This window comes from Crocodylus siamensis, chromosome 2 (genome assembly GCF_052110815.1).
Source record: "Crocodylus siamensis isolate JL-2025a chromosome 2, ASM5211081v1, whole genome shotgun sequence".
NCBI lineage: Eukaryota > Metazoa > Chordata > Crocodylia > Crocodylidae > Crocodylus > Crocodylus siamensis.
In genome coordinates this window covers 76,235,105-76,379,283 of record NC_143396.1, presented here as the reverse complement: position 1 = coordinate 76,379,283, position 144,179 = coordinate 76,235,105, and positions in this window count along the sequence as shown.

Genomic DNA, 144,179 nt, shown 5'->3' with positions numbered 1-144,179 from the left:
GTGGGAAGAGTGCTTGGCCAAATCCAAAAGGTCGCAAAGTTCCTCTTGTGCATGGATGAGCTCTATCTGACACAAGAAGTCTACGGGCCAACAAGAGGTAAAGCACTGCTCAACCTGGTACTGGCAACTGAGGACGACCTAATCAGAGACCTAAAAATTGAAGGGAAGCTGGGTGACAGTGACCACGAGTGATCACCTTCACCATCTGCCGAAAAGCTGACAAGTCAGTCAGCAATACAGAAATCCTTGATTTCAGGAAAGCTGACTTTGACAAGCTCATGAGGTTTGTCAGTGAGGCCCTAAGGGACCATGACCCCAAGAAGTGGGGAGTTCAGAAAGAGTGGTTGCTCCTCAGGGGAGCGATCCTAGATGCACAAGCTAATGCAATTCTGTCTCAGAGGAAAGGCAGCAAAAAGGCACAGCAGCCCCCTTGGCTCAGCAAGGAACTAGCGGACCAACTGCATCTTAAAAGAAAGACCTACAAAGGATGTAGGATGGGATCCAGCTCCAAGGAATAATATTCTGCACTGGTCTGGACCTGCAGGGAGTGAACCAGGAAATCTAAGGCTGCGACAAAACTCCAACTTGCCACTAGTATCAAGGATAATAAAAAGTCCTTTTTTACATATGTCAGGAGCTGGAGGAAAAGCAAGGGCAACATTGGACCCCTGCTAATCTAGATGGGACGACTGACGCCCAGGAAAAAGCCAACCTACTAAATGGGTACTTCGTGTCAGTCTTTCACCAGTCCCACAGGACACCCCTGCTCCTTACAGGACAGGGAGACCCAGGTGAGGGAGATTCTTTGCCCTCCATCAATGCTGACCTCATGAAGGAACACCTTGAGAGGTTGGATACCTTCAACTCAGCCAGCCCTGGCAGTTTACATCCCAGGGTACTAAAGGAGCTGGCTAGCGTCATAGCTCAGCCAATGGCATGGATCTTTGAGAACTCCTGGGGCTCTGGTGAAGTGCCCAAAGATTGGAAGAAGGCCACTGTGGTGCCTATCTTCAAGAAAGGGAGGAAAGTGGATCTGACAAACTACAGGCCCATCAGCCTGACTTCTATCCTGGGGAAGGTCTTAGAAAAGATTATCAAAGAGGCCATTCATAACAGACTGGCTGATGGTAACATCCTGAGGGATAGCCAGCATGGGTTTGCTCCAGGTAGGTCTTGCTTGACCAATATTATTTCCTTCTATGACCAGGTGACGTACCACCTGGACAAGGGGGAAGAGATTGATGTTGTATATCTTGACTTTAAAAAAGCCTTCAATTTGGTAGCCCATGATCACCTCTTGGCAAAACTGGCTAACTGCAGCCTCGGGTCCACCACGATCCACTGGCTGGGGAATTGGCTTTGTGGTTGGACCCAGAGGGTGGTGGTTGCTAGAAGTCAATTGTTGTGGTGCCCTGTGACCAGTGGGGTCCCTCAAGGCTCTGTCCTTGGACCTACTTTGTTCAACATCTTCATTAACAATGTAGACATTGGTATCAGAAGCAGATTGGCCAGGTTCACTGATGATACCAAACTCTGGGGTAAAGCATCTGCACCTGAGGACAGGAGGGCAATCCAGACTGACCTTGACAGGCTCGGCAAATGGGCAGATGAGAATCTGATGGTGTTTAACACTGAAAAATGCAAGGTTTTCCACCTTGGGAGGAAAAACTTGCAGCATGCTTATAAGCTCAGCACTACTATGCTGGCTAGCACTATGGAAGAAAGAGACTTGGAGGTCATGATTGACCACAAGATGAACATGAGCCTTCAATGAGATGCTGTGGCTAGTACAGTGAGCAAAATGCTGGCTTGCATCCATAGATGCTTCTCAAGCAAATCCCAGGACATCATTCTCTCGCTGTACTCGGCCTTGGTGAGGCTGCAGCTGGAATACTGCATCCAGTTTTGGGCTCCACAATTCAAAAAGGATGTGGAGAAGCTTGAGAGAGTCCAGAGAAGAGCCATGTGCATGATCAGAGGTCAGGAAAACAGACCTTACAATGACAGACTGAGAGCTATGGGGCTGTTTAGCCTGGAAAAGAGCAGGCTCAGGGGCAATCTGATGGCTACCTATAAATTTATAAGGGGAGACCACCAGGATCCGGGGGAATGATTGTTCACCAGAGCTCCCCAAGGGTTGACAAAGTCAAATGGTCATAAACCCCTCCAAAACCGTTTCAGGCTGGACATAAGGAAGAAGTTCTTTAGTGTCCGAGCTCCCAAGGAATAGCCTGCCATCGGAGGTGATTCAAGCACCTACTTTGAACGCTTTCAAGAGAAATTTGGATGTTTATCTTGCTGGGATCCTTTGACCACAGCTGACTTCCTGCCCCTGGGGCAGGGGGCTGGACTCGATGATCTTCCGAGGTCCCTTTGAGCCCTAATGTCTATGAAATCTACAATCCGTGCAGTTTGCTGCAACCCTATACCAAAGCAATATGTTTGCTCTTCAAAAGAATTTTCATGCACTTTTTTCATAGGGTCACCTCTAGCCAAAACGAACTTGAGAGACAGAGAAGTTATCCCAAATTTCCACTCAGTTTTAGAGAAAAGTGTTACTTAGCAACTCATGAGAGACACCAAGAAGCCCTTCAGAACATCAGTCAACTGGGAGGGCACTTTGCCCCTAGCAGGCACTGTCCTCAGGATGAAATCTGGAGTGGATTATTTGAAGTTTATCTTTGGTTTTTACAAAATCCTGATCAGAATCTGGTGGAAATTTTCTTAGGACATTATAAGTCCTCACACTAGGAGTTTGGTTTAGTGTATTTTTATTCATGCTCACATTTTCTCATCACAATTTGAGTTTTTAACTGAGTAAGAACAGGCACCGAAGAAACATTTCTTCAACTGAATTTAGCTGTTCAGATGACCTCTGTGCGCATGCATGTAAACACATACATCCATGTACCAAAAACAACCTTGAATTACAAAGTATTTTGTCCCTGCAATTTTACAGCTCTTTAAAGTTTTAACCCTTCGCTATCAATTATAATGCTTGTAGTAGAGCTCTATTGGTCCCAGTTGGAGAATATATCCGGCTTTCCCTAGTTCAGGTTGCTTTTTATTTTCCCCTTTATAAGACTTTTTTCTTCAGAGAACAAGTGAAAAAGATATTTCTTCACTGTATAAGAGATACAAGAATTATACTACACAAGTAGGAGTCAGATTGTCCGTTCAAGATGTGTTGTATTTTACTTATTTGTTACTTTACTATAGACTGCACTAATGATTTCTGTTGATATTTTACTTCACGTAAGAATAACAAGAGTATTGGAATTTATCTCATCATCAGTACTATGAATTATGATGGCTAGTCAACATGTCTGTTAATGCACATTGAGCTTTTATTCAAAAAGGATGAGCACAAACAATTTTTCTTATTACATTTTACTTCACCACTTATGATTAGCCGGTCACTGATGAACCAAAAATCTGAGCCATATAGGTTCTGTTTGAAACCATGCAGCTGTAAGCCAGCTAGATTGTTCCAGTTTTGACAGTGACATGTAAATACAGGTATTTGGATTCAGAACTTGCAGTTACAGGTTTTGAAATTTTGTCATTTAATTTTACAAGCGTTTCTTCCTCACTCTTGAGCAAAAAAGAGTTTGAATATGGGGAATATGAAAATATCTTTTATTTTGCTGGATGCAGAGCTTGTCTGGACCTATGTGTACAATTTAATTGACTAACTTATAATAACGGTGCCTCTTGCACAGGAATGCAAGCTTGTGACTTGGATCACTCAAAATATAATACAGTTAATCTGATCTCCAGCTTTTGGTATTGGGTACACCCTATGTCTAACTACTCTAAAATCAATTATGAATGTTTTTCCCTTTTAATGTGATTGGACTTCCCTTGTTACCACATCCCTTCCTAATCTATGCACCTATGCCAGTTGAAAAATATTTTGGGATCTTTCCTGTTGCAACAATGACCCATACAGTGCCTCACAATCCATGATCTCAGGTGTTTGATGGAAGTAATCAAGCCCTACTGCAGTTAATTAAATGGTAAACCTCCAAAGCGATCAAGGGTTCAGTGCATGTCAGTTTCACCAACAACCAGGTTGGATCCAAATGGTTAAGAATTGTGGCACAACCAAAAGACAATGACCCTCCACCCTGTCAATTTTGTCTGGGCTCTGATCATCAGTCCATCAAGATGCTTTGAAGAAAGAGTATAAGAGAGAATTGAAGTTGACAGTGAAGGGCATTAGTTCCAGGAGAGAAGAACCATGTTGACCCATTGTGACCTACAGCCAGCTGACCACCCTCAGCAATGAATCCATGCCCGGTGAAAAGCTGTAAAAGATCAAGACCAGTTCCTTGCCTTGTTGGTGAGAAAACACTATTATGGCTAAAAATATACTGGACTTGATTATAGCTTGTTTATTTGTACATTGCAATAGCCTATCTCTCATTTTGTATAAGCTTATTATCTAATTAATAAAGCCTTTTGGCTAATTATCGATGGAAGTGTCATGTCAATCCTAATAAGCTCTAAGTTAAATTTCCCATTTTAATTGCAACAATTTAGGGGAAAAATTACATAATACTTTGGTATTCACAAATAAAGAAAAAGTAGCTAAATGCCAACAGCATATGAGGAGTGTGGCTGATTCTATATTTCCTGTCATTAACAGCTTGGCTCATTGAAACCCAGGGCTCCTATTCATGAGGCAGTTTCCCACATTGAAGAATTTAACTTAAAGATCAAAACTGACTCAGTTGTGGTCAAGTGCTTATCAAAGAATAGTTCCCCTTCACCTGTCTGCTCCAAAAAGGCCATATTCCTCAGTTCATTTCTGATATGCAGATACCATGTTTGGTTTTTCAAATTTGACCCTGTCAACACAAGTGTTTTCTGGTCTAACTTTAGCAGAGTCAGCTTTCTGATTGGCACTCTGCCACCAGTCTAGGTCAGTAAGGTAAATTCTATTACATTTCAGTGTTTAAGGGTGGGATACTCAGGGCAAACGTATTACCACAAGTCCTTGTCTGACAGAGTCTACATACATGCCCCCTTGCTGAATTTGGATTCTGTTAAGTCTTTACCATTTAAAAGATAATATTAGTATAAAGAAACTCCTTGAGGGATCCACTTTTAGTAGATACAGTATATATAACAGGCAAAACCTAGTAACATATCTTTTAGGGCTGTGCAAAATTTCAGCAGCTGTTTCATTTCAGAGGTGTTTTGGGCCATTTCGGTGCCTGAAACATTGCATCCGAATTGAAACTGAAGGCTCAGAAACATCTCCGAAACAAAACAAGGCATCCAAAATGTTTTGGAAATGTTTTGGAAAATTTCAGAGTTTTAAATCTGGGCATGCAGGGAAACAGCTATATGGTACTGTCCATGCGACTCGTCTTCTCAGGGAGCAGAGATCTGCACCAGGGGTCTCCTTGCCACCTTTTTGCTGCCCCGTGACCTGGTGTGACAGGGGTCAGAGATCCATTTGGGTGTCTCCTTGCCTGCATGGTGGGCAGTGGCCCTCCCCCTCCCCTAGACAAACCATCCACAGCCCTGTCCTTCTCCCCACTGGGCCCCAAGCCCTGCCCAGCTGGGTAGGGCTGTGCAAAGCCTCCCTTGCAGCCCATTCAAAAAGATTTGGAGAAGATTCGGCAGAAACAAAACAGAACTAAAGCAGTGAAACGAGTTACTGTCCTCCGAAACGGCTGCATCTGAAACCAAATTGAAACACAGCCATTTCACACAGGCCTAATATCTTTGCCTGCCTCATAAAGCACAGAACATTATAGGGCTTTAAAAAACTACTCGTTTTCTGTATGCTATCCCAATTCAATCAGAATCCATTCCCTGTAAGCAAAGCACAGCCAGCTTTCAGCTGGACATAGTTTGCATAATTCATATATCTTCATAAATATTACTGTATTAACAAACTGCTATGTTTGTAATATTAGAATATAACCTAATTCCAAAAATGCTGCTGTTTTGGAATCATGGGTAAGAAACAATTCTGCTGTTTCTGAGTGGTAGAATTTTGTCCACCGAAGCTTTGTGGCTCTGAGGCTTAGACCAAACTGAATACCTCAACAAAGGCAACACTGTTTTATTTTTGCAAAAACATGTCCACCTTTGCTACTATCAGTGATAGGGAAGTACCACTCTCTCATTGCCAAATTTCCAGACCCATGGGGATCCCTTTTGTTTGCATATAATGAACACTCCAATTTTTCCCAGATGTTTTTTTGGGGAAAGGTACAGGTTATATGCAAGAAGAGGTGGTCTTATACCGGCCTTCGTCTTAACAATATCATTGAGACTCTGCACAGGGAAACTTCATAGGAGTTCGGAGTTGTCTTAAAATTGCTCCTAGTGGCAAACTCCTTGTGCCTAATGGAAGGTATTCTGAGAAGGAAAGGATGTTAGTGCAGCATTCATGTGCCTGGACTGGGTCTGGTACTGGACCTAGCCCAGATATTTTTAATGACACTGTGTTGTACTGTATTAACAAACCTTTAGGGATCAAACCCTATTCCTTTTTTGTCTGGGCTGTGTACACCATCACCTGGCAGATGAACCTGCCCTTACAGTAGCACTGATCCTGCACCATTAAAATTAATGGGATTCTTTGCCATTTACTTTAATGAGTGTAGGATGAAGCTAAATGTGGCATTAGTTTTACTGCCAAACACAATTCAGCCCCTTCCTCCCCAGTGATATGACTGTTGTAAAGAAGCATAACAATATTAAAATAATCTTTGGGGAATCTTTCAGTTCTTTTTTAGGCTTTACAGTCCCTATTTTCAAGTTTTCCTCTGCAACAACAAGGGCCAAAATCTCACTTGAAAAAATGAAAGCAGAATCCCGTGATATAACATTGCTTTAAAAGAAAAACACCAAATATCAGGGGACTCATGATAAAACAGAAGAGTTGGCAACATTACCTTGGTGAGACTGTGAAGACTATGAGGCTACAAGATGAAGTTCATTTCTGAGCACAATAAATGAAAGAAGCTGATATACCTAAGGGAATTTTAAAAAATTAAGATAAGGGAAGAATTTGTTTAGAAAAAATAACAACCTATTACTGTTATGTAGCAGTATAGGAGATTGCATCAGTCAAAGTAAAAAATACCTTTGGTACTGAGCTGGTTAGCGGTTAGTTCCACAATTACTCAGTAAAAGCAAGAGCTACAGACTTCAGCTAAGATCAGATGCTGATTGATTTATTAAAGAGAAACATCTAATATAAGCTTTACAGATACACTGCCTCAGTGAAAGTGCTCCATTGATTAACATGGTATAAACAACGTAGATAGAATAATCTAGTAAGGATGGAGGGATGGAAAAAGAGATGCCCATTGTGCATGCATATCTGAAGACCATACACAGAAAAGAGAGGAGCATACAACGTGCTTCTCTATTGTCCTGCCTCTTAGTTATCAGATCAGTTAGTCTTACCACATTTTGCATTTCAAGGTGCCATATTTAATTCATCCAATAACCATCAGCTGAAGAATAGTTAATATTATTAACATCACTTTGCAGGTGGGAAAACTGAGGTTGTAGTGATATAGATAAGAGTAAAGTTGGGATTAGAATTTAGGGCCCTTTAAACTTCCAACCCAATGGTAATAGCTCCAGATAATGCTGTTTCTAATTAAGGCTAAGCTTTGACATGCTGCTATTGAAAATTTAGGGCTCCGTCTCTCCTGTTTTTCCACAGCTCTTTCTCTAAAATATAACTCATGCAAATGAACACCTCGCTCTTTGTTTTCAAATAGCCCAAATTCCTGCTTCCTGCCTCCCTCAAGAACCACAACCACCAATCAAAGCTGAAAACATCTGTGCATGCTAGTTGGCTGTGTCCAGTTTTTGTTAAGCAAGTCCCAGTGCAAATGAAACAAATTAAATGTTGCTTTTAAATGAAACAGTACCTCTTGTTTCAGAATGAGAAAGAATGGCTTAAAAAAAAGCATCACATGAACCAGTATAACTGCATATTATCATTTGCATATATTAAAGTTTAGTAAACAAACCTAGACTTCCTTAATGGTAATAAAGCTTTAAAAAGTGGCTCTATTTCCAAGATACTAGCATTCAATGTGACATTAACTTAAACAAATTAATCAAGGACACGGATAAAGGGAATATCTAATCACATTCTATATTAACAGAGCCTGTGATATATCTGATCTCTTGGATCTTTAAATATTAAACATCACACACAGAATAAATTGACCTCTTTCTTTTCTTTTAAACATAACTTAGAAGTGACTGGATAAAATCCATGTAATATTTTAGCAACATTTAAGTAGGAAAATCTAGTCAGAAAAAAGAAAAAAAAATGCCAATGGACAACTTTAAGAATGGGTGTGGTATTAAGAGCCAAGTTCAGCAAATTACAGAGGCACATAAAAGGGAGGTGTTTTAGGCTCCTGGGCCATGTCCAAATGAGCACGGCTGTGTGGTATGTGCACATACTGCATGTCCCATTGTTCTCTGTGCTGCAAGGGGAGAGCAAGGATATCCAGGGGTCAAAAAACCCATGGGAAAAAAAGCAGAGCAGTACACACAGTGGCAGCAGGCGCCATCCAAAGCTGGGGCCTGGCTGGAACTGTGCTCCACTGCTGCAACCCTGGGAGGCCCCCAGGATCCCAGACAAGGCTGCTGGGGCCAGCCCAGTGCTGGTCCCAGTCTCTCCAACCCCACCTGGGGTAACTTGCTGCGGACCAGAGTGTACGTGGCACAGATGTTTCCCAGGGACAACTCGCGGCGGTGCAAGGTGTGCTGCCACCAGCTGTCCCATGGTTAACCAAATGCCCACACATGTTTGGACGCAGCTCTGATATCCAGAATATAATCCAGAAGGCCAAGTAAGGAACCTAACTTTCCCTGGGTACCATATAAGGAGGTGCTTTGAAAGGGGCCCCAAAAGAGCCAACCAGCTGAGTTAGGAGCCTAGGTCCATTCTTTCAAGGAACTGAGCAGGGGTCACTTTTTTTCTTTTTAAAATGCAACAGTGGCATTCCTGCCTTATACATCTGTCAAGAACTTAAGAACACTTGCCTATGAAGTAGGAGACTGAGTGGCAATTCCATCCTTCGCTCACATTTCTCACCTAACCATCAGGCCATAAACTATTCTGAGCAGGGGGCACCCTCCACTCTTTCTATTCAAACTGTGCCTCTGTGTGGCAATAACTTCAAGATTCATGGAGTTAGAAAAAGGGTACAAAAGAGAACATGGTGCTGTTACCTAGTGGTTAAGGCTGGAAAAGGAAGGTGGGAGACCTACACTGAAGTGCCAGCTTCCAGGACTGTTTCTGGATTTTACCAATGACTAGTTCATGTAAAGTACAAAAATAGTGACACACCAACAGGAGAGGTGGAGAGACACCCTAACATATCTCTTAGGATGCAAGAAATGTGGATGTCTTCAGGTTGAGCAGGTCTATGGCCCAGCCCTATAATCACTAGGCTATGATGAAAAAGATAGGCACGACTATGACTTCTGGAGAATTCATTGGGAGACAAAAGTCAACCAGGGCTTTAGCCTTATGTTCTTGACTTCCCCAAATATAAAGTGGGGATAATAGCCCTTGTCTACTCTCAAAGAGATGCCATAAGGATAAATAAGTGGAAGTTTTATTATTGAAGTGTTGGGATCAGTCAAGACTCTAAAATACAGCAATTTGCAGAAATTGCCACAGGATTGGCAGAATATACAAAAATAATGTCAGATTTGGAAGATGCAGAAATTCTATGGGAATGTCTCTTGTATCTTTTTTCTTTATGCAAATGTATATACAGGGTGTGCCAACACTTCTCAGTGTTAACTCACCACTACCCTGCCTCCCTCTGGAAAATGTGGCTTTGTAGGTACTTGTATCATTGACCTTATTTTTTTTTATGTATAATGCCTCATATCTGTCATCACAACTTTATTTGTTAACTGTATTTTGCCCTTGGTTATCAGCATATTGCTCTTGGGTTTGGGGGTTTTGCTTTTTTAAAACTCTTTTTTGCTTTGTAGGACTAGCAAAATTTTGGAACTTTTTTTGTTTTGTTTTTAATCACTGCTAAAAATAGTGAACAATTTTGTGTACAGAGGAAACTGTCCATCTCCAGTAGTATTTATGTAAAGTCAACTACGTTGCCATGCTGTATATGACTACTGTTACTGCAGAAATAGGATAAAAATATATATCTCAGCTGCATGGTAAACATAGGGAACACTGTCTTCAGATGTACATGTGTAGATCCTAATGAAGTCAATTCTAGTGCTGTGCTTGCATAAGTGTCCCCTAAATACTTTGTAGCGTGCCATTGTTTGGATATCAGCATATACACTGACAGAATTTGAATGGATTCATTATATCAACATGAGCAGCTAAATAATGATCAATATCCCCAAGTTAACCCTGACAGAAATGAATTTAATGGCACAATCAAGAAAAGCAATTGGTAGTGAGAGTTGTAATAACTCCATGTAGTTTGTCAGTGATGAATTATTCAACTTCAAGGACTCAAATCATATGTTTTTATGGGCTGTAAGCCAACAATCAGGTAGCTGAAGCCAAAAGTTCCTATAAAAAGCTCTAAATAGCCTTAGCCTTTCAGATGAACATGAATTATTTGTTTCTCTGCTTTCATATATCTTCTTGGTTAGACTTGGCTTTTTCAGTTTTGGAATTAATGATACAACTCTTAGTGTCAACACATAGCTAGTTAAAACTATCTAACACACACCTTATCTATAAGAGTGCGCCATGTTATAATTAGCTGGAAAACTTTTATGAGATGACTTCTGTAAATGCTCATAGATCATTGGAGGAAAATGTCAGATAAAGGCATACTACTAAAATAAACAGACAATGTTCTGGACTAAATGTAATGCACCCAAAAGAAAAATCAAAACAAAAGGATCCAGTGAAATGCCACAACTGACCAATATAAATATAAGTAACACTGAGGTCAGCTTAGTACTCGGTATGGTATGTGCTGTCTTCAATTGGTAATTAAAGATCTAGATATTTTGGGAAATTCATATACATTCATATTTTATCTTTCAAAGGAAAATCAGTAAACACAGACCACACAATTGTTTTTAGAACAGAAAAGGAAGATTTCAGAGCAAAGAAAAATTCTCTGAAGCATCCAGGAAGGAAAACAAACACCTGCATTATATAGTTATCATTTAATTATCCAAGGGAATCTACAGCAACAGTTTGCGTGTTGTATTCAATAGGAATTATCTTAACACTGGAGTGTTTTGACACACAGCAGGATTCCTGATCCTCCCAGTGTATGAAGTGCATAATTTTCCAGTCTTTAAAGAATTTCTTAAGAGGCAGGCAAAAGGGACCTGCCTCAAATTCTTTTCTCTTATGATATCTCTACAACATACCAGACACGTTTGCTTCTCCTTGGACCACTATCTTCTTTTTTTGACTTATTCAGAAATGTGACCAACCTAGTTCCAGGTTGGGATCACACTTAAGGACATCATGTGAAATCAGAATTCTCTGGCTATTGAGCAATGGTTCTGGCATTAAAATATATAAAGGAAATTTATTATCCCTATTATATCTTTACCCAGATTGCTCAAACCTGCTCTCACAAGATGCCATTATTTACGTCAGTATTTTATTTTGCTTTTGCTTTAAGGTTCAGATTTATCAGATTTCCTATTTCATACTTTTCCCATGAATCAAAACAGTCTCTGAACCCAAAGGTCTTAGCTTCACTTCTTTCATTATCACCATCACAATTCCAGGACATGCCGAGTGGTCAAGAAGGCCCAGTTGCATGCCTGTTCTTCTGGATCTGCTTTCTTCCTGTGCATCACAGCTACTGTAGTTCTGTGGTGCTGTGGGGCTGAAAGCATGCTGCACCCCCTCTGCCCACCGATGAGTATCCACAGTGGCTTGCTTTGAATGGGGATTGGTTATTCAGTGTTTAGTACACTGTCTGGTAATGAAGAGCCTGCAAATGTGTTTATAAACTCCCTGGATCTTTGGAGCACTAGTAGCAGTTTGGTCATGGGAGGCAAATTAAAGCAGGCTCTTGCTGTCCTGGCAGTCTTGCCAGAGGATAGGAGAATTCAGACCATGTCCCTTAAGCCTAGAGTTGCCAAAGTGGAGTGTATTCAGGCAACTTTGTGCCATTCCCTTCTGTGCCCCCCTATTTGGCACTGGTGAGGCCAAATCTGGAGTTGTGTGTCCAGTTTTGGGCCCCCCAATACAAAAAAGACGTGGACAAATTGTAGAGAGACCAACAAAGGACAACAAAAATGGTTACAGATTAGGGCTTGTGACTTATGAGGAGAGGCTAAGGGAACTGAGCTTATTTAGTCTGGAGAAGAGAAGACTGAGGGGATTTGATAGCAGCCTTCAGCTACCTGAAGGGGGGTTCAAAAAAGAACTAGATTGGTGGCAGAAAATGGAACGGGGAGTAATGGTCTCAAGTTGTAGCAAGGGAAGTTTAGGTTAGATATTAGGAAAAACTTTTTCATGAGAAGGGTGGTAAGCGCTGGAACAGGCTATCCAGAGAAGTTGTAGAATGTCTATTCTTGAAGGTTTTTAAGACTTAGGTAAACAAAGGCTTGGTTGGGATGATCTCGTTGGAGATGGTTCTGCCTTGAATTAGATAGATTAGATGACTTCTTGAGGTCCCTTCCAACCCCAATTTTCTATGATTCTATGATTTTAAGAGAGGAGTTCCTTTTAGAGCCATTTAAAAAAAAATACTCAAGAACATTGCTTTAAACTATTTATTAGGTTAGGCTATGATCCTGAAAACTTTAATGAGCCAGGCCACTGAATTTGATGGAATTATTCTGATGGGTAAAGTCAACTAGCACCATAAAACCAGTAGAAAAAAATACTGTTTCTAATCAAGTTCTAAGAAGACTTTCCCTGTTAGGGATTTTCATCTTGCAAGTAGGTTCCATTTTCTTATAGTACTGGTATTTATGGGAGAAGGACTTCCCTTAAATAGAGGCCTAACCTGAAAAACAAAACTGGAAGGTCCACTTCCACATTTCCCAATAAAACAAAATTCCCCGTGAAACTGGTCAGCAGACCAGTTTCTCAACTGTTTTAAATTTGCATGCTCCTGTGATTTCACTGGAATTAATTCATTCACACCAGCAGAACGTATGCATTTATAAAATATAACTAGCAGAAGCCTTAATTTAAAACTGATTAGATTCTTGATAGATTGTGTCATCTTTATGATATGAAGAGGAGTAAAACTTATAAATATCTGAATATTGATCAGTAAGAATGGCTACTTAATCTTTCTAGAGAGGAACTGTTGGGGTGGCTTAGCTCATTTACAGAACACAAAAGAATTAGGAAATTCAGTTAAGGTTCAAGTTGACTTTTTAAAGCATTATACAAGTCTAATGACTTCTTAGTTTAAATTGCTTTGAGATGCTGACCTGGATGAAAAACAATGGGATATTACAATCTTATATTTTAATCACTAACTGCAACAGGTAAGCTTACCTGGGGATGAAAGGGAGGGATACCTGGGATACCTTACATGGGGATGAAAGGAGGAAACAAATTAAGGGCCAAATCTTGCTGATTTGACTTTCCTAGGTAATCTTTTTTAAGTCAACGAAGCTATTTGCATCATGTGAGCAAGATTTGGGACAGTTTACATGGGGATTCATAACCAAATGTAAAACCAGTAATAGTAATTTAGTACACAGGTGCCTTCATACTGCATGTTCAATTTACAGGAACAAATAGTGCAGTGATTCAGCTGTGGATGTTACAGTTTTATTCTGCCTTACTTTTCAGTTAATTTTGTTGGATAAATATTGGCATCACTATGGTTTCAAAGCAGAAATCTGACTACATTCATGAAGCAGCTATTTTAACAGAGTTCTATTAATGCTGAAAATATTTATGTAGCAGTGGTCACTTGTTAGCCACTAACTGGCTCTTCTTGGCTCTCTCTCCTCCACTGCTCATTATTTTATCACCCACCACACTAAGATGATACTAATGTGAACAGGCAGAGCAGATGTCCAGTTAGTGGATCAGGAAGGTGCGAGTTCCCAAAGTAGGTCTTGCAGGAGTCCTTCTCCCCTACACCCTGGATTATCACTCACCCAATCAATGTTCTTATGGCTATGGGTTAATTCCCAAAGTGTTACTCATGTGTCTTCCCTTTTTGTCTGACTTACTAAACCTTCTGTAATCTGATCCTGGCCAGACATGAACTGGAACAGGTCCCCAGTTCAATTTAACTTAAACTAATCACCACCCCAATTCATTCTTGGCCTATAGCTCTGATCCCGGGCACTGGGCTTGTTCAGGCCCTTCTCCACTCAAGTAGATATTCCTTAACAGATCATATCCTTCTGGTCAGTCCATGACCAGCATCCACTTCACAGTTAATGCAGTTCCTATTCAGATAATTCCACCTTTTCCATAAGCGGGTTTTCATTAACTTAAATCACAACTAATGCAGTCCAAACTCCAACTAACAACTCTTTCTTCTTGGCCCAATTTTAACTGACTTCCAGTCCTCACCAAATAAAAACCACACTCTGCTTAAAGAATGCTGTCCATTTGGCCGCCTTCAATTAGTTTTCAGAGCCTTACATAACACTGTATGTGCCCTGATCAATAATTTTCACTCTTGAATAGGGCTTAATTAATTTCATAGCCCCATATAATATAGTCCAGGCTCTGATCAATCAGTTTAATCCCTTGTCTAGCTCTCAATTAATCCCCTTTTGCTCCCTAACTGTGGAGGCAATTTCTCTACCAGTCTAGGAGGATCTGGTGTAGTGGTGATCCCACTTCCCACCTTCTCAAATGGCTGGAGTCCTTCATTCTCTTTCTCAGTGGTTTATCAATGCTTCTGAACAGACCCAAGGTAATTTCACATTCCCATCCCCTATCCAGGGCTAGGTACAGACAGTTAAAAAGCCCGAGGCTGAATCAATTCAGTCTTTGCAGATTAGTTTAAAATGCACAAATTAAATGGAAACAGACATTTGGAACAGACATTTACCGTTGATTCAGAAAGTGCAGCCACATGCCTGCAGTGGCTCAGGCTAGAAGCCGGGGGGGGGGGGGGGGGGCGGAGGTGCTACAACACAACTCTCTGGCTGTGTGTTCACTTCCTCTTCCTGCTTCCCCCGAGGTCTCTGGGATTTGCAGTCCAGAATTACAGTAGCAGGACTCTGCAGAGTTGCTCATCACTTCCTCTTCCTGCTTCCAGGTGACTCTGGGATTTGCAGTCCACAGTTGCAGCCAGCAGTAAGTTTGAGCAGGAGAAGGGGTGTTTAACACCACTCCCTGGTCCCAGATCTGAACTGGGGTTCGCCTTGTGGGGCCAGCTTCCATAGACTGGGCTGCAACCCCTGCTGGGCTCACCCCCTCCCAACCCCGTTGTGAGCCAGCCCTCAGTGCTCCAGCTAGGGAGCAGAGAGCCAGGGTCAGCCCTGCTCTGGAGCAGACAGCACAGCCCAGCCCAGGGCTGGAAAGCATGTTGGGATGCTGGGGGACTGTGATTTAACTTGAACCAGAAGCTTCATAAACCAGCTTGACCCAAATCAGTTAAGTCTGATACTACATTTAACCAGGTTTATCTTAAACCAGTTTCAGCTATTCAGTGCAGTTTATGTGCACTGAATTTCTGTTCTGTTACAGGTTTAAACCAGTGTCTGATCATTTAAACCAGTTTATGTATAACTTCTGTCTCTAGCCCAGGGAACATAAGCTGCCCAGTGCCCTTGTGCTGCCTGCCTTTTCAAGAGGGCCAGAACTCCCTTGGCTTCATGGGAGCTGGCTGCAGCTCTGCCAGCCTGTGCTGCAAGGGATTTAACTCATTCATCGCCAGGCTGTCGCATTTGTCTACTGGCCTGGTATCCTCATGGCTGAGTCCTCAGCTCAGGCTTCTTTGTAGGAGAGAGCATAGCAGGGTTGGGGCTCACAATTTGCTACAATTTGCATATAAAATTAAAAAAGAAGAAGAGATGGAATTATTTTTTTAGAGTAATCTGTTACCACCTGACCTGGCAACTAATATTGGGCATGCAATTTCTACCCTACACACTGAATAGTATCTTATTTTGGAGATTGTGCCTGCAGTGACCACTCTCTAGGGGACCAACAGTACTAAGAAGAAAAAAGCTTGTTACTTGCAAGGGGGGTTATTTCTCATTTTTCACCTCTGTTTGTAATCGCTGTCATCTTTGTTTCTTATGTTTTGGCTAAAAAAGGTGACTCATATTTATTAGAACTGGGTTTCAATAAACATTATGCAATATAGTAGACCCAGGAATGATTTACTGAGAATTTGTCACTTATATTTATGGAAGTGTAGACCTTGGAGCCCTAGAGTTGGTAAATCATATTATGCAGCTACAAATGTTTTTTTTCCCCTGCTGTCCATGTAAGAGTACCATATAAACTGATTGCCTCACTGAACCCCCAGGGTTTGATAACGATGCACTTGCTGATACAAAAAGAGAAGGCTGGAGAGAAGACAACTAATTATAAGTTTATTTTTGTTCCAATATGTTTGCCATTTAATCTAAAGTTGCATAAACAATAGATTGACAAAATATAATTAGAAGGGAGATTACAGTTTAATGAGGGAAAAGATTGGGAAAGAATGTAAATGGAGCTGCAGGCTGTGCAAAGTTTTTAGCTGTTTATTATTGTACAGCTGTAAGGCACTTTCACACAGTTCCCAGATGGAAGCAGCTGTTAGCCTTTTGCTATTAGGAAAAAAGAGGTTCGTAGTTCATTTTTATCCACTTGTTCTAGACTAGTTAGGTTCAATATGACACTTCACTAAGTCACAACCATCAACTGCATCTGAGATTGTCAGGTTGGGCACCCTATGTTCATTTGCCACTTTGCCACTTACTTATCTCATCTGGCAACCTCTCAAACAACAAGCTGTTCCACTCCTTGTAATATGTTTATCTCCAATAGTGATGTCAGCAGAAGTCAGCAAATCTAATATTCATGCTTAAACAGATTTGTTGGTGCTCTTTGTTTATAAGAAAGGGCTCTATATCACCCCTGCAGCTGCTTCCTCTTGATCAAGCTTTGTTTTTGTATAGTGCTCTTCAGATAGTACTTGGGAGATGTACAAAGCATGTGCCAATCTGACTTCGCTGTATTGTTGTTTTTCATAGAAAACAACCCAGATCTATTTTTCCACAGGCATGTTATGTAACCCAATTTTCCCTCATCCTGTCAAGAAACTCATAAGCAAGGCAGAATGTAAAAGTCCCAGATATTATGTTATTTCAAATAGTAGAAGGACAAAACAAGTATGCCAAATTTCCAGAAGGAATGATACAGATAAAGAACTATAATAGGCATTTACAAAAATGCTAAAGAGATGTACACTTTTAGTGTTTGACTTTGGCAGCATTTTACATTGGGATACATGACTCCAAGACATACAAGGTACAAGATTTAAAGTCCGGGGTTTAAAATAACTATACATCTCCAGTTTCTCTTTTAGGATGATAGGAATTGACGTAGCATCGTGGATTATTGAATGCAATCCTCTGCATTAGCAAGCAACTGTTTAGCCAAACAGTCCAAAAAAATCATCTGCTTCATCCTCTCATGCACCACAGCCATGAAACATATTGAGAACAAAACCAAAACACCTTACAACTTGCCAGAACTAAATAGCAAGGGAGGTCAGGGCACAATGGCAGATAGGGCAATTGTGAGATGTTTATAGGGTACCCTTTGAGCAGGTTTGTATCTGATTGTATTTCCAAGGTGCATTATTTGTAATCACGAGATTAGCTAAGAAGATGGCAATGCCATCAAAGAGCTCAATGTATTTATAACAGATGTTTCTAAAATTCCTAAATAATCCTTCAATATAGGTCTTTTATTTATATATAAATATATTTTGATTATGTTTTTGCTATTCCTAAGGTTTTTTACTGTATTTTTCCACTCTCAAATATAAGGGGACTTTATGATCTCAGTTTAACTATTTATTCTCTTGATCTTAGACAAGGTACAGATTAAGGTTTAACTCAGTGGCAAATAAGGCATGCATTACCTTATCTTGCCTTTATACAAATATATAAAATGGACTGGATTCAAAGCTGTGTGAGAAGAGAGAGGGAGAGAGAGAGAGAGAGAGTGCATGTGTGTGTGTGTATGTATGCGCGCACACACACACACACACACACACATAGTAAAATCAAAAATCCTGTGCCCATTGAAATCAAAGGAAAATTTTCCAAATTAAAATCAGTTTTGAAAATTAGACTTTTGTAGAACCATTTTTTCAGTTTCCAAAATACCCCTCAAAATCTATATATTAAAAAAAAATTTAGCGCTTATGAAAAGCATGGGTTTGTTGCGGGTCCACAGGTTTGTTGCAGGTAGGTCTTGCTTGACCAATCTCATTTCCTTCTACGACCAGATGACCTATCACCTGGACAAGGGAGAAGTGATTGATGTTTCATAGATTTCTTAGATTCATAGACATTAGGGCTGGAAGGGACCTTGGGAGATCATCGAGTCCAGCCCCCTGCCCAAAGGGCAGGAAGTCAGCTGGTGTCATAGGATCCCAGCAAGATAAGCATCAAATTTACTCTTGAAGGTGTTCAATGTTATATATCTTGACTTCAAAAAAGCCTTCAATCTGGTATCCCATGATCACCTCTTGACAAAACTTGCCAATTGTGGCCTTGGGTCCACCATGTTCTGCTGGCTGAGAAAGTGGCTCTGTGGTCAGACCCAGAGGGTAGTAATTGACGGAAGTCAATCATCATGGTGTCCTGTGGCCAATGGGGTCCCCTAAGGCTCTGTCCTTGGACCCATATTGTTCAACATCTTCATTATTGATGTGGACTTTGGAGTCAGGAGTGGATTGGCCAAGTTCGCCGATGACACCAAACTTAGGGGCAAAGCATCCACGCCAGAAGATAGGCTGGTGATCCAGGCTGACCTGGACAGGCTCAGCAGATGGGCGGACAAGAACCTGATGGTGTTTAACACCAAAAAAATGCAAGGTTCTCCACCTTGGGGAAAAAACCTGCAGCATCCTTATAGGCCTGGCAGTGCTACGCTGGCTACCACTATGGAAGAAAGAGACTTGAGGGTCATGATTGACCACAAGATGAACATGAGCCTGCAATGTGATGCTGCGGCTAGTAAAGCGACCAAAATGCTGGCTTGCATCCATAGATGCTTTTCAAGCAAATCCCAGGATGTCCTTCTCCCTCTGTACTTGGCCTTGGTGAGGCTGCAGCTGGAGTATTGAGTCCAGTTTTGGGCTCCGCAATTCAAAAAGGACGTGGAGAAGCTTGAGAGAGTCCAGAGAAGAGCCACATGCATGATCAGAGGTCAGGAAAACAGACCTTACGGCGACAGGCTGAGAGCCATGGGGCTCTTTAGCCTGGAAAAGAGCAGGTGATCTGATGGCCACCTATAAGTTTATCAGGGGTGACCACCAGAATCTGGGGGAATGCTTGTTCACCAGAGCGCCCCAAGGTATGACGAGGTCGAACGGTCATAAACTACTACAAGACTGTTTCAGGCTGGACATAAGGAAGAATTTCTTTACTTTCCGAGCCCCCAAGGTCTGGAACAGCCTGCCATCAGAGGTGGTTCAAGCACCTACGTTGAACACCTTCAAGAGCAAATTGGATGCTTATCTTGCTGGGATCCTATGACCCCAGCTGACTTCCAGCCCTTTGGGTGGGGGGCTGGACTCGATGATCTTCTGAGGTTCCTTCCAGCCCTAATGTCTATGAAATCTATGAAAAGCCTGGGAATAGATTTTAGAATTATTTTTAGAAAAGGTGTAGCAAAAGAAACCCATCGAGCAATATAAAAATCAGTATAAAAATCCTCACACTACCAACCAATGGGCCACACACAATCCTAATTTGGAGGAACTCCCTCTAGGCTATGAACCAGGTTTGTTCAGTCTCCCTGCATCTGACTTCTCTGCTGACAAGAATGCTAGCTAGGGTCAATTACTGGGTGGGGAATTTTATGATATGGACACCTGTCTAGTTGCAATTGGACTGAGATCACCAAGTCAGTTCACCCCCATTGTAAATAGGCATCTCATTGGTCAAATAAAACAGAAAGTGGTCGAAAAAATATTTTCAAGAATAAAAGCAAAGGGTTTGATTTACTGCTGTCTGTGGGGTCTTATTTATTGCTTTCAAGTATTTTGTTGGCTGCTCGGCATTTGTGAAAATATTTGCGAGAGTTTTACACATTTCATCTACAATTGTGTAGCAGAAATGCAACAAAGCTGTAGCTAGGTAGAGCAAAACAGAGAGGTTTTTGGTGCTAGGGGAGGTAAAAAAAATGCCCAGCCATAGTTAGAGACTAAACCAATAAAATAAAATAAAAACTACAAATCCTATCTATTCCATATTCAGCATATGCTGGGTTGGGTTTTTTTTTTAAGCCTACCTTTGTTATATTGCCCTAGACAATCATAGGGACCTCAGATAGATGCCTATCCAACCTCCTTTTGGAAACCACTAGTTAAGATTATTCTACAGCTTCCTTAGACAAATTGTTCCACTACCTTTACCATAATTGAAAGAGCCGGTTCTGTAGTATATGCTTTTTTTCTAGTTTGATTATTTTGTGTACCTAAGCATTTTGCTTAAAGAATTTTTGCTGTTTCTCTTGTTAAGCTGGTCAATAATTTTCATCCTTTATTTTTTTAAATGGGTCTTTCACTCAGTAACAAGAGAGAGAAAATATGTAGGGTCTAGATACATGACATGGAGACACTGGTGTAATTCATAGTGACTTTGCAGATTGATAGGCAAAAAAATGCCCAGGCCTGGCTTTCAGTCAGGTCTCTTAAGCTTTCATTCTCAGACAAAATGTACCAAAGACAAACTTTTGATTTGACTTAATATCTTAGTACTAGTAATTTCCTCAAACAATTAAACACAAATATAAGAATACTCTTATTGTCCTCTTTTTTTTCTTGAAAAAACATTTTGGCTCAGCCCAGGACTGCCCTGCCTGCCAGTATCTTTCACGCTGTAGTTATTTTTCCTATAGATAACTTTCTTTTTCTCCACTGCCCTTCTACATCATTTCTATTATTCTATTTCCTCCATTTCCATCTGACTCATTACTGTCATTATCTCCCCCGTGTCCTAATACCCATCTCTTTGTTCACTCTTACTATTTACCTCCCAGTTCCCATTTTTTGATCTGTATCCTTCCTTAACCTCCCTGTGTTGCAGATTTATGTTTATTGCATTCCAATGGTCAATGTTCATGCAATTCTTTTCTTTTCTAACAAAGATTTCTTGCAAAATTTCATGTCTGTTGCCATCTCCCTCCATTTCATTCTCATTTCCTCTCAGCCAAATATATCTACCATTCTCTGCATTTGTTTCAACAATTTATCATATGCCCCTACCCAAAACTCCCCAGTCTATTATCATTATCAGACCATCCTCAGTAGGTGAAGACATGTCAACTCTGAGATCGTGGACAAGTCTCTTACTTTCTCCATCTAGATTTCCTCCGTGACTGTATTTATTTCCCCTAGCTTGCTTTATGTGCTGGGCTGGGAAAATGTAGTACTTACTCTTAGTAATAGATGATAGGCACCCAAATATTTTGATGAAGCATACTCTTACCACTGACATTGACACCACAGCTCAAATCATTTAGCATTCTAGTTAAAGATATCATATGGATCTAATTTTTGCAAGATTAATTTTTCTTCTCATTTGCACAGAAAAGTTGTGAGCTAAAACACAGAACATATTAAGTCTTTAGTTCTGCTATCAGCTCTCCCCTTGGAAGCTGGTGGTTGGTTTGACCCCCCCCAAGACAACACTTAACTTGAAGAGTTTGTTATGATAATTTAGTCATCCTTTCTGCCTAACTGAGTAAGGAAACTGAGTAACTTCCACAACAAGTGTATAAAATTCTGTTTGAGCTGTTGTATATCTTTTAGAAAGATATCCACTCCTAATGACTGAAAGTGATGGAGAATCCCATAGCCCTAGTTAGACAATGAAGTTATTTTGAATGTGACCATATGGTGAGTCTAGGAAAGTTTAACCATATGAGGAAAGCATGTATAAAATATGCAGGTTTACAACCAAGCCAGAGGAAGTTCCTGAGAACACTTGATGTTGCCTCACTAAAAATTTAATTCAAATTTTACGTTTTGTGGGCTCAAGCCTAGATTGACATATGGTAATCATCAGCTGGAAGGCATAGGTCAATTTGATATGCCTTTGATAAGAGAAGAATAAAGGAGACAACTGAGAAAGGTTCCAGGAAAATCCCATAGAAAACAATTTCCTCCTAAACCAGAAGCCAAATAGGTCTTTTAACAAATATATATATACTGAAATAAACCTTACTTAGAAGTGCTGTATCTGAGAATTTCAGCCTTTTGCTACAGCAGGTAGAGTATTTCACCTGTTATTTGTTTTTAAATGAGTCCTCACTAAGTGATACAAGCAAACTTCTTCCACACTGCTGAATTTAGAAAATGTTTCAAAGTTCATCCAAAGTGGATATTTTCCCCATATTTTCTTTGAAAAGGCCAGAATATTTCCTATGCAACCTCCAGGCCATTTCAAGCCCCAAAGTAAGCTGATATTTACCACCTCATAAAAATGCTTGTGTACACCCGAGTAGAGGAAAAAAGTGACATTTTCTGGTGGTTTATTGGAAGGATCAGATTACTTTTCGTAAAAGTAAAATGAAGATCTTTCTCTCTGCGTCTTGGCGGCGGGGAGGAGGAGTGTCTCTGTAAACCTTTTTTGGTAGGGAAGAAGAGATGTCAAAAAGCAGCATTATAACAATCTTTACAATACAGGACTCATATTGACTTATAGAATGTACTCTTGAACAAAATGTGTGCCTTGACTTTTATTCTTGAATTCAAGTCTCTCCAAAAACTTTCTTAGGAAGAAAGACCATAGTTGGATTGTAGTTACCTTCATGCCAGTTTGGCCTTTTTCAACTACCATGATCTGACAAGCATGTCAAAGACAACTTAAATATTAGGATGCATGTAGCCTGTATGCATAAAGCCAGATTTGGCGCTTCATGCTGCATACTCTGCTCTATTCTATTTTCCTTAAATGAATCATGATTTGAAGCCTAAAAACAAAATTAGTACCAAATATTTAAAGTATTTCATAGTTGTTGAATTTTTCCAGTGTCAGTTTGTTTTCCATTCCCTCCATGACATCTCACAACTCTAAGTGCTCAATGACAGCCTGTAGAGGTTTCACCATAATCCACCTTTATCCATTAACAGACACTCAATCACTAAAGTGCTTACTAGACTAAACATATTTATCCAACCAAATCACACTTTACAATGCAAAACTGCCAATCAGACCCCAGCTATTAACAAGGAACTGCTTTAAAGGGATTTTGGTGTTTGTGCTGTGAAGAGCATGCTTACCTCCAACAAACCACTAAACCAAATTAACATAGCTGTATCCTCATAAAAGAAACCAGATATCCTGTTGTGAAAATAGAAAGCTTGGTAGGACAGGGCTCCTTTGATGGCTAACAGTGTGGCAGACAAAGGCTTCAGACTACAAATCTGGTTACCACAGGCTCATTACAAAACTCTAGCATTAAGCTTTTGCTAACTTTAAAAGCAGAATAAAAATGTATCATTTGGGTAACTCAGTAAGTCATCAACTTACTAAGTTACTATTATAATTGCAATAAGTGCTGTAATTGTTGGATAAGGCTCCTTAATTCTAATTGCTTCTTTGTCCAAGATCATGTTGTAAAAATGCTTGCATTAGACAAAATAAAATCCAAAAGACACAAATGTGGTAGTAATATTTCTTTTTATTAGCCTGGCAAAGAGGAAGAGAACAAAGCTTTAAAAAGACTTCAAAGTTCTGTCCAGGGGAAAAAAATCTAGAATTGAAGAAACATGCATACACTCTACCCTTTTATTAGTCTCATACAAACTAAGTGCCATCACCACAACTTAAAGCTTGACAGCATTTCTTTCCCAGGCAGCAGGAAAAGTTACACCATCCATGTTGCAAGGCTAATTTAAGTTCTCTGTCAAAAACTACATAAAACAGTCCTGTATATTCTCACCAAGAAGTCTTAATAGTTTTAGACTTATTGGTATTATGCCTCCTTTAAATCCCAATATTTTAAAGCCGGATTTGACATTTTCTGGGACTTGGCATATTTTCCTCCCATTTAACCATAGAGAAAAAGGTGAAGTTTAACTGTGAGCAAAGCGGCTGGTGGAGTAAATTAAAACTCATGGTCTAAAACATACTTTACCAGTTTATACTTCATCCTCCCCCTCTCTACTCTATTCCACCCCAAAATATTTCTGGCTCTGTGATTAAAATATGTATTTCCAATCTTGTATTGCTTATCAAAAATAATGAGCACTTTCTTTTTTATTAGCTTTTATAAACACTTCTGGGGAAAATTTTATGAGCAGCTAGAACAAGCTTTACTTTTTGGAGAGCAAACTTCATGCTGGAATCATATCCAAAATGAGTAAACCACAACATGAACAGATTTTCCAAGAAATCGGTGCAGCAGACATATTCTAAGTTAGAGCTGGAAACATGCAAGTACAAATTAAGTTGTCATGTAGCAGAGTAGCATAGGTTAGGGAACTAAAATAGGACATTATATTTTGTGATAATAAGTATCCATGCTTATAGTGTACTTGGACATCTTTACATGTGCTCCAGGGGTGGGGTGGGAGGCACACTTTAATTAGAGTGGCTCCAAATCCTCTCTAATGAATGTGCCCTCAGCATCTCGTGTATTCAGTGTCCCGTGCTTCAAAATGGCAGCAGGGGAGCTTTAACTAAAGCTCGTTTGATAAGCTTTAGTTAAAGCACTGCTGCTGCTCTTTTGAAGCATAGGAACACTGAAATATATGAGGTGTGGAGGCTGCTGAAGCATGCTAATTAGCACACTCCAGCAGACTCGGTTTATTGAGTCTGCTTCACCACATTGTAATCACAGCACGTTGGAGTAGCATCATTGCATGTGAACAGGCACCCCTTGTATTTAACTAGTTCAGTTCAGAGCAGAGGTGCTCCACCTTTTGGCCTGGTGGACCAGATGAGGTGTGTGGGGCCCATCTGCAGGCCAGATCAGACCCCATGTGCCAGGATCAGGCCCTGGGGTCCCGCATATGCAGATCAGGTTCTGGGGGCTCCACACTACCTCTGCCCAGTTCCACATGTCAGAATTGGGAACTGGGGGGCGGGGGGGGCATGCCATGCATGCACAGCAGGATCAGCCCCCACTCTTACCTTCATTCATGCCTGACCCAGCATGCAGGGCCATAGGTTGGATGACATGGTATGAGGGGTTGGGGTTGGCCCACAGGGCAGGGTTTGAGCATCCCTGATTCACAGTATTATGGAAAACTTGAAATTAAAAACTCAATTTGTTGTAGATATGCACTTGTCCAAATATTGACATCTGAGGAAAACCAATGTAGTATTAAAATACACTAATATACCTTTCACCAGAGAGAGAATATGGCAATTAGTCATATAGTCATAAAAAATGATAGCAAATTTTTGAGGGAAAAATAAAAAAGCATTAAAAGGATAATATGTCTATATTGTTTATAAAACATTTGTTGTGTCTGCTATAAACCACATCCCTTCATGTATGTACTAATTTATACACTAATATGTTTTGCTATGCTTCAGACCCAGTGTAGCAAATATTTGAGCTTAAAAATTGTAAATCACAGTGCTAAGAAATGTCTACTGCCTAAAACACTTCTTTTCCTCATTCAGTTAAGGACACATTCATAGTTATAACATTACTAACATGGTAATGTACTACTGCTTTGGAACTCTGTTACTGAACATATTGGAACTGTTATTTTTAAAATAACAAAACAATAGAAATATTCAGACATTTCATTTTAATACTCTAATTAGTGTGCTGTGATTAGATACCAGGGAACTTGAACTAATATGGATAAATTACATAAACACATACATACAGGGTCAAATTCTCTGCTGATGCAACACTATCAAGTGAATGACTTTGTGTAAGAGCGACAGGAGAATTTGGATCACAGTTCCCATTAAGTACCGTCCCCTCAGTTTTACTATACCCATTTGCAGCTAAAGCTTGAAAAATGTCAAACTTCCCTTTTATTTTCCACTTGTTTCCTTAAATAGACACATTCTATCCCTTAACATAACGTATCTCTCCAACTTGCCTATATTTTCCACCATATGGACAGCACCAGTTGATTTGTCTTTTGGAAACTACATGACTCACTTTTTATGTATTTTCTGCTAAAAAGGCAGACAACAGGTCACTCAGTTTGTGTAATCTTTATGGAGCCACATTTGTGAGGCAGCAGTAAATTAACAAGTATTTCTAAAATTATCTCTTCATAATTGACTTTATAACTAGTAGATGCCTTTTGTAAAACATATCAAAGTTAAATCTGTTACAAAGTAAAAAGAAAGAAAAAGAAAGGAAGTTCCTCTAGATGTAGGGTTAGTTTTCCACTAATTATGTCACTAGATGATAAATGAACATGAACACTGCATAGCCCCGGAGGATGGGGGCAGGGGGGCACAGTGAGCTCCCGCAGGCAGAGGTGGCACTGTTGGCAGTGGGAGCATGTTGGCGGCAAGCGAGGAGCTCCTGCAGATGCCACCAGCGACACAGGCGGGGGTGGTGAGTGGCAACCACCTGCAGGGGCCGCCAGCAGTGTCAGCGGCACCTTTTCACAGGGGGTGCACCGCCACACTCAGTCTAAGCGTGATGTGTGATGAAGTTATTTATCCATTAAACAAGCCACAACTTTACTGGTACTTTACTGGTACTCCCATTCTTTTTCAATCTAACACTTGAACCAGTAAAAATGTACCTAGTTCCCCAAACAGTTCAATGAAAAACAGCATTTAAGATAAATAGTATCTCTCACAACACGGATTTTTCAGACCAGAGGTTTCAACTGGGAGTACACTTACCCTTGGGGATACTTGGAAAGGGCCTATGGTGTACTCTTGGGTGGGGACAGAGCACTGCCACCCACCAGCCCGCGCTGCCACCTCCCAGGAGCAGGGCCGGGGGAGGGTGAGAGTAGTGGCTCCCTTCTATAGGCCACACAGGCACCACCCAGCCAGCCAGACACGGGTGGGGGGGGGGAGTTTGCACACCACCATCCACCACCCCACACCACTGCTGCCGCATCCAAGCTCCCCTGCTCCATGTCCAGGCATCACTACCTCCCCACCGTTCTCCCCCTGTGTTCGGTGGCCACCATCAACCCCCTGCCCCTTAAGGGCACACTCCTTAAAAAAGGTTGAAAACCCCAGCTCTAGGCATGTATGGGTAATTAATAATCCCTCTATTCCTTCCAGCAACACTTTTCTGGTTAAAGTTTTGGACAGGAAATTCAGCTGCAAAAAGTCTGTGTTGATTTTAGTGAGAACGGGAGACATTTTTGCTGAGATTTGATTAGCTATCTCAGCAAATTGTGAAGGCATGTAAAACATATTAGGTTGAATTAGCTTAATATAATTCAATGTGATGCAAAAAGGAATAAAATTTGAAAGCCACAACTATTCCACCTTAAATGTGATGATTTTAGATCAATAAATATAACCATATTTGGTTTAGTAATGTGATATGATTATATTTTTCTCACATATACAACCAAAACCTTTGAATTCAAATTTAAGATGTGTTCTGAATGAGCTATGTTAGAGTTTGGCCAACATTTTAACCCAAAACAGATTATTTAAATTTTATTTCAGTCCATTAATTTTTCATCAAAGGTGGAAAATGATTTTCAATCAAAAATCTGTAGAAAACATGGAGGTTGCTGTTCACCAGTACATTTCAAGGCTGAACTGTTTGATTGGAAAAGTTCAAAACAGGATATACCCTATCCTATGGAGTATCTCCTGTATTATTGAATTGCTAGGCCTAATCAAGGGGAATCAGAAACATCAACAGAAGCCATTTAAATCAATTTCTTGGACAAAGGAGCTGAGCTTTATCTTAAAAGATATTTGGATGGAAAAATCCTCTTCCCAATAAAAAATTTAAAAGAAAGGTTACCCTAGTTGTTGTGTCTGGCTCCAGCAACAATAGTCTAGATAAGAATAAAAACCTATTTGTTAACCTTATATAAAATATATAACTGAAAAAATGTCTGATTTTGTCTTTTGTAGGCAAAAGCTACAAAACCATTTGGGTTCAATCTCTTTTTTGGCCCCACCAACTCTTTTCATGTCTGCTATACAAACAAGCAAACAAAAATACAGGCCCATGTTTTTACAGCATGCCTGCAGGTGGGCTGACACACACACACACATATCTTGGACACCTCTTAACCCCCTCCAAAAAACACCACTATTGTTATGATAATGTTGAACTTAAGCATCCTTATTTTGGGGGTATAAAGTAGGGGAAGGGTCATGTCATATAGCTTTGGTCTTTACATGTTTTCATGGGCTGTTTTAGTCCACACTTTTGTGGAAGTTATTGTCTTTAATTCACACATGCAGGAAAATGGTCTTGAAATCTGACTTGACCACACTATGTTTTAGATTCAGCGCAAAAGTGACTACTGCCCGCATGTTACTACTACCTGCACCTCTCCCCACCTCCAAATCCTTTCCTTGTTCCCCTCTGCAGAATTATTCACTTCCTTGACACTGTTCTCTTTCATGTTTATTCTATAAAGCAACAGGATTTTCTTCTTTAATTCTCTATTACCTTCAAAGATGTAAGCCTTGTTTTTAGCAGCATGAACCTGTAATAACCTGAAATTTGTACATGAACTCACAAGATTCAAGTGTGAACCTCTCTTGATTCTGGAGAAGCAGGACCTGGCTGTTACTTGCACAGTTAATTTGGTGATGCAACATGTTATTTAAATGAATGATTCAGACTTCTTAAAAAATATATCCTGACAAACTGAATGCAATAGGCAGCTGCACCAAATGGTCTTAGTTTTCTTCCACTGTATACAGTATTTGTGTGACACAGATTACACTTAATGCCAATGGACAGATATCTGTGTATTGTACATTTCTTACCCAAATGTCATGGCTAATGAGTGAATCACCATGACTAAAAGAACTAGGATTACCTTTAAAAAAGAATTCACAGTAATCTCACTGCTTAAATGTCATAGTTAATAACTCATTTGTGCCATGCAGAACACTAGAGCAACGAATGTGAGAATGCAGTGAGTCATTATTACCATGAGTAAGAGAGTAGAGGATTACTTTCTTACATTTATAGATATCTTCATTTTTTGTGTTTCTGGCTGAAGCCTAATTCCACATGCTATGTGGAATCTAGGTAGAATCGGATACCAGTGGAAATACACTGCAATGTGTTTTAGATATCCTAATTATACACACATTTCACAGACAAATGAAATCAGATTACTGAAGAGTCCAGTTTTAAAGACATGAATATTTTAGTAGCTGAGACAGAAGCACTGTCAGATAGATGGCACAGTGTGAAACAAAAGAACAGTCTTTCAGAATCCCAAATATGAACTCTTATATTATTATAGTTATTAGATTATAACAGTATTATTATTATTATTATTATTATTATTATTATTATTATTATTATAGAAGTGACTAGGCAGGCCACATATAATACCAGAGATGTGAGCTGAATGATTTTTCTAAGAAATCCAGAAAGTCTATTTTAAATCAGAGACATAGGGTATTTCACTTACATTCATTTACTTGATTGGAGTTACACTGGTGTCAATTGGAAGAAAAAGAAAAACTCCTATGCAATGGAAAAAGATACATCAGTGTCAGTGGGATGAAAATAAGGCTCAGAGATGCACAGAAATTCATGGAGGGGGAGGAAGGTTGGATGTGATATGATCCCATTTCCTGTAGTCGTCTGGACACAGTAATAAAACTGAAGATAATAATTACTCTTGAAGATTTTCCAGTGTTTAAGATAGGCTACATTTACATTAGTTGACTCATGTAGTTATTTTCCATTTCACCTAGTGACTCTCAACCAGGGTGCCATGGCATCCACGGGTGTGTAACAGGGGGCCTTCCCAGAGTTGGTTAGATATTGGCCTGCCCACCTGTTTCTGGGCCAACCACCTGCCTCTCTCTCCTGCCATGCCTTGATGGACAAATGATTATGATGTTACTCAGGCGGGAGGCTGCCCATTTAAGACCCCAATCACTAGGGGTAATATCCCCAGCTCTAAACCTTCCCCTGCACTGGGGCCTACACCTCGCAGATGGCATTCCAGGCAGTTAAGCTCCCCTGTACCCTCTCAAGCTGTAGTTCCCTCTCTGGGACCTTTGTCTCCCCCTTAGGCCCTGGCTCTATTCTCAGGCCAGTCAGAATCCCAAGCCTCTTGCTCTAGGCATCCCTCGTGGTGGGCTCCTGGCCCTTTTGACCCCTCTTGGGTCCTGGCCTTAGCATGGATCATTTTGAGGATCCATCCAGCCAGGTGTGAGCAGCTTGTCTTCTCTCCCTCACAACTCCACTGGATCAAGTGAACCTCAGACCTCTGAAAGATCTCCCAGGTCTGGGCTTTCCCCATTCAGGACTGTGCAGGGCCTGGAAGTTATCAGGCGCCTCCTACTCGCTTTTCATCAGGGAGGTTTGTGGTCCTGGCATTTCCTAGGGCTGCTGGACCACTGGCAGTCCCACCAGGCCTCCATACCCTGGCAGAGTTCAGTTTTAGGTCATGCCCAGGACCTGGGGCCTTCTCCATCCCCATAGCCTCATTCCATACCTCCAAGTTGTTCCTGGTCCAAGGAGCTCAGCAGGAAGATATTCTTCCCCTGCTGGCTGGTCTCAAACTGCCCCCCTCTCAGCACAGAGAGCTGGGCATTAAATGGCCACCCTCATCAGGCACCTGCCATCTCCCTGGCCTAGCACATAAAGTGGCAGGCACTGACAGAATCCTGCCACACAGTGCCTTGAGAAACTTTCAGGGGTGCCACAGGGTGCCATACAATGTTAGGTGTGCAAATCTAACTGACAAGGTAAACCAAGAGGCTGCATCCACTCGAGTGTGGACATTTGGTTCTGTGGGGACAACTAGGAGTGGGACACCTTGTGCTACCACTAGTTGTTCCCACCTGTGCCATGTGGCTTCTGGCATGCAGCAGGTTACTGTGGGTGAGGTATGGGAGATTGAGGCCAGCACTGTTATTGTATAATCTATGTCAGAAACTCTACTGAGGTACTAACACAAACAGGCAAATCTTACACTGGTCTTCATATAAACCTTAAAGTTTATGTAGATTAAGTAGTTTAAGTTGTTTAAGTAGTTTAAGTTTAAGAAGTTCATCTAAACCTTCAAGTTTAAAGTTTACGTTCAAGAAATGCCTGGATGCTCACCTTGCTGGGGTCATCTGACCCCAGTTGACTTTCCTGCCTTTTGGCCAGGGGGCTCGACCTGACGATCTTGCGAGCTCCCTTCCAGCCCTAATGTCTATGAAATCTATAAGAATGGTTAGAAACATTTTAACATTCACACATAAAAAGTCCTTTTTATTCCAGAAATGAGGAAAGGCTAATGGTCTCACAGTTTTGTAAGAAAAAGATTGGATTGAGGGGCAATAGTTCTTTCATTTTAATTCTACCAGTAGGCAGGTTTTACCATCATTGCATTTGGATAGCACTTGAAAAAAGGGCTACTCTAGCTCTTAAATGAGATAGGGGTCAGACACGTGTGTAAGGAAGTGCAGTGAGGCAGCAGATCATAGTCTGCATGGCCAGAGGGCTGGGGACAAGCTGTACCTAATGAATATTAAACAAGGGTAGAGCCACAAAGAGGGTTAAAAACCCTGAGATAGGGTGGTCATTGTATAGGACATTCTGGTTTTCTGCTACTCTGTCCTCTGTCCTCTATTGATACAAAACCTGATGCTTTGATGTCCTCTATTTTTCTCTTGAAGAGAAAAATGTATTTTCTCTTCAAGAGAAAAATAAAGGACATCACGGCTGTGGATTTCATATCAATAGAGGACAGAGGACAACCAGACTGTCTTGTATGAAGGCCACCGTACCCTGAGAGCAGAGTACAAGGGAAGGCAGTGGTGCTGAGGGAGAAACAAAGAGCTTGGGTTGCCCTTCTCAGGGTCTGGAGAAATACTAGGTTCTGGTTTATTTGTTGTTTTACTGTTTGTTTTGTTTTGCTGGAGACATTTTCCCCATATAAATAAACTGGCTGGAAATCCACAACACAAAGCTACCTGGCCTTTAGAAGGAAGCTGGGTGAGTGACCCACTTACAATGCTCATATGAAATATCCCATAACGTACTATGAAGCAGTGCCAGATGAAGAGGAGAATTTCAACTACAAAGTCCATGCCTCATCCCCTGAATTAACTTCAGGGTTTTCACAAGAAGATTTTTTTTTTAAACTGGGGACTGAACTCAGGCTCCAGAACCCATATATTGATGGCCTAGTTCACAGCATGCTGAGAGTTCACCATGTCTCCCAGATGAAAGATGGTCCTATATGGATAGGGCACTAACTAGGAAATGGGGTAACTAGGAAGCTAGGTAAACTCTATCCCCCTCACCTGTCTGATTTTGATAAGAGTCCTTTAGCCTCTGTATGTCTCAGTTCCTCATCTGTGTTATTCCATCTATCTAGAATTCTCTCTTCCAAGGTTAATAAAATGTTTTTCTTGCACCCTTTTTTCCTGTACTAGCCAGATTTATCCCCCCTCTTCCTGGAGATCTGTGCATATTAAAATGATATTAAACATGTCATATGGTACTGTTAGAAAAATATATTTTATAGATTGTGAGGTGCTCAGATACTATGATGATAGGGGCTAAGTAAGTAAGTACCTAAGGTAGATAGATATAAAAAAACTCATCACTTTTGAAAATCAGGCTGGTGGTTGTTAAAGTGCCTAAATACAAGTAGTGTACTTGGTAGCTGTGTTGGTCTGAGACAAAAAGACATACAAAAAAACTAGGACTCTTCGTTCCAAAATGATACCTTTTATTAGACCAACTGGAAAATGGCAAGAAAATTGTCCTTTTCTGCAAGCTTTTGGGATCAAAGTCCCTTCATCAGGCTCTGGGAGAAGTGTAGATGGTACAAGATGATAAAAAGTCCCCACAGGTAGGAAATAAACTTCATATATTATCAATTGTTCAACTATTTCACTGTAAAAATGTTTAGTCTCCTAAATTTTGTGAAAGGATGTAAATGCTCAAAATGCAAAATCCTGTCAAACAAACGAGTGAAAAAATTCTGCATTTTTTTTTCTGACACCCTTTGTCCAGGCTATCTGTGTGTACCCGATAGGTTTCTCCTCCCCTTTAATTTGGGTTTTGATGATGCTTATCTACAAAGCTGACTTTTTAATAAACCATGTCCTCAGATCGTGTCATGAATAATCTCTTTTTTGGACTGAATTCTAATTTTGTCTCCATTTCATGGAAGCCATTGCATAATTTCTTTTTTCTCTCAGATTTCCTTTAAAGAAACATAAATTCCATTGTATAAGTTAATGTGTACATAACAGGATAGTTGACCATACAGACAGTGACTGTGTAAGCTGCAATGGTCAAACACCAACATGAAGCAAATAATGTCCATTCATGAGCAGAAAACTTGGAACATTTTCTAAAAAGCTCAAGTGAAATCTGCCTCTTTACAGCTTTCAATTATACTGAACAAACCACATTTATTTGGCATATAATCTATAAATTGCTAACCTTGGCAGCCTTATGAGGAAAGCTCTATTTAAGGACATGGTTTTCCTGGTCAAATTCCCCAGTGTATTAGACATAGATTTCAAACATTCTTTCTTTGAATACAGGCATTTTGATATCTGCTCATTCCATTACTCCTCCCCCCCCACCATTTCTTGTAATTAATATAAGGCAATTGTTCATTTTCAATGGACTTTGAATTCCTTTCTGCCTCTGACAAGTCTCTCTTTAACAGAATTCTTCTTCAAAGACAGGGAAACTAACAGTGCTTAGGAACTTATTGTGAACACTTAGTTTCTGCTCTTCAGCACTATGGCTGCTTAATTGCTTATACACATGACGTTTAGTTCCCCTAAATTGGAATGGTGGGTTTTAAATCATCACTATTAAAAACCCATCAGTTAAAAACCCACCATTTCAATTTAGGAGATGTCATCACTGTCCCACTGAGGGGCCCAACCCTTTTTTTTTCTGGTGGAGCCTGCCTGCGGCCGGGGGGAAAGCTGCCAGTGGGACCAGAGGGGTCCTGGTCCTTCTTTCCATGGTGGCAACACCCCCAGAACTGCCTGGGTGGGCTGCTAGTGGGCTGGGTGCTACCCCAGGTCCGGCTCAGGGATCTGGCCAGGTGCTACCTCTGAGCTGGGGCAGCACCTGAACTACTAGGAGCCCACCCAGGTGGCTCCAGGGTGTGCCACCAATGTGGAGGGAAGGACCGGGGCCCCCCACAGCTCAGGGGCCTCTTGGCTCCCCTGCAGCTTGCCCTCCCCAGCCACAGGCAGACTCCGTGGGAAAATAAAAAGTAGTGAGAGGCTTGGCAGGCTTCCAGAGCCCTGTGCGCCATCTCTGCCACCTTCCTGCCACCTAAGACTCCCCAGGAATGGGCTGGCTTGCCCCTGGGGCAGTGCAGGAAGGCAGTAGGAGGGCAGCAGGGTGTGCTGGCAGCTGGAGAAGGTGGTGGAGATGGTGGACGGGGTGCTGGAAGCCCTCTAAGCCTGAGTTTCCCCAAGCCTGCCTGGGCTTCCAGCAGCCTGTGCACTGTCCCTGCTACCTTCTCCAGCCATCAGCATATCCAGCTGCTCTCCTGCCACCTTCCTGCACTGCCCCAGGGGCAAGACAGCTCTTTCCTGGGTGGTCCGAGGTGGTGGGAAAGTGGTGGGCACAGTGCCCAGGGTGCTGGAAACCCACCAAGCCTCTCACTGCTTTTTGCTTTTTCCCTGTGGAGCCTGCCCTTGGCCGGGTAGTGAGCTGCCAGTGGGCCAAATGGCTTCTGAGGTGCAGGGGGGCCTGGGGATGGACATATCACTGCAATTTATGTAGCAAACTAAAGTACATCAGGATGTGGAAGGAAGGAGGAGGGCAGGAGGTAATTATAGCCAGTTCTGTTTTTAAAGTATCGTATTATAGAAAGATGTACAGTAGAAAATATCAAACAACATTAAATTAATTACCACGACTCTCCTGTATTTTAAATATAAAAGTATAATCTAAAATTTCTGTTTCCTTCAAATTTAATTTAATAGATTTCATAGACATTAGGGCTGGAAGGGACCCCAGAAGATCATTGGGTCCAGCCCCCCCTGTGCCAAGGGCAGGAAGTCAGCTGGGGTCAAAGGATCCCAGCAAGATAAGTGTTCAAACACTTCTTAAAGGAGTCCAGAGTAGGTGCTTGCACCACCTCTGGAGGGAGTCTATTCCAGGCCTTGGGGACTTGGACAGTAAAGAAGTTTTTCCTTATGTCCAGCCTAAAATGGTCATGGAGGAGTTTGTGACCAATGGACCTTGTCATCCCTTGGGGTGCTCTGGTGAACAAGCATTCTCCCAGATCCTGATGCACACCCCTGATGTACTTATAGGCTGACAGATTTAACATTTTGAGTAAATTATCATCCCCTGTCTTCAGATCCCAGGATTTTTCATTCCTTTTGGCATTATTCAGAAAACAGAACTATTTTCTCTGAACATTTACTAGTTTTTGAAAAGCACATTGGACCCCTTCTTAGGTCCTTATCCAAAGGCCAGTGAGGCCAATAAAAGTCTTTCTGCTGATTTCAAGTGACTTTCAATCAGGAACATAGTGTACTGCTTGAGAGACCAGCTATGGCTTTTTAATGGGTATGAGGCAGGTACCCAGACCCTTCCATGTTATCCTCAATTTCACTGCTGTAGAGAACAGCTTGGTGCACAGAGCACAGATCCTTTAATAGAGCATACCCAACCCTGCATCCTTTATTCAGAACAGCCGCAATAATTCTAATAAGTAAGCTCCCTGATAGCCAGGGACAAAATGTGGCCTTTATTTAGTATAGAAACAATTACATTATTAATTTTTTGAGAGTTTAAAGAAGGTTGAGTAACTCAGCCATACAATTAAAATTTCTTTAAAAGTTCTTTAAGGCAGTAAAACAACTCAACTGGTTGTTGTGCCGGCACAATTAAGACCAGTTCCAATTATTGCAAGCCTTAAATAAATCCAAAACATATTTAGAGTCAAGAAACATGTACTATCAATGAGTCCTGAAAAAATTATAGCTAAATGGTTTTGATTATATTAGCTTAGAATTTTTAGTGAAGTCACTCACTGGGCAAGTCTACATACGGTATTTCCTTTAACAGATTCTGTTTTCAATTCAAATCGGAAGGCTTTCAGCCTATGCTTTCAGCTCAGCAGGAGTCGTGTGCACCATATAACATGCCACATTTGGCTCTGGTCCCCTGCACCTACACAAAGAATCAGAGGATGAAACTGTCCCACCTGAGCCAAGTTCACACTTAGAGGCACTATCGGGGACTTTACAATTCAGTTAACTTCTCTCTATGGAATGGGAAACTTGATCTATCTGGGTAAGCAGCAGGTCATTAGCCTGTTCTCCATTTCCTTTTATCAGGTTGGAACTAGCTGTATATCTTTAATCTACACCCTAGCCTCTCATAGCACTAAGAGATCAGTCTGTGCTCTAATTTCTAGAAGACCAGTTAATAGAGTCCCCGCTCTGTTTTGCCTGGCTTACTTTCAGGAGACACCAGTACAGTTCTTACAATGACCCACGAGTAGGTTATTTTCCATTCTAGTATTTAAGTGCAGCCATGTTCCTGTTTCCTGTTTCAGTCTGAAGTACCTATGCTTTACCTTTCCTTGTGCATCTATAATCCACTTTAAGCTAATTTACATTAACTAACCCATGCTGAAATTTAGTGAAGACAAAATTACAGTTTTAACCTATGTTTTTAGTCAAGATAATCCCTAAGTGGAGCCAACAGCTAACATATGAAGTTCTCCCACACCACATTTATGTAACATTTTCACTTTACTAATTAGTAAGGCCTGTCAAACATGTGAAAAAACTAGATAAAAAAATTGATTTTAAAAAAATGTCATTCAGCTCTACCATCTAGGCCGGGGCTGTGCACCTTTGGTGTGGCTGGGGCCACATGAAGCACTGATGTGGGACACGCAGGCCACACACACCACAGGCGGCATGCTGAAATATTTTGCAGAAATGGTTTGGTTTCAGTGGTGTTCTGATAGATGCATGCTACTTTTCAGAAACGTCCTGTTTCCTGTCAGCTCATTCAACTCTTTGCCAGCCTGCTTTTCAGACTGAAGGGAGTTGGGAGTTTGAAATCCCTGGAAGTCCTGACTCCCAACCTCATGGACCTTCATCAGTCTACAGGTCTTCCATCAGAGGTAGTTTCAGTGGACTGCCCCACAATCCCAAGGCTTTCTAGGCCCCATCTGACACCCATCTAGGTGGGGTCAATTCCCTTGTGTAGAAAATTTCTAATTTTTTAATTTACATTCTAAATTAAAAAGAACCATGAATTAAAAAACATCAGAAACCTACTTGAAATGTAATGATTTTTCTCCTAGCTTTACCCTTAAGTTGTGTGTATGAAATACTCATGACGAAAAGATAACCTCTGTGGCCTAAATTATTTATGTCCTTGTTATACCCAGTTCATGTAATGCCTAGAAGTAGATCCACGTAAATAGCTGATACAAGTAGTGTTTGGAACAACTCTGAGGGAACACTAGAGAATAGGGTCTTTCTTTTATGTTATTTATTATCTATCTTGGCTTTTCTTCAATATTTTCATCATCTTCACAGGGATTATGTTTCCCTTCAGTGTTTTTCATTATCCTTAGGGACTCTTAAACATTTATGCCTGCACTCAACAGGAGAAATTAAAAGATATTGTACGTGACCCTAAAGCTGATTCCTAAAGTCATATACCACTCAGGAAGTCAGGAAGTTTTGGCAGATCTGTGTATTTTACTTCTAAGGCAATCTACAACATTACAAAAAACCTGCATGCATGCTCATACACAACAATCAAATGATGAAATCAGATATATTATTGCACATGCGTACATACAATATATGGCTAGTTTAAATATATTGTATAAGTATTTGTATGGTCCCACTATCAGGTATCTCACTGATGTAATAGCAGATAGAATCTGCACTGAAGTGCTGGCCTAGGATCACAGGGTCTCAAGATCACCTTTATTTACTCTTGAAGGAGACTGTCTAAAGTGTCCGGTGAGATACTGGGGACAGAGACATCTTAGAGAGGTCTGATTTCCATAGGAAAGGAGCTTGGCACTTTCAAGAATCTCAGACTGGACACCCCACACCCAGTGCACACACACCACTATCACTTTTGAAAATCTTCATATCTGAGTACCATCTTATTGTATGAATAATTTATGAATAATGCTTTAACATTAGATCACTAATTGGCACCGGAGCATTAAGTAACACAGCATAGAACTTGCCTGGAACCATCACCAGTGAAATGTGCCCATTAGCCAAATATGAGTCTTCTTACTCATTTATTAATGATCTTATCACAGTTTATGATAAGCTTCAAGCTGTAATTTCATTCTCTTCAGAATGGCATCTAATTACCCTGCTATGTAAACTACTTTGAGATAAATATAATATTTTCTTTTCACTAAATTGTGCATGAAAAAATAGTAGTTCAGCTGCCTGCTCTACATAATGCAAGTAATGAAGCTGCATATGCAAATTAAGATATTGAAAGTCCAGTTGTCTCTCTAATACATGCAATATAATGTTTGCATAATTACACCTACACATACTGCAAGTGTTTCTAGGTATCTAGAACTGAAAATATGGCACTTTCTGTTTAATTCTGTCCCTTTTTATTTGGTAACAAACAGCACATAGACTTCATCCTTCAGTAGATATCAAACTAATCCTAAATATCTATCCATGATAAGCTTTGCAGTTGATTTATGTCAGATAAACAGACAAAATCATGTTGATTGTTCAGCACTGGAAAATTGAATATCTATTATGCTGTAGCTAGGCTAATCTCATTCTATCTGTTCTGTTTTTTAGAGACATTCTGAATATAATGGAAAACCTTGTTGGCTGTCATGAATTTGCATGGAGGTAAGGGCAACCTCACCCACAGAAAGCAGCTCCATGGGACACTGGCAAAAAATATGAAACATACTGGTACTCATGAAGTAGCAACATTAAGAGGTTCCATAAGACATGTTTGACAGAGTTATCTATTGATTATTTAAGATGCTAAACAACCAGATGTTGACCCTGGAGACATTTTTTTATTCTTAACTACAAGACAGCTCACATTAAAGATACTGGTTTTCCATAAATAAATAATGCTTACTTGTAAAGATCTATACAGATACACATTATGTTTTTCATTAAAGAGGAATAGACTCCTGTTCATTAAACCTGTCAGCAAGCCTTTCATTTGACTTCCAGGTATATCCACCATCTCTGTGGGTGTAAAGTGTTGTCTCTTAGCAGTATGCTTTCATCAAAAAGGTTCTGGGCCAGCTTCTCAGTGTGTTGGTCAGAGGTGCAAAAGGGATATAATAATACCATTAGTGTGACAAAGGAGAACTTCCACTGTCATAGTGGTGGGAGAGGCATTTTCTATCCTCTTGCCCCCCCGCCCTCCAGTCATGACATATTGGGCCTGATAGAAGACAAGTGATGGATAGGACAAGGGTGTCAGGAAGTATGAACTGGCCATGAATAAGTTTAGGCTGGAAATTTGAAGAAGTTTGTGACTATCAGAAGAGTAAAGGTTTGGAGCAGGCTTCCAAAAAGAGTATGAGAAACATAACACCTATCTAGATTTAAGATGGGGCTTTATCAGTTCATAGATAATGTGATTCCTTGCATTAGTAGGGGACTGGACTGAGTGACCCAAGAAGTCTTTTCCAGTTAGTTGTTGTCATGTTTTTATTAGCATCTGATTTCAACAGGCTTTGGATCAGGACCTTAAAGAAAGAAAACAAGTCACTGAATGCTGTATAAAAGTTATATGACCACATGTCCTTAGGTAAATTATAGCTCGGCAAAAAAGGGTCTTGAGCTTTTTCTTTTCCTTTAAAAAAACACATTTGCTGATTTGGCTGCTGTAAAAATATATTCTTTGTCTTGTATATCTTTAAGAGGCAATAGTTCTCACATCATCAGTCCCAGTATTTATAATTTGGCCACATGATTGACTAGTAATAAAATAAATCTTCACTGATTGGATCTTCATATGAGTCCAAGATAAGACCCTATGGAGTCATTTTCTTTAATAAGTTTGTAATATCTTTTTCTTTTGCCCCTTTAGTCATTTCAGCATTTATACTAATGTTTTTCATTAGCCTTGGTTTATAGAGTTTATTTTATTGAACACTGCTTTAGACTTTTTCATCTCTGACATTATTATCTTTTCCCTTCTTTTTATCCTCAGGTTTTGCTACAACTGCCACTACTGAAGTATCTTTAAAATTGGATACTTTCCTCAAGGTTTGGTCTTTAGACGTCTCTTTCTTTGTCTCTGGAAATGATATTATTTATATTTCATTCAATGCCGTCAATTTTTGTAAAGTGCCTGAAAAAGGCATGGCTGGATCTACTATCTGATTAGCATCCTTACCCGCATTTATTTGTAGTTATCAAAGAAAATGGCAGTTCTACAGCCTTTTAATTTATAGTTTAGGATTAAAAAGTCATTATATAAGGCCTTGTTTTTGTTGCCTGAAAGGTGAAACCTGCTTTTACAAGCATGAAGCTAATATTTTTCAATAGGCAAGTATTTTTGCCTTGTAACATTAGTTTCTGGTAATATATCTGACTGCAATTTTAATCCTCAAGTTCAACCAGCTTTGGTCTGCCTGCATATTAGTTTTTTTTTAAGTCATGAAAAGCCATGAAAACTTTGTTGAATACTTGGTGAAAAATACAATAAGGCAAAAACAATATTTGCATTTATCATGCTGTATGAGACAAGTATTAAATATATTTTTAAATTCCTGTCTATTGAATCCTGACCATGCAAACAAAAGTGTTTTCCACAGATTCATCTCATTAAAGAAACAACACAATACAGTACAATAAACTGTTTGTATAATGTGATAAGATAAAGACCTTTTCCTGAAGGCTTGTTTTGGGAGAAAATTATCTTGCGATAATGATAACTTAGTGAGAGCCACTCTGTTGTTTCCTTGATCTGCACCCGACTGCAGGGAACTATTTAGATTTATTGTGGAACCTAATTAACTTTCAACTTCTTTGAAATCAGAAACTAGTGCTCACACTCATATCAGTTTCACCAGCAAAACATAGGAAACTAGAACTTTTCCTGCTTTTAGCCCATGAATCGCCTTTTACAAGCCAATCAACATTTGGCATGCAGAAAAAAGATAGAGTTACTAAGATTATTTTCTAACCTGATAATCTCATGTACGGGTTTGTGATCTATTGTGGCATTGGTCTTACCGCACAAGATATAAGGAACAAAATTCTAATGTACCTCTTGCCTCTTATACAAAACACATTTTTTTATTCTAACATCCCATCGCAGAACCTTTTAAGCAAAAATCCACTAAGCATTACCCTTCACTGTGGCATCTCTTCTTTTAGCAGGCTGACTTAGCATGAAGTGACTAGTTCTCTAAACTATTTACACACAGAACAGAATCTAACATGACAATCATCTCAGAAGTAATTTCCATAAGGAAAAAATATTGTGAAAAGTCAGCTTGTAACAAATCTCTTAGAAGGAAACATCTGAGGCTTCTCATATAATCAAACCATAACAATTAAATGTAGATAATAGATGCCCTTAGTTGCTATTTTCCAGTTATAGCGTCTGCACAAGATAGATTTTCCTAACCTGATAAATTAGGAAAAAAGTACAAGTTTGTTATTTTTAAGCAGACTGAAAAGCTGCCCAGGCAGGCTCAGTTTTGACCTCTCAATTAAACTGCGAAAGAAATCATGGGAAAGACCTTAAATATTTTAAACAATAGTAAAAAAAAAATCCTATTAAAATTAAATAGGATATAACTTTAGTTTCTAAAGCTTCAGTTTTTCATTTCCCCCCTTATATACAATTAGTAAAGAAGAGTGATTTCTTTACAGAGACAAATGAAAGACTAACAGGAAATAGGAAGACTTTTCTGAACTTCTTTACCTGTTTCCATCTCCTTTCACTCCCTCCCATCACCTGCAGTTGCAGTGCTATACCACCTTCTTCCAAAACACTGAATTTAACCATTTTTATTATAAAAGTAACACTAGGTAACATTTTCTCACCTACGTGGCCATAGGACTTTATCATTGTTGCCCTGGTCCAGTTTTCTTTGCAACACTTCCCTTTTTTTGTTCTGTGTTGGTACAATACCTAGTGCCATGGGGACCTTGGTCCATGTTCACATCCTCTAGGTATCATGGCATGACAATTAAATAATCTGTTACCTCCCGCTATTTTTGCATTAGCTTAGGCCTTGAACCTGCAATTTAAACAACATGGGCAGAAATGTACATTTGTACTGAACCTACATTGGACATAATAAAATTGAGCTTAGTGAAGCATTTGTCTCACACACTTAGGCCGCATCCAGATGTGCAGGGGTGTGTGCTTGCAGTGGCAAAAATAGTAAATTATGTGCCGCTACTTTTTGCCGTGGTGCATGTTCCTGCATGTACGCATTGGTGAGGGACAAACTATCCTGCTCTGGGCAAACTGCCCTTGCTGGCTTCTCCCAGGTACCAGTGCACTGGAGGAGCCAGGGCACAACTGCAGGAGTAGAGACGCTTTGGCTCACAGCCAAATTGTCTCCCTGGAGGACTGAGCTTCTGTGTCTTCTGGCAAACACTCCTGCCACATACAGTGAGATGCTTTTTTTTCTCAGCAGCAAATTTTGGCCTCATGCTGTGCAGGGCATGTTTTAACATTCTCTGCATGTGGTTTGTGGCACCACATATTTTGAACAAAGAGGTTAGCAGTGCCACAGAAAGTATGTGCCTGCATTCCTGGATGTGGCCTTAGGTGCATCTACATGTGAAATTAAAAATTAATGCAACATAATAAACTCTGGAGCAGTTCATGCCAGAGTAAACTGCTCCCAGGCTCATTGTGTACACGTGTGCCCAGAACAGTAGCAATTTGAGCGAGGGTGGAGCAGACCCCTGGCTGGCTGGGCTGAGTGGGTGTAATTTACTCCCCTAATCACCATCTACATGTGCATCTACAGCAGAGTTAGTTTACTGTGTCCTAAAACAGGCCTAAGTGTAGGACGTGACACTTTACTGCGTATCTACTTAGTTTACTCTGCAGTAAAGTGCACATGTAGATACATCCTGTGTCTCATAGGTAAGGTGGAGATACATAGGTTTGATAAAATTATCATTAGGAAGATAAAACACTGATCAACTGTAAACAAAGAGTGACTATAAGGGCCCTTCTACACATTACATGTACCATTCAATTACCAAGTTAACTGCAAAATTAATTTAGACCGGTTATGCTTGCAAATTAACTATTGCACCATAAAATGTCCAACCAGCTATAAAGTCATTGCTGGAAAATAATAATGTTAGAGCTGGTTGCTATCCAGTTTTAATGTGCACATGTCTGCTCCTGTGGCTGGGAGCCCTGTTAGCTGACTGGGCTTCCACTCACAGGGATGCACCATACATAGCAAGGGCTTGGTGTCCTAGAGCTGAGGGGACTCTTGACCCTGGCAGGGCCCAGCAGCTGTAGACTCTGGGTCCCAGCAGTGCCCTGTGGCTGTTGGGACCCAGAGACCCACAGCTGTGGATTATGGATCATGGCAGCTGTGGGGTGTTACTGTGATCTTCAGGGATCCTGGTTTTCTCTGTTTAAAGATGGCAAATTCTCTGCTAAAAATAGATATTGTGAATTCTCTGATTAAACCTCCCCAAAGCTGCATTTTTCTGTGATTAAAATGAAACACCACTATGTTGCAATTAAAATGAGATACTTAGTGCTCTAAGAGGATTGGCACGCTTCCATTCATATTAAGCAGAAAAGCTTTAATAATTGGGTAATGAGCTTAATAGGAAAATGACAGGTAGGCTGCTGCAGTAAACAAATAAAGCAAGCTATAATCAAGTCCAGTGTTTCTCTAGTAGTAATAATGATTTCTCACCAATCATGGGCAAGGAAGTGATTCTGATCACTGCAGCTTGCACCGCCCCTGAATCTGTCACTGAGGGTGGTCAGCTGAGCATAGGTTATGGGGTTCTTCTCTCCTGGGAGGAGCATACTGTGCTGGCAGCTGTACTCTTCTCTCATACTTATTCTTCAAAGCATATTTTCTTGAGGGACCCAGGATTAGAGTCCCGACAAAGCTACCAGGGTGGAGGGTCATTGTTCTTTGATTACATTGTAGATGCTACCCTTTCCATTCTATCCCTGGTTGTTGTTGGTGAAACTGTTGTGCATAAAACCCTTGATTGCTCCAGAGGTTAATTATTTTCGTAACTATAACAGGGCTTGATTTATGTGAGTTTAACACCTTAAACCAGAAGTTTATGATCTAATTAACAGCAATAGGACTTGATTAATTTAATCAAGCACCTCAGAATAGGAGTTGTGGGGCACTGTATAGGTCACTGTTACAGCAGGGCAAATCGCAATACATTTGTTTACCAGCCTAGGTGCCTAGATTGGTGAGGAATGTGGTAACCACGGAGAGGCAATAACTTTGAAAGGGAAACCTATTTATAATTGATCCTGGGTTGTTAGACATGGGCTGTATTCAATACTAGAAGCCAGAGATGGGATTAACTATATTCTTGTATTTTGGGTGGTCCCAATCGCGAACTGGCATTCCTGTGCAAAAGGCATTGGTATTATGATGTAGTCATTTATATTTTGAACAAAGGTCCAGGCAAGCTTTGTGTCCATGGAAAACCAGATCTCCTCCTGCCCCCTTTGCTCACCAGGATGTGAGTACAGCTGTGGCTATCCTTCCTCTCTGCTTTGTGGCACTGAGCAGCCCTGATATGCCGGTGCCCTGCCCATGCCATTACCCCTCATTCCCAACCCAAAGCCCCCCACCCCTGCTGGCACCCCTCACTCCCAACCCACAGCCACCCTCCAGCCCTACCGGTGCCCCTTACTCCCTATCCATAGCCCTCCACCCCCCAGCCCTGCCAGAGAGGGTGCCCAGCTGTCAGGATTACATGGCCAGGGACCTGGGTATGCAGCCCCCAATGGCACTGCAGCAGACCCTGAGCCTCAGTTGCTGCATGGCCACTGCAATTGGGTGGAGCATGGAGCCTGGCTCCCTCTCCTCCACAGGCAGCACAGCCCAAGCAGAGCCCATGGAGGAGTGGATGAGGAGTGGATGTGGGCTGCTCGCTGCAGGCTCAGGCTCCCTGCCCTGCTGCCCTCCCCCAGGGGCCTCTGCAGCCCAGTGTGTGGGACCCGGTGCAACAGGGCAGAGCAGGATTAGGCAGGGAAGCTCAGTGCCACTTTCAAGCCCTGTACTACCATGACAAGGTGCTCCTTTTATCCTTTAAAGGAAAAAAACCCAGGTTTTTCTCCTCAAAATTAGAAAATCTGGGTTTTTCTTCTTAAAATGAGAAAATCAGGGTTTTATCGCATTTTGCTGTTACAAACGGAAAACCTGGATCTCTGGTGATCTCCCAGCTGCAGGGATGTATCAAAGGGATTTTGATAAATTGGAAACAGCATAAAATTCAGCAAAGACAAATGCTAGGTGCTACATATAGAGAACAAAATCTAGATGCACAAATAGATAACACAGGAGAATGGGCTAAGCACTAGCACAGCTGATAAGGATCTGGGGGCTTATGATGAACCACAAATTCAACAGAAGTTGGCAATATAATGCTAGCAAACAAATAATAAGCTCTCCCCCACATAAATGTATGTTTAATTTGCATTAACAGAAAACACTGTAAGCAATAGTACCACTCTACCTGACACCAGTTAGGCCTTAGCTAGAGTACTTTATTTAGGTATGGGCACTACATTTTAAGGAGTATGCATTAGAAAGAATTCAGAGACAAAAGGTAAAGATGTTAGAGTCTGCTTCTCCCCAATCCTGGTAATCTGATAACCTGAGGAATTTGTGGATTCCCAAACCAAAACCAGTTTTTCCCATTACCAACATACAGGTCAAGTAAGAAAAAAAAGTAAAGGACTATCAATGAAAATGTGTGTCCATGTTAAAAGGGCAGTTAACACAAATTAATTGTAATCTGGAAATATTGTAATTCAATGCAGATTAGAAAATAACAATATTCCTGGTTTTTTTAATCAAAAGTTACAGAGAGCATTGAGGAATTATGAATTCATTAGGAAAGAAGCATGAGTTTCTGTTACATAAAGATCATCATTCAAATGGCAAGCCATGTTATTTTCAGTTGTATGCACATGCTTGGTTTTTGATGACTACCGACATTTGATGATTATTACTAAAGCTACTTGTTAACTATCATGTACCAAAGTCTCTAACTACATGCACATGTATAACTTGTATTGGTGCCAAGAGGAGCTAGACACATGCAACTTAGGACAAAATTTGACCCCTCATTTATAAATACGCTGTAGCTGTCAGTCTTGGCCACAGATAGCATGTATACACTGCCAAATGGAAGTAGGAGATAAAAAACACAGACAAAAATGCTTGAGGTATGATTTCCATTATGTTTGCAGATTCATTTTCTGTTCCATTAACAGTTGGCCCTGGTTTCACAGTGACAGGACTCTGCCTTTTTGATATTCTGCTTGAGTTTTCCTTATTCTGAGCCAAGTTCCTCTTCATTCTTATTTGCATCTGAGATACTGGAAGTTTTTATTATTGTTGTTTTGTTGCTTGGCTCATAATACCAGTACATTGCAATGCTTCACATATAGTGTTCCAGGATAATGCTGATAAAAGGCAGGAAGTACAAATCATCCAAGCTTAAATAGATCCAACCTACTTTTAATCCTAAATAGGCCTCTAAAGCATCAACAGTAGCAGAAGGTATTTACTGCAAAAAATTGTGATTATTACATCAGGAGGATATGATTCAGACACATACAATCTCAGGCTGAATCTTTTTTTTTTCATTTACAGGTTTTCAAAATGTGATTCACAACATTAGTATTTAAGAAATTGTACGTAATGATTTCTCAATATTTCAGGTCAGGGCATCCATTAATAGTATTTTTGGGAGGTAATAAGGCTCAAGCAAACTAATTAGACTGCTTTTAAAAGAATGAGGTTTCTTATGATGTAAAACTGGAGAGGTTTGAAATTAGTTGCCGTTGCATGTTGGCAATGATTGTGCTGCTATATTTTTCAAACATACCTGGTCACATAAAAAATATATGACTGGACAAATGTTCCAGAGATTCAAACTGTAAAATAGTTTATTTTTAATCAGGACACACAGTAATTGTGAAACACCACAATTCCATAGCATAAACATAATGCAAACAGTATGACATTTAAATATTTTAAAAAAATAATTATTTACATTTCTGAATTGATATCTTGATATGCCATGTCTAGTACCTTATTTTGCCCTAATTAAATCTGCATTAATATATTTGTATTTAATACTACTTTGAAATCAAAGTGTGGGTTCTCTTTTCAGTGTGACTGCCATAATAGGACCTCCAGATGGATGCATAAATCAGAATTATGATGCATACCTAAACGCTGCCATGTAGCTAAACATTAGATTTGGATATCTTTTTTATGTGCTCACATTTGGAAAGTGTGCTGAATAATAAAAAAACTTTTCAACTTGTTCCCTCATAAAAGGACATCTCTAAGAAACAAAAGTAAAAATAACATGATGTAGAAGAGCAGAAGATTGTGGGCTCAGCTGCTCATCAGTTCAGTGTGTGGGAAACTGGCTATAGGGTAGGACCCAGAAAGTTCTCATGAATAGATCTGTGTCATCCTGGTGTGAACTGGCCAGTGGTGTCCCTCAGGGATCCACGCTTGAACCGGTGCTTTTCAACATCTTTGTCAAAGATTTGGATAGGGAGTGAAAAGCTCTCGGGCCAGGCTTGTGGGTGACACCAAGTTATGGAGCAGTGTGGTCACATCAGAAGATAGGATGCAGATACAGGCAGACCTGGACAGGCTACAGAGTTGGGCAGATCAAAACCAGATGACGTTTAACATTTCCAAGTGTAAGGTGCTCTATTTGGGGGCAAATAACCCTCAACATACATACAGGCTTGGATGTGACAGGCTAACCTGCATCACGCCGGAAAGAAATCTAGGGGTAATGATTGACCATTGCACGAACATGAGCCATCAGTGAGATGTGGTGGCCAACAGGGTAAACAACCCACTGGCATACATCAACCAATGCATCTTGTGTAAAACTAAGGAAGTGATACTCCCGCTGTACTCAGCACTGGTGAGACCACAGTTGGAGTACTGCATCCAGTTCTGGGCACCACACTTCAATAAAGATGTGGAAAAACTTGAGAGGGTCCAGAAAAGAGCCACCCATATGATCAGGGATTTGCAAGGCAAGCCATATGAGGAAAGGCCGAGGGACCTGAACCTCTTTAGCTTAAAGAAGAGAAGGTTGAGAGGGGACTTCATATCTGCTTACCACTATATCAGAGGAGTGCATCAGGAGCTCAGTGAACAGTTGTTCACTAGGGCAGCCCTGGGGAAGACCAGGACCAGTTGATATAAACTCCTGGAAGGCCTCTTCAAGCTTAATACCAGGAAAAACTCCTTCACAGGCAGGGTGTCCAGACTGTGGAATAAACTCCCTCCAGAGGTGGTGCAGTCACCTACCCTGGAGGTTTTCAAAAGGAGACTGGATAGTCACGACGCTGGGGTTACTTGACCCCAGTTGGCTTTCTGCCTAGAGAGGGGGACTGGACCCAGTTATCTGCAAGGTCCCTTCCAGTCCCTAACAATCTATGAAGACTTTGGGCTAAATCCTTCTCTGTGACAAGGCTGTATTAGATCTGAAGTGTCATTCTATTTCACTGTGGTTGTCTAAGGGTCAGTTTTTAATGGCCTAAGTGGCATTTATGCAAGTGGCAATTCTATTCTTGGATAACCCTGCACTCATAGAGTGAATGCAGTACCTGGAAACCTATCTGGACCATATGTAAGACATCATCACAGCTCTTCTCTATCACTCCTTTGGAAGCTGAGTCACATGCATTTACTACTTTTTTGGTTAAAATGAATGGAGGGCAGTGCAGTGGGGAAGGTTCTGTCCCATCAGAACAAGCCTTTAGGCCTGCTCCCTTCTAGGGCAGCAACCATCTCACTGAATCACACAACTTCTGACTTATACTCTTCCTCCTGGCCTTTTGGCTGTCCAGGGCACCAAATTCAAAGGGTGTGCCAGATGACTGACCTGTGGCATAGTCGTAGGTTTTGGGCTGCCTACATTTTTGGGCCTTATAGGCTGCTAAACGTCCATAAGGGGCATGTAGCTGGGTTTTTACATTGCCTACTTATGCTCATTTCATGTGTATAATGGGTGTGGCCACATACTTAGCCATGCTTCTTGGAAATAGCTACTTAGCTACCTGCACTCATGTTTAAAAAATATCACTTAGCATTTAGGGGTGCCTGTAGACATGCAGGATGCCTGCTCTGACATGCTGTAATTACAGAACATTGGAGCAGACTCAATTAATCAAGTGTGCTGGAATACTAATTAGCATGCTCCAGCAGCCTCGGCATCTCATGTATTTAGCAACCCTGCACTTCGAAATAGTTGTGGGGATGTTTAACTAAAGCTTATTGAACGAATGCCCCCACCCCCATTTTGATGCACAGGATGCTGAATACACAAGACACCAGGGGCACTTTAATTAGAGTGGCTCTGGAGAGCCACTGTAATGAAAGTACCCCATTCCCCCCAGCCCATATGTAAAAGTTCCCTAAGTGACTAATGCTACCCTAGTGTCCGAAGTCACTGCCACAGTTTCACCTTCTCAGGGTTCTTAACATTTTTGTCAGCCTTTGACAAGTCAAATAATACCACTTTCAGTAGACTGCTTTATTAGAACGGAATTGTCCCAACGTTAACTTAAGTCAGAACAAGTCTTTCCTTGATATTACAGTTCCTTTAGATCCTTGCTGTACTCAACAGCTCTCGTTTCCTTATAAATTTCTTTCTCTTAATGAGATTGCCTGCCTCTAACTGGTTTGTTGGCTTTCTTGTCAAGCACTGAGGTCCATTGATTTCAACAGAAATTAGATCCTCAAATACCTTTAAAGTTCTGGTCCAAGTGATCTACAGCCTTTCACCTGTTCCCTGGCATCAAATGCATTGTTTAGAAGATAGCTTATTACTTGGAAATAAGGCAGGCTTGAATCCGTCAGTGGGTCCAATAGTCCCACTGTGTGCCATCCTATTGTTTGCTACTGTGGCAGGGCACTATGTGTGCCTGCCACTTTAAGGCCCTGGAGCTGGCAGTTGGCAGCCGACAGGTGCTTAATGAGGGCAGCCATTTTAAGCTCAGGGCTGCCTATATAAACAAGGCAGTTTAGCTGTGAGGGACCAGGTGACAACACTGACTGGCTAGAGGGCTGCTGAGTTTCATCTGGAGGCTAGGGAGGAACTGTAGGGGATGGTAAGGAGGCTCCTGGTCCCGGGTATGACCTTAAACTGCACCTTGCCAAGAGTGGGTGGCCTGGTGGGGCTCTCAGTGGTGCAGGAGCACCAGGAAATGTCAGGCCAGTTACCACCCCGGTGAAAGGCAGGTCCGGGTGCCCTAGCCCCCACCACTGGGTGTAGGGCCCAGAGGGGGACCTCTAGAGAGAGTGAGGGGCTAGAGACTCAGTACTGAACAAGAGAGTACCCTTAACTGGCCCATGCTGCGGCCAGGACCAGGAGGGTCAAAAGGGCCAGGGGCCCACCATGAAGGGCGCCTGAGAGCTGAGGGCCAGGGCTGGTAGCTGAAGGTCCCGGGGGAGACCACACCCGAGAGGGGAAAATTGTTTCAGGGAGCTACGTAGCCTATATGAAGGCGGATGAGGCTGCCTGATGAGAGGACTTTAGGTTGGGGTTCAGTCAGAAGAGCTCTGGGGCCCAGAGTGGGGGTGATTGTGTGAACATCGAGATGCCATCTGTGAGGCTTGGGCTGTGGTGTAGGGGAGGAATGGAGCTGCAGATAGCACCCCCTGGCATCAGGGCAGAAAATGGGCAGCCTCCCGCTTAATTTCATTAATTAATTATTAAGATCAAGGTATAGCGGGTGAGAAAGTGGGCGGTTGGCCCAAGAACAGGTGGGTGGGCCACGCAGAGATCGGTCCTGAGCAGGCCCCCTGTTACAGCTACCATGACGCAAGGGTAACATTGACAGAAAATGGGACAACTCTCTGCTATCTGCCATATCAGAATGTTTTGATTTTGATCTTTGTGCTTAAATTAGCCTGGACTGAGAATCTTCACTCTCTTGCTGAATTATGGGGTACCCCATTTATATTAGCTGTGCCTTTTTCATAGTTGCATAAGCACCAATAAAAGGAATCAAGCCTATTACCTGGGGAGCAGCTAATTAATCACAGGCAGGGTAAGTCCAGTAAAAGGGCCATCACACCCTATAACACCCTCTCACTGTTTTTCATGTTCTGTGTATGTAGAGTTGAAACTCCCTGCAGCATGGCTGTGCTCTTATTTTTAATGCATTTTAAAGGCATGGTTTGGGCCTGGTACAAATGACTAGTAAGTAATATCACACTGCATGTGCTTCCTTCTCCAGTTAGTCTATAATTTCTCTCAGCTACATGCATCAGTTTTCTTAGCTGAAAATTGTTTATTCACTGATGAAACTTTGTAGGACTGGGGCCTTAAGGCAGGAGCTCTCTATTTTCTCTTGTACAGAGCCAAGTATGTTGTCAGATATAATGAATAAAGAACATCAATCTGGAAATAGCATTAGCTAAGCACAATTCCATTTCTGCTGTAATGCCATTCTCCCCAGTGGATGAAACAATGCTAGTCTATGGTGGATGATCTTTAAGCACATATAACAAGATATTACATATCACAAAATCAAATATTATGCATCTCATACAGAGTGTTCTTCATATTAACAATCAACAATGGACTAATACTTAAAAGAACACAGGAAGGGTCTATGTATTTTGTGACACAGTAGGGATAGAGATCATACTACAGTAGTGTAGTGCTACATGATTCCACAGTATATTCCTTTTATTTTTACAGAGGTCTATTATATACCTGCAGTCCTCATTTTGTGTAACCAATATCCATGCTAATGCGTTATTTCACACATGGTACCCTAAAGGAGTTTAAAGTACTTAGCATGCATAACACACTAGGGATCTCAAAAGTGCCCATCACCATAGTAGCTGAGTCCTTCCTAAGTAAATTAGATTCACAAAGAAAACTCTGTAATAGATCTCAGTTTCTTTTATCCATTACCCTTCCTTGGTGATGAAACATTACAGCAGACATACAGTTTTCTTTTCGTCCTCTCTTGCTTGATCTTTTTTTATATTGGTTATGATGAAAATACTTTATTAAAGAAGAGACCCTGGCAGCAAACCATGAAGTGAGCAGATTTTGGAATTGTAACCTCAAGCATACTCTGATCTTCTCTGCCATGCATTCACATTTTTACAGACCTGAATTTTGCATATTGGCTTAAGCTTCTATTCCACCCAAAGGGAGTACACAAATACCAGACTCTCCCTATGCTTGAAGAAGGGTGGTTGGGCCCAAAAGCTTGCAAAGAACAATTTTCCTAACTATTTAATTGGTCTGATCAAAGAGATTTACCCAAAGAACCTTGTTGACCTGCAACATGAGCTTTTCCACAGCTCAAGCCCCTGGACTGAGGGCATTTTCTCTGTTCCTCTTGTGCTTCTGTGGAGCAGAGCTGAGGACTGAGGCACTGTGGCTGGAAATCCTACTCATGTCTACCACACCAGTAGCTCCTTATTTCCCTCTGTTGGGCTTTATTCCCAGTACTTTCCCCTAAGAATCTCATTCTTGCACAAATTAAACTTGTTTAAATATTAGGAGTCACATTTTCTTCTCCACTCTCCCCAGGCTATGCTGTGGAGTTGACATTCAATTACAAGCATCTTTCCCAAGTCTCTGATTATTAAGGAGTCTGCTCCCTAGGTACTCAACCATGCTTTCCTCATGACACCATGCTAAGCTTCACTTAGTAGGGGAGGAGCCAACAGGGAAAGAAGGATAGACAGCTGTTTGCTATAATTCTGCATTTCCTTTGTAGTATAAGGGGAAAAAACTTAAATAAATAATAATAATAAACCCTTCCTAACTCATTCCTCTCCCTGACAGGAAGCATTATCCTAAGAAGCCTAAGAAGCAGCTGGGTTTCCTCTCCTGTCCCAGTCTCTTGGCAGGAGTCTGGAAAGTCCTGTAGTGAGTAGTTCACTTGCCTCACTCTGCTTCTTTTCTCCTGAATAGGAAAAACTCTGTTACCAGCTTCTCATATGCTTATCCCAAGATCTTACCCAGGCAAGGAGTAAACAGAGTTCAGCACACTTACTGAAGTTAAAGAGAAAAAAGGCAAAACAATTTCCCAGAATGTACAGCGGTTCACTCGCACTGGCTCGCTCTCTCCTCTTGCTTGAAAACTGAGACCGTACAAAATTCTTGGTCACAAGAACTTTTAAATCCCTGTATATTTGCATCTATACTCTGATATTTTTCCTTCTCTTCTTCTCACTCCTTTTGTTCTGCTTAGCTTTTCCTTTGAGCCATGCTCAGGATAAAGTGACACGTTACACTTGGACCATACTAAATCTGTGGAAAGTTAAGCAGTGTTAATGTGCTTTGAATATTAAATGTTAACATCATTTCTTGCCTGCACAGCTCTGACTTGGCTGGCCAGCCGGGGCATGGCTAAGAGCCAAGACGCCTAGGCTCTATCTAGGATGGCCATCATTGAGGACATTCCAGTGTTCTGCTACTCTGTCCTCTATTGATATGAAACCTGATGCCTTTATGTCCTCTATATCTCTCTTCAAGAAAAAAGAAGCAGCTGGGTCCTCTATTTTTCAAGGGAGAAATAGAGGACATAAAGGCGTCCAGTTTCATATCAACAGAGGACAATTGGACTGTCCTCTATGATGGCCACCCTAGCTGTATCCCTGCTCTTGGTAGCGATGAGGGGCTGGGAACAGTCCATTCTGGGATGCTGGAAGACTGCAAATTGTTTCTTGTATCTCTGTGGAGCAGACTTAAGTTACCCTAGCACCATCTAGGTAGCATGGCACAGAGTTAACCCTTGCCTGAAGTGATATAACTTTGACCTGCAAGAAGGCACTTAGCATGAGTTAATGAGCTTTAACATGAGGATGCCTGTGTTTTAGGTGTCCTTAGTATGGTCTCCATGTAATGTGTAACTTTACCCTTGCTGCTGTTACACACCTTGTGTGGGCATGGTGCAAAGTGAGGGAACATGTTGTCAATATCTGAATGGCAGCATTCTGCACCTCCTATACATGATTTGGTGGAGGTGGATGCTGTAAGAGGTGGATGGTGACAGTTAATTGGGTCAACTGTATGTTTCTACCTCCTATGTATATGCTGCCACTTCAGTGTAGAAGAATATTTCACTCTGTAGAGCATCAGTGAACTCTCCTGTCATTACTGAAATCCCTTCTTTGGAACACACTTTTTTCATGAAGCCATTATTCTTTGTGTTAAGTGATGACAGGTGGTTGATGCTGTACAACACATTAAAATTAAAGCCTGGCTGAATTTACAATCTAAGAGATAAAGGGGAGGGTAGACAAAACAGGCTGGAAGTCTTAAAGAAAAGTGACCTGTTCTGTTGAAGGGCTTGGGACTCTCTCAGCTAAGACAACATACTTATTTGAATGCTTGTTGTTCAAAATAATTTGAGGGGGAAAAATGCTAGAATTCCCATTTCATATGAGAATCTTGCTGCAAATAAACAATCAAGGAAAATCTAGTTTAAGAATCTAGTGAGATGTAGCAACTGCCGTGTCTTAGCAACAAAACCCCATAACTAATGTGAAGCAGCTGTGGTCATTTTAGAAAATGGATCAAACTGTTGAAAAGCCATTAGGAGGCTGATATATAGAAAATAAAAAGGTCCATTCAACTTTGAAAGGGTTTCCTAATATGTATTATTGTTTTATAACCAAATCTTAGTCTCACAAAGTTTACATGCCACAGAATGCTATTTATTACCATGTGGCTGGACTTTCTGTGGAGTAGCTGGAATTCCACAACATAGCTGAAATTCCCTATGAAAAAGCCTACCATAATCCATGGCAAAGTATGCATGTCTCTACAGTGAACTGTGCAATTGCAAAATATCACTGAAGCTGATGCCATTTATAATATAATTTACTACTTGCACTTGGTACAGGACCCTAAATAAATTGGAATCAATTTCTTTAATCCGAAAACTCTTGGATCCTGTTAGGAATAATGAAAGCCATTTGCTTTTCCAGGCTTTTCATATGGTTAATCATCAAAGTATTTTGCTACTGAATTGCTAATTGCTGATTTGATGAACCCTGAAAATGGAGACTCTTAAGAAGGCCCTCCTTTAAAAATAGTGACCGGGATAGGTAATAAGCTGTATAAAGTAAAAACCTTTACCATTTTTTTCTGATATATTATGGCTTGTCTACGTAACAGACCCTCTGTCAGAGTTCCCTAGTATAGATGTACCATATGCCTACAGCAAGGAGTACTGCTAACGAATTTATGGTATCTCCTGAAATAACAAGCTGAACCGATGAAAGCAAAGCACTGTTTTGTTTACATAGCTGTACCTATACCACAGATTTTGCTAATATAACGCTATCAGCTGAGGATGTGAGTTTTACACCCCGTCCAACATCAGATGTACTAGTACAACTTTGCAGTGACACATGATCTTACTAAAGGTGACTGAGAACAATCACTTCCAAACTATATGAAATGTCCAAAATAGCCTAAGAATCATGGCATACAGGCATTGGCTTCAATTCAGCAAAGTGCTTAAATATACTTAAATATGTACTTAAGTCATGTTGGTTTCAGTGGGACTTAACCATGTGCTTCAGTGATTTTTCTGAGCCAAAACCATAATATAAATTTATCCCATGAACTAGCTGTCTTGTTTAGACAGGAAAACTGCTCTATTATGAAAATGGTATTCTCTTTCAGGACAGGGATAGATGTTCATTTCACAGTACTTCAGGGAGAGATGGTGAGGATCTGTTTTTACTAAAAAGACTACCATTAGCTTCAGTGGACTTTGGACCATCCCTAAATAGAGCAAATATGTTCATTAGCATCGTCTGTGTAGCTGCAATGATTCTTTTCTCAGTTTCTGTGCACAGTATTAAGATGCATTACATTTAGGATGGACTTGATAAAGACTCAAAGCTACTTAAATGACTTCTGGCCACTATTTATCAACCATTATCTGTTTTTCAGACATCTGAGAAAAGCAGCAGAAGAGCAATCTTTGGAAGCACTGGCTCACAGGAAACTAAGGCAAGACATCTGCTGTGGCAATAAATGATGACGGCTTTTATGAACATAAGGTTTTGAGCCTGGCAAATGATCTTACTAACCAATAGCATAATATAAGGATGATTACAGTAGGAGTATTGCATACACAGGATTCTCAGCTCTGACAGAGAAAAATCATGTGACATTGTACAAAAAACTCAAGTGAGTCAAAGTGACGGAAAGTTCTTAGAAAGCAGGTCCTTGATAATGCAATACATTGTTTCCAGAAGTTCAAAGGAAAAAAAAATTAAAGAAAAGCCCTGCTTTGTAACACAAATACTTATTTATCTATTACTAGATTTTATTTTTTTACGAACTCTAATTATTTAACTCTAATAAAGATAGGATATTGGATGCTAAATAAGGGATAAAATAGGAAACATTTGAAAAGTGGTATTTTGAGCTGCTTCTGCTTGGAGTGACTCACACTGGGCACATCTATACGAGATGTTTACTGCACAGTTGACTGCACAGTAAATATCTCAGCATCTACATGTGCACCCCTATTAGGCTGGAATAGATTAATTTGTAATATATAGGCTGGATAGTAGTGTACTATTTTGCTGTGGAGTAAAAAGCTCCACAGCAACACATGTGTAGGTGGTGCTTCAGTGCAGGGGCTACCACCCAGCTAGTCCTGTGCTGAAGCTCTCTTATGCCCCAGCCAAATCCTCTGCAGCATTATGAGCTTGAGGAACCTGTCCTGGACTGGCAAGCTGACCAATGGGGCCCTCTGCCAGCCAGAGCTGCTCTGATCCAGCTCTACATGTTGCACTTGAATAAACTCTGGGGCTTCTTGCTCTAGAGTTAATTGCTTGATCTTTCACAATTCATTTGCTCTGTGTGTTATGTAGGGTATGCATAGAAGTCTTTTAAAGCATCACCTTGTGATATCATTGAGTCCAACCCCCTGCCATAGGCAAGAAGTCTCCTGGGTTCAAATGATCTTAGCAAGATAAATAACCAGACACCTTTTGAATGAGTCCAGAGTAGGTACTTGCACCACCTCTGGGGGGAGTCTATTGCAGACTCTGGGCACACGGACTGTAAAGAAGTTTTTTCTTATGTCCAGTCTAAATTGGCCTTCCAGGAGTTTGTAGCCCATTAGACCTTGTTATACTTGGGGGAGCCCTGGTGAACAGCTGTTCTCCCAGGTCCTGATGCACCCCACTTGTAGGCTACCACCAATTCCCCCCTGAGCCTTCTCTTCTTCAGGCTGAAGAGTCCCAAGTCCCTTAGTCTCTCTTTGTAAGCCTTGCCTTCTTAGCTTTTGGTCATACGAGTGGCTCTTCTTTGGATTCTCTGAAGCTTATTGTGAAGAAGAATGCTCTCACCTTCCCTGGAAATCTTCAAGAGGAGACTGGATAGGCACCTGGCTGGGGTCTTACGACTCCTGCCACCCCCAGTGCTCCTTCCTGCCCATGGCAGGGGGTCGGACTAGATGATCTGTCTAGGTCCCTTCCAACTCATTGATTCTATGATTCTAAGAAGAGAATGTGATATGGATGTTGCCCAGGAGTGGACAGGAGCCAGCAAAGCATGGGAGATCTCACCGGGACCCGCACTTCTGGAGTGTTTTCTCCATGAAATTAAAATGGCCCCAGAGAAGGGCAGGGTCAAAGAGAGACCTGGATGAGGAGGAAAGGAGTGACGTGGCACAGAGGAGAAGGACAGCTGTATTAATGAGGAGTTGATAGACAGTTGGAGAGTCAACTATGAAAACTTGCAATGGGCTGAGGCTGCGAATGAATGAATGAAGATTCGTCTATGGAAGATGGATAAAAATACCGGATCAACGCTAGAAGATACAGGAGCCTTGCAAGAAACAGTAAAACTTTTCTTTTAAGTTTTTCATAGATTCATAGATTGTAGAGTTGGAAGGGACTCCGAAGGATCATCATGTCTGACCCCCTGCCCCAGGCAGGAAAAGGACTGAGGTCAGATGAGTTTTATGTTAAGAAGAACATTAAGATAACATTAAGAACTCTTAAGAGTCATTGTTACAAGTTAAATAATCAGGCATAACGGTGGAAGAACTCTTTTTACCTGATAATTCTAATTCCTAAAAGAGGATTGTAAAGAATTATACCATCTTTTTGGGTTTCTTGCTCGTGTTTTGTTGTGGATCCTAATTTTTTTATATATATGGAACTGTTTAGTTATCAGAACCTAAAGAAATGACCTGAAAGAAAATAAAAAAAGAAAATTCTGAACCCCTAAACATAATGATTGGTGTTATGTAATGAGAATAACAAAAGACAATTAACAGAGAAAAAAATGATAATTGTGAGTGTATAATAAGGATGGTAGTATTTTCAGAGATTCAGAAGAGGATTACAAGAGTTTGGTATTAGAAAAAAATCAACATATTTAAGTTAAATATAGTGGTGTTTGAATCCCTCCCTCCCCCCACCAAAAAAATTATCATAATTTTCCATCAAGTGGCAGACAAGAGTCAGGCTTACCACTAAAATTAAATTGGTAATAAAAATTCTTCTTGTCAACTATAATCCCATCTTGAAACAAGAGGGTATAACTTTATAGCTATAAGGTATAAATAGGTTAGGCATACTACCTCACACTTATCCATGTCCCGGGGCCCAAAACTGGATGCAGTACTCTAGCTGCCTCACCAAGGCTGAGTAAAGCAGGAAGATGATGTCCCTGGTTGGCTCACTGAGCCAGTTCTGCCCAGAGGTGGCAGGGCTGGAAGTCCAGGAGGGCAAGGGTGGCTCCAGACGTGGCATCCAGCAGCATGCCATCAGCATCCCTGCTGGGATCCAGCCAGCTGGATGGGGTTCAGGTGGCACCTGGGCAGTGGCAGTGGCCCTGGAATGGCACAGTGGGGCCAAGCAGGAGGTCACTGCATGTGGGGGAGACAGGAGGGCTCAGACAGTCATGGGCCAGCCAGTGGTTGGCATGGTGGGCCAACGGGGTTAGTGTGGTGGCCAGCAGGAGCCACCTAACTCAAACAGCAGGACTGTTTATCACTGCCAGGGGCAGGGGCTGGAGCAAGTATGGTGTAGGGAGGCAGCATTGGCAAGGAGAGAGCTGCTACATGCTGCTCTTATGTTGCACGTATTGCTTGTGGCTAGGGAAGTGGCTGGCCAGAAAGCAGGGCTTCCTTTTTAAGAAGAAAGCTAGCTGCTGGCAGCTGCAGCTGGAGCCTGGAGCTCCCCCCAGTGGCAGCAGGGGCCCATTACAGGGCTGCAGGAAGTGGCGCCAGTTTGGTGCTAAGGGCAGCAAATCTGCTGCCAAGTCCCTGCATGCGTAGGTGCCTGCCCAGAAGCGTTTACCCACAAATAGTTTACTTGCAAGTAAACTGATCTCGGATGCATAGATGTATGTGCAGATGCACCCAGTGATACTAAAGACCTATTGTGGGCCTTTGGCCTGCAACGGCATCCCTGCACCTTGCCAGAGAACCACTGACTTCTGCAGGGCATCATGAGAGTTTGGGAGTTTGCTTGTGTAGAGCCAGTTGCAATTTGGGAGCTGAGATCAATTCACTCATACCAGTAACCCAAGGCCTTCATGATTTATTCTGATGGTGCTCACATTAAAATTAGCATGTAAAAATGTTCAAAATAAAATGAGTATAAGTGCGGAACAGCTGAAATCCTACCAGTGTTACATACATGTGACCCTTGATTTCAATGATCCCCACTATAGAATCTGTGGCCCTACCAATCCTTGACTGTTCTGGGAAACTACAGCCTCCTCCCTCTTCTGCATAAATACCGAGGAACTAAATAATATGTCCAGTTTTCTTCAGGTTTTTTCCTTTCTGGCAAGTTTATTTGATGAACAAGGCACTTTCATTTCTAACAAAATTGCCCTCCCTCCCCACCATGCTACCATGTTAAATATTTGAAGTAAAACCAGCTAATATTTGGATTCATTTAAGAGGTATACTTTTATCAGGGTGTTAGTACATTTACTTAGGTTTAACAAAAATAAAACAAATGTTTTTCTTCCAGAAACCAACTTCACTGCATTTAGAGATATATAAAGGGAAAGCCTTGGGCAGTTATGATGTAGAGGTAAAAATTAATAGCTAAGTGGTATGCTATACTTTGTCTAAAAAGGCTCATTTAATTTTATAGCATGGGTTTGCATCTGTTTTCTTTTTCCCAATGATATTTTACAAAGGGTTAGGCTACAGATTTCAAAGTCACTTCTATAATGCAGAAAGACTTTAAAGATATGTAAAGAGCCTTTGTGGAAAAAGAATTGTGAATTTCTTGGTGTTCTCTGGTAAGCATCCCATATATTATTGGGAGATCCTTTATCATAGAGGGTGGTCCAGCAGTAATATACAAAAAAGGATAGTGTACAAAATTAAATTATTATTTGACCTCACATCATTATATGCCACATAACTAATTAAAGTACACTTTAACAATGTAGCCTTAATGTGCCGTCTGTTACTTGCATGACTCACTCATCTTTCACAAAGAATAAGTGATTTGTATTAGATGAGAGTTGCAAAGGATGTTTTGGGGACTAGCAATTGCTGTCATTGCTATGTTAAATCACAGGCCCAAGCCTGGGATAGAAAGAGACAGGCTTATCATGAGCCAGGAAAACAGCATCACAGGACTGATAGCTCTGACTTAGGGCCTTGTTTAAAAAGTTATGACTCAGTGCAGGCAGCCAAGGATCCTTAGCCTTGCTCAGTTCTCTCCAAACCAGCCATTAAGGGACCTAATGTTCAGGTTGCGTGCCTCACTCTGATTATTTTTGGGAAGTTGATCACAGCAAGCCTTTTTTCCCCCCTAATAAGCATTCATCTTCATTTAGTTGATGAAGGGAGTTCTCAGTGAAAGCTCCATACATGGCACAAGATAATGGTCATTTCAGCCAAGCATTGCAACTGTTTGGTTCTTGGACTGTGAGATTTTTTTTCCCCTTTAAGTTATATTATTTAATAGAAGTTATAACTTAAAATGTAACACATGCACAAACATGTGCATGAAAGAGAGTACGGGGTGGTATATAGAAAGAATTGCACTCTGAATCTGACAAAGAATTGCACTCTGAATCTGAAATGAACACTAGTAAAACCATCTGTCACACTATTATGTATGTTGTATTTCTGTATAGTGTGAGACATATAATTGTAGAAACAATGTAAGGCTATTTAAAGTTATTGGCACTGTTTTCCGTATCTTTTCACTCCTACTTCCAAGCTCTTGTAGCACTTTGAATTAAATCTGATAAGGCTCACAGAGATTATTACATTTAAAATATCTCTGGTTCTGACACCAAACAATTTTTTTTTGAATATGAAAGTTAGTATTTAAAATCCAATATCTTAGAGCATTCAAGGGCTACTAACACGTGCAAGTAAGCCTTCATAATTTAGAAACTTCCTTTTTTCCCTACAGTGTAAAGTTTTGCCATCTCACCTAGCAGTACCTTTAAAGATCCTAGCACACCTGACTCTAAAGGTCCCCAGCACAGAACTGAATACTGCTTGTTCTGGACCTCTAGCCAGTGTAACATTTTATGAATACTTAGGGGGCAGGGAGGTAAAATTAATTTTCGGTGAGGGAAAGAAGTAAACTCTGTGAAGCTGCTATCAGAAAAAACAGAATAATAGAAAGATTTCAGGTAAACTGGTTAGAAGTGTATGATCAGTATGGTTAAATCTGCAATTTAACATGTCACTATCATCTCACATGGTATGAGTTTTTGGGCATGCAGTCAGGAAGGCCAACCGTACCTTGTCATGCATCCACAGATGCATCTCGAGCAGGTCCAAGGAGGTGATCCTCCCCCTCTTTGCAACACTGGTCAGGCCGCAGCTGGAGTACTGTGTCCAGTTCTGGGTGCTGCACTTCAAGAGGGATGTGGACAACATGGAGAGGGTCCAGAGGAGGGCCACTCACATGATCAGGGGGCAGCAGGGCAGGCCCTATGAGGAGAGGCTACGGGACCTGAACCTGTTCAGCCTCCATAAGAGAAGGCTGAGGGGGGATCTAGTGGCCTCTTACAAACCAGTCAGGGGGGACCAGCAGGCACTGGGGAAGTCCCTGCTCCACCGAGCACTGCCAGGAGTGTCCAGGAATAACGGTCACAAGCTGGCAGGGGGTAGATTTAGGCTAGATATCAGGAGGCGCTACTTCATGGTCAGGGTGGCTAGGATCTGGAACCAACTTCCAAGAGAAGTGGTGCAGGCTCCTATCCTGGGGGTCTTTAAGAGGAGGCTAGATGTACACCTTGCTGGGGTCATTTGACCCCAGTACTCTTTCCTGCCATGGCAGGGGGTCGGACTAGATGATCTACTCAGGTCCCTTCCGACCCTAGAAACTATGAAACTATGTGCAGATTTAATAGACTTCATAAACATTAGGGCTGGAAGGGACCTTGTAAGATTATCAGGTCCAGCCCCCTGCCCAAAGGTCAGGCAGTCAGCAGGGGTCAAATGATCCCAGCAAGATAGGCATCCAAGTGTTTCTTAAAGGAATCCAGAGTAGGTGCTTGCACTACCTCTGGGGGGAGTCTATTCTAGGCCCTGGGGACATGGACAGTAAAGTTTTTCCTTCTGTCCAGCCTAAAACGGTTTTCCAAGGGTTTGTGATCATTGGACCTAGTAAATAATGACCTTTTGTGCATATGTAAATGTATGCATACAGATACACATTGTACTCTAAAGCAAAATTTATTGTAACAGACTATCTAAAGGCAATACATGAGACATCATAGGCATTTTGAAGTCTTCCAGTCTAGAAGTTAAGCAGCGATTGGTAGCAGAACAATTTGAAGGCACTATACTCCAGAGTAATGGATTTTAGTGCTATTCCAAACTTGCACTGAAGGCTGACCCAGGTATAAATACCAGTAGATACTTTACAGGCCAGGGATGTTAAAAATGGCCAAATGTGATGTTAGCCACAGCATTCCCTTCTCGCCCACTAACTGTAGAAGCTGTCATGCCTTAAACATGTTAGCTAAATAGCTGAACTTTTTTTCACTAGAAGGAGATAGATGGAATTTTGACATCTCCAGCTTCCTCTGCTCCTAGATCACATATCTCCACTATTCCATTTGCATTTATAATATGAACCATCATAGCTATTCCCATCTAGGATTTAAAATACTTACATATCAGAGAGTCAACCTGCTTCCTGCTATAAACTACATTTTTTAACTTCTTGTTTGTAGTTTACATTTTACAGAGAAAATACCAACTATTCCATTGCCAATTGAAATAAAACCCAGTCTAGCTTGTCCACACATTACCTGGAGCTGGAAAACCTACTGTAGCCAATCCTGTTCACCTTCTCACAATAAGCTTCTAAACATAGTCCACCAAATCAATCTTTATTCCATTTATGTACACACTGGAGTTAAAATCTTTACTTCTGCCCTTCTCTAGAAAAGAGAAAAAGCAAGGATCTACTTTATAGTTTCTTCACTGTAGTTTCTTCAATGATTTCCTCCTGCTAATTCTCTGGGATGAGACAGAAAGTTACATAGTGCAGCCATGAAGATCTCATCCATTCCTGTCATATACAACCTGTGTGATCGGCACAATGGAGTAATTGGTAGTCACCTGACTTCACATTAGCTGACTTCAGCAGAATCCATAAGAGTCTATCTGCACAGTACAAGGTTTCCAAATAGTACAGGAAGAAATGCATGCACCACACAAACTGAGAGTGGATGCTGGCATATATTGGCTTTAAATATTTCATATTTATGTATTTATTTGTTTCTAAGTTTTTTATGTGGGGCGGAAAGAAAATAAAAATGGGGGTGAGGGGGGAAAAAAAGGAGGATGGGAGGGAAGGAAGCATTGGGAGGAACAGAGATGGCCAGGAGACTGCAGCCCTCAGGAGACCGGGAGGTTACAACAAGAAGGCAATCTAGTGGAGCATGTTAATGTCACAGTCTCCTTTAGGTACAAAGGTTGAGCCTATTCCAGCTGCTTTGACTGAGGCTACTTCTTCAGCTACTAGGTTGCTTCTGCCCTGCTGCTGCTTCTCTTGGTTTCCCACAGCTCAGTTAGTGGTGATGGAGAGGTACTGCTTGCTTAGGGGATTCCAAGGGCAACTTACAATTAACTATGCCTTGAGTTCTGCATGCTGTCCCTGGCTATCAGCACTCAGCTGAGCACAGCCTGGAAAGGATATTTTTAGCACAGAGCTTAATGCCCAGGATAATATCAAAGTGGTATGCAGTAGCAACCCCTTCCCTAAGAGTATCCTTTTGCTGACTAGTCACTATTAACCTTCCAAAGGGTGAACTTATGCTCTTACAAGAACTTCTTCCCAAGACCCTTGTGAAGACTGGCCCTTTAAATTTGACAGGGAAGTGGAACTGCTGCCTGTAGGGAACTATCTGAAAGAGAAAAGGCCAGATCCTAGGCTACCTGTTACCTATCTGTTACCTATTCCTGGTCCTGAAAAAACAGGTAATATGAACAATTAGTGGGTTCACCTCTTGTTCACTGCTTTCTGTCTTAGCCTTGAAACTAAGATGATGATACATTGAAATAAAGCTTTCATAGAGTTGAGCAAGGTAGAGTAGGATCCAGCTCTATATCTTTATGGCTCAAGGTAGTGCCAAGCTGAAACATGCCACACCTCTCTTCACATGCACTAGCTCCTGATCTAGAAATAATAGTGTGGTGGGGACACCACCATGAATCAAAACTTACCTACGCCAACAGAGTGAAAAGAGAAGTGCAGCCGCAGAATACCACAGAAGATCAAAGATGCAATGATGGTGGAGATGTCACTGGTGCTGGAGAGACAAGGAAAGAGACAACAGCAGAACACCATTGGAGAACAGGCACACTCCCCAGAGCCAGCGTGGGCATGATTTGTAGCTGCATGTCGATGCTAGTTTGTCAGCTGGCCCTCAGAAAGTGGGATAAAAGCCCCACCAACCCACATACGAGGAGGACCAGAAGTGAGGCCTCCTGAGAGCCTGGAGTGGCATGAAACAAGTGGATGCCCTGGCAGGGACAAGTGGTGGCAACCACAAGAAGTGGGATGCCCTGCTAAGTCTATCTTGGAGGAGCCAGGGTACTTGCCTCTCTCAAAGCCGTGGATCCTGGATGATGCTGGCAGAGACTGGGACAGCAGTGAGCCTGTAGAGGGGAAAAAGAAAACTGATACTGAAGGTGTGAGTAGCCCCTGTGGGGGTAGAGACAGTACCCCGAGGGAAGACCCCAGGGTGAGCACAATAATGAGTCAGGCCAACGTGAGGCCTGAAGAAGGATGGTACACCATCCAAACTGGGACTAAGATTAGATAAGGGCCCAAAGCCCACCCATGGCTGACTGACTTTGCTTTAGCTTTGGCCAAGGACTAATATCATTAGAGAACCTCCTCCCAGCCATAATCACTAGCAACAAAGACATGGCAGGAGAGAACCCCTGGGGGCCCTTCTAGGATTCTCACTGGAGGGCAAGCTGTCAGCTTGAAAGGAGGCAGCTATGCTGATTGGCTTGAAAAGGCAAAGCATTCAAGTGAAATTCACGGGAAATTACAAATAGTCATTGTGACACTAACTCTCTACTCTGCTTCTGGTTCACAAGTCAGTGTATGCAGAGCAGATGCAGCATTTCTCAGCAGGCACTGCCGAATGCTACATTGACACAGCCATAGTTTTGGAGGGATTGTGAGAAGTATCCCACAGCACTTTGCTGCTGTGCCACCAATAGCTCTGGCCATAGTGGCTGCCTTGTTCACCACTCCCTAGTTATGCTACTGCATGAATATATATTAGAGAGGGTTAGTGCTTACATACACATTCTCCAGAACATCTGGTCAAAGTTCAGTGGAGCAGAGCTCAGAGCTAGATTCCTACACGTCAGTCTAGTTGAAATGAAAGCTGCGGTTGTAAGATGCACTACTGAAGATAGGAGCTTGCTGAAAGTAATTAAGGTATTAACCCACAATGGCTGAGGCAGCACGCTCATATCTAGAATGTACCAGGATTACACAATATTTTGTTTTAAAGGTACTGGGTTAGTGATTCCAAAGATGCTACTGCAAATATGATAAAAGGATACATGAAAATAATTTAGGGATTGAAAAATCTAGTAGAAAAGCCACGCATGTTTATATTGGCCTCAAAAGAACAGTAACACTGAGGAAGCTTTAACATGTCACATAGGTCTAAGTATAGGCTGAGTCAAGCTAAAGAGCTCATAACGGTGACACAAGAAAATGTGGGTCCTTGGAACAAGAGCCAAAAGTTTTTCTAACCAGGGTAAGCAAATATGTCCACATCCTGGATTAAATTTTCTCACGCTCCTGACATGTCTGTACCAGAATATGCTATAGCAAACAGGTGATCATGCATGTTAAAATTGACTTCTGATAGACAGAACATACCTGACATTGTAATGTTCAGGGACCCACAATTTTGCAGGCATGAGTTTAGGCAGGCTGCAGTGAAGTGCAGATTTAGATATGTAGCTACTGGTCAACCCTGCCCTTAATGCCAAAGGTTGGTAGACATTAGTGTAAATATAAAACAAAATAATCTATTAAGAAGTCTGATCATGATCTTTATTTTTCACTGTCAAATGACAGGACAGCACCAATAAAGTAAGGACAGTCACTTGCTGTCAATTTGCCCAAGAGAAGAACTAAAAACAAGAATGCCTGCACTGTTGGAAACGGGTGACTTCTCACTGAAACCTTATAAAGGAGAAGATGAAGTAGAAAAATGCAATATAAATTGCAGTTGCTACCACTTCGAGAGTGCAGTGTTGTACGTTTCTATGATAAGAAGCAGTTGTCAAACAGCAGTAGTGTCATAAGAAGTAGCCGCTGGTTTTATGAGATTATCATTCCATTTTGGACATGTTACAGACACCTTGTCCAGATTTCAGAAGAGAAGAAAGGGGGCAATTGAGCTCCTTGCCTGTTTGAGGCCCTTTCAAGCAATGACTACAGCAGGCTGAGACAGCTGATCTCCAAAACATAGCAAAAGTAGTAACAGACCTACATCACCTGACAATATTAGCATTCAGATTTCAAGGTCCATGCAACACCAGCAGGCACTTGAGAAATAACTTAAACACTAATACACTAATGTAGTTGGTTTAGTTAAATCAGTTTTGCTTGCTATGGTATTTCTACAACCGTGAGTTTCAAATGTAATAACTTGTTAGACCAATCTGCTTCATTTAGCTTGCATTATATAAGAGCTTGGTGGACTACCAGAAATCAGTATCGTGAGTTCTGCCCTAATCCTCTGTTGTCTTACAGAGCCAAAACAGGATTGGATGGCTTAGATTTTAAATCATGGTTTTCCTTTTAGACTTGCCTGAAGAGGCTACATGGATGTTGTCTGTACTGCTTTGAAATCAGAACCTTCCTTCTAGCCAGATTTTCATAAAAACAGTAAAGTTTACTTGGGAAACATTCAAGGAGACAATATAAAAGACAGAAGTTTTAACCTATACACAAGGAAAACAAGTTGTAGGATCCACAGTTGGGCCAAGGTTACAAACTGTTAAAAAGGCTTCCAGCCTACTTGTGAAATGACAGCTGAAAGTACTTTGATCAGATCTTCATACTTCAACTGCTGATGGAAAAAAGTGAGACTAGGAATTAAAGATGACTGCTTTTTTATCAAGTTTACAGAGACATTTGAGGGAATCACTATGGAAAACAGCATGGTCATATGGTTTTCCAGCTAAGAGCATAATGTAACATCCACACATTTTTGGGGGGGACTGGAAGAGGACCTTGCCCTCTCATTGCCTCCAGATCATTGTCTTAAGACTTCTTAAAAGAACCTGTAAAATCAGTTTAGTGTCTCTGGCTAGATCCAGGAACACTGATCACTTTTGAATTGATTGGTCTGCATTAGCAGTGTTCAAATGATGCTGTTTCTTGATTGGGACCTTGTGATGATATCAGAAAGGTTATTTAAGGTTCAGGCCATCTCTTTTTCTCCTAGGGCTGCTGAGACCTGGAAAGCTGAATTGGGAGCCAGACAAGAAAACCTGCTCTGCATGGGGGTGTTCCCCCACCCCACTTTCACTAGAGAAGCAAACTGAAGCTATGTGAAGGGAAAGCCTCAGGTACAGGGAGATAAAGTCTGTCTCAGGGCCTGAGACCCCTGTTCTCTCCCTCTTCTTTCCCCTTTTGTTTTTTTCTGGCTTTGAAGTAGGATGATGCTATGGGAGGGGGTATCAATTCCTGCAGCAGACTAGCCAAGGTTGGACCCTGGCAGTTTTGCTTGTGCACTCTGGGTCAGGGCTGAGAGCCTCGTATGTTTTAGTTGCTGTTTCAATTTCTTTTTCATTCAGCATAGCTTTGTTGCTGAACTCCAGCTGCATGCCTTGCTGGGGTGCAGGCCTTGAGTGGGGTGATACCACAAGTGTATTAAACTAGGGGTTTTCAACCTTTTTGGGTCAGTGTATTCCCTGGTGATTGGTCAAGAAGGAAGGAGTCCCCGGGGGGCTGATTGATGAATGGGGAGGACCCAGCAGCTGATTGGTGAGCAGCTGATTGGTGGTGGTGAGGGAATGTCCCCCAGCGGCTGGTCAGTGTGTGGGGGGAGGGCCTCCCAGTGGCAAATGAGCGAAAGTAACTGGCAGCAAAAGTGTTGGTGGCAGAAGTGCTGGCGCCGCGGAGGTGGCAGTGGTACGTGCTGCCAAGTACCCCCTGAGGCCTTCCCAAGTACCCCAAGGGGTACCTGTACCCCAGTTGAAAACCTCTATATTAAATCCTAGTGCAAACTGACCAGGAGCAGGGTCCTGGCAGTTACTGGTCACGCAGGCCTTGAGTAGGGTGGTACCATGAGTGTATTAATCCCTATTGCAGACTGACCAAGAACAGGGTTCTGATAGTAACTACCTCCCTGTATTGGGAATTGTAGTGTCTCAGCAATTGGGTAGTATACCTGAGACTAAATATCCTGGCTGCGTAGGCCTGGACCCTTTTTACTGTTTCACAACTGTTGCATTTCAGCCTAGCTGTGCAACTGAACTTCAGCCATATGGTTGGCTGGCAGATTTGGGCTAGGGTGAAGACTGGTGTGGTTTGAGCCAGGGTGAGACCTGGCAGTTTTTTATCCTGGCCTCAGTGTAATATAGGTCTGGCGGGTTGTTTTGCTGCCCAGTCCAGGCCAAGTGAAATAGGCCTGGGCCTCCTTTTGTCCCTTTTACAGTTTATGCTTCAACCAAGCAGTGTGGTTGGGTGCTAATTGTGCCAAAATAGGCCTGGCACTCTTTTGTTGTATGTTCAGGCCCTGGTGCAGGACAGGCTGGAGTCCCCTTTTTCTTGTTTTTACAGCTGTTGTGTCTCAGCCTAACTGTGTTGCTGAGCCCAGCTGTACATTTGCTGCACGTTTGGGCCTGGGTTTGGGCTTGGCATGGTTTTGGCCTGGCCCTTGTTGTTGCTTTTGTAGCTCTTGGTCCTGACCAAGCAGGATGGTTGGTGCTGGTTACACATCAGTCTCTTTTGCTGTTTGTCTGGCTTTTCTTTGAGTTCTCTGGCAGTTTCCTCACCCCAGCAGAGCTGGAATTAGTACTAGAAATTTTGGGGTAAATGCTGATGAAAGTTGTAATTAACCCCTCAAAACCACCATGTGGAAGTGGAGATCACTGCCACAACTTCGCAGGGAGCAATAAGGGGCCCCTTGCAATGCAGAAGGACCTACATTCTCAAACAGCTCCCTGCTGTTCTGTAAACCCATGGAGCAGCTCATAGGACTCTCTGGTGTGGTCCCCCCCCCCGCCCCCGCATCTCCCTCTAGCCCATTGCTGAAGGGCAGGTATAGGGGCATGGGACCCTGGTACTACCCATTGGGGATCCCCAAGTCCCCGACTGCCTGGGAATGCATAAAGCCTCCCCAAGAGGGTGCCACCTATAGACCTTGTTTTGTAGTTTAGGGTTTTAAAATTATAGTTAGTGTTTCCTTTTTTTTTTTTCTTTATTCTTTGTAATAAATTTGGATTTTGTGTTTACATTGCTTGTGAGGGAAGGGTTGTTGGTTTTATTGGTGATTCATTTAGTGTTTCCCAGGTAGTCTGGGGGGAGGGGGGGCCAAGCCAAAGTGAAACATATTTAGTACCCCAAAATTGAACCTGGCCCTTGTTGCTGCTGATAGGTGCGCAGTAGAAGGGTTGCAATTGGAATGATAAAAGTTATGTATAAAAATACCTGTAGTGTCCTGAGACTTGCTGGAGAAATAAGTGACTGCTTCAAGTCAAAGTCTGCTTTACAAGGCAGCCCTAAATCACCATTGCTTTTCCATCATATTCTCCTCCAACATTCTTAATGACCAGTTTAAGTTTAAGGGTTGGTGGCCTGACGTTCAGCTGCTTAGCTTATGCTAATAAAATTGTATAATTATCAGAAACATTTGAATTAATAAGGATACTCTTTACTATCTTAGAAAATTGCTGTGGCCAATTTAGATTTACAGTGAATGCTAAGGAGATGAAGGGCTTGCATCCTGGAAAAGCAACAAGATAAAGTATTGAAGAACAGCAGTGGTAAAGCTGCAGAACAAAGGGTTCCTTATGTGTCCTCACAAATCTGGACCAGTGCAGATGATTCCATAATGGATGAGGTTAAAAGGAAACGTGCCTTAGCCAAAAGTGTCATACAGAAACTGACAATGTTTTTATCACCCCATCATTTTTTTGTTTGGTGTCAAAGTGCAAATATATCAAACCAGTGTACTAATAGTATTACTCTATGGACTTGAAGCTGCTGCATTAAATGAGAAAGGCATTAAATGAAAAAGGCATCAGAAAGCTGGAGAGAACAGAAAAGGTATTTATTTGAAAGATGGCAGATGTAAAGAGGAATGATTTTAGGAGAATAGTTAGGAGAATATCATGTAAAGTCAAGGTACAGTGTTACCTACAACTGAAAAGATTATAATATTAGGATAGGCAGACAACAGAACACCAAAAATGCATGAACACAACCCAGGTCAGTCCATTCACAGTGGACTGTCTAGTCAGGGATATGACCAAGCTGGGTTTAATGAAAAGTCAAATCCGGGACAGGAATGAATGGCTGTACCATCCCTAGATCTTCCTAGATGTTCCAGGATGAAAAGAATGAGTAGTTAGTTTAGTTAACAGATTGAAACTGAATTTCAAATAGTTATAACCCTATGTTGACTGCTAATATTTTTATGGGTTTTTTGGGAGATGTGGGAACTGTACTTTTAAAGGTCCTGGCATGAGCCCACTGTAGCTAATTGTGTTATGCACAGGCTAACATTATACAGTGCCAGACTGTTAGGACTCAGACAATAAATTAAGCATATCCAAATAACTATTCTTGGCTCTGAGCAATTTTTGAACAACACATTGCCTTAATTTTGTGTTGGCCTTTGCTTGATAGACTTCTCTCAAAGTTAAATATCATGTAACACCAGAGGAATGTCTTTGACCCCCATACATGAAAGGCATGTGGATTGCTGGAGGATACCTAGAATTCACTGGGGTTTTAGATTTTAACATATTCTGATAGTGAGAGGGGGGAAATGCCCAATAGTGTATAACAGATGTTTAATTGCATCTGGGGAAACATTCATTACAGATATCATTCACACCATATTTCACCTGTTCCTGTGGTGTACACCTGCATAGTAGAGCACATGGTGGTAATGTGAGAAACTCTCAGTACTAGCTTTTTAAATTTTACTATACCCTTTTTCATATTTGCTAAATTAGATGCAGAGACAAAGAAACACACCTAAACAAAGGGACATAGGGAAAACTAGTAACACTAGAAACCTGCCAGAAAAAGCAGGTGGAAATGGGAGTTTAAAGGGGCTATTCAACACTGTGAAGTTTTTCAGTGTGTCACAAATAAAGGAACACCTGGGCCAAATAAATGTGGTCTTATCCATCAAATGAATTGCTCAACTATGCCTGCAATTCAGCTACAAGCGAGAGCTCACCAATTCTATACACGTTCCTCTTAATTTATGAACTCATGTTCAAACTTTTAAATCTAAGTGCAATAGCATCACAATTTATAAAGTTCTATAAATTTATATACACATCCCTATCTCTAATAATTTACAATTTAATTTGTGAATTAGATTTAGATGAAAATATTTAAATTTTACTAAAAAGGAGGATGAAGCAAGTAATCTTAGATCAACTGGTCACAACTTCATCCTTTTCCCAAAACAGACCACTTTCTAAATACCATGTGGAGCTGCATGGAAGGAGTCTCTGCATGAAAATCCAAGCACTCAGAGGACATGAACTCTGCAGCTGGCTGTAAAAAATGTAAAACACAAACCAGAAAAACAAAGAAAAACACAAAAAAAATTAAAAAAAAAAATTAAAATCCCTCTCTTTTTAAAATTAATGGAAATCAGATTTTCAGTTTGTTCCAGCTCTGTCAAAACTTGTGCCACACACCTCCAAGATGGCCTTTCCCATAGTCATCTTGCCCACACCAAAGACATGGCTGACATAGTGCAGGCTGGCAGACGTGGCCAGCTTGAGCTGAGCAATGGCCAGCCAGGTGTCTGCAGGGAGAGGTCACCATATGGCGGTGGCCTGCTGCTCCAGATGTGGGTGGAACTGTTCCAGGAGCTCCTGGAAGGTGGCCTGGGTCATGCAAAAGGACTTGAGCCACTGCTCATCATCCCAGGTGGTCTGGATGACATGCAGCCACCAGTCCTGGTTGGCCAGGCAGGCCCAGAGGTGGCAGGACCGGAGGCACAGGAGGGTGTGGATGCCCCTGTTGGTGGCATCCAGGAGTGCATCATCAGTGTCTCTGCCAGGGCTGGGGTGGCAGCACAGGGTCTGGGTGGCAGTGGTGCAATGGCAAGATGCCTGAGACACCATGGGGAGCTAGGCCAGGCAGCCAGGTGGCTGTGTGGTACAGTAAGACCACCAGTGGGGCAACATGGTGGCCAGCAGGGGTGGTGGATGTCACTGCTGAGGCCTGGGGCTGCTATGGTTCAGTGGGAAGAGGATGCAGTGACTGAGCCACCACATGCTGCCACCATGCTCTGTATGCTGCTCTAGGCCAGGAAGTCAGGTGACCTGGGAGCAGCATGTGGGGCTGCCTTTTAAATGTGGCTTCCAGCTGCAGGCAGCTGTAGCCAGGGCTTCCAGCTCACTTTGGGGTCAGCAGGGGGCTGGTGCAGGGCCCCAGAGGCCAGGAGCAGATTACCGATGGAAGCAGGAAATCTGCTCTCACACCCTCACACATGTAGATGCCTGCCTGGTGTGGGTTTACTCTACCGTATTTGCATGTGGAGATGCATCCAGCAAGTAGAATGCCTATATGATCACTGGGCCAAGGAAGAGGAAGGGTTAAAGATAAGACACATGATCTCTAGCATGGATATTGAATCATAGAATAGGGCTAGAATGGATTTTGATATGTTAGGGAGTCCAGTCCTCTGTTCATGGCAGGACCATCTCACTTTCAACTTTCCTAGACAAATATCTGTCTAGCCTGCACTTAAAAACTCAACCATGTGGATTCTACAACTCCTGTAGCTAATCTATTCCAATGTATAACCACACTCACAGTTAAAGAATTCTTCATATTTATTTAACCTAAATCACCCTTGTTACACCTTAAATCCATCACATTTTCTGTCCTCAGTGGAGCCATTCTAACAACCCTTTCCATATTTAAAGACTTCTATTATATCTCCACCCCCTCTCAGTTTCTTTTTCTCTAGATTAAATAATCCCAATTCTCATAACCTTGTAGTATGTTAGGTTCTCTAGACTTCTAATTATTGTTGCTTTTAAAATCTCTCCAATTTGCCCACATCTTTCTTGAATGATGGCATCCAGAACTGGACACAATACTTCAGAAGTGTTTTCAGAACCACTTAATAGCGTGGAAGAGTCACTTCCTTTGATTTACATAATGCTCCTGTTAATACATCACAATGTACTACTAGCTTTTTTACAGCAATGTTACACTGCTGACTCATGTCTGATAGATATCTATTATAATCTTATAACAATTTCTTGAATTAATGTTCGTTAGTCATTTTGCTTTTGTGCATTTGATTGTTTGTTCCCAACTGTACTTTTTTGCACTAGTGCTGATTCAGTGCCATCCTATAAAATGTTGGGTCATATTTCCAAATTATCAAGATCATGACCATGTTAAATCCAAATCTTGCCCTACAAAATGCTTTCAATCCCACCCAGCTTAATATCCTCCACAAAATTAATACACACACTCTTAATTTCCTCATCTAAATCCTTTAGGAAAGATATTAAACAATATTACACATAGGGCAGACCTATGAGGAACTGCTCTCGGTGCTTCTTTCCACTTTGATTAAGGTTATCCAATCAAATATACACTCGCCTTATAGTGAATTAATCAAGGTGGCATTTCCTTAACTTATTTTTGAATGTATCATGGAATACAAAGCCCATCACTTGGCTATAGAGGGAAATAAGCAAAGCATTACCAATTGCTCTTGACAAATAATGAGGTTATTTATCACCTCATTATCCTGTAGGTCTTAGAAATGGAGTCTTTGATGATGTGTTTCTGTATCTTTTCCAGCTCTTGAAGTTACACTGACAGGTTTGTCATTTCCTGGGTACTTCCATTTTTTCCCTATGTTTTTTAAGATGGACACCGTATTTACCCATATCAATTCTTTGGGACTTTGTCTGACCTCCGTAAATTCTGCAAGACAGTAGCCAATGGTTTTGCAATTACTTCAGCTACTTCTGTGAGTTCTCTGATATGAAAACCATCATGTCTTGTTACTTTGAAAATATCTAGCTAATCTAAGAATAATTTGCTCTTTTATGCTGAGTAGTAAAACTCCTGCCCTTGATGCTAGTCATCATCTGTTAACCTTTTTTGTGATTACCAGAGTAAAAGAAGGCATCAAACACTTCAGCATTCTTCTCCTTGCCCATTATTACCTTCCTGTCCCAATTGATCATGGGACCTATGTATTCTTTGGTTGTTGTCTTACTTCCAGTGTATTCATGGGAACAATTTTCTGTTACAGTTAGCAAGGGATATAAACAATATCTTAATGTATATGCCTTTCTGACTTTTCCCTACATACTGATGATCTAATTTTGTACTCATTCTTAGTAATGTGGCCAAGTTTAAGATTCCTTTCAAATTTTAAGTAATTGAAGAGCTCATGGTTTAGCTAAACAGGTTTCTTGTTATGCTTCATACTCTTCTATTCTATCCCCTTACTATTATCTATTTAAGAAACATCCAACTCTTCTGCGTTCCTTTTATCCTTGCCTATGAGCGGCAACTCTGTTTTTCTGAAATCCAAAGTTTATTTCACTGTTCTCCATCATTTCTTTTTCTAGGATCATAAATGCTAACATTCCCGGTGTCATGCACCCTTGCTTTTCAACCCTTTTCTCTTTAATAGGTAAAAAGTAAATAAAAAAGAGCCTCCTCCTCAGTTGCTTTAAAAAGAAAAAAATCATCCGTTCCCAAAAGTCTTCTTTAAGAGATTACTGTGATAACTGCTGGGTTAATAACACCACAGACGACAAAGTCACCCATAACTTCTAGGTTCTGTGGTTTGGATGCTTCAGTTGTTTGAAAAAAAGCCTGATCTATGTCCTTCTCCTGTCTGGTGGTCTGTCATTGATTTATCCCTTTTATCTCAACCTGGAGCCTTTTAAAAGGTCTACCTTTCACTTTATTCCAAAGATTCTGAGGTTCACCTCAAAGCCTGTTTTATATATAAAGAAATATACCCTCCCTCCCCCCCACCCCTTCACTGTCCTTCCTGAACAAGCTATACCCATCCATATCAATATTTTAGTCATGTAAACAACCTTACCACTAATCCATAATGATGGCTTTGGTCATGCAAATATCTTTGAGGTTCTGTGGTTTGGATGCTTCAGTTGTTTGAAAAAAAGCCTCATCTATGTCCTTCTCCTGTCTAGTGGTCTGTCATAATTTGGAAATATGGCCCAACGTTTTATAGGATGGCACTGAATCAGCACTAGTGCAAAAAAGTACAGTTGGGAACAAACAATCAAATGCACAAAAGCAAAATGACTAACGAACATTAATTCAAGAAATTGTTATAAGATTATAATAGATATCTATCAGCCATTATGGTGTTGCTTTTTGGGGGTCTATTAAATGAAAAAAGTTCTCCTTGCCTGCCCCACCAATAACTTGGTTAATACTAAGGGGATAAAAAAGCCCCCTTGGCTGAACAGGGGAACTCCAGGAAACACTGGGAGCAAAGAAAGAGATTTATAGGCAGTGGAAGCAGGGGGCAGCCATCAAGGAGACATAGACCTCCCTGGCATGCTATTGCAGGGAATCAGTTAGGCAGGCCATGGCAGGACTGGAGCTTAGGCTGGCTTCAAAAATTAAGGATAATAAAAAAGTCCTTCTACAGATACATAGCGAGCAAAAAGAGAGCGCAGAGTAACATAGGGCCCCTACAAGACAAATAAGGACAGTTGGTGGTTGACACAGGCAAAAAGGCCCAGCTCTTCGATGTGTTCTTTGCTTCAGTATTCCTAAGTACTGACCAAGACAAATCCCCTACCTTGAGCATAGACAGATATCCAAAAAGCACCAGACTGCCAAAGGTTAGTGCTGACTTAGTTAAGGAGCACTTGGAAGGGCTGGATCAGTGCAAGTCAGCCGGCCCGAATGACCTCCATCCATGGGTGCTGAAGGAATTGGCCAGTGTCATAGCTGAGCTGCTGGCACGGCTGTTTCAGCACTCATGGTGCTCTGGTCAGATCCCTGAGGACTGGAAAAGGGCTAACGTGGTGCCCATTTTTAACAAGGGGAGAAGGGATGACCCGGGTAGCTTTAGGCCAGTCAATCTTACCTCTATTCCTGGGAAAATACTGGAAACAAATCAACAAGCACATTTGTGAAGGCCCAGATGGGGAAACGATGCTGAAAGGAAACCAGCATGGGTTCGTCACAGGTAGATCCTGCCTGATAAACCTTATAGCCTTTTATGACCAGGTCACACACTGCCTTGATACAGGAGCTGAGGCTGATGCCATCTACCTGGATTTTAGGAAGGCCTTTGACACAGTTTTTCATCCTATTCTCATAGGGAAGCTAGCAGGCTGTGGAGTGGATGCCTATACAGTTAGGTGGGTGGCCAATTGGCTTAGGGACTGCACCCAGAGAGTAGTGGTGGACGGGTTGTTCTCGGCCTGGAAGGAGGTAGGCAGTGGGGTCCCGCAGGGTTTGGTCCTTGAACCGGTGTTATTTAATATCTTCATCAGCGATTTGGATGAGGGTGTGGAGAACACCCTCTCCAAGTTTGCAGATGATACCAAGTTATGGGGCAAAGTTAACACACCAGAGGGCAGGGAGCAGATACAGGCCAACCTGGACAGGTTGGATCAATGGGCAGAGCGGAATAGGATGCAGTTCAAAGATAAATGTAAGGTACTCCATCTAGGAAGGAGGAATCCCCAGCACACCTATAGGTTGGGGGATGATCTCCTCAACAGCTCAGAAGCTGAGAGAGGTCTTGGAGTTATAGTTGACTCCAAGATGAACATGAGCTGGCAGTGTAATGAGGCCATCAATAAAGCCAATTGCACCTTGTCGTGTATTAGCAGATATATGCCCAACAGATCAAAGAAGGTGATGTTCCTCCTCTATGCGGCATTGGTCATGCCTCAGTTGGAGTACTGTGTCCAGTTTTGCGTGCTGCACTTCAAGAGGGACATGGAGAATCTGGAGAGAGTTCAGAGGAGGGCCACTTGCATGATTAGTGGCCTCCGTGAAAGACCCTACAAGGGGAGGTTGAGAGATCTGGATCTCTTCAGCCTTCACAAGAGATGGCTGACAGGAGACCTTGTAGCCACCTACAAGTTTATCAAGGGAGGACAACAGGGAATTGATGATGCGCTATTTACCAGAGCACCCCAGGGAGTAACTAGGAACAATGGGTGCAAACTAGTGAAGAGTACATTTAGGTTAGACATTAGAATGAAATTTTTTTACAGTGAATGAGCTTCCAAGAGAGGTGGTACTATCATTAATTTGGAGGTCTTTAAGGGGAGGCTTGACAATCACCTGGCTGGGGTTGTCTTACCTCAGTCCTCTTTCCTGCCAGGAGTAGGGAGTCGGACACGATGATCCTTTGTGGTCCCTTCCGACTCTACAATCTGTGAATCTATGAACAGTAAAACACAAACCAGTGAAACCTAAATTCCCAAACTTCCCTGCTTGCTGGATTATTGTGTTGCTGGCTGGCTGGCTTTAGTTTGCTGCAGAGGGTTGACTCACATCCCTAAATCTGGATCAAGCTCAGCTGTTATGAACACTTCATTGCTCAAACAACTCTGACTAATTACAGGACCCTGACCACAAAGCCCAAACCAAGGAGAGAAACACAGTCATAGAAACTCTTATGTCATGGAATAACAGGTTTGGTAACCAGAGCACAAACATAACATCTGGTGTCCTACCACAGAATACATGGAAGGACACAAATATCCAACAAAGATCAAGAGTTTGTCAGAATCTTACACCATTGTTCATACACCCCCACGTTCAGCACACAGTAGGCATATATTATCGATGGGTAATTAGGACATGTTAATTTCTTTATGGAATGGCATGTAACAGTTTTGCCAAGAATCTACATAAAACTGCCATTGGGGCAGAAACATGCTGAATCTCATATGTATTATGCAAGTTCTGATATGTCTTAGGAAATTCAACAAAGATGTTAAATTCAGTTTTTTAAATAAGCCTGTCCCCAAAAAAAGGATAACCAAATAATTCCAAAAAAAGACTACTCAGAACAAAACAAAACAGAAAACTCAACTTCCTCGTTTTACCAAGTTTCTCCTCCATTTTCCATCTTGGCAGCAATATCTCCATTTCTGAAAACGAATCATCAGAAATTTATTAATGTAATCTGTATGGAGAGATTCTTAATAGCACAAAGAATTTGAAATGTAGTACTGTTGGGACACTGATGAACATAGATGAAATGAAAGAAAAAATTACTGTGTGAAATAGTATTTATATTTTTACTACTGTTTTCCAAAAATAAAATAAAATAAAATCCAGCAATAGCCAGTACTATATGGTAAGACCTTCAAATTTTAATAAAACAGTAGAACTGTAAGATATAAGAAGGTAACGGGATGGTTCTTCTCCTTTAAGGTTAGCAAGCTCAGGGCCAACCAATTCCAAGACATGATCCTTCAAGATAGATATACCACAGAAACTCTGCAGCCAAGATGGGAAGGGGGGTGGGGAGGGGGAAGGAGGAGGATGATGGCAAGACTAAAAAAACAAATGGATGTGAGCACTGAACTGCTACTCTGAGAAGCAATTTCCAACATCCAGGTGCCACTGTCCAGGTGCCTCAAAGTCTACTCAGCTTCTGCTTTAAGTCCTCTAGTGGGATTCTCAAACAAGGTGTTGCCTATTTCACCAACAGACCAATCAGTAAGGTTGCTTACACTACCCAAATCAGAACTTGAGCAAACAACAGCCAGGGACAAGACTCCTTGAGGCTGGCTAGTGACTGCCCCAGTGAGGAAGGCATGCAAGTGGCAGGTCCATTCTCAAAACTGTACTCTGTCTAGTTTGGAACAGGGAACTGAACCTAGATCTTCCACATACTAGGAAAGTGCCAGGACATTGTTCTAAGGTGGACTACCCCTGAGAGTCCTGTTGGAGCTATTTCATAGCCAATTCAGTATTTATAGGAGCAGTGCCTTGAATCCAATTTTCCCACATCCCAGGCAAGTGCTCTAACCAAGGTCATTGAGGCAGTCACTTTCTCCCTCACTCCCCCTAGTTCAATTAATATTTACTTTTTTAATTCAACATGGAAAAGCTACAACAGGAGAGAAGGACAGCACTCCAGTCATGATATTTAAGACTCTTATGGGGAGGGCACCTGATGTAGACATCCTATTTTAAAATTCTTGCTCTAAATTAGAGTAGAGAGTACTCTAAGTACATAATTTGATGGGAAGCCAGCAGCAGTGTTATTAGTCATTTGTTTGTTTGTTTTGTTTTGAGAAAAGGGCTTACCTGACCCATGCATTTAACTTTAGGAAGGTAACTACCTTTGAGCAGTAAGATCTTTTTAGTATTTCCTTCTGTTTAGTTTCTTTAGCATGTCAGCGTTCTGTGAATACCATTCTTAGGCATCTAATTATCAGTATGGGGAGTCTAACTAAGGACTATAAATTCTTTTGGAAAGAGGTGTACCTAGCAGTTCCACATTGCAACATACAAGTAACAATAATACGCAAGAGGTTAAAGAGTATCTGGAGTTCAGTGAGATGAAGCCAACAGTTTAGAAAAATATTCCCTGAGGATGGTGAGCCTGAAAAATTAGTATTTTAGCCAAATTGGAGTCCAATTCCCTTGGGGAAGAATTTAGAGCCTCTGACAGGGGCAAGCTTTCATGCCCGGTGCAAGCACTGAACTGCCCTGTCTACAGGTCAGCCACCCACCTCTCTCTCCTGCCACACCTTGATGTAATAATATTGATGTAATAATTAAGTGGGAGGCTGCCCATTATACACCCTGATATTGGGGCGGGGGCTATCTGCGGCTTTGTTCCTCCCCTACACCATAGCCCAAGCCTCACAGATGACATCTCAGGCAGCCAACTCAACTGTCCCCTTCGCCCATTAGCTGTGGCCCCTTCCCTGGGATCTTTGGCTTCCCTTTAAGCCCCAACCCCATCTCAGGCCAGTTGGGACCCTGATCTTCTCTATTCTTAAGGGTGTTCCTTGTGGTGGGTCCCTGGCCCTTTTGACCTCTGTCTGGGTCCTGGACCCAGCATGGACCAGCTGGGTCCCTCAGTTAGGTATAAGCCATCTGCCTGAACTCAGGGATCGGGGTCCCCCATTCCTGGCTCAGGTGCTTCACAAAGTGTGCCTGGCCCTGTGGGGTCACTCACCCCAGCAGGCTCAGGTGCTTCAAGAAGCTTCCCTGGCCTTCCTGGATTAGATGGTTCAAATAAGTCACCAAAAGGTGAGGGCTGGAGTTAAGGTGCCCTTACTCACCCTTCACTGGGTTGGGAACTGGCGAGGCATTTTTCTGGGGTTCCCACACCACTGCGAGCCCCACCAGACCACCCACTCCTGGCAGGGTGAAGTTTTAGGTTATACCGAGGGCCAGAGCCTCCTGCTTCTACCTGCAAGATGTTCCCATGTAGCAGCTCAGCCAGATAATTAATGTTTCTTGCCTGGCTCCCAGCAGTAAGCTGCTCTTGTTTATATAGGTAGCTAGAGTTCTAAAATGGCCACTGTAATCAAACACCTGCTGAGTGTTTGATCTAGGCCTTAAAGTGGCAGGCACCACTAGTACCCTGCCACAGGGCCCAAGATAAAAGGTAGGGGGAATGGTTTAAGGGAAAGGACTTTCCAAAGAATCTAGGCACCAGACAAAAGGGGTCCTGAAAAGAAAAGAGAATAGGGATGAAGTGTTGTGCAGATAATGCTATTGTTACCTATAACAATAATTCAAAACTACTTCCAGGCATGGAAACTTTGCTATAGGTTGCAGGTGCATTTTCTGCATGCTATCACACTGGCAGAAGGTGCAGTGAGAACCAGTATTAAAAGACGTAATTAGCCATTTAAGTCTCAAGTCAGGCAGATATGCACATTAGGCCCCCTCTCTGTGTTACAGGTATCAAGTAATTAACATGTTAATTGTGCAGTTCCCTTGACATCAGCTATCTGTGCAAAATACCTAGCCTGCCATAAAAAAGCTCCAGTTCCAACCTATTACAAAGGGAGACCTCAAAAAGTGTACTAACTGTATAGCTGGTTGCTGTCCAGCTTTAATTTGCACATGTAGCAGGGTCTCCCCTAATGAGGCAGCACAAGGACCCAGAATCCCACAGCTGCAGATGCTGGGTGCTGGGACCCAGCTGGGTCCTGGCACCTGAGTGGCATGGTTTCCCTGGGGGTCTGTGAAACCCCCAGAGCCAGGGGATTATGGAGGCTATGATTTCCCAGCCTCAGGAGTTCATGAAGCCTCTGAGGCTGGGGGAGTGCAGCAGCTACAAGCCTGCAGCCTCAGGGGTTTCACACACCCCTGAGGCTGGAAGATTTCAACAGCTATGATCCCCTAGCCCTGGGGGTACATAGTGATTGCATATGGAAGCCCCTCAACTGAGGGGAATCCCAGTTTTGGAAGCTTGATTTTTGCCAATGTAGGGGGAACCTGGGATCAGGATCCCTATGCATGGACAATGAAGGTATGATGGTATTCAATATGCAATCGTACAGTCATACCTCCTGCCATGCACAAGTGCCATGGGTAGAGGGGCCCTTATAGGCTAACTAAATAAGAGATATATAGAACATAAGCTTTGTGAACTAGAGTATCACTTCATTAACTAGTATTAAAACCGGGGAAGAACAAATTAAATGGAGCCCAGGAAAGCTGGGCCCAGAAAGAAGAAGGGCTACAGATGGGGATGGAAGACTGTGCATTTCTTTTGGACTTTGATTACCATGGGTGTGTTTTTAAACCCACCACTTCAATTTAGGGCCCTTTAAACCCCCATGTCATGCACACATCCCACACTTACCTGCCTTGCCAGTGGAAGGGAGGGGAAGATGAGCTGCTGGTTGGTGGAGCTGTCCCTGGGCTGTAGGGGAGGGGTGGTGGTGCTTCCCCCTGCAGCAGCGGTGCCCCCCCCCACCAGGTGACACCCGCCTGCAGGCACCCGGCTCAGGTGGTCCTGGGGGGCACCGCAGCCATAAAGGGAAGCACTGGGCCCCCACACAGTTCATGCAGGCAGGCAGGCCTTGGGGTGGCAAGGAGGGGAGGGAAAAATTGGGCTTGCCACTTTTCTTGGGTGGGGCCTGCCTGCCTGGGCTTGCTGCAGAGTCCCTGAGCTTCACGCCGCAGCTGTAGGGGCAGCAAACTAAAACTCCTCAGAGTTTTAGTTTGCTGCATCCCAAATCATTTAAGGTGCTTTACACTGCCGAATTTCCTACAGTGGCTGGAATTAATGCGCAATACATTGCTGAGGTGTGCAAACACTGACACCATTAAAGTGGTGCAAAAGCATTTATCCCACTTTAAAGTGTCGTGTACACACACCCCTTGTTTCATCTACACATGGCCCATGGGTGTCAGTGACCTAATTGGAGAGCTGTCAACGTGGCACACAAACTGTGTCAGGACCCGAGTCACTGAAAAACCCATGACAGAAAACAAAACAGAGTGACTGTAATATTATATCATCAAAGGGTGACTCTACCCTGTTAAAATTCATATATAATGCTGCTACAGGAAATGCATGTCAGGAGAGAGCTGTTTGCTTATTCAGAAATTTAAAAACCTGTATAATATTAATCTATTTAGTGGCACCTGTTTTTGAACAACAGCGCTAAACTATTTTCCCATTGAGACAAATTTTGCTTGAATTATACCCCATGTCATACAATTAACTAGTAGAGCAAAGTCAGCTGTAAACTTAACTAATTCATAATTTCTCATTTCATTCAAACTAATAATAAACACATCCCAGTGGACTAACTGACATTAATTGATATTGTACTTGGCAGCCAATGTGAATTACACTAATTGACTAATTGACAATTCACAATATGAGCTGGAGTAAAGTAATCTGGATATCACCGTTTACACATGCATTTAAGTGCAGTAATTTACTCTGCCACCAGAGCTTCACGGTCAGGGCAGCTAGGATCTGGAACCAACTTCCAAGAGAAGTGGTGCAGGCTCCTACCCTGGGGGTTTTTAAGAGGAGGTTAGATGAACATCTTGCTGGGGTCATTTGACCCCAGTATTCTTTCCTGTCATGGCAGGGGGTCAAACTAGATGATCTGCTCAGGTCCCTTCTGACCCTAGAAACTATGAAACTATGAAAACTTGTGTTTGATGGGACTATCCAACAATGCAGTAAACCTACACTGCCCTACTAGTCACACACATGTAGAAAGTGATGCTTTACTGCACAGCACACTAGTCTACTGTGCAGTACTGCACACCAGTACATGTCCAATGTGAATATGAAAACAACAGATTAGTCACATATTTTCAGCCTTCTAACAAAGCCTTTAAATTATAACCCTTCCTGCTGCCCTCCCCTCCCCACCCCCCCAGAAACTTTCCTTCAGTATGCACACACTTCTTATCCTTTATTTATAAAGCTGGGGAGTAGGGAGGATTAAATTATTTTAATCCTATCATTTGAAAAGATGCTGTCCGGGTAACATTTTTCAAGCTAGTTGTCGCTGGGCACGTCCGCGCCCCGCTCCTAATAAGGCTCAAACTTGGGAGGGGGAGATGTGTAGCAGGCACTAGGGTGCTTGCTACTGGCAATGGTGATAGGGGCTTAGCTGCCAGTCAGCAGGGCAGCACAGGTGAGGGTTGCCGGGGCAACCAATCTGGTCAGCTGGCTAGAAGGGGGCAGGGCCTGGCCCTTATAAGCAGTCAGGCTGAGGCCAGAAGTCAGTTCCCCTCTGGCAACCTGAGCAGCAGGAGCGCTGCTGCAGAGCAGCGTAGTGCAGCCTGATTGCCTGCATGATGGTACAGGGTGGAGAGAACCCTGACAGGGATGAAGAATAGCCAGGGTGGCACAGAATGTATGTTATAGCCAGGAGGCTTCTTTTGTGTTACAGCCGGTTGGCTCTTGGCTTTATGGTTTCTGTTTGGTTGTTTGTCTAACACTGGAGGACCAGGTGAGGCTGTAGGGGTTGGAGGAGGCCTCAAGGGAGCTCCCCAGTAGCGTGGGAGTTCCTGGTGCCCTGGGAGGGCGCAGCAGTCAGGTGCCAGAGAAGGCACAGCAGTTTGGCGTTGGGGTGGCGCTGCGTTTGGGGTGTCGTGACCCCAGCCCCATGTGGGCGGTAGTCGGATAAGCTCAGTGGGGCATATGACCCTAAGAAGGGGGTCTTGGGAGCCAGGCATGGCTATGGCCGCCTGAGCTCCAGTTGCATGAGCGCGAGATAGACCGATGGTGAGGAGCCCATGTTAGGCGTAAGACCCAGAAGGAGGGTCAGGGGGCCAGGCACGGCTATGGCCACCTGAGCCCCGTCTGCGGGAAGCGCAGGAGACGAGGCCCCAGTGCAGGTGACTGCGGGAATCATGTGGAGTTAGGCCCCAGTGCAGGTGGGCGAGAGCGCGGGGAGACAGGCCCCAGTGCAGGCGAGAGCGCGGGGAGACAGGCCCCAGAAAGGGGCTGAACCTATTGAGAGGCCCCAGAAAGGGGGCAAACCTTATCGAGAAGCCCCAGACGGGGGCGAGCTTAGTGAGAGGCCCCTGGAGAGGGTGCGTACATAGAGAGGCCCCTGGAGAGGGCGTGTGCATTGAATTGGGAGCCCGGTGAGGGTGAGCACAGGAGTAAGAGGCCCGGTGAGGGTGAACATACGAATAGAGGCCGCGGATAGGGCTGCTAAGGAAAGCGTAGACGAGAGAACGTCCGGAACAACTGAGAGACTTGGGGCGTGGTATTAGGGGTGGAAGGAGCCACGCAACGCCCATAGGGTCGGGGCACCAGAATCTATTTGTATAGAGCAGGGACCGGACGGGTAAGAGTACCGGGTGCAAGGGGTCAAGTAAAGGCAGCCTCCTATTAATATTATAGAATCATCGAAGTCGTGGTGGGCGAGAACGAGGGTGCTAGACGGGCAACTTGGCACAGTAGGGGCACCAGGAGAGCTCCCGGCCACTCCTAGGGTTCCCCGTCCTGTGACACTAGTTTACAGTGATTGAAACTTACACAGGAAACACTTTTATATATAGTAAACCAACGTTTCTAGTAGACAGAAATCTGACCTGGAAGCATGAATCCAAAGCACTTTTTGAATTCAAACTTTTTACTACTTTTTTATCAAAAGGAGGTGAAATTTGAACTCTTTGATTTTTCACTACCAGGTCCAATCCAGGCATTCTTGATGCTCAGGTTGGATATGGCTTAAATTGCAAACAGTTCCGCAACATCTGAAGACAGATTTTGAGTCTGAAAACTACACTGAACATTTAAAAAAGCAATTTTACATAGGTTTGAAATCTGCACAGAAACACACCTGTGTAAGTGGGTCAGAACAGACATTTAGAACAGTGAGTGAGCTTGCTTAATTTTCAGAAAACTATTACACCTGCAGAATTCAATATATAGTTCACAGAGAATTCTCATAAAAGAGCCAGTTATATAGCATAACATATACAGTTAATATAATGACATATACAATTATAGCATAGGGTCCAGAGGAGAGCCACTTTCATGATCGGGGGCAGCAGGGCAGGCCCTACGAGGAGAGGCTACGGGACCTGAACCTGTTCAGCTTCCATAAGAGAAGGCTGAGGGGGGATCTAGTGGCCTGTTACAAATTAGTCAGAGGGCACCAGCAGGCACTGGGGGAGTCCCTGTTCCCCCGAGCACTACCAGGAGTGACTAGAAATAACGGTCACAAGCTGGCAGAGGGTAAATTCAGATTAGACGTTAGGAGGCGCTACTTCATTGTCAGGGTGGCTAGGATCTGGAACCAACTTCCAAGCAAAGTGGTGCTGGCTCCTACCCTGGGGGTCTTTAAGACAAGGATTGACAATCAACTTGGTGGGGTCGTTTGACCCCAGTACTTTTTCCTGCCAAGGCAGGGGGTTGGACTTGATGATCTGCTCAGGTCCCTTCCGACCCTACTAACTATGAAACTATAGCACACAGTTAATGCATAACAACTTCAGCAACGACTTGCCCTTTAACTTACTGTCCCTAAATGAGACATTATTCACATTGGCTGCCAACTACAAAAACGTGAAGACAAGATAGAAAACAAAAGGAAAGACTTAGCTGTTGCAAGCAAGTCAGATGTCAAAGATGTTTTGCAGATAGAGGATATGATCCTTTGCTACTACTGACAGGTCCATTAACTTGTTGAGAAGTCCAGACAAAAGATTATGGAGGGTAGATAGTGTTCCAAGATGGGGGACATGCCATAGGGTTTAAAATATTGCAGGAAGAGACTCAAAACTGAACAGAAAACTGGATGGAACTCAGTGTTAGTCCCTCCAGACAGGATATTGAGCTGTGGCACAGTATCAAACACTAGAAGTCAAGGCAACTCTAAGCATCAGAAAAAAGGATTCATAAACTAGATATATAAATAGCAAGATTTTGCAAATGCCATGATATAAATCACTTTTTCATCACTGTTATAACCAAAAGAAGCCTGACAATCATCACATCTCACCCCCACAGGAATACAGAAACAGTTTTTCAGTTAGATGATTTGCAAATTTAGCACAGGCCTTAAAGTATGTTTCTGCAAGCACCAAACAGCTCCACAGTATTTCATGAAATGCCATACAATAGAACACTATCCAGATGATATTCACAGGAATAACAACTTGGGTGTTCCCAGTGAAATGTGGATGGTGAGTATTAGAAGTACTACTAAGGAAAACACGCTGGAGAAAGTAATTAAAATTACTAGTCATTGTGGCAGCATCAACACATTCACGCCTTCTGTTATCATTTTCAGGGGGAGCTCTCAGTATTAGAATAGTCCTGGGACTGTGTGAGGACTCCCAATTCTTCCTTCATGTTTCCAAGGATCCACGCATTCATGTATAGACATCTGAGGTTACTAGCCAATTGCCCTACTTTCTCTGGAAGAATGAGAAGGCCTCATATCCTGCTTCTGTTTACTCCAGGTCACCTACTTCCCCACCTCTCTCAGAGCTTCGGTATTCATCTTCTGGCAAACCTAGTTTAATGCCCTCCTCACTAGGTTAATGGGCCTGTCTGTGAAGATACTTTTTCCTCTATTCATCAGGGGATCCCGTCTCTTCCTAGCAATCCTTATTCTTGGAACAACATCCCATGGTTGAAGAAGCCAAAGCCCTGCTGATGATGCCATCTGTACAGCCAAGGAATTTATTGGTCTTCAGGATATATCTGTTCCTGCTCTGGCCCTTCCCCTTGACCAGAAGTTTTGAGGATACCACCTGAATCCCTGTCCCCTTTGCCCTTGGGCCTAGAGCCTGTAGTCACTTTTGGTCTGTTCAGGGCCCCCTCTGGCAGTATCATGGATGTTCATGTGGATGAAGAACATGGGATAATAGCCTAAGGGCTAGATGAGTCTTGGTAATCCTTCTGTGACATGTCAGGTCCAGCTTCAGGCAAGCAGCAGGCCTCCTGAGACAACAGGTGTGGCCGGTAGATGGATGCCTGTGCCTGCCACAGAAGGGAATCTCCACCATCACTACCTCCTCTTGCTTCCTCTTTGTGGCAGTGGTCTCAACCTTGGCAACCTTGGGGATGCCTGGCGTGGCCTCTTCCACTAATGAAATGTGCTCCTCCTCTGTTGCTAGGGCTCCACATCTCTTCTCCAGCCAAACTGCTGAAGGTGGACATGAAGACTTCTGCTTACTTACTGCCAGAGGTCACAAGCTTCCAGCTTCCACTTTCCTAGGAGTCTATGCCCACCTCTTTCTCTGGTGCTGCCACTGGCAGTCCTTCTTCCACAGTTCTAGAGCAGTGAATTGATGAAGTCTCGTGGCAGAGGATGCTTCAGAGCTTCGCCACCTCTTCCTGTAGCTCTCTTACATTCTCGCTGAGGGTTACCATCAGGAGGCACTGCAGACATTGCGGGCACTCCCCAACCTGGCTGTCACTGGAAGGAACCTGCAAGCCACAGTCTCCATAGTGACAAACCAGGACCTGTGTGGAAACCTTGACAGTGGGTGGTCCTGCCTGCATAGACCACCCTCTTTCTCTGCAGTGCAAGCAGAGAAAGAGCCGTCAGTGGCAGTGTCTCTGGCATTGCAGTGTCTTCCAGCCATCTCTCTGGGTCTCTTAAATTTGTTTCTCTTTTCTATTTACCTTACAATCCACCACCCCTCTCTTCCTGCCCGTCTCCAAGCAGACTTTCTCCAGCAAACTCACCTGTAAGCTGTTTGCTGATTTTTGGCCCTGTAAGGTTCCCCTTTCCCCACTAGCCTGCTTCCTGTCACCAAGCTTACAGTGAAGGAAGGTAAGAGAGAGAGTTTCTGTGCAAACTCCATAGTGAGCTTCCCCTTGCTCTGCCCTCTAGTTAAACAAGGGGCTTAAGTATTGGTCTATGGCTGAATGTTAGCTACTTACACTAAATATATGTGGATTAGTTACTCTTAATTAAAAGAAAGAACATACCTTTAAAGGTTTCCTTCAAGGAGGAGAGTGGTAAGCTGACCTGTGAACTGCTTGCAAACTGCCCTGTTTGCTGTTCCTGTTCACTCGCCCCTGGTCACTTGGGGAATCAAGTTCAAGCCAGTAGTACTAAAACAGAGCCCAATTTTGACCTGCTGGAAGTTTATTTTTTTTCCTATAAATTGCCTGGATGTGCCTCAGGGTAGGAATAGACCTTTAGTAATTTTCAAAATGATATGTTGTCATTTTTTCAAACAAATATGGCAGAATAAAAATATCAAGAGAATCAAATAATGTTTGTTCAGAAAAAAAGGCAATAAAACTTTAAACAACCAATGTCCCTGTAAACCTCAAGTGGCAGTCATACTGCTTTCCAGCAATATGATAAAAGATTCTAGTGTTCTTGGACATAGTGTCGGGCAGATGCATTAATCAAACTCCATAATGGACTAAATTGGGAAATAGTCTATTTGGAATAAACAGATCTAAGAAGAGGTGAACCTGTGACAGGCAGCCTTAACAGTCCAATCTTGTTTCTAAATATAGAAGCAATTTTAAAGCCTCTCCAGGCAAAGGGGACAATTATTGGCAAAACAAATAAACTAGTGTCTCTGTACCTCAGGCACTCACTAAAGTTAGTTCAGGACCCTGCAGTGAGACATGAATAGCAAATAGTGTCAGGGACACTACCACAGCACCTTAGCTTTCCTTGAACTGCAAATGGAAGTCCGTTACATACAGATATATTAGTCAGCTAAATTGGATTAAAATGACTAGCTTGAATACCAATTCTACTGTCAACATAAATGGTTAGATATTATAGGACTGATAAAATACAGGGCTCTTGAAGCTACTTAATAGCCATTACTGGGCTATGTGCGTGCGGGCAGTCTCAGTATTCTCTTTCTCTGCCAAGGTGTCTCAAGTCAGCCCTGCAGGAAGGAGTCTGCAGAATTCATATTTGCATGCATCCAATATTTACAGTTCTGGCACCTAAACAGGAAAGGATGTAGCCATGATTGATTCAATCTCCTATGCAATTCTCTGAACAAATCATAGTAATTTACAGTTTGGCTAACATTTAAAAAAAGACTGGAATACAAATTTAATTGGAAGTCATTGGACTATATTCACATAGGGCAATAAGGCATTTTATTCCAGGACAAAATGCTATCCTTGTTCATTGTTAAAATCCTAAAAGTGTTCACAGGATAAGAAATAGAAACAGTTTGCTCCGGGACATTGCAACATCTGAATGGTTGTCCTGGGATTGCATAACTGAATCAGTGGTAGAAAAGTGACGGTCTATTTAGCTGTCCACTTAATTCTGATTAGAAGGGAGATGTGTGTACATGTTTTATATCCAGATATTTCTGTTATGGAACAAGCACAGGCACAGTTTGTCTAGGGATAAATTCAACATTGGTTCCTAACCTAAATAATTTAGCTGTTTTTAAAAGTTACCATTGTCTTGATTGAGGGGTCCAGTTGAAATTTTACATTAAAATTCTAAACCAAGAATGTAAAATGTATGTAAGAGTTAATTAAGAAACAAGAGTTTAAGACATTGTACCAGTAGCATATAAATAAGGAACTAATCATAACAGTACTTACACCTTTCTTATTCTTGTTAAGAATTAGAGTTAGAGTGATGATATATGGGGATACTGTATCAGCATCTTGTACCTATATTTGAAGTGGGATCACAGTTAAAATACTTCAACATAGGTCAAAGTATCAATACATTAACACTGTGTTTTTGCTGCAATAACCAGTGGTATAGTCTGGTGGCTCCCTAAAAACACCACCATGTAAGGATGACTTCACTCCTGCTATTTAAAATTAAGCACTTCTGCTCTAGCCCTAAGGCCCCCTGTACACGTTACAGGTATTACTCAATTAAACCAGTTAATTGTGCAATTATCTTGAAACCAGCTACACTGCAAAGTAGCTATCATGCCATAAAAAGCTCCAACCAGATATAAAGGTAGACCTAAAAAATGTGTACTAACTTTATAGCTGGTTGCTATCCAGCTTTAATTTGCACATGTAGCAGGGTCTCCCCTGAGGCTGGGAGCCCCATCAGACACACCATGGGTGCACCATTCCCAGATGGATCCTGGCAGCCAGAGGTATGGCTGTCCTGGGGATCTGTGAAACCCCCAAAGATATGAGAGTGTGGCTGCTCTCACCCATGGGAGCTTCCTTCTTGCCAGTGCAAGAGGAGCCTGGGATCAGGCTTCCCCTGCACCAGCAATAAAGAGCAATGGGATATAATGCACTATCCTATAATCATGCCTCTTGCCATGCACACGTGGCATAGCAGGAGGCATAATTGCATGGATCAGGCATTAGAGTCTATCACAGATTTACCTGCATGTGTAGAGGGGTCCTAAGTATCTTCTTTGTCATCAAAGCAACTTTAAACACACATCTCCAAGTTTCTGGATCTGTTTCTCCATTTCATAGCCTTGAAAAATCTGTAGTCACTTATGCCTGGCTAATGAAGACATGCATCAAAATGGCATTATTTTATACCCACATTGTACTTGGACTGTGGTGACAGAACACACAAAAAATAAAGTAGAAAATTGGGCCCATAGCTTTTTTCTAGACGTGCAAGTGGCTTGCTTGCTAATGACAAGCTTCTGGTCCTGGAATTTTTTCATTATTTAGACTTTCCAATCTCCTGATCCTCATTCGAACTGTGATCTTGATCTCTTTCAGTATATCTTCTTCCTTCTTTGGAAAATTTATGTCTGTTCTGGCATTGGTCCCATATACTCCTTAGTTTAATTGTCTAGTAATATCTACAATGCCTCTCCTGCCTTTCTATAGAGATCTCCTGTTTCCTTTGCTGATCATTATGTCGTTGTTATGTTTTGTATAATTTCTTTTTTCTCCATCTTCCTTTCTTTGTTCACCTTCCTTTTATTTTCTAGGTTCAGTTCCATTTTATAATTTCTCTATTAAACCCTCTGATGCATCGTACACCTTGCCTGCCATATCCCTGTTTTTACCAATCACCCAAGCAAGCTTTTTCTCTCGTTATTTTGGCAGGATGTAACATATTAATATGATACAAGTGGAATGAGGTTACATTACACATGTGTGTATAATACCCTCTTCTATATGCAGCCCTTCTGGTATCCATTCCATAAATATACCTGCTAATATTAAAACTCAGTATTTACCTGATGGATCAAATAGAAGTGACTGGTGTACCTCCTGTCCCAGACAGAACAAGTAGAAGAGTACCTTACCCAAGATACCTAAAATAAATAGATTTAACAAACACAGTTCAGTACTTTAGAAACCTTAAGGCTCAAACACTACTAAAATTATGAAAAACACAATTTTTCCCTATATAAAATCATCTGTTGCTCTGCAATTTTTATGAAACTCTGAATTGTTTAAATGATTAGTTTTAAATTTTAAAAATGAGAATTTTAATAAACTGCTGTTAACTGATTTCATTATAATAGCAAAATGTGGCTTGTTTTGTGTGTATGTGTGAATGAAACAAAATCTAGTCAGTGTATTTCATTACAAAACCATTTGACTTTTCCTCCAGTTAGGATATGTATTAAAAAAACCTAACCTGCATCTTTGTTAGAGAAATCAAAGTGGCATCCAGTTTTGATTGGACTGGAGGATTGGATGCATTAAAAAAAAAAAGTGGTGTGATGCTTCAATTTCCAGGGAAAATCTGTTCAGAGACCTGTAGCAATTTAAAAGGGAAAACAATTGTCACATATGCAACTTCATGAGAGATTAACAAACATTTGAGAACAAACCAGTTCAAGTTATTTTAATCCTAAATATGTCCATTTTTATATCATTTACTTCACTGCGATTCTATAAGGTGTTCTGGTACTATATGTATAGACAGGATAACTGCATCCCTGTCCCACATCAGTTGTATTTCTTTATGTTTCATACAGGAACTGTTTTACCTTCAATGTGAAGAATGCTTAGTGCTACATTATACTTACTGTTCTGTGAAATAGCATTATGAATAGTCTTAGGAACTATAACTTAGTGCCTATGACTTCAAAAGGGGTAGCTAAAGAACATGTTGTGAATCAAATAACTAGCTTTAGTAGGAGTCACAGGCTGGATGACTCTTTCAGTCAACTGGATAATTGACCTGGTATAAGGAAGGTTAAAGTTCCTACCTAATATGTGATTGCTAAAGCTTTTCCTGTGGCTATGCAGACAAGGCTGTCTGAAGTACCATCAGCTTTGGTGCCAGACTGATAAAGCATTGAGCATTTGTCAGTTATAAGAGAAGAACTGGATAATAGTTTATAAATCAAGCATGATACTCTAGTTTGAAAATACTTGAAGGGATTATGTTACCTTATTTTTCACAAAAAATATGTCATATAATACAATTAAGAGGGCTTTGATAATGATTTAATAGAAATAGGTTATTACAATACCTTCAAGTAATGCCTCTTTTAAAAATGTATTACAGAAGTATTTGGACCATACAAAGAACATATTTTGCTACAGTTTAGTCTCATGTCATTTCTGTTCCAGCCATCTCTTATAAATAATCCTACAAAGCCCACAAACCAAGATTATTACAGATGACACACTTTTATAGAATGCAGTTGTGTCAGAGGCACCTTTCTTCAGCGTGCTAAACCTCTGATCTGTTTTCTGAAAAACCTGGAAACAAGCTATAACCAACTATAGTATAGTCCTTACAATTTCTCATCTGAAATCCCAGGTGGACCATTTTTTTCTCTCTGTTATTTACTGGAGGTCACTACTGATCAGCAGAATTCATACACATGCCTTTCAGTGTAAGAATATATGCACTGTAATTAGTAACTAAATTTTATTTCTATGAGGAGTAGATGAACAAGCACAGCAATGCTTAAAAGCTAACACAATCCAGCTGAAACTAGGTTGAATTATGTCTTTGTGTTCTATTCTGTTTTATAGCCTTAGTTCAAGTACTAGAAAATGTGTAGATACCTCTTTATGCCTTTCCACACAGTCATATCTTCCTCAAAAACCTTTCCTGGTATTGTTTTCAGGGAGACCTTGTGACCTTCCTTCTTAATCACTGTTAATTTAGGTGTCAGCTGGTGTCCCCATCACCCATCATGCAGTGAAGGAAGGGAAAGTTTGAATTCTCAGTTCTTAGCTAAACTCAGATTGCTGTGGGGTAAGAGATTGCATATTTCCTACAACAATATGTAGTAGCTAATATTCCCAAGTGTATCACGTTGCTAGTAACTGCATTAACTAGAGGACTATACTCTGCCATAAAGCAATAGTTTTGCACAGAATAGTACCTGAAGACCTTACACTTAATTCATTTCCAGGTGATCCATCCTATGCGCTTAATGAGATAGGGCCCTGTAGAAAAGAAAACATGATCAAGAAATTAAGTACAATCTCCAATTGCATATGCACAAGGGGACCCAGGTCACCTTAATGTTGTCATTACCTAATGTCTGAATGCCTAACTTTTCAACTTTTTAATGCATTTGCAGGGGGAATTAAATTATTTGGTGTTTTAAAAACAAACATTGTTATATAGTACAATATTGAACCATATGGGCTCATAACCTAGACAGATCTTTATATTCACAACACAGAAGATGGCTTACTGGTATTTTCCTTTGTGGATCTGCCCACATAATGGCATTAACTTTTTGAATTGTTTAGCTTTCTTTTAAGAAAGATTTTGAATGAAGTTTCCTAGAATTTTTAAACAAAGCAAAATATATAATATATTCTACTGCAACTATAATAGTTATTAACAAGCTGTGAATCTTTTACCTTCCTATTCACAGTACAGACATCTATCACTTGAAACAAAAGGTGCAAATTAATTAATTGACAATAGAACCAAGATATTACTGCTCTGAGAATCAGTCATTAGATAAAAGACATGCAATCCAACATTTCCTAGACAGTAGTATGTTGCTAGGAATCACATTCTGGGGTTCTGTGTTCTTAGTTGTGTTAGTATGGCTTACTGGTTTAAATAGTCTGGGTCTTTTAATGCTTATAACAAGTAAACCAATTTGTTACTCCTTTTAAGAATATAATTTTTAAATTAAATAGAGTATTTTGTAACTTTTTTCATTTAAATATTTTAAGTCTTCTATTTTCCCTCAGGAAAAGTTTGAAGAAAAATTTCAAAGAATTTCTGCATTAAAGTTTGCAGAAAAGAACCATCCAAAGAGTCCTACTGCTCACTCATCTGTGATCCTGAAAGCATTCTTTGAAAGCAAGCATGTACAAATAGCCGTTTTTCACAGACGTGGTTTCTGAGCAGATAAACTTGTCATTATGAAAGACAACCTGGCTACATAGGACTGTCCTGTTCCAGAAGTAATCTGCTAAAGGGAATAGGGGCAAATGATAGTTGCCTTCTTCTTTCAGTAGTCATATGGATATTTTATTTGACTACTGCTTGTGAAGTATACAAATTCCACCAGTAAGTTGACTAATGGTCTCCTGATTTACAGCACAGTGTACCTTCTTAGCAAATGTCTATTTTGCCTTGGGAAGACAGGAAGAATGCCTGGTTTGGTGTCTCAGCAGCTTTTACTCTTCATGTATGGGTACAGTTCAGGAGATCCAACCACACCAGAAAATGTACATGATGCAATTGCAATTAAGTCACAATTAAGAGAACATATAACAAATTCTATCTGTGCATGAACAAACAGTGATAAACTTATATAAACTCTGATAAATTTGGGTGGATTTCCAAGGCACTTCTCTGAACTCAAGACTATTTTCCTGCCAAACTTCTAAACCATTAGAGCTACTAAGAAAATTGCATGACTTTTTAAAATATTAGCAAGTTTCCTTGTTTTTTTTAAACTCTCTCTCATAAATGGCTTCACCTTCTTTATTTAAACTTTTGAAAAATAAAACCCAATTGCAGTTGGTGACCAGGCACAGAAAGCGTCAGCCTCCAAAACTGAAATTTGTCAAAGCTATCAATAACTGAAAATAGGATGCCCTAATGGAAAGTATTAGGAAATCTTACAGTTTGAGTTGCTGCTACTTTATCCATCCAGTATCTCTTTATGCCAGGCTGTTGGGCAGCTTTTACACACATTCCAATTCTGAACATAGGAAGCTTGCAACCTCCTTTGATATATACTGCGACTTATATATGGCCTCTCTTTGGACATCATAAAGGAACCTTTTCTTTCTGCACATCATATGCCTACCACCAAAAGGATGTTAACTTAACCAAACAGATCTAAGCACAGTCCTGTTCTCAGGACCACCCGTGATACAAGCACAGCGGCTTCTATTGATGGTTTTCTTGCTGTTTCTTTTGAAGGCTACTACAATTGCTGAGGCTTACCAACACACATATTTATATTTCCCCATGCCATAATGTGATCATCAGGAGGAAGTGGATCCCATGGTTCCTGGTGAGGCTGGGAAAGGGACTCTAGATGCCATAGGTAGGATTAACAGAAGTTCAGTAGTGGGTGGGACACATAGGCAGATCTGCACAGAAGTACAGAAGTGTGAGTGTAGCTTCTGTAGACAAACTAATCCAGACACTGGTAGCAGCATAGTTGCGGTAGTGCAGTCTTTAAGCACTACCTACTTGTTCAAGGCCTGTACATCTCATGTTGCCAAGGCAAGGCTGCTAAAGCTTTATCCAAGCTAGCCAGTACGAAGCTGCTTTTTAAAGTATGCACAGCCTAAAAGACCGAGGCTGAATCGATTAAATCTTCACAGGTTAGTCTAAGCTATGTATATTGAACTGATATACGTAGCTTTGACTAAAAGACTTTCACTTTTGATTTGAGGAATGCAGGAACATGCCTACAGTGACCCAGGCCAGAAGCCAGGGAGTGCTAGAATATGCCTTCCTGCTGTGCTGAAGTAGACAGCTTGGGCCAAGTTTAGCCCACCCACCCTACGAGGGGAAGTGTAAAGCATCCTGGGGTACTGTGAATGAACTTGAATCTGGAGGGGATATGGCACAGAAGTTCAATAAACTGATTTAACCTAAATCAGTTAAGTCTAATACTACATTCACCCAGGTTTATCTTAAATTTGTTTCAGCCACTTTGAAAGTGATTTATGTACACTGAACTTCTAGGATAGGTACAAACAGTCAAGAAACCTGAGGCTGAATTGATTCAGTCTTTGCAGGTTATGCTAAGATGCACAGATTAAACTGAAACATAAGGGAACAGACATTTACCTTTGATTGAGGAAATGCAGCCACATGCGTGCAGTGGCTCAGGCGGGGGTGGGGGAGAGAGAGCTGACTGTGTGTTCACTTCCTTTTCCTTCTGCCCCCAAGGTGTCTGGGATTTGCAGTCCAGACTTACAACAGCAGGACTCTGCAGGGTTATTCATCACTTCCTCTTCCTAATACTAGATACCTCTGGGATTTGTAGTCCACAGTTGCAGCCAGCACTAAGTAAGCCAGCAAGGCAGGGCAGCTCTGTAGTTGGTGGGGGGGGGAGTGTAGTTTAACTCTGCTCCCTGGCCCAAGGCCCTAGCTGGGGTTTGCCTGGGGGAAGGGAGTGAGCCAGCCCTCACTGCTCTTGCTGGAAGTGGAACTGATGAACAACCCTGAAGAGTCCTGCTGTTGTGACTGTGGACTGCAAAGACCTTGGGGGCAGCAGGAAAAGGAAACGAATGTGTGACCGCTGGACTGGGGGAAGGGGGGGGTCCTCCCCATGGGTAGTTGCCTGTGGAAGGAGGACCACCGCTGATCACCCTGGAATGCTACTGGTTTGGAGTAGGTGTTATGATGTCCATTCCCTGCCCTAGATCTGTCCCACCATGACTTGTTGATTAGGTTCAGTTAGGACAGCTCCTGGTGACTCCGTAGCCCGGGATCCCTCAGCAGTCATGTTGCGGGGCTCCACCACCCTTGCACCCTGGCCTTACACCTCCTCTGGTGCTCCCTTCTAATGTGTGACCCGGCTTCCTACGGATGGGCCGACCGCCTCAGCGGTCTGACCGACCCTTATCTTAGGGTTCCTCGTGTTCTGGTTGACCTGGGACTGGGTCACGGCAAAGGTGGGGTTTCATTGCAGGGTCCCTGACCCGAGCTCCCCGGCTATACCCCTCAGCTGGGGTATCCCTTTTAACAGGAAAACAAACCCAAAAAACTGAAAGCTAGGCCCCCACAGCCCTACTGGCTGGGCCTCTACCCGGACCTTCCCAGGCCCCCTTTGGGCAATCCCTATCTTAGTCTATGGCCGTAGCCAGCTGGCATCAACCTCCGCCCGACAGTGCCTCCTCAGTGCTCTTCCGGGTCCCGACCCTCTCTGGAGACGTCGCGTTCCCGTACCGGCGTCCCAACCCAGGACCTGCAAGTCCTGCGTGTCTCGGGTTCGCAGTCCCAAAATTCCCCGTTGCTTGATTCCTCGTCCTCAATGCTCGTCTGCCGCTCCTCACTCGTCGTCCTGCAGCTGGCTGTGGCTGGTATCCTCCCCTCCTCCCGGGTAAGCTGCGGCTCCCTGCTGGGGTTCCCTGTCCTTCTCTCTGGGGACTTAGCCCTTTGCTTGTCCCCAGAGTTCTCTGCTCCTCAAGCTGAGCGGTTGGCAGCTCGTCCTGCCCAGGAGCTTCCTGTCCCTCCTACCGGGGGGTCCGTGGCCCATTCCCCTCTAGGGTCTTCTACCTTGGCTGGTGCGAAGCTTCCAGCTCATTCTTCCCCCGTCCTCTCTCGGCGGCCACTTTTATTGCCGGCATCTGTTTGCCGGCACCGATGCTGACTTCCAGTCACGCCGGTGTAAACAAGTGGCAGATGTCCCGCTCGGGCTCCGCCACTGCCATGGGTAAGTCCCGTTCTGGTTCCCTGGGACAAAATGCACAGCCCAGGTTTTTGCTATGCTTTTGTGTCCCCTGGCTTCTGGCTTGAGCCAGTGCAGGAATGTGGCTGCATTTCCTGAATCAAAAGTGAATGTCTGTTTATTTGCTTATTTGGTTCAATCTTTGCAGCTTAGACTAACCTACAGATACTGAATCAATTCACCCTCAGGCTTTTTGACTGTCTGTACTTAGCCTTATTGTGTTACAGATTTGAACTGGCTTCCAATCACTTATACAGGTTTATAGGTAATTTCTGTCCCTAGCCCTAGGGTATGTTTACATAAGCTGCAGTCACTTCTCTGGACTCCTCTAGGCAGACCTTCATATGGACAGTTAGGAAGCTGCAGCAATTACCCAGGTGTGCTAGACACTGAAGACCCCTCACTATTAACTGAAGGACCAATGGGGTTTGTAGTGATGGAACGCCCTTGACTGCTGCAAACAGAAGAGCCCCTACATTCTTTTGTTTTTTTAAGTCCCTTGCTGTTACCCCAAGTTGAGGGTATGTAAAAAAGGAGCATGACACTTGTTAACTACTTACTGTGGGGGGGGGTAAGTGACAACAGTGGTGAAGGAGTCTTGTCATTCCATCTCTTCCTCCCTATGCTACCAGCTATGGCCACCTCTGACTGAGGTGGCTGGGAGGTGGTTACCAAAAATAAGGGAGATGAAAACTATGCAGCACACCCCTATAAAGAGAGAGAAAGAAAATGACATGCTTAAACAAAATTAAGGAAAAATCTGTTCCTCCTGGATGCATCTTATAGGGAAGGAGAAGAAATTAAAGAAAGTTATCTACTGATGAGGGGAGGGACGAAACTCTCTTGAGTGGGGTGAGAGAAGGGGAGATGAACCGGGGAAAAGGGATAAGAGAAAAGGAAAGACAGGAACAAATGGATCAAACAAACAGAAAAAAGGGACGAGCAACAACATGGAAAGCAGTGCTCATCACAACAAGACCATGAGACAAGCCACTGGTAGGGTGAAGTAAGGAGGAGGGAAAACTGTAACAAGAAGAACCCTCTTCAGCAACAACAATAGAAAATGAGAGAAGTCCTCAACATGAAGGTGGAAGGGGTTGGCCATCAAAGGGTGCATGCAAATGTTCAAATCAGCTGGTTGAAGTTCTAAGGTCTTAAATTGTATGTAAGTCCAAACGGCCATCTGCACACTCTGCAGACAGCTTGCAATGCTAGGTGCACCCAGCTGGAGGATTGACTCAGAGTACTCAGCCTAGTACACTTCTCCCAGGCTCTTCTGTTTGCCTGGGGACTCTGCCCTCTTTCTCCTGGTCCCTGGGGTCTAGTGCTGGTGGGAAGCATTCTCTTGCCAGCACTAGGGAATGAGCTGCCTGGGGGAGGGGTTTTCTGTCACTCGAGCTGCTGCCATAGGCCTGAATCACAAAGCATCTCCTTGGGACCAAAAACAGGACAACCCAGTGTCCCAAATTGATTTGGGCTGTGTGCAAACATTTATTGAAATGCCACCACCCCAATAGATTAGCACTTCAGTCTTGTCTGATGCAGTGGAGATTGGTCATTTTTTTTTCACAGTTGAACACTTTGAACACTTTTTCACAAAGCATTTCAATTAGTGGAACTGTGATTCTGCTGGTTGAAATATAATATTTGGACATACCCTTAGTTGCGAAATGGACCTACTCTGGAGGCAAGGCAGAGCTACACCGAGAAGGAAATTCTTGCCTCTAAGTTCCTCTCACCATCTACAGTAGAATCAGTGTAGTGACTGAGTCACTGTACTTAGTGGTGGGAGAGGGCAGTCTTATGGCTATCAGTTAAATGCTACATGTAGGATTTACATTCTATTCCTTTCCATACCATGGAGTCCCTGTATAATGCAAGTCATTCAATCAAACTTTTCATAGGGGTTACTACTTTTGCACCTTCATTTTTGAGGTGCCTAGCTTAAGACCTTGTATATCTAATTTGCTGAAGTGGAAAATGCTAACTCCAGATAATGGGAAGTGTACTTTGAACTTACAGAGAACTATTTAATGGTAAGCATGGCTGGTTTGAGAATTTCCCTTCAATTGTTTTCAGTGACAATAACTGGGGTAAAATTAGTTATATTGTTTGAAGTGTAGGCAGAGTTTTTGCTGTATAACAACCAGAGGAATGAAAATTAAGGTATTTTTATATAGACATTCTACAGTGAGGTCTTAGGGAACTTGCCTTTTGACTTCCTCATGTCCTCACAGTCCTCTCCAGGTATGCTACCTCTCCTATGATTCATTAGGGTCAGCAATTTGATGGTTTAATGACCTCCTTTTACAATGAGGCAAAGAAGCATGATTTACCTGGGAACAGTTTGACTGGAAAGCCTGGTCTAGAAAGATGAATAGGAACATCAAGCACTTGATCTGCAACCTATGAGTCATTTTGTCAGTCATTTTATCAACCAAAATATTTCAGTCTGGGGTTTTTTTTGTGGCTTATAGTTTAAGTTTTCAACTGGGGTACTTTTTTTCAGCCTCCTGGCCAGCTTTAGTGCTATGTACTCTGAAAAAACATGCCTCAAATTGGGAAATCCAAAATTAATGATAATATTTGACATTTTTGTCTCTGTGCCTCAGTTTTCCATTTGTGAAGGGGGAATGATAATAGTACCTACCTGAGTGAAATGTTATGAAACTAAAATACAGTTTGTGATATACTCAGATAGTATAGTGCAAATTTTATAGTTTTACAAATTTACTATAAAAATGTGCTTGAAGAAAATGGCTATGAGAGAAAAATAATTCTGTGAGCCTTTTTAAAAAGGGATTTGGGTCCAGAATCCTTTAAGCATCTTTTAGCAATTTGTTCAACGTCCTTCTTAAATATGTTTAATTTGATACATTATCCTGAAGACATCGGTTTTAAGGAACAAATGCATAACTGAATCACAGAGATTAAAAAAAAAGCACTCTGTTTTCCATCCTTAATCAGTAATTCTTTATCTTATAACATAACATGCTTCTTGTACCAAGCCAAACATCGCCATTGCAAGGTCCTTCACGTATAAAATAGTATGAACTCTGTTTCTTTATTTCTGTGTCATCAGTCTGTGGGAGCCTTAGCAATTTTATGGCTTTTTTCACTGCTTCCCAGGGGTAAAAAAAGCAACATTTAACAAGCTATGACCATCAGACTTTTGTGGTGATTTCAAATCAGAAAAATCCATGAATTGCTTTTCTGTGAAGATACTAACCTGTACATGCTGATTCAGCCTCAGACTTGGACTGGTACACAGTCACATTGTGTTCTCATGAGTTCATAAGGGGTGTAATTTCTGTTTCATGCCCAAAGAACATAACCCACCAAAGTACAAGACAACCCTAATGACTCAGAACATCTAAAGTTTAGTGATGACATAAGTCCCAGCCTTGGAAATGTTGTTAGACTAAATAACAGCATATGCCTATATATTACCACACTGTATTATGACATATATTGCTGTATCAAAATTGCCTTTAACCAGGTCTGTAAGGGATCTTTATGTGTTTACAATGCTTCCTCCTTGTCAATTGGAGGAGACACTAGGGCTTAGTAGGCTCATGCACATGTTTTATAGGATGTCAGAACAAAATGATTTTTTATTGAGGGTCAAACAAGTTGTGCTTTTTGTTGTGTAACACTAAACAATATAAGAACCATGTTAAAAAAACTCTGGGCTCCTACTAGAAGGCAAAGGCTATGAGCAGTGATTTAAGGCTACATTATCCTGTTTCTAATTCCTTCTCTTTCTTCCTGCGGAAATGTAATTGAAGAGGCTGGGAGAAGGGATTGGAGCATTGGCTTCTATGTCAGCCTTGAAGAGAGTCATAAAGTCTTTTTTATGAGTTTCTTTCTAGCCTAGTTCTACTTTTCCAAATTAGAGGAGACAATATGACAATCTTACCTAGCTCTGATCTTACATCTTAATTTACAAACTCAGCAGCAATATCGGTGCCAAATTTAAGTGACTATGAGAAAATATTATTGAATCTGATTTATTAAACTTTCAAAAAAGTCCTGTATGCACATTGTTTAAAGAACCTAGAAGAAAAGGTTTAGTCAATTTTGGTTATTTTAATGGGGATTTGCCCATGAAGGCTAGCCTTAATTAAGGTAATTTAATACAATCTGATTTAAAAATCAAGTATTAAGTTGGAAGATCAACAGTGTGTTTCAATATATTGGTATTTTCTATATAAAATGTATCAGTTACAACTGTTTAAATATACAGGCTGTCATCATTTTGTGTGAATTTGAATGTGTTTTTTTCCCCTCCTTCCTGTCCAATATGCTAGGCAAAGCTCATAAGGAATTGTTTAAACTAGTTCAAATTATTTTACTGTATTCTTGATCTTCATTAATTGATATTATTATATTGATGATAAAATCCTATGTTATTTTGCATTGTCTATTCCTTCACATATTCTGGACTCAATAAAATACTGGAAGCAGCAGCACTCCACTGCTTCCATCCTTGGTCATGACCTGGAGGGACCACCCACTCCTGAAGGGGGAGAGGGTAAGTCTTTCCCTATGCTAACTTGATTTCAGACCTCCTTTGAAGAAAAAGAGCTTGTATCTTTCAGACGACCTCAGTCTAGGCTGCACTACTTTTCTGATATGGATTTTAGTCTGTTAAATCCATTTGTAGCTTAGAGTGGAAAGCAGGCAGAGAGGGGTTGGGGTTTTTTCCAGCTTAGAAAGCCTAACTGTTAAGCCAGTACCATTTGAAAACACCTTGAGGAGGAGAATACATGGAGTTAACTTTGCCAAAAGGAATCTTTGGCTAATGAGATGTGATTGATAATTTTGAAGGAAAAAATAATACTCTGCGACAAAATCTAAATCTTTTGGTTAAAGGTCTACATCTTATTCTTTGCCACAAAAGAAAAACAACATTTGTAATTAAGAGCCCAAGTGCATTAGCCCACCAAAGAGAGTATAAATTTATTGAAGTGATTTTACAAATCACAGTTAATTGAGCCACAAACAAAGCATCAAATAAAGTAAATAATGTGGTAATTGGAACCTTGATCCCTTATTGGCATACATTATGGGTTTGCTATCTTTTAGCAGTATTAAATCATTGTATGAGAACATTGCCAAAAACCTCTTCATTTCCTTTCAGTGACTTCTTACTGCCCTCAGTTGAAGTTTAATAGAAAAGGAAGGACATGATGTAGTTTTAATGACAGGAAACCCATGGCTTCCAAATGAATAAATTCCATCACTGGCTGCCACAAAGTGTGCTAATTATTTCCTTTGATAAATTAAAAGCTGTAAAAGTCCAAAGTATATAGCATGTGGTTTACAGTTATAGTCTGCCTGTCTGCATTATTGAAAGTTCATATAAACCTCGTTATTTTAATTTAATAAACATTATAATTATTTTTTACACCATAAGTTTGTATAGAAAGCATATGTTGAAGACAAGCTTGTCTGACAGAAGGTTAAATATCCCACAAAACTGAATAACCCAGTGAACATGATGTTTCATGATGCTGTGATAACTTTGCTTTTATGATAATTTTGAATGTACACATTTCTTTCCTGAATGGAAAATAATGGCTGCACTGAAAATACACGAGTAGAACTGAAAAGCCTTGATGCTTTTGGTACTACAGTGAAGCCAAGACATTTGAGGAAATATTGAGAGTAGTTCTCCATACAGAAAAAAATAATTTTAGTTTATTTTACTATTAAAAACCTCTGCAAGCTCTTGTTTGGAATGATTAACCTCATAAACATTAAACATCCTACCAGGTAGAGAAACATAACTCCACCAAAAACACAATGTATTACATCAGGACTATATGCAATAAGCTCCTGAATATCCCTAACTTGTACTGTAGGTAACAAGAACTGTAAGGAGATGTGGGGAGGACACGAGCCACTGATCATAGGATTAAGCTCCAACATTGGAACTCAATAGGCAAATGAATGAGAAGCTAGGCCTAGGTTTTGCTGTCTATAATAGCTTAGTATGGATTATATTAAAAGGAGCACCCCCCACTTTTTTATTAGACTGCCCATCTAATGCAAGATCAATCATCTGAATCCCTAGGTACATTAATATACTTTGCCATGTCTTAATCTAATGCACCTGATTCCTATTATAAAGTGGCTGCCTACATTCAAGTGATTCTTTTAAGTTATGAGTAATTTAGCTAGGCTGTGTGATTAGTTTTGCTATGTGTTCACATGCAACAATGAGAATAGGATTTCAAAGAAGCAGGAGATGCCAGTGACATTCCAGAATAGGAATAAAGGGCACAATACTGTATAGCAGATTTCTAGCTGATTTCCCAGCTGGTCCCAGAACTGAAGATAACAGAAGAGGTGGAAGGCAGACAATCCTCTTTGTAATTTTTCATTCAAAACAAATGGTGTAAGGGCAATCAGGCAAGCTAGTTAAACTAACAGTATGGGAGATAAGACTTTCATCTCTATATCATAAAGAATTTGCAAAGGTAGATATATATAACTCTTCCTATTTTACCTCTAAAGAAAATGAGGCGCTTAATGTCTTATCCAAGGTATCAGAATAAATCAATGACAGCACTGGGATGAGGACCAGATGTGTTAACTACTTGTTCCTTCCTGAGTCTGTTGAACCAGCCTTCTTTCCACAGCCCAGATCACCCCCTAACAAGCCACAGAAATAGAAAATCAAGTTGCCTTTCTCATGCAAAGGAGTAATCATTTGCCTGCAATTGTGCTGAGAAATTTGGACAGATGTACTACATGTCAATTACTAATCAATTTAGTAATTCAATGGAGCATTTAGGGAGTCTATTAAACAGCATCATTCCTTGTTCCTAGAAGTGCAGTTAGTTTCTCAGTCTGCCAAGGGAGCTAATCCAGACCTGTTGTAGGCAGATGAAATCATGGGAGTCAGAGGTATTGCAGCTGTTTTCACCTGGGCTGAAGTTGGCCCTATGACTTCCCACTACACCAGCTAGAATTTTAGGATCATCTTTGGCTTTGAGAACATTAAATACATCTTTATTTAACCCAAGTCAAGCCCATTACAAACCAGTAAAATACTCTTTTAAAAATCTTAAAGGTCTTTGCATCACCCCATTCGCACTGCCAAGATTTCTGTAACAGGATGTACAGAAAAGGAAAGAACATCTAAAATTGCTAACAATTTTCAAATATCATTCCAAGCTGCTGCAAATCTCCACTGGTAACAAGTCTTCACAACTCAAAATCCAGAAGAAAAAAAAGTATGCATCAAAGACCAATGTAGTTCTATTGATATATCTGTTTACTCTGAGAATTGAAATTAGGTCCCCATCTTGGCCTACTCGTGTCTAGGAGTCTTGCATAAGTTCTGGTTTGTGGCTGGATCTGTTTTTCATTACTAAACCCTATTCTTTCTTATTTTCCAAATGAACCCTTATACCAAATAATCACACCAAGTTAAAACAGACAAGAAAAGGAGCAAAGCTGAGGAGCACATGTAGCCCTAAGGGAAGCTTCCATGGTGTGGTAGTAATGCAGAGGCATTCAGTGAATAATTAGATTTTTTGCCATAAGGATGCCTATGTTGTTAAAAAATGGACTTTTTGCCAACAAGATGTGTGGACACTTCAGGGCTTGGGAAGGGAGGAAGCTTTCCTGAGTCAGTATTTCATTCTTACCATTTTACCCTTAAAAATACTTGCAGTTAGAGTAGAAAGGCAGCCTCCCAAGATGGAATAATTTCAGAGAACAGCTTAGACTTTTAAAAGAAGGCAGTTCAATTGATTGCTTTGATGCTGAAATTGGAATTTTATGAGTAGCTCCTCCTTCCTCCTAAGTAGATGTGGATGAGCCTGGCTCAAGGTTGAGCCAAGGTGTCTAATACTAGGAGATCCAAGAAGACAGTGTTACTGGGTAACATCTTATTAGAGTTAGGTTCTTGGAGAAGATGTGGATAAAAAGGCCACCTTTTTTTTTTTGTAAAGATTACATGACAGTCACCTATGGAGTACTACAAACTAGTGCTATTCAAATAACAGCTTTTTTTCAGTTTGCTAGCTAAACCAATATACTACTACTAATTATTATTATTATATAAAACCCTGTTCAGAAGGAACCAAGAGGGAAGAAAATCTGTTTTTTCTTGCTGGAACTATTAAACAAGAACATTTGTTTTGCAATGAATAAAATATTCCATTACACTTTAAAAGAAATATTCCATCTTTGGGTATTTTTTAAGACTTAGCATATGTGGAAAATTGCATGTGGCAGTGGGAATCCCTTTTTATCTAATAGTCCAATGGTTAGAGCGCTCACACAGATTGCCAGGTCCCTGCCCCACTTCTAAGTGAGAGACTTTGAACCACTATCATCATTTTTTTAACTCTCTCAGGGGTAAATATTGTTTCCAAGCAAAACTGTTCTATGAACTTGGGTCAAATATGAAAATAGTCCTGGGACAGCTGAAAGAAAGGGTTTTTGGTAAACTTATCCCTGGAAAAAAAAGCCTGGCTCAATTATAAAGTGTCTAGACCACATTTTGAAGGACCTTGGGTACAATTTACTGTCCTTTTGGTGAATTTAATCTTTTCTTAGTTCGATTTACTAAACCAGCATTTCTTTGTTTCAGTTCATTATTACATGGTGTTAGGAAAACCACAACTATTGGTGAAAATGGAACTAATGAAATCATCTAAATCCCAGTCTGAAAAGGAACTTGGCAGAAAGTTGAAGGAGGTATTTTTTTCTAGAAGTAACTGATGTTTCAGGGAATATGGGAGGGTATATTCCTTCATGCTGGTAATGTTGCAGGCCAAGATGTACTAGTGGAAGCAAGACAAGGATGGCAAGCTATGGGACAAGGTCAATCTAACATTATAAAAATACACTTGTGCATGCAAGAATGTCACTTGACAATAGTTTTACTTCCTTTATGTGAAACTAATTGCCAAGTGAGATCATTGACCGTTAAGTTACAGACCTGATTAATATAGCTAAGATGTGAATTTTCACAGATAACAGATGGACTAATTAGAGACCAAATTAAATTGGTATAATAAGGTCAAACTGACTATAAAATGATAAAGTATTATAGTGAAATTTTAAAAAAAAATTCTTTGGGTAAACATCATGAATGTCAGCTAATAATTATGAGGCTCATCAGTAACTTTGCTTTGTGTATAGTTACACATGGAAGGAAAATTGGACAACACACATCTCTTGCTATTATTTCTGTTATAGTCATTATTTCATTTTGCTGTTTGGTTTTAAGGATCTGCTGATGTCATGTGGAAAAATACAAAATCTGCTTTTATGGTACTCTAAGCACAATTTGGTTTGCATATCTTATATTTTTTCTGTTTTTTCCTCACTCATGTTTTATTACTAAGGATGTGCTCAAGAAGCTGAAATTCTGGCCCTATGGATTATATCTGACCAAGCCATTCTTAGTTTGTGATACTAAAATAACTCCACTTTCAGAGAGGGAACCTATTCATTATACATATATAAAATAATAAACAAGAAGCAGTATGGTTGTGGTTGTGACCCTGACAATAAAAAAATAATTTAAATCAGTGTTATTTTAAGAGCAGTCAGTGTAAATAAAGTGTAATATAGCATGGGATGCAGAGGAAGTCTCTTCCCATAAGCCAGAGGTATGCATACCTGCAGGGGTACTAGAGAAGGCCCTAGGGGGTATGTGTGGGCTGGTGGGGATGGAGCACCGCCACCCACCTCCCCGTGCTGCTGCTTCCCAGGAGCAGGGCCAGGGTGGAGTGAGGGCAGTGGCGCCCCTCTGTGGACCCCACAGGCGCTGCTTGGCCAGCCAGATGAGCAGGTAGGGGTGGAAGCTTGCATGCGGTGTCTGCCAGTGCCACTCAGCATCTTGTATTGCTGCTACTCCTCCATGTGCCTGCCCTCCCTCCTCCCACTCTGCGTCTGGCCATGCACCCCCTGCCCACTTGGCATCCAGTCACCCCGAGTACACTTATAAAAGAAGGTTGAAAATCCCTGCTATAAGACATTGCACATCCTTTACAACTATACTAAGAGACAAATCTAGCTGCCTTCTCTGCTTTTATGCAAAAGGGTCTCATAAATGGGTGATGGGAGTTCCTTTAAGTGCCAGTACAAAAAGGAAAATGGATGGAGAGTGGCAAGGCTCCCTTCTTGGCCCTTTGGGGATGGGCAAAGAAGGACCAATGAAAACTGCTGTAGCATTTTGTTCCTTCTAGCCCATCACTAGGCTTACTACCTCGGTCAAGTTGCAGCTCATGATTTCTCCTGAATGAATGATGTTTTAACAAGACTGATGAAAACAAGGGGGGAAAGGGTGGCAGAGCTGGAATCTCTGCTGTGCCTGCAAGGGACTAGTGCAGTGGCCACGATAAGGAAATTCTCCCTCAGGCCATTGTAGGACTTCACAGCCCAGATACTGCACCACTACAGCATAAGGAAGACAGAGCAGAGCACAAAATCCCTATGAGAAGGGATTGTTGAAATGTTTTATTTTTTGCATCATTACCTACAGTTCGTAAGACCAGATCTCTTCTACACATTAAAGGTGCTTTGGAGGGAAATTTGGGTCCTTTTTGATTTGGGATTAGAAGAAAGCAGCAGGACTGATTTAGATAATTAACTTTTTATTCAAAAGACACAATGTTTGTTTAATGCATGTGTGTACCTTTTCCTGCTGATTTTAGATGGGAAAAAATGATCCTAAGAGGCACTGAATTCTTCCTATCTTATCCTGACTCCCTGTTTCTGTACATTTCTCAGATAGGCTTTTTCACTGAATGCTGACTGGAGTGCCTATTAAGAGAAACTAACTTGCCTTCATGCCTGGATCTCCCTAGATTATATGGGGTTCAGGTGAAGATGGTTATTTTTAGTTTATTTTCCATGCTTTCTTGCTGACTGGCATAATACGATTTTACTTATCACACTATCTTCTCATTTCCAGCTGCCACAGCCAACACAGGCCATTGTAAAACTGTGGATGTGGTTGTCAGTGGAAGAATGTTAAATGGCTGTATTTTCTGAAACATGGGGGTTCTTATTGCCACAGAACCGTTACATACTTATTTTGTCCCTATTTACTGAGTGAGCCACACACTAACATTATATAGCATTATATAGCATTTCCATTTCCATTGGTGGAAAAACAGCAGAGTTAAATATCAAATAGTTCCCTTGGAGCTCTAATTTGAAATCCCATCAGGGTCACTTGTTAACTATTAGTGCTAGTAAACTAGTGTACAGCCTTTAAATTACTGCTTATTACTGCACTGCTGTTCACACCACTATACTTAAGGACCTGTCAGCATTTCCACTGGAAAACCCTGCTTTCATAGGTTTGACTATGCTTTAAAACCTGCCAAATGTCATCTCAGCCTGCAAAGAGATTATTTCATTTTCTTGACACAACTGTATTTTAGAGGGAATAAATCAGCCTCAAAATGATTTTGAATTGCTCCACTCTCTAGATACTTCCAAAGCTCATTTACAGTGATGAGTCTGAGGCTGTGCATGCTCAAGGCCTTTGATTCTGTTTAGTTGTATAAGCAGCTGAGCAAATGTCCATTACACTTGTAATCCAATCAATACAAAATATTTGTCATTATAAACTCAAGTTTACTTCTGTACAATGTTACTTCATTCGCTTTAGTACATTGTCTCTTTGCATCTCTCAGATCACCATAGACTGGAACTTAGGTTTGAGTCTTGACTCAGCTACAGATATTTGGTGTGGCCTTAGACAAGTAATGTGAGTATAAAACTTATGAATGATACAAAGGTGATGGCTACTACACCAGAGAGCTGGGCTTCAGCCCATTACATGGAATTCAATGTCTTCCCATTGACAAAGTGATGAGAAGTCCATTTTTCAGGGTTTCCACATGCTTTTCAGCATATATATATATTGTTACTTTTAGGTCCTGATCAGTAGCCAAAATCATGCTGCTAATATACTTCTACATGTATTTTATGTATTTTTATGATTCAATATGCACCTTTTAGCTGATGTTTTAAAACTCTTCAGTCTCTGTCTTTTATTTTTTTTAGCTTCCTTGAAGAACTCATGCATTAGACTTCTCAATGTGTAACTTCAGTACATTTTTGTTAAAGTTTGCCAAGTGATCAATCATGCGAACAGACTGAGAATCAAATTAAACACTGCATTCCTGACACATTTTGCACCAGCTGTATTAAAAATGTAAATAAAATTACTCTGGGCAGATAGCAGTCTTAAACATCAAAACCACCTTTTCTAGTGCTGCATCAAAAAGCATGAAGCTTTCAAAGCTGACACAGGCATTCAAGCAGATGCACTAAAGCTACTGACTTGATGGATTCATTGCACGCTTTTACGAAAGCTGTAAATCTACCTTTGGCAAAATACCTAAACATACAACAGCTGCGTAAGAGTAGCTATAGTTATTTTGGTAACTTTACCATGGGAGGTGTTTTAACCTTTTCAGCCTCCATACTTGGAGGCTGCAAGTCTCCACAAAAAGTCTGCCTTTTTCATCCAAGTGCCTCTGTTTCATAGTAGCTGTATTCGTCATTGCCTGATTGGAGGTATCAATTGGATGTTCAGAACTGCAAACAATCCAGTTTGTGTCTATATATTTTACTTTTGTTTGTGAAAGCCACAAATGCAAATTGAGCTGATACATGTTCTATAACAGAATGGAAGCTGGGGCCTACTTAGGATGGCCACTAACTATCCCCAGAATATAGGACATCCCCTTGGTGATGGGTGGGGGGACAGACCTCTGGGCCCCTTGGCCAATCAATGGTGTGTGTGTGCAGGGGGCCATTGTGTCTTAGGCCAATCAGCAGTGAAGGGCAGGGCCACCTCCCTCCCTGGCTGGGAACCCAGCTTCTCCTGGTTGTGCACACTCCTACTTCTAGGCACAGCCAATAGAATCAAGGGGACAGATGCCTGACATATATTTCCACCAGTGAACTGAGAAACAGGACTTATTGCAGTTTGTTTCTTATTTAGAAATGGAGAGGGGACAAAGGATTTAAAAACAGGACAGTTCAGTATAAAACAGGACAGGACCAATGGCCACTCTGGGCCTAGTCCAACTGCTATATCCCCTTGTGTTTGCAGTTTAAAATAGTCAAATATGTCACTGGAATGAATGAATAAACAAACATGCAATTTTACCAATAATGGTTTATTGGGTAGAGAAAAAACTATAGTAGGAAGCCTTAGTAGGCCAAGGCAAGTATAATACTTGCTTCTGTTGAATTCATCTTACAAATAAGTGGGTGGCTTAGTGTCCCTTATGGCCCTAAAATAATTGATAGATGCCTTACTATTTCATCCTTCACCCTGCTCTCTTCTTTTCTTTTTATTCTGGTTCTTCCTTTTCACCATTAATCCTCCTCTTCACTGCTCAGATCTCCCTCTCCATTTCTTAGTTGGTTAGAAAGCTACATGTTTGCTGGGGATAGTTATCAACTTATGCAGTTCAAGGAAAAACTAGGAATGATAGGACCAAAGGTGACTGGTCAACGGCTGCTATGCCTGCTGCTCTGTCAATGTTAGCTGTTAACATTAGAGTCTATTAAGGGAACAGGGTGGGAAGTGAGTGGCTTTGAAAATACTACCTACTATTTTTGGTAGTATGCTTATGGTTGATGATCTGTGTTCCTGCAGTTTTGTCCACCCATGCTGACCCCAAATTAAGCTGTTCAACCCTTTCCCCCTTTTAAACAGTTGTATTCTGCAAGTCTTCAGGGCATAGCAAAAATGCCAGCATTTTAAATACCAACAACCAATGAAAGTGGCATTTTAAATGGTCCAATGGTGGTTTTGTATGTATAACTCATTGTAGTTTTTTTGTTCAGTATGATAAGAGGTATGGAAGAACATCAAAATGAAAGATGCATTCCACTGAATGTGCTAGAACTGGGGAAGGTGCAGAATTGTATCACTGGTAAAGCAGTGCAAGGTACAATTGTATCTGCTTTGCTATTCTCTGGACATCCATGTGGACCACATCTGCTGGGCTTCTGAACATGTAATGGACACACATAAACTCCACTAATCTGGATGAAATATTAACAGAACCAATACAGCACAATTGTTCTACTCTATGCAGAAAAATGAATGTTGGGAAACAGTAAATTTACTTTTAATTCAAATCTTTGCACCACACACAGCTGTTAATTATCTAGTATATCATGTCTGTCATTTAGATGAAGGATCTGTGTGTGACTTCTATGACCTTGGCTGAGTAGTTAGCTTCAAAAGAGAAGCAGGACTTCAGAGAGAGTGCCTAACCTTCACTGAATAACATGTCAACCACAGAATGATACAGAGCACCTTCAAAAGCGTCCTTAGTTAATGAGCACTAAGGAGGGTTACAAGGGGTCTATCATTAGGTCTGACTAATATTTTGACCTAGAGACCACATTTACAACAGGTGTCATGGAGGGCCACCAAAGGGTTAATCTACAGGATATTTTGCAGTTGTATAATGACAACAGATCATGTTTCTTTAGTGTGTTCCCTTATCTGAATGTATAAAAATTCTAACAAGTTAAGGCAAGCACTTGAGACCTCTTATATTTCTTTATTTTCCCCTCAAAGTTGAGGCATCCAAGGTGACCATGAGAACCAGTAAAAAGATAGCAAAGCAGCAAAAGCTTATTGTGTAAGAGTGCCATAAAAGCTTAAAGCAGATACCAGTGACAGTTTCATAGTTTCATAGATACTGGGGGCTGGAAGGGACCTTACAGATTGTCAGGTCCAGCACCCCTGCCCTTGGTCTCTCCTCTTTCTATATATTTCTCCCTTGGACTGAAGCATATGACATTTCAAACTGTTTTTGCTACTCTGAAGGGAATTATAGGGGACTTTTGCCCTGCTGTACCTTGCAGTGGATCTATTGTAGGCACAGGTGCCACTGTCGTTTATGGATGTCCATTTTCCCCCTGCTTTATGAAGCAAATCATATACTGAGACCTTCCAGTCAGAGTCTTTATTTCTTTTTGACTTGTCTATTAATCTTACTGTGCAATTCAATCAAGATGTTGGACATACTTCACTCCTTTGTTGTGATATTCAAAATCAGATGTGCTTTAAGTGCTTTCAATGCTACCTGAAGCACAAGGGTGTGCTCTGTAAATTCAAACTGAGTGAGTATTGCAAATGGTTTCTATAATGATTCAATTAGATTTTGAACAAATTCAGTTTCACCCTTTTTGTAATCTCTGTCTCCACTTGCTTTGAATGCTCATACATTAACACTCATCCTATCAGAGAGCAGAAAAATATTGTGTCATTAGTATACCCTGTCATCATCATCAATATCTGAATGTTAATGAATATGAAATTCACTTGAGTAGCCTGACAATGTCAAATGAAAATATATTTGAGAAGCTCATGATTAGCCCATTCAGTGATCAGACATTCAGTGTCCAGAGAAAGGGATAACTTTTGACTAATGAACAGTCACTTTAAACTTATTTGCTCTGCTCCAATTAGATTTTATTTTCTCCAGTGCAACTGCTATCTTGGCTCTAGAATACATAAATATACATCTGCATGCACACAAACACTTGCATGCACACACTCTTAAAGCAATGACATATGTACATTGGGGGTCTGATTTAAACCTACAAAAACAAAGAAATGGATAAATAAGGCTCATAATCTCATATTCAAAATGCAAAAAAAATAGATTGACCCCAACACCTTAATGACACAATATAGATTTTCAGCTTTAACTGTAAAGGATTATTTCAAACCATCTTAAATAGGGAGTGGAGTTTGTATTTAATTTTGCATATAGCATTGTATAAGTTAATTTAAATTAAGGATAGATGAACTCAAGATGAAATATAAAGCTGCTGCTTTTCTTCAGGACAATAGAAATAACAATGAACTTACTTTCTAGAGTTATTTATACATAGTTTATGAAAAGCAATGTGTAGATATTAGCCTAAAATTGGTGAAACTAAATCTTTTTGTATTTGGAGTATATTTAATCAGGATTTTGGTTAATACTATCCATTTGATCTTGGAATACTTGTTTGAAATGGATTCTGCTTGACTCTGCTAATTTATATAACTTAATAAAAGCCCTTTTATTGTTGGGGTTGAATAATGTTAAACTCTAAAGGCCACTGCAAATAATTTCATTCATTGAGAGATGGTACTTAACAGAGAAGAAAAAGGAAAGTATTTTGCATGACATTTAGTTTGACTTCATTTAGGCACAAGACCTTGAAATTCTTCAACTGGGCTTCCTGAGTACAAATTTATGTTTTGTTAATGTTTTTTTTTTCTTTCTGAAATGAGTTATTTTCAAGGACACTCAAATGCTGCCAATTTAGTCTTTCTTCTAAGAGGAAAAAAACCAACTTGGTCTCAAGAAAAGCTTATGTTTGGAAAGATAAAATCTGGTCAATCCATGTTTGTTGTTTCTTTCCCTATAGCCACTTAAAAATAAATCCTTCAGGAGAACACTTCTTTAGCTCACTTTTTCATTACTTCCAGAGGCAAAAGCTGGCAAGGCAATTTATAATTCAATTTTTGCTAAATCCACAACACCTAATATATATGTCAGGCATTTCAACGGCAGGGTACTTTGGGGATAAGTGATAAATTGTACTGATTATAAGTGCAAGCTGTTCGTCCAAAACATCATATCAAAAAGAAGGCAAGTATTATTAGGAGAATGTAATGTATCTTAGAATGTCCAGAAACATAAGAGATCATCACTTCATATGAATATATTTTCTCTTGAGTTTTACAGCTAAATATTAAGGTCTTACCATGTTTTTGATAGCACTCATCTGGAATGGTGGGGGTCAAAGAACCTATCGTTTCACAAAACCATCATGGGTTGGTAGTCTTTCAGCAGCCACATAGCTCTTAGGCTTGCAATAATTCATTTCTGCTTAAAAAGAGCTTACTATGAAACCTGAAACATGGTCATAATACTTTTCACATAGTCAGAAAATTATAAATATTATTTTATAATATAATCTCCCCTGATCTTTTAAATATCTTTCAATGTTTCCATGTATTTTCCGGTGAGATACATGCAATATGAAGTCTTTATCAATAGTGCTGAGCAATGGCAAAAAGCCATTTAGTTCAGCTTGACTTTAACTTTAATCTGGAATTTGGAAATACAGATAAAATAATCTTGGTGGAAAACAGACTTGGAGGCTATTAGAGTGCTACACTTGAAAAGTTGGGGTAGACATGTCAACTACAACTACAGGAATTAGAGCAAAAAATTAAGGAAAAATAAGTGGGTATTTAAAGAGATTAGCTAATGACCCTTTCACCTTTAGGTCATTGGTTTGAATTTAAGTTGGTTGGCAATGACTAAACATCAGCATTAACATCTGTTGACTTTACGTGGTTTTTACTTTGTCCCCTATGTCTCGCATCTAATGGTCACCAGACTTTCCCTATTTCTCTTGCCAATTATAAGCTGTGTCCTCCTTACAACTCCTGGGAATAGATAGGCTAAGTCCTGTGGTTTTCTCTTGGTATCCTTGCTTGGAAATCTTTCCCCTCTGGAAGACAGAGTCCTGTTTTACTTTCTTTCTTTGGGGACAGTCAGCTGTGAACTCCCCAAGAACAGCCTACTATCAATGTTGGAAAAGTCAGAGACAACGAAATATTAAGCGAAGATTTCTAGTACAAAAATCACTTAGTTAGGATTATGTTAACCAAAGTTTTACATAAAGAGGAAGACATTTCGGAATAAAATGAGTAGGCCCTTAGGCCACATCCAAATGAGCGCAAGTGTGTGGTTTCTGGTGCCACAAGCCATATACAGGGAATGTTAAAACATGTCCTGCTCTGCACATTGCAGCATGGGGGCAAAATTTGCTACCACGATTTCCCAGTAGCAAAAAAATAGTGCTGGGGGAAAAAGTGGCACAGAGCGCAATACAGTAGCATGCACCAGAACAAACAGAGGCTTGGTCCTCCAGCGAGGTGCTCTGGCTGCCAGCCAGAGCGTCTCTATGCTCCGTTTGTGCCTTGGCTGCTTCAGCACGCTAGGAGCCAGGAGCACCTGGGCAAAGGGCAGTTAGCTCACAGCCAGACACTTTGTCCCACAACCAAGTGAATGTGCAGGTGTGTGAGCTGAGGCACAAAGCATGCCCCTATTCATCTGGACATGGCCTCATAGTCTCTATTTGTGTCAGTTCAACCAGATTTCAACATTGTGTCTCATTGTATTTCTTGGGTTCTGACATCCAAATGCCACCCTCCCAATCTGTGATACAGAACTTTTCTGAGGTTCCTGCCATTATGTCCTTAAGCTGCCACAATGAGTTATCATCACAGCTGGTCTCTTCATCAAAACATTTTTATATAGGTTTTTTTCCAACATAATTTCTACCTTCCTCTACATGTTGAGGATTTTTATTGAAAAATAAAGACCTGCACATTTTCAGTTTACAACTGAAAAATGTGATTGGCAGATTTTCATTGAAAATTGGAATAGAAAGGAGGTGGGGACCGCTGAAAAAACTTTTGGAAAAAAGGGACAAATATATATTTTCTTTCACATTTTTTATGGGAAATTAAACACATTTTTGGCCAGCTCTGATTATCTTCCTTTAATATCAGTGGCTAATGTTATAACCTACGTCAAATAAGAAGTTAGTGTTAGTCCATTTTTTGGTGGAGTGAACTCCTATTTGTACCCCTAAGGCACACCTCAAAGTTGGCAACTTCCTGAAAAAGGCTTAGCAGTGATACCAAAAAATGAATGAGGATGATGAAAAGGGGATTACGTTTTTTCAGTCTCTTCAGTTCTGAAATGAAGCAATTTAATCAATCAGTGTAGGCCATAGATTAGTCATTACCCTCTCCAGCCCTCCTTTTGCCACTTTTGTAGATAAAATGTATAGAACTGCCAATTTAGCACCTTTCCATGACACCTAAACCTTCCTTATGAAAAGGATGAACAAAAGTCAACAGAAATGATGACTTCTGAACCAAAATAATTTCAGATTTGACCACTTTTCAAAAAGTCAAATGAGATAATACCTGCAAATGAATGATCTACTTTGACAGGAAAAGCAGACCCATTTTATCCAGAACACCCAATAGCTCATTTGGTAGTGCACTAGGGGTCAAAGTGTCTATTTGCCACTTCTGCCTCTTGCAGCATTTATATTAATCTGTTTTTAAAATTCCTAACTTTTTTGTCAGTGGGAATTTCTTTAGACAGGACCAACAGAATATTAAAAAAAAGAAAAAAGGACAAAGTGAGGGGAGGGGAGGGGGCCCCTGGAAATCTGGGTAGGAGAAGAGAGTAAAAAGGGAAAAATGGTACAAAGGAAATAAAGAGGAGAATGAAAGATAAAATATAACAGTGTTTTGTATGGCAGAATAAGAAGATGAAGTCTAGAGGCACAAAGGGTCTAGAGTTATGAAGGCAGTCCTGTGGAAATTCTGGAAAATGGGAAGATAACAACAACAACAACATCCTGAATAAATTTATTTTATTCCTCTTCTTGGAGAATTCAGTGATTCCTTTTAAAATGCAGATGGAGGTAGCTGAAAATGATCTGTTTCTGACTGATGATACGAGGCAAATTTGGTTTAATATACAGAAGTCAGAGATGTCAAAGATTTGGCTTGCAGGCAGAATCCAGACCATGGAGTGATATCATTTGCCCCACAGTGCTGCCTGTGGCTCTTGTACTGGCCCTACATACTGCATGCCACATGGGTCACCCCCAGCCCTTTGTACTGCATGTGGCATACATAGCTGGTTCGGGTATCCCTAGGTTTGCCCACCTAAGACTGGCTCTGCAAGTGCTGCTCTGGCATGCAGGGCCACCTGTGGGGCTGCAGATTAGCTTCCCACCCCTCATCTGGCTCCCCCCTACCCCATGCATCCTTGATAAATCACCGATGCAGCTAAGGTAGCCCTCTCTGGGTCTGGGAAAAGATTACAGGGTGAGAGAGAAGCCTACAAGGCTAGAAACAGGCAAAGAACCCTTTCATGGGATCTGAGAGAAGACCCAGAGGCTGCAAGGGTGAACTAGCTGCACCACAACAGGACCAGACTGAGAAAGAAGACTGCAGTGTGAAGGGAGCAGTGGGAGAAGCTGGAGGCACCTTCTTGGGGCTGGAGAAGACTCAGAACTGTGAGAACACTCTGGACCGAGTCCATTACATTTGGGTTTTGGAGAAGTGATGTATGTAGAAGGGGCTCTGTGAGGCATACGTGCCCAGGAGATAAAGGACTGTGCTGAGTATAAAGACTGTAAAAGATTTAGATTGAGATAAGTGATTTTTCAACCTGCTATAGGCCCCCTGACTATTGTCTCCATCCTGCTCAGGCACTACTAGGACTTCTTCCACCCCTGACAGTTTCATCTCAGTCTTCCAGTAAACTATAAAAAAGGAATAAGCCCTTTGGCTATAACACAAACTCTATATGAGGTCTAAGCATAAACATCAGTTCCCTGGCTGTACCACAAAACTTCCCCCTCCCCTGGGTTTTATTCCCCAGAAAGCCATCAGTGCCTTCCCGAGGCAGCTCAGCTGTCAGCCAGGCACACTTCTGCAGCCTTCTTGGACAGCTCTTCCCACTACCACCTACAGAGCAAGACTGCTTCCCTGAGTTCAGGCACTGCCTTTATGTGCCTCCTATGTCCAGCCCCCTGTCAGATGACTCTCCAGCCACACACAGGGATTTCCCTTCTAGGTCTGATGACCAGGCTGCCTTCAAGGCAGCTTACTACTGCTACCCTTCCCACCTCCACAGTGCCCCAGCAGTTATGCCCACTGCTTAAGCAAGTCCTTACCCTATTGCAAGGCAGCTAACCCCACAAAAAGCACACACTGCAGTCCCTGGCTGTCAATGCCTTCAAACAACATGAGCCACTGGCTCCCTGTTGCATTTTGCTGAATATCCTAGTGCATTTTACATAAAAAGCTGATCTGAACTATTTAAAGCCAAAATGTAAATGGAATAGAATTCTGTTGCTTTATTCAAGTAATGAGTATTAAGTATTCAATATTCTTTTCTCCTACCCTGTCTGGCACATGGTACACGATAATACTGAGAATATAACTTTAACATCATTGTCATTGAATAATCAAATATATGTTCAGAGTTAATGAAGTACAATTATAGTGTGATTTTTTTTTCATTTCCTTTACTGTAATATTGTTGGCCTGAAATCCCATGTTAGTAGTTGGATGTCAACAAACAAGTGAACTAATGCATGAAGACTAATGTTATATTGCATGTGATTGTTGCCTTAACTTATGATGGCCATGGTTTTTATTTTGTTGTGAGGAAACATATGTAAATAGTCATTATTTTTATCTTTAGAAATAATTTTAATTTTTTTGTGAGTGAGGAAATGATGATGGTTTTATTTTGACTTCTCTGGGAACAAATAGGATTTTCCAAAGTACCTGCCCTACTGCTTAGCTCTGCTCCTACTAGAGTCCATGATTAATCTTCCTCTGATCTGAAATTGTTGGGAGCAAAGTTAGACCAAGTATGAGCTTTCTAAAAATTCTACCACATACGGTATATGTTTTTCAAAATGAACACAAGCAGTTTCTTTTGGTCCTGAAGAGCAGAATCCTATTTTACTTTACATGTCCAAATGGTACTTAGCCAGGGATGAAACTGTCATTCTGGGCATTTATGCACTCTTTGAAATACCGTTCCATTTGTAGTGTGGATGCATTCACATGGCTGTTGAACATGCACAACAGACTGTGGTCCTGCTAGGCAGATTTGCAGCTCCATACGTGTGTACCTGGGTGAGAGCAAGTATAGAACTGCCCAATAGCCAAGTAAATAATGCACTTGCTCAGAAAACAGGAGACCTAGGTTTTAGACTCCATTTTGCCACTGGGTGTGTGAATCTTTATTTCTCCAGTTTCTTAGTACAGTGCCACTAGGCTTTGACAAGCTCAGGAGGCTTGTCAGTGAGGCCCTAAAGGGCCACAACCCAAAGGGGAGGGAAGTTCAGGACAAGTGGTTGCTCCTCAAGGGAGCAATCCTGGATCCACAAGCAAAGTCTATCCCATCTCGGAGGAAAGGCAGCAAAAGGGCACAGCAGCCCCCTTTGCTCTCTAGGGAACTAGTGAACCTCCTGTGTCTAAAAGGGAAGACCTACAAAGGATGGAGGACTGGAACCACCACCAAGGAGGAATACTCTGCTCTGGTCCGGACCTGCAGAGAGCAAACCAGGAAAGCCAAGGCTGCAATGGAACTTCAGCTAGCTACAAATATCAAGGACAATAAAAAGTCCTTTTTTAGATATGTAGGGAGCCAGAGGAAAAGCAAGGGCAGCATTGGACCCCTGCTAAACTAGATGGGACAACTGACAACCAATGCCCAGGAAAAAGCAAACTTGCTAAATGGGTACTTTGCATCAGTTTTTCACCAGTCCCATGGGACTCCCCTACTCACTGTGGGTCAGGGTGGCCTGGGTGAGGGAGATTCCTTGCCCTCCATCGAAGCTGACCTCATGAAGGAACACCTTGACAGGCTGGACACTTTCAAGTCAGCTGGCACTGATGATTTACACCAAAGAGCTGGCAGGCATCATAACTCAGACCCTGGCACAGATCTTTGAGAACTCCTGGTGCTCTAGTGAAGTGCCCGAAGATTGGAAGAAGGCCAATGTGGTGCCTATCTTCAAAAAAGGGAGGAAAGTGGATCTGGCAAACTATCCTGGGGAAGGTCTTGGAAAAGATTAGCAAAGAGGCTGTGGTGGGCCAGTAGGGGGCACTCCTGCATTGAGCCACCCACCTCACTGTGCCTGACCACCTTCCAGGCTCCGAATGCCTCCCTAGGAGTGCCTCGTGTTTGGCTGGCCCCCTTCCTAGAGCACACTCGCTAGCCTGGGGGTAACTTAAGCTGCCACCACCCGGAGAAAGGACTCTCTCAGCCCTGTGTCCTCGGGGAAACACAGGCCTAATAGTCCTATGGGGACTCGACCCAGTACAGGCACTTGGGGCACTTCCCCAAATCAGGGGCCAAAAAGAAAAGTCTCCCTTAGTCTGCAGACCTAAGGGGCCTCGTAGGCATAATTTAGACCCACGCCTCAATAAGTCTCCTACACTGGTCACAAAGGAGAACTTTATTGATTACAGGGGTAGGGTGAAAATAGGGTACAAGATAGAGCAATATCATAGAAATCCCATAAAGCAAACAGTCTGGTTGAGGTAGCCTTTTGATCACACATCCGAGTTACTGCCAGCTATATATCTAATCAGATCTTGAGTAGCTTACTCACAAGCATCATCCAGAGGCTGTTGTTGGAGATTCCCTCTGGAAGCAGGCCGTTCCTAGCTCATGAGAATGGGGGAGAGAGCCAGTTTCATATGGTAAACTCCTAAGTCTGAGTCCCCCGCATGGCTGCTGTGCCCCCCTCCTGGGCAGTCTGAACTTATATAGCCCCTGTGACCTCATTCACCTCATCCAATGGAGGCCAGCACCTGTTGGCTGTCAGCCAACCAATTTGAAATACATCACTAGTTGCCGGGCAGACTCTAGCCTACCAGGTAGAAGCCCCTCACCCAGGCAGCTGATACCAGTCACGTAGGTGAGAGGGAACAGGTTTCCCTCCCTCCCTCAGGAATGCAGCCAGCTCAGGTTACCTAAAGAGATAGGGTAAAGGTGTCTCCTCTGCTGGGCCCATCCTAATCAAATTGTCATAGCACCGAGATTTTGGGGAGAAACAAAGGTGGCTTCCTGCCACAGAGGTCATCCTATACAAGCTAGCTGATGGCAATATCCTGAGGGATACCCAGCATGGGTTTGTTGTGGGTGGGTCTTGCTTGACCAATCTCATTTCCTTTTATGACCAGGTGACCTATCACCTGGACAGGGGGAAAGAGATTAATGTCATATATCTCGACTTTAAAAAAGCCTTCGATCTGGTATCCCATGATCACCTTTTGGCTAAACTGGTTAACTGTGACCTCGACTTCACCACGATCTGCTGCCTGGGGAATTAGCTCCACAGCAGGACCCAGAGGATGGTGGTTGAAAGAAGTCAATTGTCATGGTGCTGTGTGACTAGTGGAGTCCCTCAGGGCTCTGTCCTTGGGCCCTTACTTTTTAACATCTTTAGCAATGATGTAGACCATGGTGTCAGAAGCGGGCTGGTCAAGTTTGCCAACAACACCAAACTCTGGGGTAAAGCATCCACACCTGAGTTCAGGAGGGTGATCCAGGCAGATCTTGACAGACTCATGAAATGGGTAGATGAGAACCTGATGGTGTTTAACACCGAAAAATACAAGGTTCTCCACCTTGGGAGGAAAAACCTGCAGCATGCTTTTGGCTTGGCATTGCTATACTGGTTAGCACTACAGATGAAAGGGACCTGGGGGTCATGATTGACCACAAGATGAACATGAGCCTTCAATGAGATGCTGTGGCTAGTACAGCGAGCAAAATACTGGCTTGCATCCATAGATGCTTCTCAAGCAAATCCCGGGATGTCATTCTCCCGTTGTATTCAGCCTTGGTGAGGCCGCAGCTGGAATACTGCGTCTAGTTTTGGGTTCCACAATTCAAAAAGGATGTGGAGAAGCTTGAGAGAGTCCAGAGAAGAGCCGCATGCATGATCAGAGGTCAGGAAAACAGACCTTACTATGACAGGCTGAGAGCCATGGGGCTCTTTAGCCTGGAAAAGCACAGGCTCAGGGGTGATCTGGTGGCCATCTATAAGTTTATTAGGGGTGTTCACCAGGACCTGGGGGAACATCTGTTTATCAGAGCACCCCAAGGGATGACAGGGTTGAATGGTCATGAACTCCTCTGAGACCGTTTCAGACTGGACATAAGGAAGAACTTCTTTACTGTCCAAGCCCCCAAGGTCTGGAATAGACTGCTGCAAGAGGTAGTTCAAGACTTTGAATGCCCTCAAGTCACATTTGAATGTTTATCTTGTGGGGATCCCATGATCCCTGCTGACTTCCTGCCCCTGGGCAGGGTCCTGGACTTGATGATCCTCCGGGGTCCCTTCCAGCCCATATGTCTATGAAATCTATGAAAATTAGAGAAAGTTACAAATGTCTTGACTCAATTATCAATGTTTCCCTTGCCTTGAGCCTTTTTTAAATTGTAATTTTCAAGGAAGTCGTTGCTAAAATGTGATGGGAAATGCTAGTTTTAAGAAACAAGAAATACATTTTGTTCACAGAGGGGTTCCCCCTACTGTTTTTTCTTAAATACATGCACTTTAAATGCATATATAGTATTTTTTCCTTTTCTTTTTTTTCAATGTTGAGAAAATGTTACATGATTCTTAAGTGATTAGTTCATGGGACTGAACACAATGACTTAAGCCCACCCACTCTTCAGTGTGAATTCCTGCATACAGTTCATAGAACTAAACTTAAGAGTCAAATTCTGCGTAATGAACTAAAGATGCATAATGAAAAAACTTTGAATTGATTGTTAATCAACTACTTTTAAAACATATACGATTATTCTAATAATCACATGCGGTACACTATACTTCTTCACAATCTCAGCTAGATAGTTGGTTGGCCCTATGTGGATGTGCAAGGGTGAAGAAAGCCCCAGGAAGCCCTACCACTTCTGTCTCCTTTACTAATATCCACTAATAACTTAATCCCTCTATCTAAATACTGGGAAAGCCTGTCTTTGGATCTAGACTCCCTTAAAGAAAGAATACCTGGGGTGTAGCTGCTTATCCCTGTACCTCATTCTCCAGAAGCATACAGTTGGATTAAGGAAATGCACATTTTCAAAAAGGGTGACAGTGGTCTCTGGCATGAGTGAGTTGTTTAGGAATTGAAGGGCATGTCCTTCTTCCATCCCTCCACCTCTTTTTCCCTTATGAAGGGCGAACAACCCCAGAACAGCAACTACCAGCATCAACTGAGGGTAAAAAGAAGGTATGTCAGTGGCAGTGCAGTGTCAATGGGTACAGGCAGAAGTAACAATTAAAGTATTTCCAGGTGAAATGTTGGAAATGTTTCTGTTGAGGGGCATACACATAGTCCCATGGGAACCCCCCAGCTGGAATGTTTCAAAATTCAAGTTTCCAGCCAGAGGTGCTAGAGGGGTTGAGGATGTCTCTAGAGGCATGTGGCACCCCAGACCCTTCAACCTCTCCTTAGAGACAGAGGGGAGTTGGGCTAAACAGCCTGGCATGGGGCAATGGCTCCCCACCTCTGCTACCTCCAGCTCCAATACTTTCTGTCTTTCCTTTCTCCTTCTCACTGATGGGGAGAGGTAGAGGGGAGTTGGACTGGAGACAGTGGTGACACATAGGGGATGCACAGGAGTACATGCGCACCCCCTGAGAGCACCAGTGCACCCCCTGACTGGCCATGTTCACTGCTTAGGCAATGGGCAGCAGGGCAAGTACGAGTGCTTGTCCTCCCCGCCAAGCACTGACCCATTAGTGCAGCTGCTCCTAGAAACAGCTGCAGAGATCAGCCACAGAGATCAGCCATCAGAGGATCAGCTGCGGGGAACCCCTCCCCAACACTGGGCAGCGAGACTGGCTATAGGGGACTGCTCCCCTGGCAGCAAGATTGGGCACGGGGGACCCCGTCCCCCCACCAGCTGGCAGGATCAGCCGGGGGAGAACCCCCCCCGGTCAGTGGGACTGGTCACAGGGGGGGCATGTTCCCCCCCTGACTAAGGCAGCACCAGTCACCCATGACTGGAGAGCCCCAGAATATAGAAGGAGCTAGGATCAGGGAATGAGATCTCATGGCTTGTAGTCTGGTAGGCCATTATCAATCTACAGATGGTCCATCCCATTCTCTCTACCCACTCTGTGGAAGGGGTGGGAGAAGAGAAGCAGTATGGCATTCTGCATCTCCCTAGGATGCACAACAAAAACTTAAATGATTCAACGAGATACCATTTTAGAACATTTCATCTGTCTTTGGAACTTTTAAAGGGCCTGTATGTTTGTAGAGCTGGCCCTTTGAAATGTTTCAATTGTTACTTCAGTGCTACTGAAAGCTATTCTACTCTGTGGTGGGCAAATCAACACGTGCAGTAATGCACTGTGGTTATTGCACATTAAGTTTAGTACCTATTATAACAGGTACTAACTAAATGCACACTAACTGGTGCAATTGTACAGTAACACCCACACATGACTTTTATGTGATCCTAATGTGCAGTAGAATAATTCTACTTAGCATTAGCACAACAGCATGGCTTTCACTGTGACATGTTAATGCGCAGTAGAATTAGTCTACTGCATATTCAGTGTCTCATGTAGGCATGCCTGGTGACAATAGATTTAGACCCTAGTCCTATAGTCCTGTTTCTAATAGTTTTGCCATGGAATTCTGCCTTTCAATATAAACACAAGAAAATATCAGCTTAGAAAGTCTGAATGTCCAAAGTACTACATTATAGAAGCTTTAAAATACTTCAGATACCATTTTCAATGAGTGAAAATGTCATGTGCATGAAATAGGCAGCTAAGAATATATTCATTATTGTCAGATGCAAAAATGTATAATTATGGGTTCGTGTTTGTTATCTTGCAGTATGGATGAAACTTTATCTGAGATTTTTGAAAGAAACATTTTAGATGCTTCTGTTATTGAGGGGTGGAAGTGGGAAGAGATAACAGCTTCCACTGGCTTGAGCATGCTGAGGGAATTTTAGTGAGTTAAAATAAACAAAAAAGTTCTTAAGCAAACGGCAGTCAAACTTTAAAATATTCTGAAATAGATTCTGGCTCATTCTATCTAGCTGACACTTTGATGTGTTTAAATCTTTGCAGACGCTATGTAAGAACTGAATCAAGGCCAAATACACCCCCTCTCTTCTTTAATTGCAGAAACAGCAGTATCTGAACAGTGAGAGGACTAGCTCTTTCAAGAAGGAAATTTGTAAAGATATGAACAGTGGCTGTCATTAAAAGTCAAACAGCTACTTTGAGATGGTGTAGGTGAGGGTTATCAGGAGGAAAATATGGAGCAATAGATTATACAGCTTGCTTTAATGGATTTGCTGTGTTTTCTTGCCTTGAAGGGAGCACCTTGTGCTTTCAGATAAAAACAGAGTAGTATATTCAAAGGGCCTGATTCATAAAAACAAGAAACATACACAAAAAGCTACATCCATAGAAAGTGGACTGAATATATTTTCCTAACTGGACTTTCATAATATCTTGCAAAAGCTTGCAATCCCTTTTCAAATATTAGTCTTTCCGATTCTATTGCTAATATTGTGAAATGGTGCACTTGTATGTACCTTTGTTCAAGGTTTTACCTTTCCCCAAAATTATATTTCTTATTTGTTTAGTATAGGGCACATGCTTGGTATTGGAGAAGAGACAAACTTAAGGGTAGTGCCCACCTATAATGTTTTAAATTCTTCAATCTCTTACAAGAATTTAGACCTGCAATAGGACTTCTACTTCTAAGAACAGGACAAGAAAATGACAGGAAACCTTAGGAAATCCAGAAGAGGGTATACTTTTGACATTTGTTTTCAAATAAGGACTTGTAGGTATTGTGGCACAGACTGTTTTAAGGCAAGTTTTGAATAAAAGAAAGCACGGGGTTTGGTAAGTCAATATGTGAAGTACTAGAAAGTGGAAAATGAGACCAGCCAAGGTGATACTAAACAGGGTGGACAATGAAGTATTTCCTAAAGGGTAAACACAGAGTTAGATGTTATCAATAAAGTCCTAGCAGGAGAGTTTTATAGGGTGGGATCCAACAAGGTGGTCTAAGGCTCAGTGAGTGCAACTATTTATTTACTTAGACTCATAATGGTGCCCATTCTGGGGGCTATATAAACACTTAAAAACATACCACTCTATAGATTTTGAAAGCCATTAAAAAGAATTTAAAAATTTAGTATGTATGAGGTCCTTTTATGAAGTAGAGAACTGGGTAGCTAGTCTCCAAAGAGAGTCCTATATTGGCTTCTTACCTCAGAAGAAATATCATTTTGTAAGTCAGTATCCCTTCATTTCCCCACAAACAGCAGAGTATTTGGGTTAGAGCCACAAGTTGCATTTCCTTGCTCCAGAAGGCAACATAGGAAAGAAATGCCTTCCTGTTATTACCTACAGCTGATGAACATTTCTAGAACATTTTATAAATATGCCTTTTATGACATAAATAGCCATTTGTAAAAGCTCTTTCTGAGGAAGTAGATGAGGAGGTGCATCAACCTAGAACAGGTTATTTGGTGGGGGGGGGTCGATGAGTGTAAGCCAGCCTGTAAAATACTGATAGCATTAAAATAGTCACTAGAAGTGAAAAGGGAAGCATCCAGACAACAAAATAGGGTGGATAAAATACATGGAACAACAAAACAAGCAGCTTTCCTTAAAATGTTGTTGTTGTAGCATTTCCTCTCCTGGGACCACAAACAAAACATTTCACAGGAAGAGTGATGCAATGGCCGAAATTCAGCAACTTTCACCCCCCTCTCCTGCCTCCCCCCCACTGTTATAGACGTGGAAGAAAACACAGCTGCTGTAGATCGGAAAAAAAACGAGAAGTGCTCGGTAGACTTCAGAACTAGATATATTGCACTGATTTTCAGGAACAAATCAAACTGAGGAGAGGTTCAGAATAATACTGATTGAGCTATGTACCATGATAGTGCAGGAGGAGAAACATATCCCAGGGTTGCACCCAGCTGTATATAAATGTAGTGTTCTCAGTGATGATCTACTTTAAAAAAATGATGTCACTCTTTTTATATTGCAAAAATGTGGTCTAGCATACCCACATGATGGGGAGTGCAGATATACAGATAGGGCAAGGAGGGTTGTGTTTGAGGTTAGTTGAATGCCTCGCATGTGTATCCAAGTGGGAGGAAGCTGTGGTGAAAGAAGAAATGAGAGAAATAATTCATACAGTGTCTGAGATGATGACGATGACTTTCTTTAAAGATCTTTTTTTATAAATAATTTTTTTGGTGTAAGTTTGGGAGCTTTTTTCCCTCTTCCTTTATTGCAACTAAGAAAAAGTATATCTCTCTGGTAGGAGTAAATTATGATCACTTCAGCTCTGTGACTATTAATCAACAAAAGGCATTTGCAAGCTGTTCCCAGCCACATATCCTTTGAGAGTTTCCAAAGCTATAGAATGCAGTTTGTTATCTGGCATTATAAGACCATGCCAAGTTCCATGATGCAATGACAGCTAGGTCATATACTGTAGCTGACACTTTCCCACTGACCTCAGTCTGTTACATTGCATAAACAGAAGCTGTTACAAGTGAATGTGGTTCTAAAGGAAGGGTATACTAAGAGTAGTACTATACAAGCAAAAAGGGCAAGAAAGTGCTTAACTATTTATATAACACTCAAAGACAGCAAAGCACTTTTTTGCTGGGGAAAAAGAGTTGAAATACCTTCCCTGAGAGATTAAATGGACCATATACATGCAAGGGTAATTTTGGACAGCAACAAGAAGGCAGCAAAATCTTATTAGTATCATGGTTAAACTACTTGTAAAGGCTTCAAACATTTGCACACCTACTGAAAATTAGTGTGAGTAGTTAGTAATTTATCAGTTTAAAGTTGAAAATGTATATGTGCTTGCTGGATCAGCATTCATGTTGATAAATAGAGATATGGAAATAATGATTAAGCTAATGTACCCCAGAATCATGCATGCTACCTGTTGGTGCTTAGGATGTGGCATCTTGACACTTACGCTGTTGTATGCCAGTTGCAAAAGACAGTACTATGATGTTTTTGACAGAAAGACTTTCCAGCCTGCACTAGCCACTTTTGCATAGTGCCCTGAGTTGTGCATATGTAAGTGTTGTGAGGAGCAAATTTATGGTTATAACTCAATTTGGCAGATATTAGATCAACCAGTATACTTATATTGGCATTTAAAGTACCGGTGATTAAAGCTAGTCAAAGATTTATTTTCTTAAGCCTCTCACACACACTTTCTTGGGAGGGAAGATTATTAAGGATACCCTTGGAGGATGGTAGGGTTTGAATTTTTTCGATTTAGTTTTACATTTTTCTTCCTCTACAGTTCTACTTGTTGATTGAATCAGTATGAGAACACCATGGCACTTTTACCTGGTATTGTCATGTTGTTTGCTACTAGCATATTTTGCAAATACCAGTAATCTCTTTTAATTTAGCTCAGTCATTTGCTAGATACAGAATAGTGCATTAATTTATCTCTTGAAAAACACAGTGTTCAGCAGCCTTTCTTATGTGAATGGAACTCTTTATTTGCTGCACAGAGAAAAATAGTTTTTGGTTTTGTTTTTCTAATTATGACAAAATTGAGCTGTCTTATGATTTGAACACCTGAAACTTGTTGCTGTATTTCAAAGAATTGAAAGCAGCAGCCTAGTTTAGCTTTGGCAGGGAATGAGTCATTGCTTGTCATCTATATAGCTGCAGTCCAGTCTCATGTACAATTCAGTAATTCATAAAAGTAATAGAAAATACAATATACTGTAGACTCTTCATGGCCAGCCAAGATAAAAGTGGAAAATGGTTTTTCTGTTCTGTGAAAAATCTGGGAGTTCAGTTTTTTCAGTATCTTGAATCAGAATCAACATTTCAAAATAAATCATGAAACCAAAATTTTGAAAATTCTGTTTGGATCAGTCTCATCCTTCCATTTTAAACAAAAATATTTTATGTTAATTTTGTCTAGCTTTATTTTTAACTTTTTTTGTGTAAAATACATTTCTAAAGAAAAAGAAGTTTTGAAATAATGAAAATTGTGCCTAAAATGGTATGTTTTAACTCTTAAAAAAAAGTTATTTCTAATTTATTTTGTTGCAAAAGGTCAAGGATCAAAATGAGTTTTCAAAATATTTCATGGAATATTTCTTTTATGGAAAATATTGTAACTAGATGTAAACAAAGGAAAATCTATCAGGCCTTCACTTTTTATCCTAAAAATGGCATCTTTAATAGTAAACAAATAGAGATTTTTATTCTGCAGAGAAGGGAAGCAGAGGATTCTTGCTGAGGAAGTATGCCTTCCAGGAGTACTCAATATCTTGCCAATCATGTCCTTAATGAGAATTTTGTGATCCTATTAAAATATGCTAAAAGCATAGGAGCCATTCTTTTTGCACTCTTATCGCCTGATTATCACTCATGGTCACCACTATTATCCTCTTAGAAATAGCCATGATTATGGCCTTTCTTGGTTCGTTTAGACCCAGTTTGTTACTGACATTAGGCCTCAAGGCAAAATTTATTTTAATGTTTCCAGATGGTACAATGTCTGGCAGTTAACATTTTGGGGTTTTTTCCACTATTTTGGCAGCATACTGTACTTTATTATAGTAATGTCTTTATGTTGTATTCCTAGTAATAATACTCACATCAATGACATGTTTATTCTGCAAGTTTTAGGTTTCTAGATATCTCTGGTCCCAAACCAGTTTACTAAATTATCTCATGACTAAGTATATTCCATCTCTTATGGGTTTTAGCTAACTCTGATGTTAGGCACAAGAATACTGTATTTAAAGCTTTACAGTGTTGTGCTTTTCAAAGCTGGAGTGCAGTATTTGATGCCACTCACTAAATATATAGGTTCAAGCATCTGCTTATGTGGCTTCACTTGCAAAACTGGAGCCCAGTGCCCCAATCTTCTAAATCGTCATTTACTCATGCCATTAACTGCCAATGAAACTCCACTGACTAAAATATTACTACTGACTTATAATACAGAACGTCTCTGTATTATAAGTCAATAGCAATATCACCTATTTCTGAATCTTCTTATCTCTTATTTCTGAATTTATTGACCCTCTTTTTACCTCTTAAATCTTTGCATTTTATGTTGCTTATCTTTCAGTACATAAAAAGCACTTTGCCTGTAAACCTGGTCTTTGCAATGTTTGAATAATCCTATCTGCATAATAAGTAGGGTGATCATATTTTCTCTGGTCTCAGAACAGGACACTCCATTCCTCCCTTCTCCGCTCCCTTGTATTTGGACAGTAGGTGCAGAAGAAAAAATTGATTTTTTGTCAGTAAATCCTTGCCTTGACACCTGCCTTGGGCATCCCACTGAAAATGGGATGAAAGAGTTCATTTGACTAAACCAGGATGTCTGGAATAGGTGTTTAAAGTGGGACTGTCCTGCTAAAAATGGGATGTACAATCACACTAATTAGACATCCTAATAAGATATCTGATACATCACAATATTCTTCAAACAAAATATTTGACACACTGCATTTCTGTATTACCTATTTGATTATGGAGATAAACTGATGCTTGCATGAGTGAGTGATTATAACAGTGCATAGCTGAGACTCTGATAGCAAATTTATATTCATAAAGCATTGTAAACTTTCATATGTTGTAATTATCCCATATATATGTCTATATCTATATATAGACATATATATATACACTTATTCAACAGCTCTAGTCTAAGGATATTTTCACTTTAATGATGCCAGCTTGTTTTATTGTATACTTTATTGCCACAATGACATTTGACTTTAAACGTTTTAAGCAAGAAACTGATGCATATGAAAAATTGGTCAGTTTTTGCAATATTATACCTGTTTTATGAATGCCATGCTCTGCTTAAAATGGCTATTGTTTTCTATATTTCCTGTTGCTTTATGGTAGCAGGACCAACCATCAATGCATGCCCCTTCCCCCAGACTTATTCAGTGTCTATGACTATGTACAGGCATTATATTTCTACCATGAGAATTGCTGCCCTCCTGGTGGAAATTGCCAGCATACAAGAGTTCATTCAGTTTCTTACAGTGGAAGCATGCCTATCTGCATGAAAGATCTTCCACTTTAACACCTGGAAGATCTCCCCTGTGAGAGGGTTTCTCTCTCTGTATGCCCTCCTCCTCTGTGACTGGGAGGAGTTATGAAACAACTTCCCCATGCCTTCCCCAGACCAGGGGACTCTGGTCTGGGGAAGGTGGGCAGGCATTTCCCCATAGCTCAGTTCTTCCCAATTATAGTTGAGTTGAGCTGCTGCTACATCCCTGAGTCTTCAAAGACTTGGAAAACAGTGGCTGTTTGACTCTTCCAAAACACAGGAAGAGTCCAGCTGTAGCTTTCCCCGTGCCTGCTCCAGAACAAGGAAACTCCAGTCTGGGAAAGGTGCAGGGTCATTTCCCTGCAGTTGGACCCTTCCCATGAGCTGGAGGACTCCAGGTGCTGCTGTTGCCAACCTTCTCAGGATGGGCCTTACCTGGTCTGCAGAAGGCATCAGGCAGAGGGGAGAGGGGGTGTCTGTAGGGTGGAATATTTGCCTTTCTATGCCTGTCTATTAGGGGTGTGCGAAATGGACTGTATTTGATTTGTATCTGACCCAAATCAGGGACAGTGATTCGTTAATTTGGATCACTGTCCCGATTCGATTCAGCAGAATCTGAATCTGAAGATTCAATGCTGATTTGGAGAATCAGCGATTCGAGCTACAGCCTTAAATGTTTTTTCTATATACCTCGAGGTACCAGGTGCAGCTTGTGAATGCTGAGATGGTGGGGCAAAGGGAGCATCCCACAGAAGTGGGTGGGGGGGGGGGGCGTGTGCTCAGTGATGAACCAGCCCACTTCTGGGTACTTCTGGTCCACTTCCAGGTCCACTGCTGAGTGCACTTGGGGGCCCCCCTGAAGTCCTCCCAGCTTGGTGTTATGCATTGGTCAGAGAGAGATAAGAGACAGAGAGAGAGAGAGAGAAAGAAAGACTGGCTGTATCCTCAGGGGCTATGGCATATATTTGAGATACAGGTACTCAACCTGGGTCCCTTCACATGCTAGGTAAGCATTTTAATAACTAGGCAGAAGAGCCTCTTTTTTCTCTCATTTGGTCTAATAGATGCTTGGATCAGATATGGATCAGAGTTATTCCTGTTCTAGGAAGCAGAGGTCTTTCCCCCTGCTGCTTCCCAAAAAAGTTTAGTTAAAGCCAGTTTTTTTCTGCTGGACACTTTAATTTCAATGACTGAGTTTTCTGAGAAAAACAAACAAACCCATGTAGTCAAAAACTTCCTGGCCATCTTAGTTAAATGTTTGGAAGAATAAAGTGGTGCTGGGCTAATTTGACATATTGATAACCTGCTTGATAATCATGTCAGTTGCTGGTGTTTTCTTTTTTAAAATTAAATTGCTGTGATTTCTTTTTTGCTTAGGTGTTCAGGCCATAGATGGATCTTTTCTTTCTCAATGAAACGTTCAGGCTTTTACTGACATTTATTCTTCTTTTTATGTAATTATCCCAGAATGAAAGCTTCTGGTGAGGGAAGTCAGCTGTTGTCTGCCAAAAATGAGACATACAAATCTTGTCACATAGCTTTTATTTTTATGGTCAGGAACCCTCAGGCCTACTATTAAAGCAACTTAGGCTTGTGTGGAACTTTACTGTCTCCTGCACGCTCGGAAATAAGATTACATGATGGAGAAGATCAATTTACTGAGGACATTTAAGCGATGAATATTGAGCTTTTTGTGCAATCACAGCTCCTCTCTAGCTGTGTGGCAGAAAAGCTAGCCACAAGAACCTTGACAAATTAGATATTACCACATCTAACTGTGTATGTTTAAGCTTATCAAACTGAATCGTACCATTGTAACTGTGCTCTTACGCAGACAAGGACTCCATTTAATAAACGCAGTGCCATTTAATAGTAATTAATCACCCAACTCAAATGTCACATTAAGGTCAAAGAGACCAGAAGACAAAAAGAAGCGAACATTAAATTCAGCTGACAAACATAGGAAAGCAGAATATAGGGCCAAAGAAAGTTCTGAGACATTGGCACTGGTAAAACGTTTAATACAAACTTCTAAACTTTCAGTTCAGTTCAGAAATAATCACATTCACTTGGTTCAAAACAAGGTCATTTTGGGAACTTTTAAATGAGATTTCCTCTTTGTGTGCAATTCTGGTTCATAGCAAGCTTGAAACTGTTGTATTTTACAGATGTTGCTCTAGCCACATTCACTGTCTCATTCCCTTTCCTTTTGTTTTTGAACACATCCTTCACTTTGTAGAATTTTCTTTTAACATACCCTGAAACAGGAAAAGTTTCAGACACACAGATAATCTGAGATGGAACTCAGTAAAAAGTACACCCATATTGGAGAGGGGTGGGGGCAGGAGGGGGAAGGATCCTGGCATGTCCAACCACATACTTTATACTAATTTAGAAAAGTAAAGTATTTTTGTAGTGTAAAATTAGAGTTCCTATTAATTTTTTTCAGATACTAGCAGAATGTTTAAGCATGTTGGATTTTAATGAAAATGTTGTTGCTTCTACAGCTGAGAGCCAGACCCAAAGCCCAGTGAAATCATTGGAAAATCTCTGGCCATAACATATAACATAGAAATTAGTTTAATGTAAAGATAGATTTAGGGTTCAGGAGCAAACAAAAATTAGTGGGTGTAAGTAGGTGGCGTGGGAAGGGATTATATTTAGTTCTTAATATTACACTTATATGGATAGAAATTTTGTACAATGGAGTCTGTTTAAAGAATAGCATTTGCATTTGCCACCTGAAGTTAAATTTACCAAACTCTTTGCAGTCTCTCTGTATTGCATATGGAATACAAGAGTAAAGTTTAATATCCATAGGTAGTTGTCTCCATTGCATACTGGGCTTAACAGCTTCAAATATAAATGTCTGTAGATGTATAATATGCTAATGCTTATCTTTTGCTCTGTAGCATTGGCATCTACATTTGTTCTTTTCTTAGTTGTTTTATAATCATTTTTACCTTGTTCATTGCTTATACCAATTTCCATGCTCAAAAAGGGGAGTCTGTGAAATAGGCATAAAAATACATAATTTGTTATGCACTACATGCTTCAGAATCCAAACCAACCTCTTTTAAATAGACTAATCCTCTAAAGAATCCATCATTTCTCCTTCTTGTTTCAGGGTTTGCAGTTTCACATCCAAGATTTTTTGTATGAGTATTGTGCAAAAGGGTCATTCTTCCAAAATTACTCTACAGTTGGAAAGATCCAGCTTCATAACTTCTACATCAGTCCAAAGAATCTTGGCCTTTGTAAAGGTTAAATATTATCTTTCTAAATTGTGTAACTCTGTGTCAGGAAATGCATCTATTCTCTAAAATAATAAACTTTCTTCTTTTGTTGAATTGTATACTTTAGAAAATTATTGAGGTAATGGAGAAAATCATTTCCAAATAATTCGTTCAAAGGTAAAAGTCAAAGTATATCAGATACATGTATTTGGCGTTTTTATGCCACATGGCAAATGCTAACTTATTAATGGTGGCAGTTTGTATGTAGAACCCAGATCTTATGCCAGCATTGGAACCTGAATCTCAAATTCTGTCTCATGTAATCCAGGAGTGATTTGAGGTTACATCATATGCATGAGGGCAAAATGGAATGTGCAAATCAACCAACATCTATTTTTTTCTGTCCTTTGCCTCATTTGATGAATTAGCTATTTAATATTTCTTTTTCACTTCTCTCTGATTGAGGCACACTTAGATTACAATTATTCACAGAGTTTTCAACTTCCCTAACCATAAAGCCAATTTTTTCTTCTTAAAATCCCATACTTCAGTCACTAGACCCCTTTTAGCTCCTGCACCTTAGTGGGATAGAAATCCAATAGACTGTAACGTTTCATTACACCCTTGACTCAACCTGCCTTGGCCCTTGCACCAGGAGAAGGTCCATTCTGTGCACTGATACACAGTGCATATTTGCATAATTCAAGGTCTGGGCTGTAATGTATGTGCATAAAAATGCAAATTAAAATTGTTTGTAGAACCTTCATTTTGGCACTGCCTAACTTTAGAATGACTTTGCAACTTAATCTCATTCTCAGAAGCAGCTGTCCCATTCATCTGAGAATTAAAAATTAAAGCAAAACTAAGCAATCATCCAGAAGTAAACAACTGTTGTGTGCAATTTCAACTTGAACAGTTAAAATTGGTATAGTTATAAGACAAAATGAACAAGGTCTACTGATGGAAAGTCTTAGGCAACTTAAATGACAAGTAGTGCTAACAGTTCCATCCATAATATGACATGTTTTCTTAGATTTTGCTGTGTTCTGGAGTAATTTTGAAACACGTATGCTTGACCCTCTGACAGGGTGAGAATGGGGATTATTTTTTCTTTTCTTTAGTTTCATTTCTTTTCAGCCTTTGTGTAAGTGGAATTTTTAAGAATTCTGTGTTTTGGAAGAGGAGTTATCAAGTTAAAAGGCCAATTATAATCTTTTTCATTGCAATCAAGAAAGATTTTGCAATGACTTAATGTAGCACTGTCTTATTTTGCATTCACTGATGCAACAGTATAGTCTGTGAAATGGAGACAGAAAGCATTTACATTCCTTATACAATTTGCATGTGTATTGGATCTCCTTTTTAATAAGTCATGGTGAGAAGCTGGGTCTTTTTAATTTTGAAGAAGTCATGTTTGCTGAGACTTGTGCATTGGGGCAAATACAACTGGATTTCTATTTTGTTACAGCTAATGTTTTTGTGATTGCTGAAAGGGACACTATCAAATTGAATTTGGCCCCAAATTTAAATTCAGTAGAGATTTAAGACTGATATATTTTTATTTGAATTACAGAATCATTTCTAGTTGAAATAGTTATTTTTCAACAAGCAAGCACTTCCCTATATCAATTTCCTGAATAAAAACAGTCTCACACTGGATACTGGAAAGAGGAACTGACTGCAAAGGAAAGAGAAATGAAGGCCCTATTGACATCTAGTGTTTGTTCCAGTTTCAGGTAGTGATGGACAGCTACTGTCACAAATACATAAAGTCCCCCAAATTGCTGTTTGTTCTGATGGAGCTTATTGCTTCTAAAATCGCAATTTAAATTCTACTGATTAAAATATTAGTATTATGCACACCAGGCACAGGTGGTGAGCTCAGACTGGTGGGGCAGGTGGAGCATCCTACGGGATTGGGGTGGGGGGGGTTGCAGCCTCCCCACTACTGGCTGGAGTACCTGGATGGCTGCAATGCGCCCCGCTACCGCCCCACTTCTGGCTGGCTGCAAACCCCACCCCACTCTAGGATGGCTGCAACCCCCTCCACCCTGCTCCCATGGGACATTTTACCTGCCCCACCAGTCTGAGTTCACCAGCTGTGCCTGATGCCCACTATCCCATGTTGCTTGAGTCCCTGAAAGTCTGCTAGTGCACATACTGCCATTACATGCCTTCATCTTAGCCTTGAGACAAAATCATAGAAAGCCATGAGGACGAGGAAAAAGATCCATGCTCTTGTTGTATTAAAAGTTTTTCAGGGTTTGGAAAAGGAGAAATAGAATCACATTTAGATGCCTAGATGCTAGCGGACTATAACATAAGTACCTAATGAGAATAATAGGATGTAGCCCTAATATTTGCATCTGTGAGGCCACATCAGTGACCTAAGCTAGAAGAAATTGGAGTAAAACTTCTGCTGTAGGCAAGGTGTAACTCACTTGGTTTTCATTGTCAAACTTGAGAATAATACAGGTTTCCCTTGCCTTATGTGGGTTTTGTATGTGTGCATTCGCTCTTATGCAATGACCCTTTTTATACCAAAAATTCATTATATGCAAGGCAAATTCACTCATATGCGATTGGTGTGGTGGAAGCCTGCAGTCAGCTGCTTTGTGTAGTGCATTGTGGGACATGTATTTCTGTAGCTGCCATCCCCATTGTGGTTTCTATGCATCCCACTAGCTTATCTCCTAACTCTCGCTGCTATTGGGGAGTACCAAAATTGTCTTGTAAAAGTGGTAGAAATGGGTCTGGGGGTCATTACTGTCAAGGTCTTAGAATGCATTCTTGTTCGTTACATTGTAAAGTGGGTTCCCTTTATGCAAATTCTTTATGCACTGTTTTCCAGGAACGCATGTACAGCATAAAGGAAACCTGTACAGGAAATCAGTGATAACATTAATAGGAACAAAATTTTGATGTTTAGACTATTAAACATATCAGGATTTTTTGAAGTATTAGGAACATAGGTAAAGAAATCTGCTTGCTTAAGCCAGATGATTAACTGGATAGCATACATATGGTATAATCCTCTCCTTCCCCTTCAGTGCGATTGCACCCTCTGGAACTTGCATCTCAGCAATTTTTGCGATAAGACTTACATGGGAATCTGAGTATAAACTGTACTGTCTGGCCTGTGAAGAAACACATGGGTGTGCTCATATTCTTACAAAGGTCTTTCTTTATGAGCAGCTCTTCTGCCTTCCAGGTTCTACCATAACAAACATACCATTCGGAGCGCTATTTTGTCATCTGGAGGAATGGTTTGCAGAGTGCCCAGGCTGCACTAGAAGACGTTGTTTCTTTATTTGTTTTCTTTTCAAGATACCAATGATACACCCCTCTCAAGCATACAGTTTAGTGAGATGGATCACACTTAGGTAACTGGCAGTTCAAGGAAGTCCTACCTCAGGCTGTTTACATGAACACGTTTTAGAACAGCCATTTAGCTTCCATCCCGCTGACCAGCTGTAAGAGTAAAGGCCGCCAGTGGCCTTATAGGTCGCTGATAAACTAAACCCCCATTTGGCAGGCAAGGAAGCCAGAATGATAAGGATGTTGATTTATGTTTTATCTGTCACTACATTTTCAGTAAAGCTGGGCAGTCAGCCTTAACAAAGTGAATTCTGTTATCACCTCCCCTTGGTTTTTTAAGTGAAGCAAATTCTTTAGTTTCTTCTCCTGATCTCTGCTTCATTGAATGTTAGCTTTAGTACTGTAAGTTTAATTTATACTAGCAGTATTTACTTCAGTTTGTAGTTAATGTAAGACTGCCACCCGTGAGGCAAAAGGAGAGTTTGTAAGATCATCTGGAGTTTCCTAGACAGATTTCTGTGATTAAAATTTATTAGACACTGGGCCAAATTCTGTAACTGCCTTTAAGTGCCTGTAGTTGTGGCTTATGCTAATGGTGAGTTTATCCATGGATATTAGAGGTATAAGTACAACATCAGAAAAATACAAAGAAAAATCTGCTAGCAGTAATTACCAGGAAAATGAGGGAGGAGTAATTACTAGGAAAATTACCAGGATTACTGAGGGAGGTGTACATACATATAATGCCCATTTCCATACCATTTTTCAGAGTTTTTATTAAGTACAGCAAGACCACATGTTGTGTTTAATCAGATTTTTTTTTTAGTTCAGAGAAGTACATGCCCTCAGCAAAACAAAATGACCATGAAGAAGGGCTAGAGAGAGTGGGATACTTTACCATTACAACACAAATTCAGCCTAAAAATATCTTGGCAAAACTAGAAACAAGAAAATGTGGAAATCATATTCAAGCCTGTTTCCTACATTTAATGAAAAAGATAAAATGCAGCCTTTTCTTCTTGCCCCATTTTCCTTTGCATATCCTTAAATCTTCCCATCCCCAACTGTATTTTTCTGCTTGAAGTCAATGGGAGTTTTGCAATTGACTTTGATAGGTCCAGGAGCAGGGCCAAAGCAATGTTTGACTTTATTTGTCTTAGGTTTTTGTATGACTGCTCTATTTCCATACCAAGGATACCATAATGATGGCTTTCCCTAATATTTTGGACAGATCAGGATTTTGGGAATAGTTACAATTTCTTAGAGAAAGAACTACTTCAGTGCATTAGGTGTTCATTGCACACCTAATCCATTTTTTTGTTTAGCTTTTTACTCACCATTACCTGGTATTTTCAGGGATACTAAGATAATGAGCAAAAATATTGTTATTTATTCATTATAGCAAGATTTGTAATATGACCACAAGCCACAAGTTAGTTATAGAGGCAGATTTGCAGAATCTTTAGTACGCAGATGCTACCCATCGCAATGACCTCTTTCACCTGAAAACAGTGAATGAAATTAGGGTTTGGATCATACCAGTCTGCCTGTAGCTTAATAGATAGAAAGTTGGACTAATATTGCTAGCTGAGTAGTAGAGTAACAACATGAAATTTGGCAGTGATTGTATCATCACATCTGATTTAGGGATTATGCTACTCATTTATTAGATTACCCAGGACATCCTCAGAAAGGACACTTCACAGCCTTGAAGTAATTCATAGTAAAAAGGGTAAATGACAGTAAGTAAGCAGGAGTATATGAAAAGAGAGGGGACAGATGCAGCTTTGTTGCGAAGGGTGATAGTAACCACTAGGTCAGACCAAGATCGTTTCTTTGACCTACTTCTCAGACTCCAAAGTCCACATAGCTACCCAGCTGGATAAACAGTCTATTCCAGGGGTTCTCAATCCCCAGGCCACAGCCTAGTGCCAGACCACGGCAGGTCAGCTGCTGGTCCGCAGCATGGTCAACTGCTGGACTGGAAGTGACCACAGACTGGCAAACTGCGGCCCCTCTGGAGCTGGGTGGAGAGGCCATGGCTCCTTCTGCAGGGCCCACGGTAGCTCAGGGTTTGGCCCACCCCCCACCCTTGCATGTAGGGGGTGGGAGTATCCTTACCTGTCTTCCTGTTGGAAATTCTGACTGTGGTCAACTGTCACTGTTGGGCCGTGGTTTGCCGGGCCGCAGCATAAAAACATTGGGAACCCCTGGTTTATTTCATGCCAACCTAGATGTGGACATTTGGTCCAAAGCTACACACTCTACTGACCTCCACTGATAGGGTCTTCAGGCCGCACTGTTCTAAGAGGTACCCCTTGTTTCTGTCCTTGCCAGTGCATCCAGCTAAACTTATCTTCTAGAAGAGCTACAAACATTCCCCAAATCACAGGAAAACATATGGCAAGAGTGTGTAAAGAATCCTCTGGCACTTTATTGAGTTCTTTGCATCCAGCTCATCTGAAGTGAGATAAGAACCTAACATACTGGTTAGCTTGCTGACTAAATAACTGTCTGAATAATTTGCAGAGAATAATTCATTTGTTTGATAGAATTTAACTATTCTTTATGCTGATTAATTTCACCTGAGTGGACATTAGGGTTCTCTGATCTCTTTACTGGTCAGAAGTGTTTGACAAATACTTCTACGAGTATTTCTTCAATACCAAACTATGATCGAATATAGAAATCTTGTATTATTTTTCCCTTGGTTGAACAGATTTACAGGATTAATTTTATGTTTGTAAGATGAACATGTACTTCACATTAACTGGTAATTGCTGAAAAGTTGCTGCATCCATAAGTTTTCCTCCCATGAACTAGTTATTCATGGAAAGTGGGCAAAGAGGCTCACAAACTCTGCTAAAGGAAATTTCTGGGTTTTTTAATTTAAGTGAATGCCCATGAACAATTTTGAGCCATGTGACTTGTTTCCATTTGTGGGGGGAAAAAGGATAAATACAATTCAATTTTCCATCATTCTCTTGAACATTTTTTTAAAGTAGTTACATTCCATTGCACATTCACACCATCTATTTTTTTACCCAAATACATTTTGCCAGGACTTGGAGCCATGGCTACAGCCATGGCCCAGAACAGCTACTCCTCCGTGCTGTGGCTTCCTCTTGCCCTCTGATACCCCATAAAACTTTATAATGACTGTAAAAGTATTTTCATTCTGTTTGTTTAGTGACTGTGTACCACAACTATTTTTTTTACCGCTAACAAACACAAAATGTAAATGTTTACAATCCTGTATTTCAGTACACAAAGAACCTAGTAAACTGAATAATCATGTTGGGGTGTGTGTACACATGCACAAAGAATTTGCTAATCTTTGTTTAATCTAACAGTGCTGCAGGAGTGTGACCATGTACAGTTAGACCTAAGTGGAGATAGCATACATTTGGTGTCTGCTGCCTGTTTTTATAAGTCTTTGAAGCTTATTTATGACCTGTGGAAGGACTGACACATGAACTGGGCAATCTATTTTTGAAGACTTTCTTGTAGCCCTGATCATATCTATTCCAGATCATTTGTTTATGCCTCATCAAAGTGTACTTGTTGTTTCTTCCACCTCAGATCAGCTTTCTGAGCCCAGTTGTTCTGCACTGCTTAATACCACCCCTCATAAACGGCTTACACATGTGCTCAGAAAAAAAAGGTTTACCATCCAAGTTTTGTGACATGGATGCATTTGGAAACAATTGCTTGAATATTTGGAATGTGAATGTTTGCACTTAAAGCCACTAAGATACAGGAAAGGAAGATGTGAAGTGCACAGATATAAAGTGAATTAATTTTGGTTTCCTCATTAGATGAGATAATACATAGATCCATTCAAGTTATTTAGTGCCAATGAATACCATACTCTGCATGGATGATACTGTCATTCTCAACCAATATATCTGATACATTGGTAAGCAATTTTCAGCCTTTGTTTTGGTTTTGTTTTTTCATTTGGTATCTCACATAGAGCAAGTCCTCTCTGTGCCAAATCCTCTAATCTCACTCACAAAACTCAGGCTGTGATCAGTTGCCAATGAGAACAAGTTGCAAAAGGGGAAACTCAGTGGGGAAAGCCTTGCAGCTGGACAAGGCATGTTTAGACTTAATTCCAGGAGCAACCGCTTCCCAAATGATTTAACTACTCTTGTGCCATGTTGGAATTTAGAGTAAAACTTTCTGTACTGGAAGTCACATCACCCAGAACTTCAAAGACTGAGAGAACTAACTTTATTTTTATGCTGACACGTAGCTTTATTTTGACAATTTAAGGATTGGTTCTTTCCTTGTGACACATGGCTGCAGTCTCTTCTCACACTACCCTTGCTGTTTACATGATCACAACAACAACAGCTAGAAGAATGAGGGACCCAGGAGTGGATACAGTTGCATTCCTGGCATCCTAAGATTACATGGACTGCTCCCTCTGATACCCACAGAGGTATTAGTCTGAAGGAC